Genomic DNA, 144,179 nt, shown 5'->3' on the forward strand with positions numbered 1-144,179 from the left:
AATCACGACCAGAAAGAACAGAGTCTGAGAGATTAAGGTGCAGGAGGCTTACCAGGAGCTTCCCTGGTGGCTCAGAAGGTAAAGCATCTGCCTGCAGTGCGGGAGACCTGGGTTTGATCCCTGGGTTGGGAAGATCCCCTGGAGGAGGGCAGGGCAACCCACTCCAGTATTCTTGCCTGGAGAATTGAGAATCCCCATGGACAGAGGAGCCTGGCAATGTACAGTCCTTGGGGGTCACAGAGTCTGACACGACTGAGCAACTGAACACACACAGGCTTATCAGAGAGAACCCTTGGGATCCACATGAAGGAAGAGGGAAGGGAAGAAAAAGAAGAGGTGGGGACAGCTGAGCTGCAGCAGTCTCAACGGAGGGTTCAGTCAACCCTACAGGGAGTTTAGAAGCTCAGATGACCCTTCAGAGCTCTCTTGATTTGGGACTAGGGGGCCAGGTCTTTATGCTCCATATCAGCAGTCTTTGGATGTGGACTACCCATGAAAGGAGATGTGACCTTGGTGTCAGACTGCTTTCCAAAGGGCTTACAGCCAAGAGCTGTTTCCTGTCAGCATTTCCTGCAGCTAGAAAAATAAATCCTTCATTCCTGAAGGGGGACCTGCGTGTTTGCCATGCTGAGTTAATTAGTAGGGCTCTTGTCAGATTAAGTAGGTGACTCCCCAGGGATAAGGCCAGTCTTGCTGCTACACTTCCCAGTAATTTTTCGAAGCCAGCCATTTTACAGTGGTGTGGGCAGAGCCACGCGACCTCCCCAGTGCCCCTCCAGCCTAACAGCAACACAGACATTCACACCACTGGGAGAAAAGGAGAAACTGCTTTCACATCCCTCCAAGGGAATCAGTCACTTGCAGGTATCCCAGGACCCACTGGATTCTTTTCAAACCTTGACATTCTCCTTTTGCTTATGGAGACTTAGAGGGTAGGAGGCGACATTTATGGGTAATGTGGTATTTTGGCAGAAGGTCCTTTCTCAGCTTGGCTTTTCCACGTTCCTAGGTCTCCTCTACAGGTTACTTGAGGATGTTTTTGCAGCTGCTGGGAGCTCTGTCAGTCTCCTTGAAACAGGACTCAGCTTTCATCCCAAGACCAAGCCAAGCCAACTGAAACAAATGGAAACAGGGAGATAGTGTGGAAGTCCAGGTAAATAATGCTTTGGAGAGAGAAGACATTTTGCTTCTTCTCTAGTTAACTTTTTCCACCCACAAGGAGCTGTTTTTGCTAGGACCACCTTTAGTGACCCTATGTGGCATTTTCACCCCACCTGCATTATTCAGTTATCTCTAGTAACTTTTTATATTAACATTGTGTGTCCCCCAACTGGATTGTGAGTACCTTTGAGGTTTTTCTCTAATAGCTATGTTGGTTTCAGTCTCTATCTTAATTATCTAAGAGATCTCAGTTGCTTGAGGGGAATTAATGCTTTTTGCTCCACTTACCTGAGCTGATAAAACGCCTCTAGGTTAGGCTGGTAAAGCAGCAGCATGGTGTCCTGCGAGGTGTAAACCTGCTTCATGCTAAGCAGCAGCCCAGACACTTATCTTGAGCTCCACCTTGGTCCACTGATTGGAATCTCTATGGGGAGGGGCCTGGAACTGGCATAATGAGTGACTCAGGAGATTCTCATTTGGGAAACAGGTAGTGTGAAGGAGCAAAGCACTGGGTTTTCAATCCAGGCCCTGTCACCTACTAAGGTCCGCGGCACAAATCTCTGGTCTTCAACCACTACTTCATGTGTACACTGGGGATAACACTTTAAAGCACCCTTGTGCAAATTACTAAGGGAAGATGTGACTGAAATCATTAACATGGTCCTTGGAATACAAGTAGGCACTCCTGACTTCGAATACCACTGACATTCTTGCAAAACAGATTCCAGAGCTTTAAGTCATCTCATGTTAGAGGCAAGTAAGTTCTTGTGAAAGAACAAGTGAGGGTTATGAGGAACTATTTCTCAAAATGTGATCTTCAAATCACCTACATCAGCTGGCCTTCAGGCCCAATCCCCAGGAATCTTTTTTTTAAAGCAGGATTCCTGTAAGTATAACAAAGTTTAAGAACCATTACCCCAGTGTCCCTTCTCCTCTTTTGCTTTTACCAGTAACCTGGCCATTGATATGTGAGCAAATGGGTGGACAGGCTCTCAGGTTTTCTCAACTAGTTTTATAGCAACTAAATTAAAATTATTCTTGGGGAACAAATGATGCTCATTTCCTACCTCTGATGCATTATGAAAACATGAACTATTTTGAAGTAGGATTTTTCAAAAGACATCTGAAATTCTGTTTCAAGAGCCAAGCATCAGAAGTACTCTTTATAAATTACATATGCGTGCTAAGTTGCTTCAGTCATGTCTGACTCTTTGCGACCCTATGGACTGTAACCTGCCAGGCTCCCTGGTCCATGGGATTCTCCAGGCAAGAATACAGGAGGGGGCTGTCATGTCCTCTTCCAGGGGATCTTCCCGACCCAGGGATCGAACCAGCGTCTCTTACATATATATACACACACAAATTGACAAGGAAGCATTGCTGACAGTGAGCGCAGGCCATTATGAAAAAAATGGCTAGAAGAAGTACTTGTTGAAAAATGGATATAACCAGTAATTGGCTTAAATGCTAGGAATGTAGATATGTAAACAACCACACTGTGTGAACATCTTTTGTACATCAAAGGATTTTCAAGTGCTTTTATCTGGCTACACTTGCATTTGCTAACAGTGTAGCAGCAATAGCACTGAACTAACAGACAAGAGATGCATGAGTCATCTGTAAAATGAGAGGGCTGGACAAGATCAGGCATTCTTATCTTATAGTACATGATTTATGGATGGCTTTCAGGGCCTCTGGACACCATGAAGCCATCAACTGAATTTTGCACATGAGCATATACATTTTTATGGGGACAGCATCTAGCTATTCTAAAGATTCTCAAAAGGTCCAGAACCCCCAAAGTGATTTAAAAATTATAGACTGGACTATTGTGAAGGCTTCTCTCAGCTCTAAGACTCTACGGAAAACCAATGTCCCATGTCCTGTTTGGGTCTAACCTGGATGCGTCGTGTATCTTCGTTTGTTTTTTTTAAAGCCAGAAGCCAGTGGTCTCTTTTTATCAACCTGCTCCTTCCCCAACACAACGGGCCCCACTGTGCAGCATTCTTCACTTGGTACAAACAAGACTCTTTTTGCCCAGACAGTATGATTTAAGTTGTTTTAATGTAGTCTGCTATAAAAGTGGATGAAGACTTCTGCACGGTACATTTGGTTTTACAGATGTTAATAACTAGTTAGTGCTTGTGCTATGTGCTGCACATCATTATGACCTGTTGACCAGGAACAGCTCTCACAACATGGGTTAAGACCAGAATTGTGAATCATGGAACTTCCACTTAGCACACACACACAGTCTACGGCAAATTTAAATACTAATCTATAATACCTAACTGGATTATTTGATCCATTGCAGTATTGTGCTTGTTTATCTCAGAAGATAGGCAACTAGCAAAAATACACATTTCTTTTGCGCTTCCCCCACCCCCATATTACACTGTAAAAGTAATACATTATTCAGTGCACTTTCTAAGAAATAAACTTCCTTATAGTATCTCTCTCTCTATATATATCTATGCCAAAACAAAAGACGAGCACAATGCAACTTGTAAGATTACCATTTAAAGCAAGAGAGGTAACAATACTCTGGGATTATAGCCCCCTTTCCTGTTTAGAAAAGTTCCAGTTCATGTGACAATGCATAGGAATAAAATTTAATGCATGATTGCTCTGGGAAGTTTAAGATAACCTCTTTATCATTTGGTAGACATGCTAGGGCATTAACAGTATTTTCATTTTTTTTTTTTTTTTTTTGATGTATTGGCTTTAGTCAAACCATAAGCTGTGCAGACACCAGTGTACTCCGAGTGATTTATCTTGATTTCCATCACCTGCTTTTCTCCCATCAGCTCATACTGGGTTATGAGGAAATAGGTTTAAATCATAACAGGAGGTCACGCTGTGTTCTTAGTCACTCAGTTGAGTCCGACTCTTTGTGACCCCGTGGACTGTAGCCCGCTAGGCACTTCTGTCCAAGGGGATTCTCCAGGCAAGAACACTGGAGTGGGTTGCCATGCTCTCCTCCAGGGAATCTTCCCAACCCAGGGATTGAACCCAGGTCTCCTGCATTGCAGGCAGATTCTTTACCAACTGAGCCACCAGCGAAGCCCTGGCTGCTGGGTAAGTGTTGACTAGAAGAATATATGTGAGATCTCTCCATCCTTGTGGACACAGAATCAGGTAACCACCATGTCTGAGGTGGACAGTCATTATACTCTAAGAAGTTTGTTGGTTGTGCTAGCCAACAAGTTGGAAAGCTTGGAGGCTTTTGTCCTCACAAACTCACTGTGATGGAAATGACAGAAGTTTCTAGAATTAAAGAGGCTGCAGCTTGGCAGCTTGTGAGCTAAATCCAGCTGCAGAAATGTTTAGCAGTATTTAAAAATATTTTGATCAGTTCTTGATATTTAAAAATGAGAATGTTTCTCATGAAAATTTGGATTTCATAAAAATCTTAGGAGCTGGTAATCCTGGTCTAGCACTCTTGCATAGCAACAAGCAGCTGAAGCGGCACAGGAGGTGCCCTTTTCAGCAGGGCATGGGCACTTCACTTTGCTAGGGCTCTCACTGCTCCCAGCTGTTATACGTCATTTGAGTGAGTGACTGATTTGTTTTTCTCATTTATATAACCAGTTGAGCTTTGTGACACTGGGTTGGTTTGGCCTTGTCTTCATGACACTGAAGACCTGATGTCATGTGAAATTTCCCTCTCCCCATGGACAAGATTCCTTCTTTGATTGGGTCCCAGCTACGTCTAGTTGCTTTGGTAGGTAATCTTAACATGCATTTCTGCTCATCCTTTACACTATATTGCAAACTCCAAAGATACAGTCACACTAATATTTAAGTGTTTAAGTGTGTGTATGTTAAACACGTAAAGGGGTGTGTATCTATACAGATATAGGTATACTTTCATTTAGGTAAAAGTTAATTTGGTTCCACAGATACGGACACCAAGTGCTGGCAGCCTGGAGAATAAGTGTATAACAATTTGCTAAAACCTGTTTAATTCTGACTTATAATATTACAAAGAGGGTGAACTTTAAGTTATTGCTTTTTGATTACAGAATAAAGATCTCATTCTGTTGCAAAACTTTTATACAGAATGAGTAACCATTTCCTATTCAAGTAATAGCAATCGGAATCAGAAGTTCCTTACACAACAGTAGATGCCTGAAGACATTTTTGAAGGAGATGTGATTTCATTCTATTCAAGAACTTATGCAGGAAACTGGGAGTGATGAGATTTTTCCAAAGTACAAGAAAATCAGCACCCCAGCTGCTTAATGTTCAGGAGGGCTTCTCAAGGGCTCTATAAAGCTCACTTTGTGGTGAATTTTCATTCACCTTTAGCATTCCCATTCTACTTATGCAGCCTTATTTCTGAACACAAAGCTTGTATTAAAACAGTAAAAGAGGATTAAAAGCAGTGTTGGTTTTTAACATTCAGAATTCACAGAGGATCTCATTTTTTTTGCAGTTAAATGATCCATTCTGTGCTTTTGCTGCAGAATCACATTCATATGGCAGTCTAATTTCAGGCACTTTTAAAACATGTTCATCTGGAATAAAAAAATCTGCATGAATCACTTCCACATAATTCAAAATGAGTGTTGAGTGATTCGAGTCCCCAGACAGACAGCAAATCACCACGTGGTACTCAGTTAGCTTTCTCCATCATAACGTGATGGTGACTGTGAAGCTTGGGTGTCTTTGAGGTGCCCTTCCAGCTTTAGCACAAAGATGGGAATCATAAAATTCCAAACTACTTAGTTTCTACTTATAAAATACAAAAAGGTGAAACACACTAAATGTATTATACAGACGGTTTCAGCTAAGATCAAAATAAATAACATGATCTGACTCAATGGTTTGACTTTTGAGCTCCTGGACGAAATCTGATGGAATGTCAAACACAGAGACTCCCTCCTAGGCACTAGCTGCTGGTAGGCAAAAGTATGTCAACATCCTTGCCATTAGCGACAATAGCATTAGAAGAGCAGCTGCTGCCAAGGTCTTCTGCAGTGGTCAAAGAGGATGCCTGGGAGTGAGTTTTGGTCAGGGGCGTGGTAGTGGATGGAGAGGGAGTGAGGCCAGGCTTTTTGGGTGGGATGGGTGGAGGGTTTCCTCTCTCAGCTCTGGGGATGGTAGGGGACTTGATCCCTGGAGACAGGGGGCTCAGAGGACTGGACACTTTTCCTGGAGTAGGTGAATGGCTGGTGTCACCTCTTGCGTTGGCAGTGCTGGCCAGATTTCGGTAGTCTGTGCCAAAGGGAGAGCTGTTAGGAGACACGGGCTTGATTGGTCCTTGTTGGTTAGTGAATCTGGAGAGCACCTGAGTGACCGTGTTCCGGGCCAGCTGCTTGGCAGCAGAGTTGTCTATGAGGGTGGGGGACAGATCCCTGGATGGAGGGCTCTGCAGACCACTGGCTTGTTGGTCCTGATCTGCTTGGGACTGAAATTTGTGCCGAGCTGCATGGAACCGCTGGTTGATCCCTACTTGGTAGGATGACTGGTAGCCAGGGCTGCTGGCTGATGACCCCAATAAACGCTTAGTTAGTACTGGTGAAGAGCAAGGAGAGGATGTGAGAGAGGAAGAGGCAGTGCTGCTGGGAGATGGGGAGCTCCCACTGGAAGGCAGATGACTAGGCGCTGGGACCGGTGTCTCTATTCCCACAGGACACCCGCCATTCTCTACTGTTTTTTCTTGGGCCAATTCCACAGGCTTCTCTCGTGGAGGCACTTGGGTTTCTACATTGCTGCCTGCAATCAACTCCTTGGTAGTCTGCATTTCTGGGTCAAAATGTCCATTGGTTTTTGCATAAGAGTAAGTGGGAGTGGTGGGGCCAGGCAGCTCGGTGGTTGTCACCTTGGTTGTGCTGCTCCCATGTGTTTTCTCTGCCTGAAAACTCTCTGTTTGGCAAAATACAGACACGAGCACGGGTGGCTCAGTTACCGTGCCTTTAGACACAGTTACTGGTTTCTTCACTTGCTCGCTGGGGCCACTTTGCTGGTGCAAAGCCTCTAGATCCTTCACTACCTTCTTCAAACTCTCCATTTCTTCTTTCAGAGTTCTGGTCCGGTTCTCTTCTCGGTTCAGCTTTGCTCTCAGTTGTTCCCTTTCAATGTCAAACTCAGACAACTGCTTCTCCACCTGGGCCTCTGTCTGCAAGCCCCGCTTCCGCTCGGCGGCCAGCTCTTCCTCCAGCTTGCTCACTCGGCTCTTCTCCTTCTCCAGTTTCAGGCTCAGCTCTCCCGCCTTCTGGCCCTCCTCCGCCGCCTTGCTGGTGGCCTTCTTGCACTCACGGACCAGCATGGAGGAGAGCTGCTTGTGGCGGGAGCGTTCCTCTTCCAGCTGACTGGAGAGTTTCTTCTGCTCTTTTTCAAACTTTTTCACTTGGGACTTTTCAAATTCCAGCTACAAAAGAATGGCACCACACATCTTGATTAGAGTAAGGAAACAAAGAGACACTGACAACTGTTATCAAGTAGTGTATCAGGTTAGCTGTTCTCTGGCAGGCACATGGGATTACCACACATGCCATGTGCTCACATCAAATATTTCTTAAGTATCACAACACCTAACATAAAAATGTGCACACGACGACTTAATCTTGCTTTGATGATTTAGGAGGCACTTCTAGTTCTTACTGTCTAAGGGTTATTAGTGGGAATCTGAATCGTCATTGTGTTCTAGGTCTGTGAAAAGTTCAGAGGATTAGAACCAATCAAAACAGAAAGCAGAAAGCCATATAAACTGGATTTTGTGATGAATGCTGATGAAAACAAAACCTTTAAAGCTTCAGTAATAATTCTCTCTGGTCTTAAAAACAAACAAACATAAGTAGCTGCATATGAATCATTCTTCTACACAAATGCCATTGGCTTTAATCATCATCCCAACCCTACTTAAAGCACAAAATGAGAGGGAGAGGGTTCACAGTGTTTTTTAAACTCTGAGACCCATTAATGGATGCAGAAACCATTTAGTGAGCCATTAAGAATTTGAACAAATGAAATAGAAGTGAAAATATCAATGTGTATTATAAGCAGAAAGGGTTATGTATGATTTCATGAGATTTCTGTTTCAAGCATATGTATATATGTGCATGTATTTGTGATGTAAAATGTATTTTTTACTAGGAATCCTAAGTCAAAAAAAGTTTTGAAAGCTCAAAGTTAGTATTGCCCAAAGTGTGTTCTATGGAACGAAGGTCCACAGCTGAATGATCTATGTTAACAGATTTTATGAAAACATAGATTTGCTAAACACAGCATACCCTATATTGATCTTGAAGACTCACAGCATGCTTTGGCATACTACAAAGTCTAAACAGTTGAAGTTAGAAACCTCTTTGTGTGTTAGTCGCTCAGTCGTGTCTGACTCTCTGTGACTCCATGGATTGTAGCCTGTCTGTGGAATTCTCCAGGCAAGAACACTGGAGTGGGTTGCCATTCCCTTCTCCAGGGGATCTTCCCGATCCAGGGATCAAACCCAGGTCTCCTGCACTGCAGACAGGAGGTTCTTTACCATCTGAGTCACCAGGGAAGCCTCTTTAACTTTGTTTAATACAGTAATTCCTAGAGTTATCTGACCACAAACCACCCCCCCTTTTTTTTTTGAGTAACACCAATTTATACCCTGCAGAATAATCTTCAGGAAATGCTACTCTAGGTAAATGCTGCTCCGAGCCCTTCCACCTTAATTACCTGTTGAGTCAGCCGCTCTCGCTCCTTCTCCAGCATGTAGGTGACATCATCGCCTTCAGCTGTGTCCTGTGCATGCCTTTGCCTTTCCTCTTCAAGGTCTAGGATTACCTTTAAGGAATTTAAAAAAATCATTTCCAAATACAGGGAGTCACACTTAGAATACAATTTAACAGTAAGTGCCTATCTAAGCATCCGAGATCGCATTCCATAGATAGGCAAATAAGTAAGTAAATCTCAGTCAGGGCCATCAAGAGCACTCTGTCCAGAAGGGTGAAAGATATGTGCTAGAAAAAAATTCAGTATGTACTTTACCTCACACAAAGTGGCATGTAAACAGAAAAGAGGAACTCATTAGCTGCAGGGACTGAAAAAGTTTCAGAGAATTAATAAATTTGGTGGGATTAGGGGACAGGTGTAGGTGATGAAGTAAGGCAGATTCATTGAAAGCTGAAAGCTGAGGCTTTCCCCGTGATGCTCAAATCACTGGAGGTACCAGAGACTGAAGCCTGAAATTAAACATTTCAAAAAGGTGACATCCTAACTGTGCCTTGCTTAATTAATATATCCATCTTGTATACAGTTAGATAAGAAGTAAAAAGATTCTCTAGACTTCATCCTGCATATGAGAAGGCTCAATTATTGAGATCTGAAGTGGAGATTTTTCATAAGGCCTTTTAATTAACTGTCTACCCATTCCACTTACCCTGGTGCCAAGCAATTAAGCCCAACTTTAAGGAGAGTACAGGTTTAAAGGGGCACTTCCCCACATAACCCTGCCTACAACTGCATAATATTCCAATAACTATGGATTTCTTTGTAGCTTCTGCTCATGATTCAGAGGCGCGATGGCCCAGACCTCCCCAAGCCAGAGCACTGTCATCCCCATGGCCATTTCTCATTGTTTCTCTTCACTAACAACTGTTACGAATGGAGAAAGAAGACTTTCTGGGACTCCTCTTTAAATACAAAAATGAAAACATTCTGGTGTATTTCCTTCTGGTTAAAAAAAGATTTTGGCTTCTCTTCTCCAGCGAGTTTTCTAAAATTATAGAAATGGGATGAAAAGGAAAAAAACCCTAAAAAGAGACTTTGGTGGACAAATTTTAATATTCTGAAGAAAGAAAGAGGCTGGAGGGATGGTAGCTACTTGGTAAGAAGGAGGAAGCTGTTTTGCCCTGTAGGACCCCAAAGACATAGGGTACCTACAGGTGGCAAATATTGCAGAGAAGAGGTAAGGTGTAGGATGGAGGACAAAGGAACTAGTTCCAGGTATGTATTTTCAAGAGTTATCTGTCCCTTCAACCTGATTCCTATACACAAAGTGCCCAGCCAGGCATCTACTGCCCAGGAACACACCAGATGTTTATACTCTGAAGAAACAGAATGTGACAGCCTCCAGATTTGGTAATAACAGATATGACAGAGAATAAAGGTGAGGAAAGGGGATTATTTTTATTTTGGGAAGATGGCAGGGTGAAGAGGAAAGGGAAGTGGGGTGCTAACAAAATCCACATCTATAATAAAAGGAAGTAAATATAAGTGTCTAAAATTGATAAAGTGAGAGAGCAATATATTAGTTAGAAATATGGAAAAATATATGGAAGTTAGCTAACAAAATAAAATATTAAAAGAAAAAAAGTGGTTGTCTCTAATATTGAAGAGGAGAGGGAATGGGAAGAGGTAGACTAGGGAACCCTATTTTTCATAATAATCACAGTAACCATGTAATTGACTGTTTAAATCACTACTATGTCTAAGAGCCAAAGTGGGTATTGTTAACAGCCCTGCCAAGGCACCAGGCTTAAACTGGAAATCTCTCAGGCAAACTGGGACTATATGCATGTTAATTATAAGTCTCTAGGTAAGTATGTGATGTCTAATGAAGTCAATGTTCTACTTTGATAAAACACTTAAGAATAGATAGGCAGTGATTTAAAACATTTAATGCTATCTTACATTGCAATATAGTATTAGGAAATCTTGAAATTTTTAACTCTTCTTCTCCCCAATCACCTAGGACCATAAATAATCCCAACACTATTTCAACAGCCATGATAGCCAGCCAGCCCTTTAGTACCACTCAAGTACTTTATGTATGAAATGGAAAACAGGCTTGCCTATTAAATAAAGATGTTGTATAGATTTTCTTATAATATTATGTAAAAGCCCCCCAATTTAGGCAACTAACCCTAACTCATTGAATCTTTTAAACTGGAGCATAAATGTCTTCATATTACTTCAGTCTAAACCAGCGGTTAAACTTTTCTGGGTCTTGGAGCAACTCTGAGAATTCTAGTAAGGATAGGGAAAAAAAAATTCATTTTCTATAAAATGCATAAACTTTTGGCATTCATTGTATTTTCTGGGGGGTCACGGAACATCTGAGACCTGTTCGTGGTTAAGAACTCCCATTCTGGCTTTTTGTTTGGACTCTGTGAAGGGAAAGAAAAATTGTGGGCAAGACCTAAGACCTTAAGCACTTTGTCAGATGCACTTTAAGCAGATGGCTCTCTAAAGCAGGTAATCATAAAGTAAACGAAGATCTATCAGACTGCAGCTGCTAACCCAATTTTTTCTGAATAAAACACTTCCTACTAAATGCACTGATGTCCCCCCACCTTGTTGATATAAATCTAAACCAACAGTCCTTAAAAATGCATATTCTAGCCAAGCATCTTTTCCAGGCCAAATGTGAGCTATAAATGACGAGTCGGGGAATGAAATCACAAGCACTAGAAGAATTCCAATGAGGTGAGGTAGAGGAAAGCACAGGTCCTATCGTAGATGCTGTAAGACCTGGAGACAGAAAGACAGACAGACAGACAGACAGACAGACACACGCACACACACACACACACACACACATTCCTAATAGAGAACAGCTTTAAGGTAAACAACTGTAGGGACTGTTTATGGTTTCATGAGAGGTAAAATGCAATGAAACTCAAAACCAGAAATAAATAAAAATAATCTATTGGCTTGTATGTTTATAGTCAGGTAAATTCTCTCTCTCTGATACAACATTCCCCAAATACCCAAATACCTATTAATCTTTCTATTTATCACTTAAGTAAGCAAAGAGAGAACACTCTGTTCAGCTACGAGGCTTGGTCAAGCCCCAGTTTGTTGCCAGAGTTTGGGTGATCAAGAGTTGAAAAAACATACCAAGTGTTTTAGAGTGTCATATCAAGAAGGAATGTCATCTGAAATAATGTGTCTGACATACTCCCTAAATTTAACATTTGGAATAAGCTTCATTTTTATCTCCTGGATCCTAGATAAGCTACTTTTTTTTTTTGGACACCTGTGAGACCTCCCAGTTGAACTACCATGAGACCTGGCAGCTGACAGAAAAGTATCAGGCACTATTTAGAAAGCTGTCACAGGAGCCTGCGGGCTCGTGTCAGACGGTCACCCACCTTGCGGTGCCGGCTCTCAGCAGCAGCCAGCTGTGACAGCATGCGCTCCTGCATGTTCTTGCACTGTTTCATCACCACCTTAAGAATTGAGAGCGGGTTGGTACACACTGGCTGCTTCTCGCCATCATTCTTCTCTTTTAGGGTTTCAAAGTCTCTCTGGAGTGCCATTAAAGGATCACTGATATTGTATTTTCCATAGCGTTCTTCAATGAAAGTATCTCTGTGTTGGGCCTGGGAAAAAAGGAAAAACAAGCATTTTGCTTTCAAATATTACTGAAGAGGGGATTTGCTAGCAGTTAGACATCAAAAGTGGTGGCGTTAGAATGAAATAACCTGTGGACTACCAATCAGACGGGCCATCTAAGTACAGACACAGCATCAGAATAGGGGCACAGCATACTAACGAGAACAAATACTTATACAGTGCTAATTACATGCTAGATGCTGATCCAAGTGTTTAGATTCAGATTACCTTATTTAAGTCTTACTTGGATGTTTAAAGTAGTGCTATCATTTCCATTTTGCAGATGAGAAAATTACTACGCAGAGGTCAAGTGACTTGTTTCAGGTCACTCGGCTAGCAAGCTGTCAGAATTGGGATTTAAACCCAGGCAGCCTGGCTCTAAAGTCTGCGACCTGAACTGCCATGCTTACTGCCTCAGCTTATGAATGCTTATATTACCAACAGGTATAGCTTATTTTTCCTTGCTGAGTTATGGTATTTGCATTTCTAAAATATGGTAAACATAATATCTTTATGAGTTTACAGATTTAGAGACCTAACAGATTTAGAGGCCACAGATAAGTAAAGGATGATAAAAATTATTCTACATTATAACAGAGGACTGGTTGTGATTTCTCCACATAGAATTTCACTTGACTGCTGATGGGTCAAGAGGGTGGAGGCTCTTAGCACTAGGGGTGCAGACAGAATCCCTCCCTCTACCCCCTCTTCCAGCCTCGGTTCAGCTGCTCTCTTTCATCTCCATTCTGTCCCTTTCAGGGCTCAGGAAACTTGAGCAGGGAATGTGGGCTGGTGCTTGGAGTCTGGCTGAGGGCTTTGGGCCTGGGCACCCAAACAATCAGGAAGGCAGTCGAAGGAGATTCTTACGCTACCCTCTTGTCTCTGCTAGGAAAAATTTGAAGTACTGTTTCATTTGAGCATCATATATTACGTGCAGGTGAACAAAGGACATTAACAATCACTTTAGTAAACAGACATTTAAATGTTTCCTAAGACATTTTACAAAAAAAAAATGAAGTGTTCATAGAGGATTGAGGAAACTTCCTCAAAAGTCACAGCAAAGTACTGTATAATTTAAGCTTTCAAATGAAATCTAGTTCCAAAAACTACTGTCATTTCTCAATTAAAAAAATTATTTTATCAGGAGCTATATATATTTTTTTACTACCACTACCCACAAATGGGAACCCATTTGAAAAGAAAAATACACAATTCAATGACCATGCTTAAAAAAACAGAACAAAAACCCTCAAGAAAATAAAGCAAACATGGGTTTCTTTGACACAGAAATAGGTTTCAGTGCTGAACATTTGATGCCTCCTCCTTCGTTAGAGACTATCAAAGTTCAAGACTCAGGAATTAGCCTTGTGTTACAAATTTGTGTTGGTATTGGTTGGCAAATGCTCAAAGCAGAGTTAGAAGCCCTGGGTTTTACTTCTGGCCTGACTACAACCATATTAAGCAATGATGTTATTGGAGTATTTGGATAATATCTGTATACTAGAAATTTGAAATTCATTTGTTGCTGTAAGTTACTGTTAACTAACCCCCTAACCTTATTATAAATATATATGTGTGCACATGTGAGCATGTAAATTAAAAGACAGAATCCTATTTTGAGGTCCAAATTAAAAAGAAAATTCTCAGTAAAATTTCAGAGATTTCAAAATCAAGTCCATTTAGGATGGAGAAAGACAAGACCAATTCCAAAACTGACTATTTATCATCATTATCATTTTGGTTGTACCTTGCGGCATGCTGGATATTAGTTCCCTGACCAGGGATTGAACCCATGCCCCCTATATTGGGAGTTGGTAGTCTTAACCACTGGACTGCCAGGGAAGTCCTATTATTTTTTAAAAAATCATGGCAAGAGTTGACAAAAAAGCTAATTTTAATTACATATATAAGAGCATTAATGTCAAACAAATGTGACTCAACAATGTTTTCATGAAGAACGTCTGTTTCTTTAAGTTCAGGTATGAAAACATGAGATTGACAACCCAGGATTCAATGAAAGTATCTATTTGTAGCTATTAATGCCCTATGGCAAATCCTTATTTAGCAAAACAGACAAAGGAAGCAAGAGAAAAAAGGAAAAAAAAAGTCTTTAAGGAGTTGAAATCCCACTTTTCTGTCACATCTTTTATTCATGATTACTATTTCTATAAGATTAGTTATGGAAAAGAAATGATTATTGGTACTGAAATTGGTTTAGTAGGGCGAAAAGGAAAAAGCAAACTTGAATATTTTTATGACCTTTTCCTTTTCAGAACACCATGGAGAAAGCAGTATGGGAGAGCAGAGCTGGGAGTACAATTCAAGACTGATATCAGATCTGCTGAGAAGCTCCTCTCAGGTTTGAGTACATATTTAACTCACCCTTAAAAATATGACTTTTTAAAACCCACACCGTTATTATCCTTTAGAATTAATAAGCATCACAGAGTTACAAGTAATGGATGCGAAGCTTCTGTGGTGAGGTCTCAGACTTCTCTGAGAATAGTTGTCAAGCTGTCTGTTTTCTCTTGAAGTATTTCACTGTAATACATAATCACTTGAATAGTAATTACAAGTTATATAAAATTGGTAGCTTCAATATAAGTGAAAAGAATCTGTGAAATAATCGAAAAAAGGTGCCTTATCATGAAACAATTCTCTTAAGTACATTCTAATAAGGGCCTGAATATGGGAAAAGTGAATTCTGTATTTATTATACCAAACAGTAGATTGGAAAATGAGATGGACTATAGTATTTTCCAACCAACTTAATGTGTCAGTGAGGTGAATTGGATGGGTTACACACTTAACAACCTAAATAATAACAACAAAAATAAACAAAAATAGATGTTAAGATGTGATAAATGAAAGAAGAGGTTTAGTGGAAATATGTATGGTTATTTGGGCTTTCTTGGTGACTCAGATGGTAAAGAGTCTGCCTGCAGTGCAGAGACCTGAGTTCGATCCCTGGGTCGGGAAGATCCCCTGGAAGAGGAAATAGCAACCCACTCTAGTATTCTTGCCTGGAAAATCCCATGGATGGAGAAGCCAGGCAGGGTACAGTCCATAGACTTGCATAGTCAGACATGACTGAGCAACTTCACTTCATATGGATATTTATTCCTGTTTAACAAATTACCCCCAATTTAAATGTTTAGTGAACCGTTTTTAATCTCATACAGTTTCTGAGGGTCAGGAATCTTGGAGGGGTTGAGGGCTGAGCTGGGTGGTTCTGGCTCAGTGTCTCATGAAGTTGCAGTCAAGATGTTGGCCAGGACCGCAGGCATCTGAAGGCACAACTAGGGCTGAAGGATCCACTTCCAAGCTTGGCTGTTGGGTTAGGCTTTGTCTCCTAGCATGTGCCGACTTCCCACAGAGCAAGTGATGTGCGAAAGTGAGAGACAGATAGACACAGACACTTCAAGATGGAAGTCCCACTGTCTTGTAACCTAATCTCAGAGGTGACTCCCCATCATTTCTGATGTGTTCTAGCGCCCACACAGACCAACCCTGGTAAATGTGGCCAGTGGGGACTACATAATGGTGTGAATGTCAGGAGCAGGATCACTGAGGGCCATCTTTGAAGCTGGCTCTCAAGGTGAATGACTAGACATGCTACCACTGCCATTCACATTTCAGGTTAAAATTATAATTTTAACTTAATACCTATTCTAAAAACTGTCAAGGCTGAGCTTTAATATTTTAATGATATCTCAGCTATTTTATAAGAACTTTAAAATGATCTAGATTTCACTTTTGGGGGGAAAAGACGAGGAGTGCTGCTAAAACCAGTCAGTTGCTTGCAATTTCATTATTTTCACTTTAGTGACAATATGTATTTTAACTGAACACAAATTCCTACGTTGTCGGAAAACACAATGGTCTTTAATTCCAGACAACAATAAGTAATTGGCTTATCAGACAGATTCAATAATAGAGGATATTACTACAGCAGACAAAACATACTAGTCATCTATTACTCATTTATTTTTACTGTTACAGGCTGAAACATGTCACTACTGAAAACTTAAAATAAAACCACATAATATCCTTGGATATGCCATGCTTGCTCTTCAAAAATTTCAGCTTTGCTATCTATGATAAACTACAAAAAGAAATATGAAGAAGTTACCTTCTCTCTATAATATATAATTTATTATGCTAAATTATTATGTATGTATAAAAGGTATATATATATATACACATAAATAATAGTAACACATAAATAATAGTATAAATTATATATATTTCAATCTTAAAATAAGAAATCAATCTCTATTCTTTGGATAATAATCACCAACATAAGAAGTGGTCCCAAATGTAAAGGTGGAAGAATTATGGCCCATTTATTTAATTGAGGGCTTATATTCAAGTGGAAGGTTTTATTTTCAAGACTCAGGCTGATATCATAACTGTATTAGGATATGCATCTTTGCCATTTACCACCAATTCTGAAGTGATACTTGTAAAAGTAATCAGCAATATAAACGTTATGCCTTTAACTATCTGTGCTAAGGATCAGAAAGACAAACAACATGATTCCACAATGGTTTTTGTTAATGTTACCAAAAGCACGTGTAAAAGAATTCTTTTCACACACAGTTTGATTCTAATAATCTTAAATCATTTATACTCTGGAGTCCCTAATAAACTATAAATAGCCATCTGAGCAACTAGAAATAAGGCAACCATTCTGGATAAAGATGATAACAATATTATAGCCTTTGTTCTGGAAGTTCCTTTCTACTTTCTGAAGGAAAACTGGATTTTACTGTTGGACAATATTGATAAATTTGGATTTATTGGATTCAGCCTCATTGGAATTATGCTTTAATTTTTGGAATATGGCACAAAATTTATCATGGGAACAATGAGAAAATTTTCATCACTTAAAAAAATTTTCTAAAAAAAAAAAGTTTCTAATATATTATAAAAAAACAAATACTCCTTCCACTGAACCATAAATGCTGTCTTCTCAAATCTGGGTTTCTATGTGTTTATTTTCTTTAATACTTTTGGGCTCTAGAGCCTAACAGAACTGAGATTGTATCCTGTCACTATTACTTTCTGTGTTACCTTTAGCAATGACCTTAACTTCTCTGTGCCTCGGATTCCTCTTCTGTAGAATGAGGATAACAAATATACCTTTAGTTATAAAAATTCAGTGAGTAATGTAAAAATGCTTCCTCTTGTACTTGACACAAAGTAAGTACAATAAATATGAATTAATTTTTTCAATAGCTAAGTTTAGAATACATATTTTCCTTTATTTTAGAGTCAATGACTTAAACTCAACTCCACAGATTTAAAATTCTGTAAAACTAGATCAGGCTAGGAAATCTTCATTAAAAGCAAAACAAAATTCACCAATCCCAGAGAACTCAAAAGTAACACATCACTAAAAATATATCAGGAACCTGGATAATCAATAACACTCTATTTACTTAGCAATCAATCTTTAGTATTTGACATAATTATATAATGTGGTCAACTGGTATTTAACTCTTGCGTTGTTATAAACATTTCTCACTTTGCTGTCTTTTATTTCATCCTCGCTAGATTTTAAGTTATTTGAAGGAAAAAGCACTTATCATACATCTTTCTTCCTACATTCTCTATTTTGCCTTAAGCCTAAGACATATAATAGATGTTTATTTTCTAGCCTCTTTCCTGATGACTTAGCCTCTCTGTACTCTCATCATTTTAGTGAGGTCGAATTTTTTTTTTTTTTTTGCTGTTAGTAAAATCTAGACTAGTTCCAAATAGGAAAAGGAGTACATCAAGGCTGTATATTGTCACTCTGCTTATTTAACTTATATGCAGAGTAAATAATGAGAAACGCTGGGCTGAAGAAGCACAAGCTGGAATCAAGATTGCTGGGAGAAATATCAATAACCTCATATATGCAGATGACACCACCCTTATGGCAGAAAGTGAGGAAGAACTAAAGAGCCTCTTGATGAAAGTGAAAGAGGAGAGCGAAAGGTTGGCTTAAAGCTCAACATTCAGAAAACTAAGATAATGGCATCTGGTACCATCACTTCATGGCAACTAGATGGGGAAACAGTGGCTGATTTTATTTTTTTGGGCTCCAAAATCATTGCAGATGGTGACTGCAGCCATGAAGTTAAAAGACGCTTACTCCTTGGAAGGAAAGTTATGATCAACCTAGACATCATATTAAAAAGCAGAGACATTACTTTGCCAACAAAGGTCCATCTAGTCAAGGCTATGGTTGTTCCAGTGGTTATGTATGGATGTGAGAGTTGGACTATAAAGAAAGCTGAGTGCCAAAGAATTGATGCTTTTGAACTGTGGTGTTGGAGAAGACCCTTGAGAGTCCCTTGGACAGCAAGGAGATCCAACCAGTCCATCCTAAAGGAGGTCAGTCCTGGGTGTTCACTGGAAGGACTGACGTATTCCAATACTTTGGTCACCTGATGCGAAGGGCTGACTCATTTGAAAAGACCCTGATGCTGGGAAAGATTGAAGGCAGGAGGAGAAGGGGACGATAGAGGATGAGATGGTTGGATGGCATCACCGACTCAATGGACATGAGTTGGGGTAAACTCTGGGAGTTCGTGATGGACAGGGAGGCCTGGCATGCTACGGTTCATGGGGTTGCAAAGAGTGGGACACAACTGAGCGACTGAACTGAACTGAAAATCTAGGATTTACTGAGTATAATTATTTGAGCTAACACTGATCTATATATTTAGCAAATTGACTTTGAGGTAGAATGAGCTTCAAAGATTCCCCTTGTCTTTTCAATAAAACATTCATCATGCTGGTTAAAAAAAAAAAAAAAAAAAGATCCTCCTTGGAGTCAGTTTGCATCCACAGATATTTATAAAAGCAATTATTTACATAAGTTCAGAGGATCATATTATTATCTGACTCCAGTGTAATAAATTCTTTTGAAGACTAAAAATGGTAAGTTTAGTACAAATAACTACTAATACTTCTAGCTAGTAGACTACTTATTGATAGAATAAGAATAATGGGTAAACAGAATAATGTAGCTGCTTCAACATTCAAATTCCAGAGAGTCCTGAGAAAACTAATGAAATTGAAATAAGTGTGTTGAGTTTTTTGTCTTTGTTCTGTTTTATTATTATAGACTATGTATGTGATTGAAACAAGTTACATATACATTCTGGACTGGGTCTACAGAAACAACTTTTTCAGGTGGGGAAGAAAATGTGTAAGGAATTCTATAAGACCTGAACAAATTAATGGTCTAAATATAAATTAAGGATTTGAAAGTATAATTTTTAATGCCATATTAGAGTGTAATCTCTTTTATTTAGGGAACCATATATCTCTTAAAATATAATGAAAGTCAACGCCTACCTCATACCATACAAAGCAGGAATGGATTCAGACCTAAAGATAAAATATGAATGCCCAAAAAGCACATGAATACATGCTCAACTCATTAGTGATCAGGGAGATGTAAATTAAAACAATAAGATACTGCTATACAGCCATAAGAAAAGCTAAAATTAAAGACTAACAACATTAAATGCTGGAAAGGTATGGAGTAACTAGAATACTCGCACGTTGCTGGTGGGCATATAGATGGTATAATTATTTTGGAAATTAACCTGGAAGTTTCTCATAAAGTTAGAAAATGCCTACCTCCAATTCCACTTCTAAGTATTTGTCGAAAAGAAATGAAAACATATATTCCCAAAGACTTCTACACAGTTATCCAGAGTAGCTTTATTCATAATAGCCCTAAACTGGAAACAAATATCAATCACTAGTAGAATAGATAAAATGCGACGCATTCATACAATGAAACACTATTCCGGGACCTCCCTTGTGGCACAGAGGATAAAAATCTGCCTGGCAATGCAGGGGACATGGGCTTGATCCCTGGTCTGGGAAGATCCCACATGCTGCAGAGCAACCAAGTCCATGAACCACAACTACTGAGCCTTCTGTGCTGGAACTACTGAAGCCCGTGTGCTCAGAGCCCATGCTCTGCAATGAAGGACAGCCCCCACCCCCCCCACAACCCATGTGCAGCAACAAAGACCCCCCAAAAGAAATACTATTCAGAAATTAACAGGAACAAATTACTGATACATACAATGATACTGACGAACCTGAAAATCATTCTCTCAAACAAAAAAAGTGCCAGACAAAAAACACATTCTGTGTGACTGTTCTAATGGGCAAAACTAATCTACAGTGAAGAAAATCAGAACAGTGGTTACATCTGGATATAGTGAGGACAAATGACCAGGGAGGGGCATATGATAACTTTCTGGTGTGATTAGAATGTTTATGTCTTGATAGGAGTATAGGTCAAATGGAGTGGAATTTGTCAAAATTTACTGAACTCAACAGTTAACATCGATGCATTTCACTAGATCTAAAATATACCTCTAGTTTAAAAGTATAAATATACATATAATGAGAATTAAAGGGAAAATTAAGTTATATATAATATATATAGTGTTTCAGAAACATGGGAAGTTCAAACCAAAGTAACTGTAACAGTTATAACAACAGCAGAAACAAGAGAGGTGCTCACACTGGCGAGCTCATTACCTTCACACAGCTCACCTCATCCTGACAGCCGTCCTCCGCAGTAGGCAGCACTGTATCTCTACTGTGCAGAAGAAACTGGCCATTAACATGCGACTTTCCCAAGGCTACAAAGCCAGTTAAGTAGTGGAGAAGAACAGTAAATGGTATATAGTAAGTACTGTGTATATTAACTGAAAGAGTAATACACATAAGCAGATATTCCCCAGTCCTTCATAGGAATGAATTGCAATTTAGTAGGTCATGATCAGCAGCTTAAAAATGAACTGGAACAGAACTGAAAACATCGCAGAGCACTGAACATTATGGGCACTATTTCAAGAAACTTTTCTTTTGGCATAAGAATATAGAGGTGTGTGTGTGAGGGCACGTGTTTGTTGGTATATCCCATGGGTCATGATGCAAAGTCTATTTCTGACTAGGTGTCCCTGAAAAGTCTGAAAAACACTAGAATAGAAAGAACGTAAGAAGTATAACTCCTAAATCTATAATTTTAAGTAGTTTAAGCTATAATAAATATGTAAGTTCTAAAAGAAATGATAAGGAATCAGCATTACTGTTTTAAATTGATGAATGTTATAAAAACTTACAAAGCAGGAGAAGTTTCACCTAATATCAAATATACAAAATGTGAAAAAAAAAAAAAAAGTCTGTGTTACTAGGGTTAGACAATCAAAAATGGCATTGGAGAAATCTGAGAAAATTTTCTGGACATATGGTTGGTTCACAGGCACATGCTTTGAATCCTTACATTGAATGCTTAATGTCTGCTGGGTACTTTTATGCTAAGTGATGTGGATGATGTTAGGGGGATGTGGATTTGACTAAGCCCCTGCTTTCAAGAGCTTAAAATTTGCCAGACAAGTTGAAGGTCTGACAGCAGAAATAAACAAGCTGTTTCTGCTTATTTGAATGCTTTCTAAACAATACCATTAATGTTTAAAGGAACACCAAGTGCAATTTGTTTGATCAGAACTTTCTAAGACTCAGACCTTACACTCATAAGGAGTAGGAAGGAAAAGGCCAACCCTGGAAGTGGGTGGGTTCTGGCAGATAAATGGGACTATCAGCAATTCAATGAATCACAGGAAACACCACGAGGTTGGGGCGGGGGATGGGGGTGTCACACTATCCAAAAATTGTCTCTAAAGTATTACGTACGGAGACCCAGACCGCACACTATAACTGTGTGATACTTTAAGTAACTATGAACTTTAAAAGCATCTTTATTAGAGATGTGCTCTGGCTCTTTTGCTCACTATGTATTAACAGACAATGTAGAAACTAACTTCAGCAATAAAATACTAAAAAAAGAGCTCATAAATAACATGTGAAAGGGTGTCTTCTTTCTCTAGTTGGGGGATTCTGAGGCGGAAGGATTTGAAGATGGATAACTGTGGGAAAGGTCTTAACTATCAATTTGATTTGAAGCAAGATTCTTCAATTACAAACACAGACTAATACTACAGGGAAACATGACAGGAGACAAGCTGCTCAAATGTAAGGCTTTGGGAAAGGCGTTCTTGCTTGGCTGAGAAGTAAAAGTGTTCACAATTAAGTGTATTAAGTAAATAGGAGTAGAGGATGGTCAAAGGGAGTGCAGAGACAGGGAAGAATGAAAAGAGGGGACCAGTATGGCTTGTGAACCACACCTCAGTGAGAACAAGATGTCAGGGCAGGCAGACAGAAGGACAGTGCTAACTACACATTCTAATAATCGCTGCATCACAAGTCAGAGGACGGGGAGATGGCAATTTCTATTGTCACTGAAGCCTTATGCAGAGGGAGGTAGCCAGTTACTACTCAGTTTCAACCAGCTGGCTTAGGACTCCAGTCAGAAAAGGACTGTATTTCAGAGAACAGGATGAGGAAAGGGGTAAAGAAGCCAGGAATGAAAAGTAAAAACTGGACTCTGGGTGCATCTTGGGGTGTTTAATGATAATTTAAGATGTGAACTGGTAATGTTCATTACTACAGTAACGCACTGAATATATGGTGAAACCAAGCATGTGGAAGTTGATCACTGCTACTATTAATTCCAAGTGATTCTGACCCAAGACTACTTTTATCTTCATGATAAAAGTGCACAGAAGGGGATTAGAGTATGCCTGGATCAGAAGAACAGGAAATCTTTGTTTGGAGATACATAAGCCCTTCCTTTTTGTTTTTATTTTAAAGAGTGTTGATACCATTAGGAAACTTTAAATGTTACTGAAGACAAGAATGGGATAAACTAGACCCTTTCTCCATTTTAATCCACAAGGAACAGGAAAACTGGCTCTATTCTCAATCTAGAAAGACTTAGTTCTCTTTTCCTTTAATGATTTCTAGGATGAAAGATACTGTCAGGAAAGGAAGGACAGGAGACTGAAAGGAAGATTTTAAAGAGAAAAGAACTCAGAGCTATCAATTTGGAAAGTAACTAAAGGAGGAATAATGAATATTTTGTGAAAGCCAAAAACAAAAACCCTGGAGACATGGGGGATAAAGAAATATATCCCAAAAGATAAAGGACATGTGTCATTTAGACAGATGCCCACAGCGGTCCTTAGTTGCAAAATGTAGGAAGCATTATTTTTTGTAAATATATCCAGACAAATGAAGAAAGACAAGCAATGCTGTACCCTTAAAAAGTACTGTACTCTTTTCTTCAATCCTCTCAAAACTCCCATTATTAACCACTTAGGGGATGCAGATCTCAATTTGACAGGAAAGGACATGGAGGTAAAATGTCAGTTGACTTTCAAAATTTTTTAGTTGAATACAGATACCCAGTGAACAAAGGTGCATATCCTAATTATTTGGTATCCTTTACTAAAAATATGGAAACAAAGCAATAATTTCCTGTCTGAAGAACAAATTGTTCTTTCTTTGAACAGGGGTGAGATGTAAATAATGTCACTGAGTGGAAGTTATCAGCAATAGTGAAATTATGAAACTTGTCAGCTGGAAAAAAATGCACAATGTGAGAATTGTGAGTTAAATTTAATTTGGGTGCAAACTGTGAGAGAGCCTGTCAGATAGCCCTGAGGAAATGCTCCAAAGAGATAAGATTATATATATATAATTCTAGTATATATGCATGTATACATTCTGTATATATGTTTCTGGTGATGAGGAAAACACAATCAGGCACACATTTTGGCAGAGGCTGCTGCTAGTCATCAGGAGCGGAAGTCTCCATTAATGATCTCAGTGGTTTTCTACATGTGAGACGGTGCAAGAAATTGGGCTCATAAAACCTTCTCTTGACTGTATCTACCTGAAGTTCTGCTTTGCCAGTTTCTCCCAGGGCACAGAGTGCCTCAATCCTGATCTCTGTCTGCCCTGAACCCTTTTCAGGGTGTGTTGAAGGTCAGTGGCTGCAGTGGTTAGTGACTTCATTCTTGCAGAACCAGATGGCGAGTGACAATTTATAGTTGGCAAACTATATTACTATAGGTAAATCTCTTTTCTCAAAAATATGAATTAGTAAAGTGGCAACCTATTTTTTGAGGCTTGAATACATTCAATCTAAACTTAAAGGGCCTTAACTTATTTTCTCAGATGACAAATATTTCTGAAGAATTTTCTAGGTTCTATTCCAGGGTCTGTCAATAGATATGCGGCATGCAGTGCAGCAAGATAAAGTGCAAAGAAAAAGAGAAAAAAGTATGCTTTAACTGTACAAAAATTTATTAGGTACACGTATATGAAGTTTCAAATCAAACAAGAGACTTCTGAATCAAATAATAATCTCGTACGCATGTCTACCAGTGAATTCAGTCTTTTGTTGAACAGACAACACATTAGGTATTGAACTAGATTAAAACTTTTTTTTTTAACTTATGCATATCTTAGCACTCACTGGGTGAAGTTGACTTTTTGAGGCAGAATATACTTTTTGTTGTTAAATGACGAAATATAAACTACACATAATGGAACTGAAGACAAGAAAAATACTTTGAAGGGCAGTAGGTCTTTTGCTATGATATTAAAATTTCTTGGCTTCACACACATATGTTGTTAGCTTTACGTAATTTGAATCCATGACCTCTGAAAGAAACTGCTCTGGAAGAATAACTTTTAGGTATCCTACACAAAGGCAGAATTTGAAAATCAGTCAGAAATTTAGTCGGCTTTTTGGGGAGAAAATCAGGGATATAGAGGTAGGAAGCTCATGCTTGCCCCAGGCATGGTATACTTCTCCACTCTCTTAACTAAATTTTTGAGTTAATACAGATTTCTGTGAGAAGTATAAATTACCTGAAGTTTAAAAAGTAAATGTTGTTCTTAACTCCTTGCCATCCCACTGCTCACACTATATTTCTTAGAAATACAACTTTTATTTTAATTTCACCATTAGCAAATGACTATTTTTTCATAAAATTTTAACTCCATAGATAAAGCTGAAGTCCTTCCTAAACATAACCCAATTTCTCTTTCTTTTCTGAAGGTTCTTAGTATGATAGGCATCCTTCCAGACATTTTTCAGGCATGTACATGTGTGTGTAGGGTGTGTGTGTGTAATTACATAGATATTATTTTCTGTGAAACTATTCTGCAACTTATTTTCACTTAGTGTGTTTTAGAGAGCTTTTGAAGACAGTAAATACATAGCTTTTGCTTTCTATTAAAAAACATGTGATTATATAATATTCCATAATAAGGATGTATCAGTTTATGTACCCATATTTTTACTGATGGATATTTTAGGCTGTTTATATTTTTCAAATACTGTATTAAACAATACTGCAATAAGCATCCTTGTGCACACACAAGAATGGTTTCGTGGAACAGATTTATCGCTGTGCTTTTCTAAGGAAATAATTTCCTATATAATAAAATTCTCAGCTTGATTCTATACATACTTCTCTTCCATAAGGATTTTCAGCAAATACACAAGATAGTTTACTTCTATCTTTCAAATTATTCCTACAACTGGTTGAACTGAAATATTAAATGATGGACCACAGGCTTTAACTTTAGAAGGAACCTCTTCATCTTTCTTTCTCTTTTCCTTATGGGGGCAACTAGAAATAACCTCTGATTAATCACAAATCACAAGGCTAACGCATGCAAGGAAGATACAATAAGAGGAAGTAAAAATAACAGGAATAAGCTGTTTCCCTTTTTTATTTGTTTTAGTTTCAGGCTGAAAAATGCAATGAAATTCCCCACTGCTGTAATCTTTTCTGAAGCTTTCTCCAACTACCAGACAACCGTCTTCTCTAAATAGGTAGCACTTTACAAACTGAATTCCCCCTTTCTTTCCTCAAAGATATAAGAAAAACAGCCCACAGGAAGATGTCAGTTAAATGGTAAATGTGCTTATTTTTCTGGTACCTTTATGCTTAAACATCCTAAATGCCACAATGTGTAATGAAAATGATGACATGTGATTAAAAAGCTTTATCTTTTTTTACTTTTTTCTTAGAAAATAGCAAATAGTTGATATAAGACAATGATAAATATATATATATATACTTTTTCAGATTCTTTACCATGACAGGTTATTATGAGATACTGAACATAGTTCCCAGTGCTATACAGTAGTAGGTCCTTGTTTATTTTTTAATCTATTTCATATACAATATTGTATATCTGATAATCCCCAATTCCCAATTTATCCTTCCCTCCCTTCCTCTTTGACAACCGTAAATTTGTTTTCTATGCCTATGAGTCTATTTCTGTCTTGTAAATAAGTTCATTTGTATCATTTTGATGTCTATTTCCTGTGATATGATACTAAAATACAATTTAAATGATTTAACTTAAAAAGATAATCATTAAATTTCTTTCAAATAGATAAACTGCTTTTGTTACTCCTCAGAAAGAGGTAATAACATTCTGTCAGAAGGTAAAAAAAAGTACATATTGTTTTTTCCTGTTTGCTAAAAGTATCATAAGAAACCAATAAACTATTAAAACTATTAAAGTCAAAAGATAAAAGTGGCTTTAAAGGACAGCAGCTCATTAAAGTAGCAGAGGGTTTTTTTTTTTTTTTTTTGGTTTGTTTCTCTTTTGGAAATGTTTATGATTTAATTTTTAAATTAAAATTAACTTTTGCCATTGGGGAAAATAATTTGATTACTAAACTCTACTGCAGAAAATTTGAAGTTAAAGAATTCTAGTTTCTAAAATGCCATGTGAGTGAAAGTTGCTCAGTCATGTCTGACTCTTTGTGACCCCTTGGAATTCTCCAGGCCAGAATACTGGAATGGGTAGCCTTTCCCTTCTCCAGGGGATCTTCCCAACCCAGAGATTGAACCCAGGTCTCCCACATTGCAGGTGGATTCTTTAACAGCTGAGCCACAAGGGAAGCCCAAGAATACTGGAGTGGGTAGCCTATCCCTTCTCCAGCGGATCTTCCCGACCCAGGAATCGAACCGGGGTCTCCTGCATTGCAGGTGGATTCTTGACCAACTGAGCTATCAGGGAAGCCCAGAAAAGTCATAGGACAAAGCTAAAAAAGCTACTCCACATCAGTCTACTTGATTTAAGAGAAAGTCAGTAAGAAAGGGGATGAAATTCTTTTTCACACAGTATTTCAGAAACATAGCAAGGACATAAAAACAATTAAGTGCTTGGATGAGGCCTCTGGGTGGAAGCAGCAGGCGCCTGGGCCCCAGCCAACACCACCTTGTTACAATGCCAGCATGGTTAAGAGGGCATACACTTGGCAGCCCTCCTTGGTGTTAAGTAGTGGCCTGCCCACATACGCACAAACTCAAGACAGTTCTGAGAGCCTACTGCCTGTTCAGTCCAAAGAAGTTGATGCTTCCAGACCTCGTTCAGTAGGTTTGGAGAATGATCATCAGACCAAGACGAGAGAATGGGCAGGTGAAGGCTACAGACACTGCCACCTCAGGAGGAACATCAGCAAGAACCACAAATCACTGAGTAAACTAAAATCAGAGGAAGAGCTCAAGGGCAAGAACCAGCTCTTAAAGGCCATCAACAGGCAGTTGCACCAGAAGTTGACTGAAACTCAGGGAGAGCTGAAGGACCTGACCCAGAAGGTGGAGCTAATGGAGAAGTTTTAGAACAACCATTGGGCAGTTTTGGGGGGCAAGGGCCTCAACCCAGGCAGTGAGACCCTGGTATCATACATACCTAGACTCCACTACAGATCACATGGACTCTACATTGCTGTTAGAAACTTTGAAGATGAGCTCAAGCTTTTTAACGAAACAGTCAGAAAACAGATGGAGGAGTTGTAAGTCTTAAAGGTAAGGCTGAAGATGAAAGAAGATGAGAGGGCCCAGTTCAAAGAACAAAAGACCTTACATAACAGTCAAGTAAATGATTTTACAACAGCGGTTGAGGAAATGGAGCAGCTATTAGAAATATGATAAAAAGCAGGTGGCCACATGGCTCTCTCTTGGGGGTAAACTTTCAGGGTAAGTCCCTTAGAACATCTGCTTCTTGGCCATCATCTTCTAGGACTCACCATCCCCAGAATGAAAGCAGTTTCTGCAGTATGATTAAGGACACTATATGCTGGCATGGCAGTTCCTCCTTCAAGCAAGTGTTTTTAGCCTTCAAATTGGCCAGCTCTCCTGAACCTCACAGTATGTATTTGAGGCCTAATAAGAGATGGGGCCAGGAAGCTTGGATCAATCTTCTAGACAACAAAGTGGCAGAGCACTAGAATCGGGAGATTAAACGGCCACAGCCAGAGAAAGGTCACATTCAGATGTGCAGGAACAAACAGTGGAGGACAGGTGCTCCACAGGAGATATCACTGAGGAACTATGCAGTCCCCTCCAAACTTGGAATACATTCTGTCCCATCCTGGTTGGGCTCTATAGTGAAACTGAAAGTTGCCCAGTCGTATCTGTCTCTTGCAACCCCATGGACTATACAGTCCATGGAATTCTCCAGGCCAGAATACTGGAGTTGGTGGCCTTTCCCTTCTCCAGGTTATCTTCCCAATCCAGGGATTGAACCCAGGTCTCCCACATTGCAGGTGGATTCTTTACCAGCTGAGCCACAAAGGAAACCCAATAATACTGGAGTGGGTAGTCTATCCCTTCTCCAGCAGACGTTCCCAACCCAGGAATCGAACTGGGGTCTACTGTGCTGCAGGCGGATTCTTGACCAACTGAGCAATCAAGGAAGCCTGGGCTCTATAACCTCACTGTAAATTTATGAACCTGAAGTTATCTGAAATGGTTTAATAAGTGGGATAAAGATCTAACAGTAACATCTATGAAACAATACATGTTGGAGCTTTTAATCTAAAAACGAACCAACCAAAAAACAGACACAGAGAAAGCACATGACAAAATCTACTCTAAGACTCGGCAAACTAGAAACAGAAGGACATTTCCTCAACTTGATAAAGAAAATCTATGAAGACCTACAGCTAGCATATTTAATGATGTTAAATATGTGTTTCCTGAGTGTTTCCTAAGTTCAGGAACAAAACAAAGATATCCACACTACTTCTATTTAACTTTGTTCTGGAGGTTCTAACTAATACAATAAGGCAATAAACAGATGGAAATCAGATTAGAAAACAATAAGTAAAATTGTCTTTATCTGCAAACATGATTATAGAAAATTCAATGAAATTTATAAAAAAGCTATTAGAACTAATAAGTGAGATTAGTAAGGTTGCAGGATAAAGGATCAATATACAACATCAATTTCATATCTGTATAACAGCAGTAAACAATCATAAATTAACATTAAAAAACAATGCCAGTTATAATAATCATAAAACAATGAAATAGTGATAAATCTGACAAAAGATATTAAAGACTTATACAATGAGGACTATAAAGCATAAGAGAAATATCATGTTCATGGATTAGCAATTAGCTGATTCTAAAGTTCATATGGAAATGCCAAGACCCATGCATAAGCAAAACAACGTTCAAAAAGAACAGAAGTTGGAGGATTAACATTACCTAATCCAGTACTCTTGCCTGGAAAATCCCATGGACGGAGGAGCCTGGTAGGCTGCAGTCCATGGGGCTACGAAGAGTTGAACATGACTGAGCGACTTCACTTTCACTTTTCACTTTCATGCATTGGAGAAGGAAATGGCAACCCACTCCAGTGTTCTTGCCTGGAGAATCCCAGTGATGGTGGAGCCTGGTGGGCTGCTGTCTATGGGGTCGCACAGAGTCAGACACGAGTGAGGTGACCTAGCAGCAGCAGCAGCAAAAGGCCACAGTAATCAAGAAAATATGGTATGGGCATCAAGGTAGACAAGGGGAGCAATGGAACAGAGCAGAAAATCCAGAAATAAGCTCAAAAATATATGGAAAATGGATTGTGACAAATGGGCCAAAGCCATCTACAAAGGAAGGATAGTCTTTTTAACAAATGAGGCTAGAACAACTGTCTATCCATAAGCAAAAAAATTTATTATTTGATCCATATATTTTACTATATAACAAAATGAAGTTGTATCATAGACCTAAGTGTAAAACTTAAACTATAAAATTATAGAAACACAAGAGAAAATGTTTCTGACATCAGTTTAGGCAAAGATTTCTTATATGACACTAAATGTTAGTTATGTGATACTAGAAGCAAAATCTGTAAAAGAAACATTGATAAAATGAACTTCATCAAAATGAAAAACTTATGCTCTTCAAAAGATACAGTTAAGAGTATGAAATGATAAGCCACAGACAGGGAGAAAATATTTGCAAGGCATATATCTATTAAAGTACTTGAATCCAGATATACAAGGAATGTTCAAAATACAGTAATGAAAAAATCAACTCAATTTAAAAATGGGCAAAAGATCTGAACAAATATTTTACTGAAAAAAAACAACATAGATGGCAAATAAGCATGAAAAGATGCTCAACATCATTAGCAGGGAAATTAAAATTAAAGCTGCAATGGCATATTATATACCTATCAGAAAGACTAAAACTAAAAGGACTGGCCATATTAGGTACTGATGAGGATGTGGAGCAAATGGAACTCTTATACATGCTGGTGGGAATGAAAATGGTAAAACTACTTTAGACAACAGTTTGACCATTTCTTAAAAAGTTAAACATACATCTACCATGTAACATAGCCATTCTATTCCTAGGTATTCATCCAAAAGAAATATAAGTGCATGTCAATACAAAGCCTTGTGTATGAATGTTCCCGGGAACTTTATTTGCAATAGACCAAAGCTGGAAACAATGTAAATGTTCACTACCATGAGCTGACAGGACAAACTGTGACACACACACAGGGGACACTCTGCTGTGCTGTGCTTAGTCCATCAGTCGTCCAACTCTCTGTGACCCCCTGGACTGGAGCCCGCCAGGCTCCTCTGTCCATGAGATTCTCCAGGCAAGATTCTTGAAGAGGGTTGCCATGCTCTCCTCCAGCGGACCTTCCCAACTCAGGGATCGAACCAGGTCTCCTGCACTGCAGCTGGATCTTTACTGTCTGAGCCGCCAGGGAGGCCCAAGAACACTGGAGTGAGTAGCCTATCTGTTCCCAACGGATCTTCCCGACCTAGGAACTGAACAGGGGTCTCCTGCATTCAGATGGATTCTTTACCAGCTGAGCTACTGGGGAAGCCCACAAGCCCACAATGGACACTACTTGGTAATGAAAGGAATGAACTGCCAATACAACATCAACATGGATCTCAAAATAATTATACTGAGTCAAAGAACCAGGCCAAATAAAAGATTACATTCTGTATGATTATTCCACTTACATAAAATTCCAGAAAATATAAACTAACCTCTAGAGGATTGGTGGTTTTGAGGTGGGAGTTATGGGGAGCAGTTGGGAAGGTTAAGTTAAGGGGTTGCAAAGGGGCATGAGGAAAATTTGAGAGGTGATGGATATGTACACTATCTTGATGGTAGTAAAGGTTTCATGGCAGATACATATATCAAAACATCAATTTATATACATTAAATATATGCATGTCAATTTTATCTCAGTAAAGCAAAATAAAAAGCCAAAATACAACAAATATGTCAAATCAATCCATAGAGAAATAAGCAAAGAAATCAATGGAAAAAAATCAATTTGAAAAATGTTTCCACACTGTCTCTGTATTTCCTGTTTTCATTATAAAGGAAGAGAGAAGGGATGCAGTGTAACATCTGTTCCATGCCCCACAGTACACCCTTAACCCTTGCCAACTGCATCAAAATACATGCGTTAGGTTGTGAGGGTGGGGGTGATCAGCTCAAAACCATGAATTCCCATAAGAAAAACAAGCTACAGTACAAGCCCTTCTGATAACAAAGATTTTAATTGAAAATGCGCATCTTTCTTATGAAGGACAGCATGCTATCAGTATATCTTGCTTTATGGAGTGTATCTTTATTCCTAAATAAAGAACTTTAAAACTTATGCTCTAATAATAATAACTAACAGTAAATGAGTACTGAGCACCTTGATTACCGTTTGCTGTCTCATTTAATTCTTGAGATAACCGTGCCATTTTATTGATACAGGTTAACAGGGTAAGTAAATGGTCTAAGATCATACAGTTAAATGTCAGAATTCAAACATGTCTGTCTAATATGAAAGCTCATGCTCTTAACAGCTACACTTAACTGAAGGTTCTAGTTGATGATTTAGTAGAATGCCTAATAATTACACCTTTATGCCTCTTTTTTGAAAGTTAGGATTTCATATATGCACATTATTCAGAGAGTGGGAATAAAAAATATTAGCTATATAAATTCCAACTATATAAAACACATAAAAAATGTGTTTTTTGGAGGGCCAGTTGCCATGGCCCCAAATGGCGACTGATTCTCTTCTAAAACACATTTCATAGTAAAGGTTATGAATGTACATCTAAAAACCTCACAATTCAATTCCCTAAATAAAGTTCTGCTTGCTTCTTAATACCCTAGTTCTTATATGGGCAGTAACTGGACTTCTCTCAGTTATAAGCTTATGCTCATGTGATCTTTTAGCAAAGATTTAAATTACCTGCTTCAATTCTAAAATCTCTTCCTAAAAATCATTTATCAAAATGGGATCATTTTTGGTCAAAGAACTGTTAGGTCCAGGCTTATGGGTGACAAAGAATGCTTCAACTTTGAGTACATTTAAATATATTCACAGATTTGTTATTAAGCGAGTATATATCTGATTTTTTTTTTCAAGGCAAACACACTTGACAAGCTTACTAGTATAGGACAATATATGTTTTTTGCCAAATTCAATTTTACTTTCCTCATCTCAGACCAGCCTTCATAATAATCTGCTTCCATAAAAAGCACAAGGCCATGACCAAAAGCAGATGTCAGACTCAACTTACAGTGAACTTGTATTTGTGATTTTCTTAAGCCACAGCACCTTCCATGATAGCTTTTGTTTGTTCTATATTTTTGGCACTGCCATAAGATCCTTATTTTAAGAATATTTTTGGAAAAAGTAATTTATTGTTAACGCAGACATATATGTAACATTAAATTTTTTATTTTTAACTCTGGCAGTTAAAAAAACTCCTAATAGTTAAATATTACAGCCTCAAACTCTAAATATATTTCTAACTTTGTCCTGTCTACAACATTTTTGTCTGTAAATTTTCTTGCTTGGGGAATTCTGCAATGGCTTTTGGCCAAAACCAACAAAGTTATATCCTAGATGTTAGAAGAGTTATACCTGTTTTATGACTGAGGCATCAGTGGAAAGGAATTCAAGACTCTTTAAGCTTATTCTATGTGAAAGTTGTAATACTTCACCATTTATTATTGCAAAAGCAATTTAAAGAATGCTTTAAAATAAAATGATACTAATCCAGGTAGATTCTACTTAATCATAGTTAAGGGTGTCTTTGCATCAGATCTGAGACACGAAGATATAATATACACAACATGGAAGATTCAAACTATTCAACTTTTATTAACAGTCAAATCTATTTTCCAAATTTTAAAAATGAATGTTCCCCCTTCTTTTTCTGGAGTAATCAGACCCTGTTGGGAGGCTTTTCCTAGATTTTCTTAGAATTAATGAGCTGAGCCTCTCCTGCTGAACTGTGTGGTTCCAATCCAACCTCTCCTGAACAGTTCATGAGCTATGTCATCTGCTTTCACTGTGGAAGGGATTCCCATAGTGTTCTCATTCATGTAAATGAAGTGGGCAAATCAAAGGGAGAGATTTTCATTAAGAAGGCTTTTCGCTGATGTAATGCCTTCTAAAACAGAAAATCATTTTATATAAAGTTCATTTAGGATCAAATATGGTATAAATGGCCTCTAACAATTAGACTTCAAATACAGAAGAGCTGAATATTACATTATTTTCTATTGAATTCCCTGGTTCTATGCCAAACATGTCTTGGCTGCAACAGAAGAGTGAGGAGGCTTTTGTATTTTGGGGGAAAAAAGATCTATGAAGGCTCTACAAGGGTGTAGTTGCAATCTGAAACTCTGCAGAAATTCTGGAAAATGAATGAAGCTCTTTTACAATTATAACTTTATAGATAGGATTTACTTACAAACTACAGGGACTTTTATAATACATCCCTATATAAATCTAACCCTTGCCAATGGGACTTACTATTTATTTAACAGCAACAGTGAACCATATGGTTTTGTTCAAACATGCAAGGTTAAAGAATAGATTTTATATCCAGGAAAAATCTCTCTTAAAGAGAGAAAAAAAAAGCTTTAAAAACAAACAAACAAAAAAACAAACTTAAAACATAAACGAAAAACCAATCATAGCTATTTAAGAACAAAGACCAAAACCTTCTCAACCAACTAAGCATGAATTAAGACAGAATACTAAATCGAAGAAAATTAGCGAGCTGTCATATAGTTCAAGAGCAACAGTGTTTGTTGCTAAGCAAGAGCTATACAGAAAGAATGCAGTAAAATCTTGACATACTACAGAACCAAGAACAAATTAAAAAAAAAAAAAGCCCAAACAAAAAATCACTTCACAAATAAAACAAGATTTCATTTTAACTTTAAGAATCTGATATGGCAGTTGCTTTTCTCAAAGGAATGAAACAATTTTGACCCCCCGCTGCTACTTATTTTATCTAACAATAGACCGTTTAAAGATATATCACTTCTGGTGAAGCTATTCATTTCACCTAAACTACATATAGTTTAAATCTTAGAAGAGAACTTTACCACCTACAGGCTGTATGCACAGACTAAATACAACACTTGTGCCTGATTCTGAATGGTATCTTATTTCAAAATGCTCTCTTAACTATAGCTCTTGCTTCTCAAGCTGCGCTTTCAACTTGTCAGAAGCTGCCTACAGTAACTAAAATTGGATTCACACAGAAAAAAAAAAAATTTCTTTCAGGAAAACATATGCAGTAAGCACCTTAGCATCTGTTAATATTAAAACCAGAAGGCAGTATGTTACATAGGGCAGGCTGTAAAATTTAATAATTCACAACATTCATTTTGAAATATTACAGCAATCTTTTAAAACAATGGCATACATTTCCTCTGTTCAATGAATATCCATTCAGAATCTATATGCCAGGTGCTGAGGATATAAGGATTAGCAAAACAATCATAAAGCTCCACAGGTTTTTAAAGCTAGAAAGCAAAGAGTTCATCTTCCAATTTTTCTATTAGAGGAAGCCATTCCTCAACCCCTATCCAGCACTGAGGCCCACGAGTTTTTGTGTAAGTCAGTTGCGATATTTATGGGAAACTTCTTCCTGGAATCCAGTGCAGATAGGCACAGATACTGAGGTGAGCCTTTTTAACACGATGCCAAACTATTGTAGTTTTCCAAATTCTGATTGCTATTTATAGTAATGCTGCTCTTGGGAAACGCTTTCTGAGTTCTAAGAGGACATGAACAAAGCACTTTCTGGTTCAGCCCAGTCAGTGGAACCTTTCCAGGTCTAAGCTGGTAATTCCTATGGAGAGGAGAGCCAGAAGTCTCAGATGAGAACAAGGGAAGGAAGCAGGAAAAACAACACACTTTAGGAGTAAGGATAGGGAATGAACTCAAACTTTCTTCAATCCTTCTTTTTCTTTTCTCTTCATTGATCAGATAAATATATGGTAATAAATGGGAAAGTGTCCTGGGTGTAATCAGGTTAGGATGGGGTTATGAGAAATAGTTTTCAGGGACGTACAGGAAAGGATGAGAAATCCCCAAGAGTGACAAAAGGGGAAGACCTGTGGATGTGGCAGAAATGAGTCACCAACCAGAGTAAACATTTATATGTAATGTATGTTGGCGGGGGAGTCATTAAAAAGTTAGCCTGTTGAGGGCACACTAGAAACATCCATTCAAATGATTAGCAACCATTGACTGTTTCTTGATATGGGGTACATGATATGTACTGAGAGAATAAAAATAAAGGGAAAAGAAGAAATGAATCCTACACCATTGGAGTACTTATAATGCCATGCAAATTACAGTGTTACACAGAAATACTAGTTATTAATCATTTATTCTTATTACAGACAAGGAAGCTTTGTTTCAGACAGACTGAATGACTTGACCAAGGTCATACAGTCATCCTTAGTGGCAGAACAGGGAGACTTGAGCAATGAACTTTATATTTGACTAACATGTGTCAAAGCCATAAATATGTGATCTTCAGGTACACCATGTAAAATAAGACTGAAATAAGTGGGGAAAGGAAAATAAGTCAGAGTCCACCCCGCAATCAGAAGGAACTGCCTCATGCACTTTGGAGAAGTTAAACCACTGGAAACCACTCATCACACATTACAAAGCTACAAGAAAAAAAAAAAGCAACAGTTTTCAGCAGAGACTATGCTTTTCTCAGCATGCCCAAGTCTCATCTTCTTTGGCCACCTCTCCCCTTTTGGGCATATCATCTTCCTACTACTCACAGAGATGCCCTTAAGGTCTTTTCTTCCCCTCTCCAAATCTGATTTCAGGACAGGTTGGAAAACATCCTTCCCAAGGTGTAGAAGATTCATGACACTTTAAAGAAGCTATGCCCTTATATTTTTTTAAAATTAGACTTTATTTTTTAGATTAATTTTGGGTTCACAGCAAAACTGAATAGAAAGTAGATTTCCCATAACCATCTCCTCCCCACTCCTGGGTATTTTAATAGATATCAAATACTGAAACAAAAGTAAGAATTTTTAATCTGGGGTCTAGGGAATCTATTCATGGTCTTAATGGAGTCCTTGTTCCATCAGATATTATTATATCATGAATTATGGAATATGGGTGTATGCAGATTTTTAAGAAAGCAGGTTTCATCAAGTTCTCAAGGGGCTGGCATTCAGAAATAGCTAAAGGCACTAAGGTAACGAATAAAGTCCAAGTCCAGACATCAGGTAGGGAGACTAAAGGAATTATTTGGAGGCAGAAAGGCTTCATCACAGTCCCAAAATCATATCATATGGGTGGCTGCTATAGCAAGTATCAATGTGTATATACCAAGGCCTCTTAACTTCAACTAGGACTATAGAAATATCCTAGTTAACCAAAGAAATGCTTTCAAACATATGATGGCCACTCTCTCTCTCTCTTTTTAAAAACATACCTTTAAAGCTTCTATAACGAGGTCCCTTGCTTCAAGCTCTCCTTCAAGAATACTGAATAGTGTTAGGAGTTCTGGCTTGCTGAGTTTTTCCAGATTCATCCTGAAAGCCTAAAACAAGGACAATAATCAGATAATCTCCAGAAGACAGAGGTAATCTGATACTATTTAAGAAAAAATAAAGTGAGATAAGCGCAAGAATCACAGTAGAAAATACTTTTAAGAAAGGAAATGGTTAACTAAGAATAAAACTACCATATGACTCAGAAATCCCACTACTGGGCATATACCCTGAGAAAACCATAATTGAAAATGACACATGTACCCAATGTTTGTTACAGCACTATTTATAATAGCTAGGACATGGAAGCAGCCTAGATGTCTACTGACAGATGAGTGGATAAATAAGCTGTGGGACATATATACAATGAAATATTACTCAGCCATTAAAAGGAACACATTTGAGTCAGTTCTAATGAGGTAGATGAACCTAGAGCCAATTTATACAGAGAGAACTAAGTCAGAAAGAGAAAAACAAGTATCATATATTAATGCACATATATGGCATCTAGAAAGGTGGTACTGAAGAACTTATTTGCAAGGCAGCAATGGAGACAGACACAGAGAACAGGCCTGTGGACACAGTGGCGGATGAAGAGGGTGGGAGGAACTGAGGTAGCAGAACATACACATTGCCGTATGTACAACAGACAGCTGGTGGGAATCTGCTGTGTGATGCAGGGAGCTCAACCCAGTGCTCAGTGACAAGCTGGAGGGTGGGATGGGGTAGCAGGTGGGAGGGAGGTTCAAGAGGGAGTAGACATGTGTACCTATGGTGATTCACGCTGACGAATGCAGAAACCAACACAGTATTGTAAAGCAGTTGTCCTCCAATTGAAAATAAATTTTAAAAAAGAAATGGTTGTAATTAAATGTAAAAATAAGAACTTTCCATAAACGGAGCAGTAAAAGAAAATAAAATTCATTTTAATTATTGACTTTATCACCATTTACAAAGATCAGGTTTTCATTATTTTTCCCTCCTGGCATATATTCAAACATCCTAGAAGGTCTCAGAAAGAATTGTTATTGTTCAGTAGCTAAGTTGTGTCTACTCTTTTGCAACTCCATGGACTATAACCTGCCAGAGTTCTCTGAAACAATTAGTCACTAGTTTTATTCACTAGAAGTTCAGGTAAAATTTTGTTATAATGAAAACTATTTCACTGAAAAACTGTTATATCACAAAAAGATATCTAGTTTTAGACAACCAAACTCTAAAAAACTGTATATAAAACACTCTTGGATCCCTCTGAAATTGGCTGAAATCAATTTGAGCAAAGATAATGTTTGGTGGGAGTGCAGGAGAAATTTTTCTTTTAAATTGTCTACTTTCACAGATAACATCTATCACAATATTTATATTTCACAGTAAAACAAGACTTAAGTGCAACCATGTACAAATGTACTTTTAAATAAGTGCTTAAATATAGTTTAAACATCTTAATTGGCCAGGCTATTATAAACTGAATTTATTCGACTTAACAAGTTCACATTTCTATGAAGTCTTGCATCTTTTAAAATACGTTATATGGCAAATTGCATGGCACAAATTCAACCCTTTCCATAAGATTAATTTCTCACAAACCACACATAGATAGAAGTTAGACTATGATACAATCTCTGAAGGCTCTTCTGGCTAGTGTGTATGGTAAGACACATTTTATAACTTACAAAGTAGAACAAACACTGTTTTCCCTCTCCCACTCTCTACTTTTAAATTGCCACTCTCATGTAGTTTTTTTTTCCCCAAAGTGAATCACAACATGACTAGTTCACACACCCTCTAGTAACTCCCAATTCCTATGAGCACATTAAATTTTAGGAGGCACACAAAAGAGTCATTGATTCCTTCTAGAACTACTGCCTTTAAGCGAATGAGAGCATGTAGAAAATACATACCTCACTGTGTTGTTAGATATCCTTCCAGAACATGCTGTACGAATCTTTTGCCACATGGTAAAATATGTTCAATGTAACTTCAGCTCTAATTGCTAAATTTCTAACTGGTGAGGGTTAGCCACTAGTAAGTAATTCTCACATAAGTATTAGATACCTCACAACAGTTACTTTAAAAGTAAAAACTAAAAAACAAACAAACAAAAAACCCCAAACCCACAAACCTAATAAAGCTACACTTAAAGATTAGTATGTTGGAAAAACACATTACTTTGCAGTCAGATAGATGCCAGTTTGACATCTTCCTAGTTGTGTGACTGGACAAGTGTTCTGATTCCCAGTTTTCCTATCTGTTCAAATGAAATATCTAACTCATAGGACTGCTGTAAAGATTGACTTAATAAATACAAAACATCTTGCCAAGCTCCTGATACAAGCTGATCAATGCTTTCATTATTAAGAACTACTATCCTCTCTCATTTTCCAAAAGAATTCTGAGAAAGGCATTACCAAAACTAGGGATAGTCAAGATCAGTTACTTTAGAAATAAGTGACTCTGGCTACCCTTTTGTAGTTGGGAACCACAGATAAAGAAGGATGATAGATAGCATCCTGGAGTGAAGAGTCGTGAGGAATTTAAACTACCATTTGAGTCATTTAATGTTTCTTAGATGAAATCCTTCCCCCATTTCCTGATGGTTTCATGTTTTAATCTCTCTCAAGGATATTATAAAGCAGAGGAATCATTTTATATCTTTCTTCACCTCTCCCCTGATGTTAAGTAGAATAATGAGCACTTGGTAAAGGGACTTTATAAATACTAACTGCACTAGTTGAGTAAATCAACTAGGAATGGAGCCAAAATGTATTTCCTTCAATATTTTTTTATTCCTTAAATATTCTCATTAGGAAATCTAAAACTGTGGTTTAAGGAAGCAGTGTGATGAGTGAAGAATGTAGAATTTCAGTCTCAGCTCTGCTACTAACCAGCTATATAGTTTTGAGGAAGAAAAAAATTATCTAGCTGCTCTGGCAGTGAGTTTCCTCACAGATGAACTAAATACACTAGACAATCTCTAAAGTCCTTCATGGCTCCATTCTAAGCTTTCATGAGTGGAAATCAAGAATTATTTGTTAGAGAAGTCAAGTAAGAATTATAGGTTAATATACAAAAGGAACTCAAACAGACTATCCTTAAATCAAAGTTTTTGATTTGTTATGATAAATATACATCCTCAAAAAAGAGTGAAATTGAAACAGTCTTTAGTCCCTTTAATTACTGGGTTGGCCAAAAAGTTCGTTTAGGATTTTCTCTGAGATATTATGGAAAAACCTGATTAAACTTTTGGCCAACTCAATATAAAACAGCCTAGTCTAAGCAAGAAAAAATTCTGTTCTTTGTCAATGGCATAAAGAACAATATTCATGTTACATCTACACTTGGAAATAACTTCTGCACACCAATTTTGATATCTGGAACATTTTGCTAATGTGTACCAATTATTTAGCTTGGTGTCTACAGGAAGTGAATGTAATACAAACATGATACAAGAGAGAAAGAAGGGCCCCAGCTGTGTAATTCAAACCCAAGAGATCTGTTTTTGCATATTCCCACAACCATTCTTTGTAAATATTAAAAATTTCCAGGTTTTTTGTTGTCCTTTACATTTGAATCTAATTTCAATACACAACATACTGCAGTAACTTTTTGTCTGAAATATAAATGCATGATAGTAAAACTGCATTGAGTTTTAGTATGGCAGTGATATTCCTGGGGGTGGTACAAGGTGGGGGATGGGGTGGGGTGATACTGACCTGATAACTTATGGTCACACTTTAGTCCTCAAGTATGATCAAGTATAAATTCTTAAGGTTTTCTTCAGTTAAAATTTGGGAAAACTGACAAATATATTTAAAATGTCATCAACATGGTGGAAAAATGTTCAATGCTGCAAAATAATAGATTTATTGTCTACGTGACCACACTCTATAAACAATTAGTAAATCCTCAGAATGTCAACTGCCATCATAGCTGCAGAGGCCTAACAGCTGTAGGCTGATACAGACGAGAAATAAGAAAACAGCCACTTCAAGATGAAGCTGAGTAACACTGGAACAAATACCAGGAATCTGTCTTCCCTTTTGCAATTATAATTAGGCAAAGCGAGGCCTTTCAAAGTCTTTTTTGCTTTAAGATGTCCACTGCCATTTCAAGGACATCTTATTAATGTCACTAGAAGAAACTGACTTTCTCTACCTGAACTGACAAAAGCCTATTTGCTTGAATCACTATGACTTACGCGCAATGCACTCAGATTTAAAAAATAACATGATTACAAATGAACTTTTCAAACTGCCAAATTTTGGTAAGGAAAATTCTCATCCCTTTATCTTCTGCCAATCAATAAACAAATCAATCTGTCACCACCTCAACTTTGAAGGGCTTATTACTCATCCCAGCTCTACTTTTTCCCACTTATTTTCAAATATTAAATGCTGAATTATATGTAATTTTTGGTTTATGCTTTTCTAATAGTGTATTAGACACAGCAAACTTTTAAAAAAGATAGGTCCTAAATTTTATTTGATAGAACATAATTTCCATCTTGCATTTTAAGCTTCTGAGTTCATCTGACTCAAATTTCTGCCTAATATGTAAATAATTTGGTCTGAGATTTTCAGAAAAAGGCTGTTTCTAATTCTATATTCATTATCAGAAATATGACTGCCAGATTTTTGGCATGTCACATCGTAGTCTACAGACTCATTCTCCACTTATTTTCTAAAAGAGTTGTTACTTGTCATTGTCACTGTCCATTAAGTAACTGAGAAAAACAAGATCATTTCAACCAGATGCTCAGCTTGTTCCTTCCAGCAGAATCTCTCTAAGACCCAACTTTCCTTAGAGTTTAGATGCAGATATTTTTGCCTAAGGAATTTCTATAAATTTGAAATAAAAACCACTTGTGGACAAGTTGTCTGTATATATTATCATACACTGTGGTATAGCTAGCTGTATTATATTAAGCTATATATTAAGCTTTATAGTTTTTCTCAATGAAAAAATACATATAAATATATACAATAAAAAGATAAAGTTATACATACTACAATACCCTGGAAAAATAAGCCTATTTATAGACTAAATATGAAGCTTATTTTTAAGTTAATAATAAGTGATTTCAAACTGAATTTGCCCGCTTACCATGTGGTGTATTTATATGCTACTTCTCACCAAGTCAGGGCTAAGAGCCAGGAGCGCATGAAGGTCTTCGGTATACACTTTCATGTGCCAACAGCCACAAGAAGAGAATTACGGATATCGAGGACACCGGCCCCCCACCTCCCCTGTACCTCTTCAACACCAGTGCTGGTTCTGTCATGGAGGTATGCTGCTGTGGCTTGGGCTCTGTTCATTTCACTTTGAACTCTGCTCATTTCACTTTTTACTTTGGGTAAAGGCCTTTTCCCTTTACCCAACCTCCACTTATTGTGGTTCTGGCTGTGCCTTTTCCTTCTTGCTCTGGAACTCATTCTAGATGATAGCAGGCGTTGTTGCCTTTTTACCACAGAGACTGGATGGCAGAAAAAGAAACACCCCAAACAGCTTCTATAGCTAAGTAAGCAGTAAGGCAGGGCAGGGTGGAGTGCGAGTAAGATGTTTGTCTATCTAGTATCTGGGTGTATGTCTTTATGTGGAGCTGAAGGCTTTATTTCTAAGTGGTGGGTGATATGGGACATGTAAGAGAAAGCATTTTTAAGAAGAGTCTTAGATATTTCCAGATATAGAAGCACCTCAAAAAAAACAACAACACAAAACTACATAAATTTTTTTTTTCAAATTCACTTGGTTAGCGCACATGCGCGCGTGCACACACACACACACACACACACACACAATCAGTTATTTTACCCAGGAGATCATTCTTGCAAAACTGGATAAAAATAATTTCATTATTATATACTCACATATCAAATTTAAGAAATTTACACTTAGGCTACAACTGACAGATATACAGGCCATTCAGTAAGTTTTCAATTATAAGTAATAGGATAATAGCAAAGATGTAAAGCAAACTTGCTCCAATTATGTAAAGACTCTTTAGTACATATAAGCAAAACCAAATTTCAGAAGGCCAGTGAATTCTAAAAATTCAAAAAATCAACACTGACATACAAAGTGGGTGTTTTGACAGCTTTCTACTAGATAATGTACTTCCTTAAAAACCCAGTATATATGAAATTAAAAAAAAAAGTCACATTTATAAATACCAAGTCTAAAATAGATAAAAGTACACTGCTGTTTAAAAAGAAAATGTATCCAAAGCAACCTTCTATCTGAGGGTGGAAGGTGTTGACACATTACCTTGACTATCTCAAGATTTAAGTTTCCCCACCCTCTGGCACTTCTGGCTTTTCATAAAGGTTATTCATGCATTTGGGGGTGAGAGAGTGATAGCATCCCATATGGTACTTTCGGCATTTTAGGATTAGGCTAGTAAAGAAAAACATGTCAAAATATTATCAGAAAATACTTTTCTAATTACGAAAGCAGATCTTTTGTACATTTACTAAAGAGTTGTTTTTGCTATTATTATTTACAAAGATTCTAAATTCAAGGTAGAAAAACAAATCTTCTTACTAAATTCTATAATACTATGCAATAAAAGCTTTACTATAAATGTCAAGTCAATCTTCTTTCAGTTGAAGGTAAAAGATATTACTAAACTATTTGTATTTTTTGTACTTGTGTGTTATGATGTGTTATAGGTTAATTGTGTCCTCTAACCCAAATTTATATGTTGAAGTCCTAATCCCTAATACCTCAGAATGTGATATATTTGAAAACAGGGTCTTTAAAGAGTGATTAAGTTAAAAATGAGGTCATGGGACTTCCCTGGTGGTCCAGTGGTTAAGATGCTGCTTCCACTGCAGGGGGCACCGGTTCCATCTCTGGTCAGGAACCTAAGATCCCACATGTCACATGGCGCAGTCAAAAAATAAATGAGGACACTAGGGTAAGGCCCTTATCTAATAGCCTGGTGTCCTTGTAAGGAGAGAGATTCGGATAAAAACACAGGACAGGAAGAGACCATGTGAAGACACAGGGAGAAGATGTCTCCCATTTAATAAGTCAAAGAGAGAGGCCTCAGAAGAAACCAGTGCTGCCGGACACATTGATATCTGATTTCTGGCCTCCAGGATTGTGAGAAAATAAATTTCTGTTGTTTAAGCAGCCCAGTTTGTGGTACTTGTTATGGCAGCTCTAGCAAACTAACACAACATTGTAATCGTTTACTACTGAAATTTTTAAACATTATTACTGCAAATAGGTCAAAATCTTCCCCTTACTGAGAGTGCCTGAACAGAGAATCCCTTGCTTTGTCTTATCAGTCTGATGATCGGATTATGCAAAACGGAATGGTTTTGTAACAGTTTCAGAGAGTATAAATTTCAGGATACTGAAAGATAAATATAATAGACAACAGTGCTAAGGGATTGAGAAGCTTGTTTATCCAATACTCTCAATGTGTAACTTTGAAGTAGGTCTCAAGAAACCAGCTCTGTATAATGCTAATACTTGTTAAGGTCAATACTTAAAATGCTTTCAGAATTCTACTCAAAGCTGATGCTAGGTTACCAGATTTTTTAGATTTATACTTAGGGCAGAAATTAATAATGATATAATTAAGCTTACCAATATTAGTCACCACTTCCCCAGAGTTTTATTTTTTAATCAGTTTTTTTTAGAATTCAAGCCATAGTAGTAATAATAAAACACACACACACACACACACACACTTACTGAGCTGAACGTTAATGTGTTCCAGGCAGTGTTCTAAGTACTTGATATGTATTAATTCAGTCCTTACAACCTTAGGTGATAGACGTTATAACCATGAACCAGCCAGTTCATCATAACTATCACCTCCATTTTAAAGATGGGAAAACTGAGGTATAAAGACTAAATAACTTGCTCAAAGTCTTACATGTATATGTGACAGAAATAGAATTTGAACCTAAGTAATTTAATTCCAGAGGCTTCTTTAGTAACTACTGCTACTTGTACCAACTGCTTACATCTGATTTTCTCATTTTACCAGCTACAATGTGAGTCACAGAGCTGGAAGCAACCTCAGAAATAATCTAATTTAGGACTCTTATTTTACAGATGAAAATTGAGACCAGAGTTGTTAAGTGAATTACTGAAGATTACAGTTAAATAGTAAAACTATTAAGGTACAGTCTAACCTACTTTCTGTGACACCATGATGGATATCAGTCTTTTGCTTTGGTTAGCTCTGTTTGAAGACTCATGTATCTCCAGAGTATCTGTATGTGTGTGTGAATGTCTGTCTCTCTCAATAGGTGTGTACATCTGTTTCCACCATTGTCTCTCCTACATGTTGCCAACAACATTTATACAGATACAGAAGAAAAGGAGGAAGTGGCCTCATGCCCATAAACAAACATTCAAACATCTCTCCCCCAAAATGAGGATGTTTGGCACAGTGCTATTAACAACAGATCTGTCTACCTGGAGATCTTGTTTATACCTTTTCAAGTATTCTCACCTGGGACAAGTCCAAACCAGAAGAGCTACATTAGTTAAGCTACTGGAATGTACATTAATGAAAATGAATAACAGTTTTTACATTAAAAATTTTTGTCATTAAAATTAAACATATGTTTTCTATTGTTATTATCAGGAAATTACCAGGAGTATTGACTATTTCAGGTATATCTGTCAGTGGCTTTATTTCAATGAAATTATTAGCATTATTTCAGAGAAGTAAAAGTTTAGGGGATAGATGATATAGACAGATATATATATTTCAATGAAATTATAACATGATTTCACTGAAATATGTATATCTGTCTATATCATCTAGCTGTCCATCATCCCCCTAAATTTTTGTTTCTTTGAAATAATGCCACCATGATTTGCAAAATACTACAGTGAGGGAACAATATGTAGACTGATTTTATCTCCAGTAAAATGATTCATGGGCCTCAATTCTACAGGCAGGCTGGGATACAAGAACTTTTCAAATATTAGTGTTGGATGAAGTTGTTGACTCCATCAAGATTTCAAATCAGGAAGAAACAAGAGCATGTGGTATGGAGGACAAACCCTAATACAGTCCAGATATCTGTGTTTTAGCTATGCCCATGTCCCGACTCTTCCTGAACTGTATAAAAATTTCCGAAAGGACTGTAATAGAAAATTATAACTGATGATGTTTTGCCTTTTAAATTTTGTCTTTTAAAGCAGACCACTGATTTTTTAAAAAAAGTTTAACAATTTGATATCAGTTGAAAACGACAAGGAGACCTTGCTCCCAGGTTCTTTGGGGACAGTAACTCTTCTGAGAGGGTGTATCTAAGTAACTCTTCTGAGAGGGTGTATCTAAGTAACTCTTCTGAGAGGATGCTGCAGTGGAGAGGGCTTGGACTTCTGAGTCCTACAGACCTAGGTTTATATCCTGGCTCTACAACTTCATACTTCCTTGATCCACTTAACCTTTGAGCTTTCCCTTCTTCTATAAAGTGGGGATGACAATACATACTCTAACAGGATACAGAAGGGTTTAACAGGGTTAGTGACTGGTCAGCTGTCTCAGTTGTTATCTCTGGAGAGCATGGTTGCATCTGCAAGGATGATGAAATTTTCCTTTTTCCAATGAGTAGTCATTTTCTACCATTCATGTGTATAATTTAGAAATCAAAAGAAGTTTACTCCTTCTAACCTGGCAGGTGGATCTGTTCCAAGAAGGTGATCGCCTGGCCAGTTCCTGGGGAAATGGCTTAGGAACACACACAACATTTATTTAAGCCAATGGTATTTGCACACCACTTGGGAAAGAAAAAGGACAATCTTCTGTCTAGGCTAGTTTTTTTGTGACTTTAGGATATAAATGAAAAGCATGACTTTGCTTCCGCTGTATTTCTATACCTTTTAGTCATCATAATTTTGACTTGTAATACTGATAAATGGGTTTTCTAAAAACATCACAGCTATTTTTAATATTAAATGCATAATAATATGTATCTATATTCATAACCCAGCAGCAGTTATTCTATTCTATCAATTCATCTATTTACATAGCTGTCTTTTGTCTCATAAGACTGCTCTTCCAGACAAATACTCTGTCTTATTCTACTTGATAAACTTAGTACCCAGCAGTCTCTGGTTCAAATGGATATTCAAAACATGCTGGTTGCATAGAAATGTACCATGCAGTACCGTGAACTACATTCAACAAAACTAGACTTTATCTTTTAGGAAATAAGAAGCCATTAAACATTTTCAACAAGGTGAATCTCATAATAAAAGTATAGTTTTAAGAAGGCTACTAAAGCTTGAAGTACAGAGCTGATTTGACTGAAGAGAAACTGGAAGCAGAAAAAGCACTTGGGAGAATAACAGTACAGGTGTAAGGTTAAAATGTGTGAAGGTGGATGGTGGCAGTTAAGAATGGAAAAAAAAGACGGATGTAAGAGACTTTGTACAAAATGTACAGTAACTTAGTACTGGTTCTATTTAAGGAGAGAAGAGGAGAAATAATCCCAGATCAGCTGAGGTTTTAAGGCTGGGTGACTAGAATGAGGATGCCTTTAACAGAAACAGGGATGTTAGAAAAGGAACTGGTTTTTCGGGGGAAATGATGTCTGTGATGTGAGACAGACACTGAATGAGGAGTAATTAGCTCCCCCAAGAGGAACATGATCAGTCAGTGAGTGTGGTGAAGGCTAAAGGTTCAGAAGCAAGGAAGTCTTTAGGCGTGGAGCCTTTTCAGAAAATTTCCTCTGCGCCTTCAGTTTAGGAACAAGAGGCAATAAGAAGCTGATACACAGGACTGGACCAGATCTTGTTTGTACGGTCAAATATTAAACCAGTTATGAACCAGATTGGTTCCATTCTTACTCTAGTTCCACTGCTACAACAGAAAGACCTACTTAGCAGAAACCAAGGAATGGGGAACCTCTTCCTCCCCAAACCCCCCAAACTTAGTGCTTCTTTTCTCTGTTACTTACCCATCAGGTCATTCTCCTCCCCATTATAATTTATAGCTCTTATCTCTCATTGAAACAACTCATCCCCGCTTGCTTCTCCCTGTGTACCCCTTCCTCCCTGGCAGACCCAGAGCACACTTCAGCCTCGCCTTCCCCAGCGGTTTTGCACAAAGGATCCATGCAGATGCTCCCAAGGCTCAGGGTCAGAAGTCCTTTTTGTCTGTAAACCCCATCATCCTGTGCTCTCTTTGTTTTCCTTCCTAGTTTCTATTTGAACTCAGTAACAATTAAGGATTACATTCTTTGTGGCTCCAAAATATAGAAGGATTCATTTAGCAGCAAAGCACACATTTAGAGTGAAAGCTCTGGCTCTGGACCTGAAATACAGAGCTTGGAAATAGCTGGCAGGGAGAAGCCATACTACTACATTCTTCACGTCAAAGCCTGTTTGTAATCCTGTTTCCCTCAAACCACAAACCCCTGTCCTTGACTCCCCTGACCTCTACTCTTAACTCCCCTGTCCGTGGTTTCTTCTCATCCGTTTTGATTGTTCCTATGAACTGCTCCTTACATTGGAGGCAGTAGAAGAGCTGTCTTCAAAAGGCAAAAAATCACTATTAATCAAAATTACCATGGAAAATCCCTTAAATCTCACAGAAGGTACAACCCGGCACCATGATCACACTATCCATGAAACCATTTATATGACACTGAGAGTGAAGGTACTTGAGACAGTTTGGAGTGGAATAACTGAAAATTCAGAGAGAAAACATCAGATGGTTGAATCCCTTGCCTTTCTTTTTCCAGGGCCAAAAAGTTTAAGGAAGATAACGCACATGACAAAATTATGAAACACACACTGTGAGACACACACACTGTCCTAAAAATTCTTCTGTCCAGATGTCTGAGATCATGACATACACAAGCTCTGCTTCCCTCTACTTAGGAAACGTAGCTAAGTAGTCAAATATTTAAAACCAAACCAACCCATAGCTAAAATCAGATACTAATTCTTCACCTTTGTTTAAATGATAAAGGAGTAAAAGAATACTTAATATTAATTAACTCATGTGCAGTGCTAATAATGTCAATAATACCTACCAATTATTGAGTGCTTCCTACATGCCATGTTCCTGTAATCCGTTTTTTAAAAAAAGCCTCTAAAAGTCATTTTTAAGTCACAGCTGAGGAAACTGAGATATGGTGAAGACAGAAAACTCTGCCCTTCTCCTGGGTCATACAGCAAGAGCAACAGAGTTGGGATTTGAACTCAGGTTTGCCTTTAAAGTCTGTGCTGTAAGTTAGCACACTTTATCGCCTCACCATAAATAACCTATTTTCTCACTGAAATGCTTTGAACTAAAACTAGGAAGATTCAATTTTTAGCTATTAGCAGCAAACATTCAGGAAATAAGAAAAAAATGGCCTTTGGTAACAGGCTGACGTGCTATCCCTGGGGTCAACCACCACAGACTGGACAAACTTCCTCTAAAAATATCTCTGCTTCTTGTATCATGCCACTAAACACCAATTCAGTGGCCTAAAAATCCTTGTATCAGGTATCTGAGATCATGACACGTACAAACTTTGTTTTCCCCTACTTATGCATCTTAGCTCTATGTTGAAATATTTAAAATTAAACCAACCAGTAACTAAAATCAGACATGAATTCTTCACTGGTGTTTAAATGCTAAAGGTGTAGAAGAATATTTAATATTAAATTATTTAATTCACATAAAAAATGAAACACCATGTCACTAAAAACACCCAAGAAACACCATTCTGCTCCACTCAGAAAAGTCAAGAATTCTAATCTTGTTCTGCAGATTAACTGGTAGTACTGGGAACCTGATTCTGCCAAGACACAAATCCACTGTAGACTGAGTGCATATGCCCACCATAGTCAGTCTGTATGACCCATTCAGGGACCCAGTACAGTGTGTATCCTTGATCATGTACTTGGTCCTAGTTTAGAAAAGTATAAAGTCAATTAGAAATTCATTTTTTTAAAAAAATCCCAAAGTAGATCAGAAATTTGCCAAAACCAAACTCTCAGAAACCATTTTAAAGAAAAAACAGTTCCTAGTGTGTTCTCCTAAATTCACTTCATTCCTCTCAGGTCAGATTTTTAGAAAAATAAAATCCTAAAAAGACTAGCACTGATTACATTAATAAGTCTGGATCAAATTTCATTCATTACTGCAAAATTATACATCTAACCAGCAGACATCTTCTAATACAAAATTCAGTATTTTAGAGTCACTGAAGATACTGGAGTACCAAAAGACATCAGATCGGGAAAATAAATCAAGGCAAAAAGAAATGGACCATTTACACCAACAAGATATGTCATGTCTTATCAGTAAATTATCTTTCTAGTCTACCCGAAGGTGTCAGCTTCAAATGAAGTTCAACACTCATTAAGTCAAACTATATACTAGTGAAGTAGCTCAGTTGTGTCCGACTCTACAGACTGGTGGACTGTAGCCTACCAGGCTCCTCCCTCCATGGGATTCTCCAAGGAAGAATACTGGAGTGGGTTGCCATTTCCTTCTCCAAAACTATATATTAGGCACTGTGAAAGGTATAAAGCTGAAACAAAACATACTAATACCTCCTGAAGATTTTATAATTTAATGAGATAGACTACACGTACATTAAAGAAATCTCTGCATACGATGCTTTTCTTCATCTAACACTACTAAAAAGGTGTTGAAAAAGTTAAAGATTTCTAAGATTCAAATGTGTATCAAACAAATCTCGCTTATTGTGCCAAGGAATCAAAGAGCATCATTTGCTTTTTCCTTTCTGCTCATAAAGGCCCTGGCAACCACAGCTTTGTTTTCCTTAGTGTCTTACGTTGGTTTATTTTCTTTTCTCTCTTCATATAATAAGATCTATCTTTGGGGGATTTCCTGTTCTGCTCTTAGTTTTTTTCTGCTGCTATTGCTGGGGGGCCCTTCCCAACCTATGGCAGTATGCTTCGTGTTTGCTGGAGAGACCCTCCAGTTTCTTTTCTGTGCCTTTTTATCAGAGATCTGGAAACAATCACTGAGTGGATCTGTGCAGAGGGAGACTGGCTCTGAAAACTTCCAACCTAACTATTCAAAATTAATTACCTTCATGACGTCTACCTTCAGAAACGCTTATCAGGAAAGTAAAAGACAGCCCTTATGATTGCCCCTCATGATTCCCACTCCTCCAATCCCATTGTTACTATCTTTGAGTACAGAAAACAGTAGTAAGACAGACTTTAGATTGAAAGCAAAAGAAACAACGCTAAAAAATATGGCAGATTTTAATGTATGAAAGTGCTACGTGAAGGCCCGCGGCGGGTGTTGATGAGATGTGATTTCTGCCCAGTGCTCTGAATGTCAAAATGAAGAAATTCAATGAAGCGTGGGGTAAATGGCGGGAGTAACTATGACTCTCTAAAGGTAGCCAAATGCCTCGTCATCTAATTAGTGATGCGCATGAATGGATGAATGACGGCATGGGGAATACATGTAAATCCATGGCTGATTCATGTCAATGTATGACAAAAACCACTACAATATTGTAAAGTAATTAGCCTCCAACTAATAAAAATAAATGGAAAAAAAAAGTGCTAGCAATAGATGATTAATGGGGAGTCTATGGCATTAACATGAGGACGAAATTATCAACATTTTGCACCTGCTGAAATGAAGGTCTTTATGAGCACCCTATAGAGATTCTCCTTGGTAGTCACATGTGTCTGAATAGCTAGAGTTTACCTTGGTTTTATTAATCCTTGTCTCTGAAATTCAAAATGTGCTTTTAATTTTTATCTCCTGAATTTTGGTAGATGATACCGGTCTTGTAAAGCCAATCAACGTTATCTATCTATCTATCTACATATATATACACATCAGTTTCTCCTGGAGGAAAAAACCCACCATAAAATAGGGGCTAGAGAGTAACCAAAGGCTACCTGACCAGATTAATCATAAACCTAGACCACTGAACCTGAATTTTCTTCAAACACTTCCTGCCTTTTGTTTCAACAGAACTACACCTTCAAGGTTAACTGCAGTCTCCCTGAGCAACAGACCAGCCCACCCAGACTGGAAGTCACTCATTCCTAATCTAAAGCTCTTTATTTAGTTATCTGTACTGCTTCACTTGAAAGCATGCTGTTATAGACAGTCTAACAATACACACTGCATTCCTACAACGACAACTCTGTAGATATACAACACGCTCAATTCACTGTGAAATACTAAAAGGCGATTTTTCATCAAATTTTCAGGAAGAAGTAGGATGGAAAGCAAAAATGAAACGCAACTCAAACCTTAAAAAAAAAAAAAAATCCTCAGAGGCTGGGTTCTCCTTCAAAGAATAAAGGTACAAAGCGGGGTGGGGAAGGTTACTATTTCTCCTCCTCCAGAGTCAAAAAGTCCCGAAGCAGAGAACTCTCGACGCTGCCCTCCCCGCCGCCCCCCTCCCCCCAGCTCGAGGGGAACAGAGCATATCCAGGGAAGGCTCACGATCAGAGAGTGGGGGATGGGAGGAACCCAAGTTGGGGAAGGCCGATTCGTCCGTAGAGTTGGCTGTCTAGGTTGGGTCTTTGATTTTTGCATCGTCCCATCTCTCTTCGAAAACACTGATTTTTATCTTATGGGTGAAATTACCTCTGGTCCCTCCCTTGCGAGCAAGGACAGGTGTTGGAAGAGATGTCTGGCCTCCTAGGGGTACAAAATGGGGGTGGGGGCAGTAGTCTAAAGAATGGGAACCTGTACGCCTTCTCGCAAGGTTGAGGGGCTAGGGGAGGGACCTTTTAAATGAGGGGTATCAGGAAATCAGCCCCTTCTGGGAAGCTGAGCTTGACGGGGGGACAATAAGTAGCTGCGAGCACCCTTGAAGGATGAGCCGCCTCCTAAGGGAATACCGGGAGGTAGAGGAGACGGCCCCGCCCCCTCAGGGGATGGGCGCGAGTGGCAGTTGGGACGGTGGCGGGAGGACACTGGTGGTTCTACCCCTGTTTTTCTTTCGAGAACCTGGCCTCCCATTCGCCGCCAAGCCCCGGCGCCGACGGCTCCTACCTTTTCCCGGCGCTCAAGGTTCCTCTCCCGGCCGCCTCCGCCACCCTCTCCATCCACAGCCCCTCGAGGCCCCGCCCCTCAACAGCCAGGCGGGGGCACTGGCATTCGGCAGAGCCAATGGCCTTCTCGCCTCTCCAGCCCCGCCACCAATCCGCGCCGGCTGGAGGAGGGGCTTCTCCAATGTCATTTAGGCTCCTCCCGGGGCCCCAAGATCCCTTTTGTTTGGGGAGAGCCAAGCTGGGATTGAGCTCGCGTCACTTCCGGGAGGAAGCGCAGTTCTCCTGCCCGGGCTCGGGGGTGGGCTTGCGCCCCTCCGGGCCCGGGTTCTGCAACTTTCCACCTTCTATGGGCTTTCTGGAACAGACGGTGGCGAATGCTTCGTGTGTACCCTCGTGGTACGGGAAGCTCAGGAACGGGTTTCGGGGGTCCTGACTGATTGGGCGCATTAACGTTTCATCCAAAATGTTAATAAATGCAGTGCGCTCTGGTGTTTAGAGAACCTGTTGTCGAAAACCTGGTAACGTGGCTTGCTTGCTCCCCGCCCCTCCTTTTTTTTTGACGGGGGCGGGAGCGGGGGACAAAGCGTGTGCTAGAGACAAGGGAGCAAAGATGAAAAACCCAGAGACCCCTCTTTTCACATTATATTTGGAAGAGAATAGTAGCTTCTGGAGCCCCTGGAACCCCTGGAGTGGGGACTCCGGGTAGCTTTCCAACCCGACTTCCTTCCCAGGTAGAAATCGAATGAATAAGATTTCTGTGTGTCAATGTCTTTTACGCTGTTTTCCAAATGAGAATTTTTGTGTGTTTGGCCCCATTGTACTGTAGCTGCCGCAGCACTGCTGGGACAAAGGACAGTAGAGGATGCAAGGAATGTCTGTCCCTCGTGAACACAGGAATGCAGATCTCGCTGGTGGCAGCAAGCCCTTGTTTAGTCGCTAAGTCATGTCCGACTCTTGCGACTCAATGGGCCCGCCAGGCTTTTTTGTCCATGGACTTTTCCAGGCAAGAATGCTGAAGTGGGTTGCCATTTCCTTCTCCAAGGCATCTTCCTGATCTAGAGATGGAACCCGCATCTCCTGCATTGCAGGTGGATTCTTTACCGCCGAGCCACCTGGGAAGCCCCGCAGCAAGCCCTCCAGCAACAAATAACCCAGAGAAGGGAGAGGGCACATCCCTTCCTGAGGTCAAAGTTTCTGGATTTCTTTTCCCAGTTCACAGGTTCCAGTTCAATTGGTTAAAAGAACAATAATCACATTGTTTTAAATAAAATATAATACATGCTTACAATTGTTTATAATGTATAATATGACTTAATTTCAATATATTATTTCTAATATTAACAGTTATTATTAAGCAAGGCAGTACTGGGGGCTCCTACTCACCTAGGCAGACTGTCTCAAGACAGATCCAGCTCTGTACTCATGCAGTTTGCAGCCAGGTGGAGGGATGGAGTCAGTCTGCAAACATAGGGAAGTTCGAAGGAAGTAAACCAGTGTTAATGCCATTTTGTTGTGTAAGTACTCAGTCAGATCTGACACTTCCAACTGCATGGATTGTAGCCCCTCCTTTGTCCATGGGATTTTCCTGGCAAGAATGCTGGATTGGGTTGCCATTTCCTCCTCCAGGGGATCTTCCCGACCCAATGATCAAACCCATGTCTTTTGCATTGGCAGGTGGATTCTTTACCCCTGAGTCACCTGGGAAGCCCTATTAATGCCATTCAGTTCAGTCGCTCAGTTGTGTCCCACTCTTTGTGACCCCATGGACTGCAGCACTCCAGGCTTCCCTGTCCATCACCAACTCCTGGAGCTTCTCAAACACATGTCCATCAAGTTGGTGATCCCATCCAACCATCTCATCTTCTGTCGTCCCCTTTCCCAGCCTTCACTCTTTCCCAGCATCAGGGTCTTTTCAAATGAGTCAGTTCTTTGCATCAGGTGGCCAAAGTATTGGAGTTTCAGCTTCAGCATCAGTCCTGCCAATGAATATTCAGGACTGATTTCCTTTAGGATGGACAGGTTTGATCTCCTTGCAATCCAAGGGACTCTCAAGAGTCTTCTCCAACACCACAGTTCAAAAACCTCAATTCTTTGGCGCTCAGCTTTCTTTATAGTCCAACCCTCACATCCATACGTGACTACTGGAAAAAAACATTGCTTTGACTAGATGGACCTTTGTTGGGAAAGTAATGTCTCTGCTTCTTAATATGCTGTTTAGGTTGCCATTCCTGCCAGTTATTTTCATATAATGATATTTAATCTTCACACAGGAGACATGAACTTGATTCCTGGGTCGGGAAGATCCCCCAGAGAAGGAAACAACTACCCACTCCAGTATTCTTGTCTGGAGAATTTCATGGACAGAGAAGCCTGGTGGGCTACAGTTCATGGGGTCGAAAAGAGTCGAACACAACTGAGCAGGCACGCACACACACGCACCAAATGTAAAATCTTTCCTAACCTGTAAGATAGACCATTGGTACCTATTTACAGAGAAGAGAGAAATTCAGAGAAATCAAGTAAAGCCATAGAACGAGTAAATGGAAAACAAAGAACTTCCAACAAGGATGTGGATTCCAACTCTGTGCTATATCCTGCTCCCTATACACTCGGCTCTGAGGAGGAGGGCCGGTTCAGAGAGTGGGTCTGGATGACTTCAAACCAGCATTAGAAATAGAAATGGGCTCCATGTCTCCCTCTATTAATTGCTGGCTTGAGAATGTCCTCTGTATGTATATATGAAGGACCAGAGGACTGTACTGAAGGGCTCAACAGCAGCTCAGGTGCTTCTGAAGTAACAAATAGGAAATACAGAACTTCAGAAAGACATCATTCCCTGCGTTCTGAAAGGCAAGATGAAGGGCCAGGGACATAGTAGGTGTTCAACAAATACTGACTTCACTTGAAAAAAGATTGTCTGGAATGGTTAAAAACACAGAGTTTAAGTGCTGGACTAGGTCCACGAATTTGAAAAATTCCATTTCCTCCTCCGCCCTTTTGCCCTGCCTTATGGGTGTGCAATGAGGAAGTGCCTCACTGCCCGACAGTGAGGCAGATGTAGGAGAACAGGCTATTTTCTGCTGGCTTCTGAGTCACTCTAAGAGTTGTCCCAGTGAATCAGCTCACCCCTCCTCCCCTCCTTCCCTTTGTTAACCCACCACTACCCATTCTACTCCCAGGCTGACCTGGCACCTACTTCCTTCATTGCAACTGGCGGCTCCCCAGATTTTCTGAGCTCCTGCTGACTTTCCTCAGTGAGTGTGGGAGGACCCAGCAAGAATGAGATCATTCCTGCCTTGTAGGATTGAGTCCTGAGGGTATTCAGATTGTTATCCTTTTAATTCATCACCCCTGGAGCTAGTGCATAGCCAGAGACTGTGAATTTGAAGTTCAGTGATTCTTCAAATGGATAAAATGTGTAAATAAATTTAGAGTCTGGCACACAGGTGTACAAAGAGGTAGAAAGTGGGTTTGCAATAATTTCCTAAAGTTGCGTAACACAACATACCATTTTTATATCTATTATTGTATCAACTTGCCAGTAGTATTTATTAAAAGCCTACTATGTGTCAGGTAACAATTTAGTAAGAAGCACTAAAGATTATAGTGTGTGTTAATTTTTCTCCAAATGAGTCAACTTCCTAGGTTGGTGTACCGTGAATGTTTATTGCTGGTTTGGGGGAGGCAATGATAGAGTAAAAGAGGGCGAAACTGGAAATTTAAAAGAAAAATTTGTGACTTCTGCTGGAGTTCTCCATCACAAACTGTAGTTTCTTAGGGCTGCTGTAACAAACTAACCTTAAACGGGGTGATTTAAAATAACAGAGATGTATTCTCTCTCAGCCAGGAGGCTAGGAGTCTGAAATTAAGGTTTTGACAAGGTTGGTTCCTTGGTAAGGGGTGTTGGCGGGAGTGGGCTTATGGAGGGTCACACTGCTTTCCTAGCTTATGAGGGTTCCTGGCAATCCTTGGCTTGTAACTGAATCGAGTTATTCTCTGCCTCTATCTTCACATGGCATTTCCCCCTCTGTGACTTAATGTCTCTATATGTCTTCTCCTCTTCTTCTAAGGATAACAGTCATACTGGATTTAGAACTCATCCTAATCTAGGATCCTAACCTCATCTTAGCTCATTATATCTGCAAATATCTCATTTCAAAGAAAGTTCACATTCTGAGGATTTGGGGGGGGGGGGCAGGGATGGGAAACATTCAAACCTGTATGCAAAACTACTTCACAAAGTAACACCCCCCACTTAACTCCATTTAGCTTCATTGGTAATAGCATGAAATTAGGGACCTAATTCCTAAAGATCGTTTCAGTTCTATAATTATATGATAATCATATATGCTAGAAGCATTTCTCAAGCCTTTACTATATGGCAGGCACTATGAAATTCCTTCAGAGTACATCTCATTTAACCCTTAAAAGAATTCCAGGAGCGAGATGTGAATATTCCTATTTACAGATAAGGAAATTGAGGCACAAAGAGGTCCATGGTTATGGAATCCATAAGAGATGAACATGAAATATTTACTCAGATCTGACTCCTAAGTCCACCCTCATAATTACTATGCTCTATCATCTCTCCATCATACTAGATGGCTTAGGAACACAGGGAATGCAATGAATATTTTACAATTTGATTTTTGGAATACTTGGAGCTGAATAGCAATCTTCTGGGGAAGGCAAGAGAGAAGAGAACAGTGGGTGGCAAATGAAAACTTAGGGAAGAGGCAAGATATTGGCACTTACCTGGGCCTTAGTTTCCTCATTTCTTAAATGGAGTCATAGTTCCTTCAAGTGGTTGTGACTATCCAAGTGAGATGATGGGCATGAAAGTATTTGGTAAATTCTATGAGGGATGGTAAACTATTTGGAGGTCTTGCTCAAGCTCTTTCTCCTCTCTGGGCCCCAAGCCCTGCAGCTGAACATCTAAGGGTTGGTTGACCATCCGGGGCTCTATAAGACTCCTTCTAGCTGTGACCCACTGAGACTGACTAAGATGCTGGGTGAGCTAGATGTCAAAGTTGGAGTGACTGGGAAAAGTGACCTGGCTTGTCTCTTCCTACCTGCTGGTTCCTCATGAGCCCCCATCTGGCTTCTCCAGGAGGGGATCCTGAGGTTGCACTATAGAAGCCTGAGAGAGCTCTTTCTGCCGGGACCAGGCTTAAGTGGGAAGGCTGGTGTGCTGTCTCCACGACTCCCTACTTTTTCTCCCATTACTTGTTCCCACAAAGGCCTTTCTGAGTAGTCCTTAAGGTTCTCTTCCAACTCGGATCGCCCGACCGACTGGAGCACAGGGGAAGCTGAGGTTTCTGGGCGTGGCCCTCACTGTGTTCGCGATCTTATTGCGCCCCCTAGTGCTGAGCGGCGAGTCATGCAGTTGTCGGCTTCCCTCTTGGCCGTCCCCGCGCACTCCGCGCTGCGCCTCACTCGATGGTTTTTCCTTCCAAGGGTGTGGGCTGAGAGCGCAGCAGGGGGGGGGGGGGGGGGGGGGGGCTCCAAGGGCCAGCAGTCGGGAAAAACCCCCTTCAGGGGCAGATTCTTCTGGTTTTTAGCTGAGTGTTGGGGCCAGCCTGACCGTGCGAGAGCCAGGAAACTCTTACCTTGGACTTCACAGAGGGAGGTTGGGAAAGAAAAAGAAATCTAACTGTTGTGGGTCTCCTATGTACCAGGCACTGTACCACGTGGTTCACATATATTACATGTAATATAATGTAATCCTTACATCTATAATCCATCTATTCCTTTGTGATCATTTTAGGAGATAATTATGATTACTTCTCATGTTTCACGTGAAAGCAAGTCCAGGGACTACCTCGGTGGTCCAGAGGTTAAGAATCCCCCTTCCAACATGGGGACGCAGGTGTGATCCCTGGTCAGGGAACCAAGAGCCCACGCACATGACGTGGGCAACTAAGCCCAAGCCACAACTCCGGAGTCTGGGCGCAGCAACAGAAGAGCCCGCCCCCGTGTGCTGCAACTAAGACCCGACACAGCCAAAAATAAAGTCATCTTAAAAAAGAGAAAGCAAGCAAGTTCAGGGAGGTTACGTGTCTTGCCAAAGGTCACGTAAGGATATGATGATAATGACATCGACCGGTTATTTAGTGCCTACTTCACACCAGGCACATTATTTCTTTTCATCCTCCCAGCAAATCTTAAAAAAAAAAAAAATCATGATAACTTATTGATGAGGTCACTGAGATTTAGGTAGTTTAGGAAAAGGGTCACTGAGGAGCTTGCCTGAGATCAAAGAGTAGGTCCTCCGGTCTTCAATGCCAGCTGTTTCCATTCCACCATTGCCTCATGGAGCTGTGGGTGGTGGAGGTGGACTGAGCCCAGCACCATGTGATTCACTGTTCTTTCCATTACTGGCACTGCCTCAGCCCTTCCTCAGAACCAGGAAACTAGGGCCATGTGGTGTCTTTGGATCTCCAGATCCATAGATAGGCTCCTGACATAGGATGGCAATGAAAAATCCAAGGCCATAGGCCGTTGGATCCTAGGACAGTTTGCTTGGAGAGACACATAACAGGGCAGCTCCCTGGGAACCACACAAGAGTATTGCTGATAGGGGCCTTGGGAAGTGCACCCAGAGGACCCTGAGTCCTGTCTCCCTCATCCTCTGTGGAATTCACATGTTCCCCTAAAGCTGATGGGCCTGGATGGGGTGCACACAGCTCTCTGAGGGGTAAAAAGGGAAGGTAAATGGGGTACAGTCTAGCCCGGATAGAAAATTCCTGGAAATAGATGAGAAAAATCATGGAGTTCCCAAATCACCCAGCAAAGTTCCCAAAGATTTGAGCCAATTTAAACCCCTCCCCAGTGTTCTTGCCTGGAGAATTCCAGGGATGGCGGAGCCTGGTGGGCTGCCATCTGTGGGGTCACACAGACTCGGACATGACTGAAGTGATTTAGCAGCAGCAGCAGCTTCACCCCCAAAATACAGATTAGTCATAGGTCCCTGGAAGAATACTGTATGTCCCTTTGGATAAATCTCAAGTTTTCATTTTCATTCTAATCTTTGAAATTATTAAATTATAATCGAGGAGCACATACCTGGTGACGAGTTGATGTTATGTATGATGAGATTCATGTTTTGGTTGCTATTTCCAAGTGTTCATGCAGACTCATGGTGGGCAGGGGGCAGGCGCTATCAACTGGCTACTGTTTTTTATTGGTAAGTTGACCTATTTCATTAACGGTTAACTCCCCCCCCCCCTTCCCCTTCCAACCGTTCCCTTTTCTGTCTCCCTTCCTGTTTCTCCTCTGCCCCAGGTAACTTCTTCCCTAATAGTCTGGGGCCAGACCCCCTTCTGTCTCTTCTGGCTCCTCAGACAAAGCACTGGGCTGAGGAGCCTTGCCAGAGGGACTGAAGCTGGCTGGAAGGCTGTTCTTCCTTCCTTTCCTCCTTGTTCCCCCTTCTTCCTCGCACATGGCCTGACATTAAGCAGTAAATAATTTCTGTGCTACGCTATAAACAGAGCTTCGGCTCAGCCGGGCTTCTCTCTGGTTTCAATCTGATGAAAGCCAATTACACATTCCCTTTCGTTTGTTATTTCAGCTGAGGCACCACAGAGTTGGCTGAATGGGTTCTTGTTGCTTACAAAAGGGAGAAATATGTGTAGGAAAAGTAATGACCTGGTTATGGCTGCACCATCATTTCTAGGCAATTTTCTAGAGGAGCCCTTTGGGGGAACCTGGTGCTAGAAGCTTCTATGCCCTGATTTCTTGCTTCATGATGTCTGCTGGTCCCTGGCAGGGTCTAGTCTGCCCTGAAAAAAGTGACCAGGAGACCCAGGGTACCTGCCCCATTGGGAGGAGTCTGTACATTTCTCATCTCCTTTTCTTTTTACCACTGTGCCTTCCTCTGGTCCCCCCTTTATTTCTAAAACTATCCTTGAGTACCTGTTGTCATTACCACAAGAAATAACACACAATTCCAGACCTCAGGGTACTCACAGTCTTGAGGGGAGGTAGATTTGTATAACTAGTTGACTCAAGTTCTCCTTCTTTCTGTTGCCACACTTTCCAAATAAAATAACTCACCCCACTGTATTACATCATAATCAGGACTCCTCCAGATGTCAAGGACAGAAGTTCCATCCAAACTAGCAAAGGTAGTTTTTATTGGCTTATGTGATAAAAACATCCAGAATTAGACTGCCTTCATGTGAGGCTTGATCTGGCTCCTCAAAAGCGTTACCAGAACCAGGCTGCTCTCTTGGGAGTGTTCAACTTTACTTTTGTAGAGTTAGTTCTGTTTTCAGACATGCTTTTTTCCTCAACTGGCAATAAACATAGGAGTTCCAGCTTCATATCCAGTCATATTCAATAGGAAAGAGCATCTCCTTTGTCCTCAGAAGTCTGAGAAAAGTCCCACTCTGTCTTCTTGGTTCTGCTTAGACCATGCATTCAACTCTGAATCCAATCATTGTGGGCAGGGCATGTGCTGCTTTGGTTGGCTAGATGTGCTCTGTACAGAACCATGCATTAAGTGTGGGGGAAAGTTATAACCATAGGTGAAAATGCATTCATTCATTCATTCATTACCAAAAAAATGGGGATGAATATTTCAGAAGCAAATAGTGTTTATCACACATTTGAGCATTTGTCTCACATTTGCTCTTGGGACCTCTTGAGCTGCAGCTGATTCTCTAGCCTTGGCCTGGACTTTCCTTGCTGCTGATCATTGTCAGAAAGTCTGGAATGGCTGTCCTTTGTTGTCCAAAGCATTACTAACAAAAGATTGTTGTGTGCAGCAGCTGTTCACTGAGGATCTGGGGGCCTTGTATGGTATGGGCAGTGTTAAAAAGGTTTTTAAAGATTTGAGGTTCTCAGATTTGAAGGCATATCAGAAATACCTGAGGGTCTTGATAAATCACAGATTGCTGGGCCCTAACTCAAGAGTGTCAACAAAAATATACACTGGCTCTGGTATGCCAGGTGCTAAGGTTATAGTGATGGCCAAGCTACCTGCTGTAAAATTCTTCTTTCTTTCTTTTTTTTTTTTCACCAGATATATCTTCTCTATTTTTAAATTTTTTTAATTTTTCAGTGGGTTTTGTCATACATTGATATGAATCAGCCATAGAGTTACACGTATTCCCCATCCCGGTCCCCCATCCCACCTCCCTCTCCACCCGATTCCTCTGGGTCTTCCCAGCCCACCAGGCCCGAGCACTTGACTCATGCATCCCACCTGGGCTGGTGGTCTGTTTCACCATAGATAATATACATGCTGTTCTTTCGAAACATCCCACCCTCACCTTCTTCCACAGAGTTTAAAAGTCTGTTCTGTACTTCTGCGTCTCTTCTTCTGCCCTGCATATAGGGCCATCGTTACAAATTCTTCTTTCTTATGCAGAGTGATTTAATTACTTACAGCAAGCCTTTCTCATCTCAGTTCTATCCAGGGGACCCTCAAATTTCATAGTCAGATAAGCCCATGAAGATATTTTCTCTAACAGAGGAATCTATTTGTACTGTCCTTGGAGGTCAACTGATTCAAACTGCAGCAGCTTCTGTGATAATATTTCATTTATTTTCCTACTGCTTAGGGAAATAAGGAATGTTGTGAGTGAAGTATGATGCTCGAGGTACTAACTAGGTACAAAGGCACAAAAAGGAGTAGAATCTTCCACAAGGAACAGCTGCTTGACTCCTGGGTAGCATTGTGGAAAGTGAGTAACTTGAGAGCCAGATGTACTAGCTGTGTGACCTGGGCATGTCATTAACTACTTTGAGTTTCAAATCCCTTATTATAAATTGAGAAATAATATTGTGTTTCACAGGGTTGTAGTAAAGAAGAAGCCAGATAATGGGAGTTTTATTGATAATTTTTCTCTTTGCCACCTATCTATCGCCAAGACCTGTCAATTTTTTTAAAAAAAGACCTGTCAATTTTTCCTCCTGAATACTTCAACTTCATAACTTCTATTCCTACCTCCATCACCATCTTGGTCTGTCCATTACCTTGTTTCTTCAGGGCAGTGGCAGCCTTCTAAGTGGTCTTCTAGCCTTCATTCTTGCCCCCTCCAGTCCATTCTCCACACAGCATGCTGTGCAGATCTTAAGAAAACACAATCTGATCATGTCACAACCCTTCCTCTCAATGAAAACTATTCAGTGGTCTTAGGATAGCTCTGTTCACAAAGCCCTCATTACTTGGCTTCTGCTTCTCTCTCCAGAATCACCTAGATCCTCTAGATGAATACTGTGTATAATTACACATCCTAGATGAATCATCTAGAATCCTCATTGCTGTCTATGCCCTGGACAACTGGGGACAAAGACTCTCCTTTATCAAACTTTGGTCAGGCTTTAGTTTAAGTCTTGACGTTGGTCACTCACTCTCACCCTCTGGCCTTGCTGGGCCTGCACAGCCCAGTTTTAGCAAGAATCCTGCTAAGTGAGTCCATATCCTTCATATCTGATGAAATGCTTCATCCTTCACCTTTGATCTTTAGTCCTTGGCCTGCCTTCAGCAGGAATCCTGTTAAGTCAGTTTAGCAAGAATCCCCCATCCTTGATGTCTCCGCTTAGTGATTTTCCATCCACTGAGTCCCCCACTCTGCTTTGGGGCTATAAATCCCTTTTCCTCCATTTGATTTTGGAGTTGAAACTGATCTCTCTTCTCTATTGCCGTAGCCTTGACACTTTCCTAGTAGTCCTGAGGGAAGTCTTCTCTACCATTTTAACAAGTGTCAGAGTTAATTTTTTTCTTCAATGATGGCTGCTTTTCTGTTCCTCAGAGTCTTCACTAATGTTACTGTGTGTTCTTGGGCTATTCTTTCAACCCTCTACCTAAAGCCTATAAATCCTCAGACCTTATCTCAATGCCACCTTATCAGGAAAGTTTCCTTAGCCCAACAGAGTAAGTTCTAATGTTTTGCCTTCGTAGCATGTGTTATGATTTGTAATTATACACTTGCGCAGTTATTTTGATTAGTGTGGCTTTTCACAAGCCTTTAGTATGCTCCATGAGGACGGAGCTCACCTCTATTTTGCTCATGATTCTTATCTCCAATATCTCAACACAGTACCTGGTACACAATAGGTGTGTTCTATGAATGCTTATTGACTGACTGAATGAATGAATGAAAGTGCACTATTTATAAAAAGTGCTCTATAAATCAATTTCTCCTAGTGTCCAACTGTGGTAATAATCCTGAGTTCCTTGGTGGAAAATAAAGGCTTTTATGACCTATTTCAACCCACTTGCAAACCCTCTTAGGGAAAACCTAGGTTCATACCTTCGGAGGTACCTGGAAAGTCCAGAAACTTCAGGTGAACCTCCTGAAAAGTCCACTTAGGATGATTACCCAGTAAGTAAAATGATTTACTCACTTTTTAATCCTCAATTCCTGGAACAGTGCCTGGGCCCTGGGAGTTAATCAAATAAATGATCTTGAAGTTGAGGAAATATCCAAAAGGGACTCACTGACCCATTTGGGTGGTCTCAGGAATACTAATAATCCACTTGAGACAGATGGTCTCCAACATGGATGCTAATGGAGATGAATGCTAGTTCTGCCCTGATGGCTGCCAGCCAAGCAGAAAATGCCATCAGAAATGAAGCCCATGAGGGGCTTCTTTAGGTGATTTTAGTACCATAAAACAGGGGGATGGTAATATGAACTTAGTGAGATTTCTTAACTATTTCTATTACAGCCATCTGCTTTCCTATAATATTTAAAAATTTAAAAAATTTAATTTACTTTTGGCTGCCCTGGGTCTTTGTTGCTGCACGAGAGCTTTCTCCAGTTGCGGTGAGTGGGGGATACTCCCTAGTTATGGTGTGCGAGCTTCTCATTGTGGTGGCTTCTCTTGTTGAAGAGCATGGGCTCTAGAGCGTGCGGGCTTCAGTAGTTGCAGTGCATGGGCTTGATTGCCCCACTGCACGTGGTGTCTTCCCAGGCCAGGGATCGAACCTGGGTCCCCTGCACTCTCAGGTGGATTCTTAACCACCGGACCACCAGGGAAGTCCTCTCCTCTAGCATTTATCAGCAGAACCGTGGGCAGGATTAGGGAGGGAGAGGACTCAGTAAGAAAGCAGGGAGTTGGGTCTCTGATCTGGAACCTGACCCCACTCCCACCTCCCCCACTCTCTGCTTTCCTTTAATGCCAGGCTTTTTGAGACCCATCCTCACCTTCCATCCTTCCATCAATCATTATAGTCTCACTCATGCCTCACTGTGCAACTGCTTCGCTAAGATTTCCAATGACCATCTTGTTGACAAACCATGTGGTTGTGTCTGGGCCCTAACTGTGCTCCCTGCAGACGCTGTTCTCCTTCCCTTGGTGTCTATGATGACATCATCCTTTCTTCATTGGTTTCCTACCTCTCCTTCCCATTATTTTTATGGCCATTTCTTTCTCTTCCCACGTTATACACTGCCCCGGGTGAGCCATCTAATCTGATGTTTCAGTTACCACCTCTACTTGGAGGAGTCTCAAATAAATGCATGACTCAAGCTCCAGACTCAGATAGAATAGGTCACCTCCATGGCATTCACCCTCCCTCCCTCCCAGTCACCTCATCCTACTAACCATGAAGTGTCTGTTCTGCTTCCCTAATCCACCCTGTCTCTCCACATTTCCTATCACTACCTTAGTTCAAGCTGCCTTCACCTCTGCTAAGGATCCTGGAAGCAGCCTTCTGTCTGGGTTTCCTGCGTCTGCTCTGGCCCTTCCTCCTTCAATTCGTTTCTACGTGGCAACCATAGTGAGTTTTTTCTAAAGTGAAAGTTTGAACAAGTCACTTCTCTGCTTAAGTTCCTCTAGTATTCTTGCCTGGGAAATCCCATGGACAGAGAAACCTGGTGGGCTACAGTCTATGGGGTCGTAAGAGTCGGACATGACTGAGTGAGCAAACCACCCCTGCTTGAGTTCCTAGAAAGTCATGAGTTTCCCATTACCTTCACGATAAAGTGTAAATGTGAGCATGACATCCCTTTTTGGTCCAGCCTCTGCTTACGTGCATTTTCAGCTCCAACTTTTGCTGCTGCCCTGGCCCCAGGCAGTCTTAGACCTCTCTTGAACTATTTGAATTCTCTTACTTTATCAAGATCTCTTTGGCCTCAGGACCTTTTGCTGTGCTGTCTGCCTGGGCTGCCTTTTCTTGGTTCTTCCCGTTCAGCTAGCTTACTCTTTCTTTCGGACTCTACTCAGATGTCACTTCCTCCAGGAAGCTTTCTGTGATCTTTTAAGGCCAGATTTAGATGCCGTGTACCACACCCACCTACCCCATTCTATTTGTTCCCAATACACCCAATACACTGTGCTCCCATCCTTCTACTTGTATCTGTGTTTCCCATTACTAAAAGTTCTTTGAAAGCAGGGATTCTGCCTGGTGCATGGGGTATTCGTAGTCTGTCACATAGTGTCTGCACATAGTCGGCATGAATGATATTTACCAAATGAAAGAGCAAGTGGTTTCTTAAAGCTTTGTCTTAGCTTGCCTGCTATTGTGGTTAAGAACAAGGACATTGATGCCAGCCTGGATGGGAGGGACTTGGGGGAGAAAGGATGCATATGTATGTATAGCTGAGTCTCGTCACTGTTCCCTGGAACTGCCACAACATTGTTAATCGGCTCTACCCCAATGCAGAGTAAAAAGTTTTGTTTTAAAAAATAAGTAAAAGAAGCCAAACATCTCTAGAACAACAACAGAAAAAGGACATTGAAGCCAGACTGCCTCGGTTCAAATCCTGGCTCAGACACTGTCTCTCTGTGCGACCTTAGGCAAGTTACTCAACCTCACTATGTCTTGGCTTCATTATTTTAAAAATGTTTCTTAGCTCATAGAATTGCTTTCAGAGTTAAATAAGTTAACGTTTATATGCTTGATAAAAAAGTAAGTAAATACCATATCAATAGAATAGCTTATTCTACTATATGACCGCACATGGATTATTTTGAGAGTAAAAAAGATACTATTACTCATGATATTAGGACAGGTGTAAACAGGACTGTCCTATGCAAACAGGGATGTTTAGTCACCTTACATACAAGGGCTCATTAGATAAGTAAACGATGTCTTCATTTTTGTTGGTTTTGTTTCTGTCTGTCCATTGTCTTCTGGTGATTAGCAAACTCTTCCCGCCATAAAAGCCTGTGTGTTTATCTTCAGGGACAGCAGGGAAAGGAAGGAGGGGGACAGTGTCCTAGGGGACAGAGTTTGTAGCGCAGCATTAAAGAAATGGAAATGAAGTGAAATTCTTAGGGTGGGGGTGCAGGAGTAAAAGAGAACCTCCCCATATCCCACTGAGGCCTGTGGACTTGACAGAAGGTCCATGTGTTCTCCTGATGGCTGGTGTGATTTGAGGGGTCCAGCCTTTCCCAGAGCCTTGTCTGTGGGCGAGGCACTCTGCGCTGACCCTGCTTGACATGCATTTGCTGTTTGCCGTTTTCTCTCAAACTGTTTCAGAAGCATGTGGTTCCATTTGCTTCCCCAACAGGGAGGTTTTTTTTTTTTTTTTTTTTTATTACCTTGAAGTAGTGGTTTTTATGAACTGGGATAAACACCTGGTGGGCAGGAGTTTTATCTCATGGTCCTTCCAATTTGAATTCCATTATTTCTCCTGCTTACCTGGGGAGGGGAAAAATATATTTTCTAAACACAGTGTTCTTTTTCTAGTTTCCCTGACAGATGCATCATCAGATAAGAGCACCTCTGCAGATGAGTGCATTTGCCTGGAATACCAATGGCACACAGTTCTCTGGGTGACTGTGGCACTCGAGGAAGCGGGGAGGGGAGAACATGTTTCCTTACCTTGAAATAAAGCCTGTCAGTCTGAGGAGGTCCCATTCAGAAATGCGTGCCACCTCCATTGTCCCTCCCTCTCCCTCTAGGGAGAGTGGAGGTGGGAGTGGGGAGTGGGAGGAGAAGGCACTCACGTTTAGTGACACTTCCTATGTTCCAGGCAGTGGTAACCTTCCATTCCATTAATGCTCAGAGCAACCTTAAAATAGATATTAGTCTTTCTCCTTCATGCATAAGGAAAGTGAAATTCAAAGAATAAAAAGAACATGCTAAAGATATATCAGCAGTAGGCAGGGATTTGAATCTGCCTCTATCTGGTTCCAAATGCATGCCTTTTATATTTAATGCCTACGAGGCCCCGAGAGCAGGAGAATTCGCTTAGTGTCTCACAGTCAGCCAAGAAGAAGGTTATATCTTTCTAGCTTCCCAGTGGGAGGGAAAGGCAGGATTAGGCAAAGCATGTTGGTTGTGTGCTTAATTAATATAGAAGAGGGAGATCTGAAGGAGTTTTTGACTGTTAGTAATTCCATCTTTCATTCATTCAACATAGACAGTGCTTACTGTGTGTCCAGCAGTGTATCAACTTATTTGAAGAATATAGTAGAACTGCCCAGGTGGCGCTAGTGGTCAAGAACCCGCCTCCCAGTGCAGGAGACATAAGAGACATGGGTTTGATCCCTGGGTCGAGAAGATTCCCCTGGAGGAGGGCATGGCAACCCACTCCAGTATTCTTGCCTGGAGAATCCCATCGACAGAGGAGCCTCACGGGCTGCAGTCTGTAGGTTCGCAAAGGGTTGGACACAACTAAAATAAATTAGCATGCAGCAGAACACAACATTGTAAATCAACTATATGTCAATAAAATAAATTTAAAAAGGTTATAGTAGAAAAGGCAGTCTTGAGGTTATGTGTAGCAATCTTAGTTTTGGACATGTTGAGCTTAAGATATAGGTTTTATATTATTTGGATATACCTGTCTGGCGTTCTGGGGGGAGCTCTGTGTAAGAAATATATATTTGAGAATGATCGTAAAATAAGTGGTAGTTATACCATTAGCAGTGAGGGAACTAACTAGGGTTATATGAGAGACAAGTGCATGGAATGGAGGATGGAAACACGAGGGAATCTGTATTTCAAAGGCAAACCAAATGAAGAGGTCACAAAGAAGATTCAGTAGGACTATTCAGAAATGTAAACAGAGGATCAGGAGAGAGATGAATTGAGTTAGATTTTGTTTCTCTATTTCCTTTTAAAAAGAAACTACCTATTGAAGTGTAATTTACATATGACCAATGCACTCATTTAGAGTCTACAGTTCCCAGATATACGCCACCGTCAGATGCTACCACGTCAGCAAACAACAGGGAGTTCTGGTGAAATTTTGACAAATGTAAACACTCATGGGACCTCTACACCAGCCAGGATATAGAATATTCCCATCTTATTAAGATTCCCTTGTGTCCCTCGCCAGGTATTCCCCTGTACTCCCTGTCCTAAGCGACCACTGGTCTGATTTCTATCATCATAGATTAGTTTTGCCTATTTTAGAATTTCATTCAGTGTAGTCATGCAGTATCTACTTAAAAAAAAATTTTTTTTAATTTTAAAATTATTTATTTAGCTGTGCCGAGTCTTAGTTGTGGCATAAGGGGTCTTTAATTTTCACTTGCCATGACGTGGGTGATCTTTAGTTGTAGTTTGTGGGATCCAGTTCCTTGACCAGGGATTGAACCCCAGTCCCCTGCCTTGGGAGCCTGGAGTCTTAGCCTCTGGGCCACCAGAAAAGTCCCAGTACCTACTTTTTTGTATCCTGTTTCATCAGTATTGCTACAGTAACTTGTTCCTGTTTATTTCTAAAGTAAAATTTCACTGTATGAATATACCATGATTTGTTTTTCCACTCACCTGTTGGTGGATATTTGAGTTATTTCTAGTTTGGGACTATTATGAATGAAGTGCTATGAATATTTGTGTACAAGTTTTTGTGTGTAAATATATATATATGTATATATATATTTTTTCACTTGCATATATATACATATATATTTCACTGTCAAGAGTTTAGTGTATGTTTAAGAGAAATTACCTACTTCTTTCCAGAGTGGTTTTATCATTTTACTCTTTTATCAGTAATATATGAGATTTCTACATGCTCCATATTCTTACCACAATTGGTATTGTTACTATATTTAATTTTTAGCAACACTATTAAGTGTGTAGTAGTATCTAACTGTGGTTTTAATTTGCACTTTTCTGACAACTAATGATTGAATATTTTATGTGCTTCTTGGTCATCCTTTGGGTCTATTTCTGGTCTATTTCATTTGTGTATTTGTCTATTTTAATGCCAATATCATATTATATTGATTTTTATACTTATAATAAATCTTCAAGCCAAGTTATTTAAATCTTCCAACTTCTTTTTAAGTAATGGTTTGGCTATTTTTGATTCTTTGAACCTTCACATAAAATTTAAAATCACTTATAAATTTCTACAAAATAGAGCCTCCTGGGATTTTTATTTGAATTATATTGAATCTATCATTTTGGAGAGAGTTGACAGTGATATTATACCTTTCAGTCCATTTCTTTAGGTATTAATTTCTATCCATTTCTTTAGGTATTAATTTCTATCAATAATTTTTTCTAGTTTTCCATGTATGAATTTTACATATATTTTGTTAAATTTATCCCTTCTCACTTTATGCTTTGATGAAATTTTAAGAAGTGTTTTAGATTCATGTTTCTTGTGCTTGAAGTTCACTGAGTTTTTTGAGTCTGTGGACTTATTTTCATAAATTTTTGAAAGATTTTGGTTATTATTTCTTCAATTTTTTTCTGACTTCTCTTGTCTTTTTTCCCTTGGGGTCCAACTGCATATATAATAGGTTATTTGAAGTTGTCTCACTAATACTCTGGTAAGTTTTTAAAATCTATTTTCTTTTTATGTTTATTTTGTATAATTTTCTGTTGCTGTCTCTTGAAGTTCACTAATCTTTAATTTTCCAGTGTCTAATGTGATGTTATTCATCTAAATCATTTTCATTTTTATCTTTGGAAGTTCTATTTTAGTCTTTTATATCTTTCATGTTTCCACTTAATATGCTTAATCTTTCCTTTACCTTGCTTAACATATGGAATATAGTTTTACCAACTGTAATGTCTTTGTCTACTAATTCTATCATCTATGTCAGTTTTCACTGATTAATTTTTTTCTTTATTATGGATTGAATTTTCCTGCTTATTTGTGTCTTATAATTTTTTATTGGATTCCAGACATTGTGTATTTTACCTTGTTGGGTACTGGATGTTTTTGTATTTCTACAACTATAATTGAGCTTTATTCTGTGATGTATTTTCTTGAAAATTATTTGGCCCTTTTTAGGCTTGCTTTGTTAGGCATGACCAGAACTGTTTGTAATCCACAGCTAATACTGCCCACAACTGAGGCAATACCCTTGTGAATATTCTACCTGATGACCTGTAAATTAGGAAGTTTTCCATTCTTTTTGGGAGATGAACCCTGAGGATTGCCTCACTCCTTTCAGGTGTTTTCTTTTCCTTCAGCTTTGAGTAGTTTTCTCATATGAACGTACTGATCAGCACTAGGCCAAAGACCTGAGGGAGACCCTTTATAGATCCCCAGGGGTCTCTTTCAATGCAGCTCCCTCATCTCTGATGCTTTCCCTTGTGAATTCTAGCTGCATTGATCTTCTTGGATTCCTAGCATGATCTCCTAAACTGAGGGAGACTTTTGAGCTACGTCTGGATTTCCCCTTCTGGAGCTAAAACTTGGAGACCCATTCCTGTCACTGAGGACATCATAGGGCTCATTTTGTTTTTTTTCTCTCTCTTAAGGACCACTGCCTGTGCTGTCTGATCCCTAGTGTCTGAAAACTGTTGTTACATATATTTTGTCTAGTGTTTCAGTTATTTCAGGTAGGAGAATAAATGTTGTCTTTGTTATTCCATCTTGATTAGAATTAGAAGTCTTGATGCTAATTTAAATGGCATTAAAATTAAAAAATTTTTTTCAATTTTTTATAGTCTAGAGAAAAACAATTGATGTTTTATATTTGACCTCGTGTTGTGTAATCTTGCTCAGTTCACTTATTAGTTTTCACATTTTGAAGTGTAGATTCCTTAAGAATTTCTATATACACAATCATGTTATCTGTGAACAGAGAAAATTTTACTTCCTTCTTTGCAGATTGTATGTGTTCTTTCTCTTCCCCCACACCAACCTTCTACTGCTATCCTAGGAATTCTATTACAATGAGTATGACTGGTATAATTTCTTCCTTCTGTGAAGCTGTTTGACCTGGTGCTTTCTTTGTGGAAAGTTTTTAAACTAAAAATTCAATTTATTTAATAGATAAAGGACTATTTAGATTGTCTATTTCTTTTGTGTCACCTTCAGTAATTTGTCTCTCAAATAGTTTGCATACTTCATATCCCCCCTTTTCAGATTTATTGAGGTTAAAGATATTTCATATCATTTTAGTATCTATAAAATAGATACTATTTTCCAGTGGTTTCCTCTATTATTCTTGATATTAGCAATTTGTGCTTCTTTTTATCTTAATTTATCTTGATAGAGATTAATTTGCTATATTGCCAAATTCTACAATCTCAGCAATTTACGACAACATACATTTATTTCATGTTTATGGCTTTGTAAGTTGGCTCTGGCATCTCAGATCCAGGCTGTGGATTGTGTTCATGTCTATTCCATGTATTTCTCATTCTGGGCTCAAGCTGGTGGAGAAAAGGCTACCTTGGGCATTTTCTTTGTATGGCTGAGGGCTGGAGTGCAAGAGGGCAAATAGAAGAGTCTCTCTTTGGAACTGACCAATTGTTAGTTCAATTCACATGTCATTGGCCAGTGCAAGTCCATGGCCAAGCCCAAAGTAAAGTGGAGCGGGGACGTGTACTCTACCCACAGTGAACCATGGCAAAGTTGGAAGCGGGGGAAGTTTTGAGCCAATAATATAATCTACCATAAAGAATGTCACAGAATGCAAGGAAAGAGGGAATTGTAACCAGTGTAAGGTGCTTAGATGTTAAATTAGAAAGGATAAGAAAAAAAATGTCCTTTCAGTTTCATCAATGAGTTTGGCTATAGCAATTTCTGTGGATAGTGGTAGTTAGAGCCAGGTCAGTATCCTTGCCTGGAGAATCCCACAGAGAGAGCCTGGTGGGCTATGTTCCACAGGGTTGCAAAGAGTCGGACACGACTGAAGCAATTCAGCATGCACGCATGTAGTAGAAAAACGAGTGAAAGGAATACGAAAGAGAGAACACAGTGAGTGCGGACTATATCTTCTGGAAGCTTTGCTTAGAAGGAAATGAGAAAGATCGTCATAACTAGTGGGGGGAGCACAGTGACTGGAGATGTGTGTGTTTAGTCGGTAATACTTGCACATATTCATAGACTGAGTGATAGAAGATGGTAAAGCAAGGGAAGTGGAAGATACCAATTATTAATATGTCACTTACCAAACTATTGCTTCTCTGACCAATACACTCTTCATTGCCTGCTCTGTAGAAATGGAGCTGGACCTTATCATTAATGTAAGCCTTTCTCCTCTGTCAGCTGGCATAAGGTTAAGATATGTCAGTACAGGGCACGGAGGGCATACCTGGAGGAAAGGGCTTCTCTACCTGCTTCCTGTGACCTCTTTGCAGGCTCTTGGGGCAGAGCCCAGCAGCATAAGGTGACCGGCTACGAGAGTGGTCTCCAGCCACAGACACAGGGTAGCAAGGAGTACACGGCTCCTCCCCGTGGGCAGCCTCCTCAGCATACCAGAGTGTGGCTTTCTAGTACACCATCCTTACAGGTATTTTCCTAGCAAGCTTTGCAGGGCAACACCTTCCTAGGGATGTCCTTTTGCACCGTAGATGACTTCCTGGGCAGTGTGTGGTGGGTGGCCTTGCAAGCTCTGCAGCACAGATCTCTATGTTGATGGCTTTCTCAGGTACCCCAGAGGGTGGCTTCTTGGTGAGTTCTGTTGGCACAACATCTCTGCCATCCAGTGGGCCAAGGCCTCACCCTTTCCAACATAGGTTAGACATCAGCTGAGAGGGCAGAGCCTCTTCAGATTTTCTGTCTCAGTCCTAGAGGTAGAGGCTGCTCCCTATATTGGGTATTTATGTATCTTTTTGAGTTCTTTCTTTCTCTTTAGAAGATAAACCCTTGTTATAGCTAGTAATTCTTTAAGTTAAAATCCCGCTGTTTAAATTAGGGTTTGTATTTTCTCTTCTGTAGTCGTGGATAGATGTGAGAGTTGGACCATGAAGAAGGCTGAGCGCTGAAGAATTGATGCTTTTGAACTGTGGTGTTGAAGAAGACTCTTGAGAGTCCTTTGGACAGCAAGGAGATCAAACCAGTCAATCCTAAAGGAAATTAACCCTGAATATTCATTGGAAGGACTGATGCTAAAGCTGAAGCTCCAACACATTGGCCACTTGATGCGAAGAGCCAACTCATTGAAAAAGACCCTGATGCTGGGAAAGATTGAGGGCAGGAGGAGAAGAGGGTGACAGAGGATGAGATGGTGGGATGGCATCACCAACTTAATGGATGTGAGTTTGAGCAAACTCTGGGAGATAGTGAAGGACAGGGAAGCCTGGTGTGCAGCAGTCCATGGGGTCGCAAAGAGTCCAACACGACTTAGTGACTGAACAACAACAACGTTCTGTCTCCTGAGTGACTCTGACTGAGATGCTGGTAAAAGAAGGGAATAGAAATTTCAGAGGTGTGGTGGGGCGGGGGACAGAAGAGAATTTAGGCGCAGCTAGAAAGGCTGACTCTGAACAGGGAGAGGGGCCACCTCTGACCTGGAGACCCTAAGGAGGGCTATGTGGCAGGTAATCAGAATTCATTTATGAGCGGAGGGTGCAAACCTGAGGAAATTTTTGGCTCTAATTTTTCAGTGAAATAGGAGAGGCTATCTGCTGAGGCCTTGGGGAGAGTGAGACAGATTTGTAATGGTCCTTGAAGAACCTTCCAGAAGACCAGTGTGTGCCAGAGCAGACAATTTTCCTCACCAGGACCCAGAAGTCCAGGCTTAAGGGCAGAACAGGCAGCTGTGGGACTGACTCAGGGTCAGGCCTTGGGAGTGGAAGGAAAAGGCAGTAAGGGGGCTTAAGAAGCTGATGAGAAATCACTCAGCTTATTGACCAGAGAACTAGCTTGGTTTTCCAAATACTGAGCCCTGGGCTTGACGGAGGAGGGAAGATAAACTGTGAGGCCATAAAGGGGTTAAAGTGCTAGAACTCAGTGAGGTCAGGAAGTTGCGAAGTGGGAGGAACAGAATAAAGTTGGAGGGGTTGTGGTCCAAATGGGACACTGAAGTTTAAATTTTGGGAGATGGAGCATGCTAGTAATGGTCCAATTGTGGCCTTGAAAAGCATGGCTGAGAGCAGCGCAGAAAGGTGTCTGAAGTGATTAGGATAAAGTTAGGGGGAGGTTAGCTTGTCGAATGCATGGGTGTGAGCGATTTGTCTCAGGACCTTGGTGGAAGCTGATGTGTAGGGGTAAGTAGACAAGAGTCCTCAGCTGGCATGGGCCAGGGTCAGTGACAGCAAGGGAAGAAGTAGGGGGCAATGAGTCATTCAGTCTGATGAAGGCTTTAAATGAGGGTAGAAAAGTCAGTGTGAAACTGCCGGCGAGGCGATGGCAGCTGGAGGACTGCTGACCCCAAGTGCACCCTTCTTGGCTGGAAAATGGAACTCATGCGGGGGTGGGGAGCTGCCTCCACTCAAGAGGGCTGCAAGGGAACTAGTGTCCTTGGGGAAAAGCCAGGTTTTAGTTACAATGCGGGGGAGGATATAGTGAAAGTTCTTGGAGGGTGTTATGGATGTGGAATTTGTTTTCAGTAGAATGAGGGTTACCAAGAACACAGGGAAAAATATTCGGAAAGAAAACAGTGACGGGAGGAGGAAAAGAAGAAGGTGATGAGTGGCTCAGCAAAGAGACTTAAAGTACAGTGACTGGGTTTTCATCCCTGTTTCACAGTACCAGGCACATTGTAGGGGCTCAACTAATACATCTGAGTGAGCAATCGAATAAATGAATGAATAAATAAAGTCTGTTCCCCACAGCTGCTTACTTTGATTTTCTGGGACTTAGTTCCTTCATTTGTTTACTGAGAATGCTGCCGCTTTTATCCTTGGAGTTCTCAGATTTATAGCAGTTTCCTCTCCAAAGTCCCAGTTCTTTCCATCTGGCAGAGTGGGTGTCTTACGCTATTCCATTTCACCCTGGGAGGGCGGGAAAGTCAGGCTGAATCCTCCTCTGGTTACAACTGGGGAGAAACTGAAGTTTGGAGAGAATAAAGAGTATCCTAGATGAAGATTTACAGTAAGACTGGGAAAGAGATGCTTCCCTGGTGGCTCAGCTGGTAAGGAATCCACCTGCAATGTGGGAGACCAGGGTTTGATTCCTGGGTTGGGAAGATATCCTGGAGAAGGGAATGGCAAACCCACCCCAGTACTCTTGCCTGGAGAATTCCATGGAGAGAGGAGTCTGGCAGGCTACAGTTCATGGAGTCGCAAAGAGTTGGATGTGACTGAGCAACTAATACTAGGTGGGAAAGAAATAGGGGTACTTCTCCTCATTCCAGCCTGTTCTGTGGCCCTCAAGGCAGACCTGGGGAGGGGCTGGCATACAGGATTCCCAGAGAACGGTATCCTGTGGGTGGTCAGGATCCGTGCAAGGCCGTGTCCAGCAGGTGGGGGTGTGGAGCTGCAGAAGGCTGCCAGCCTTGAGCTGGAGAGGCTTGGATTGGGAGAGGCTTTCTGAGGTTGTCCTTGCAGTCTGTGCAGCCCAGCTTGGGAGAGCGTCTTTGGCTGCCCTCTCACTCTCCAACCAGTACTCCAGAGGTTAGGAGCAGGAAGCAACAGGAGACACAAACGTCCTGTCTCTTTTTTCCTCTTTGCCCTCAAAAGCAAAAGGTCTTGATGATGGTGAATGTAACCTAATGGAGAGTGCACAGCATTAGGGAGTCCGAAGTCCCAGCACATCCACATTCTAGCCATGCACTCAGCCCACTTGCCAGAAATCTACAAGTGAATGATCATGGGGTCTGTTCCACCTTCTTCTTGAGCTTTTGTCCTAAAATATATGTGGCAGTCTTGGTAGAGACTTAAAATGCAAAGATTTATTATTAATGGTTAGTTAACAGGTAAACAACCCACCGGCCAATGCAGGAGACAAAAGAGATGCAGGTTCGATCCCTGAATTGGGAAGGTCCCCTGGAGGAGGGCATGGCAGCCCACTCCAGTATTCTTGCCTGGAGAATCCCATGGACAGAGGAGCCTGGTGGGTTATAGTCCATAGGGTCACAAAGAGTCGGACATGACTGATGTGATTTAGCATGCATGCAGTGTGTAGTTAAGAGTGAAAATATGCTCCTTGATCTATTCTAGAGAAGGGAAGAGGAATTCTGGGGAAAGTATGGGCTGAAGATTTTACTACATGCAGAAGAACCGGCCCTTCTGACTATATGTTGTTCACCTCTGTGAGGCCATGGAGTAGAGGGGTAAGAATGTCAACACAACATTGTAGGGAGGTTGTAAGCACTCAGAAAATAGAGACCATAAAAAAGAGCAGTAATAAACTACTAAGAATCTACTATGTTCCAAGCATATTACATGTGGTGTGATTTACTCATCACAACAGTGCAGTTAGGATAGACGTAATTTCAACTCTAACTAGACTTGTAACTTCAGGATCTGAGAGGTTAAATGATAGCAGAAGGTTACACATGGTAAGCAGTGATGGCAGGACTTGAACCCAGGTCTGCTTGGCTGTGAGAGCCCATGGCTTTCCCACTGTAAATGTATGGCCTTGCACTTTACTAAATCTCCAAATGCCTTCTAAGGACTGTCTTAAGCTGGTTACTTATGAATCACTCAGGGGAATTGTTAAAATGTATATTCTTGAGCCCCACCCCAGGAAGAACATCACCAATGATTCAGGTTTTTCCTTCTCTTCTTTCTGTCTCTGTCCCCCTCCATTTCTTTAGTTGTTAATGGATCACAGTAATCAGTACTTCTGTCTTTTCAACACCTTATACTTTATACCTTCTCTTGAAAACGCTAGCAAAGACAAATCACCTTGTCCAGTCAGGGATCACTAAGTCTCTTCACCAACCAACATCTCCCTTTTTTACCAGCAGTACACTTTAATGCACCTTATTCTGCAGGAGGGGTGCATAGAAGTCTCCTGGGGAGAGACTTCTATGGGGGGAGGATCAAGCTCTGGGAGGGAAACTGAAGCAGAAATTAGGGGGATTCCTGAGGTTTTCTTCACCTAATAGTAAATATTTATTGAGTACTGTGTGATAGGCACTGAACAAGGTGTTGGGGATGAAGCAATGCTGCAAACAGATGAAGTCTCTGATTTCATGAGTTTTACTTATTTATGTTTGTGCCATGCAGCATGAGGATCCTAGATCCCTGACCAGGGCTCAAACCTGTACCCTCTGCAGTGGAAGCGTGGAATCCTAACCACTGAACCACCAGGGAAGTCCTGCATGAGTTTTAGATAGGTGGAGAGAGAAGACTTCTCTTAAGAGGTGGCATTTGAGCTGAGGCCTATATGAAGTAAGAGTGAGCCATGAATTTCTGAGGAAAAGCATACCAAGCGGAGGGAACAGAGAGTGCAAAGACCACAAACAGCGGTCCTTTGGATGTGTTTGAAGGACTGCCAGAAAGCCAGTATCCAGCAAGAAGCCTGGAGTGGAGTTTGCAGAGAGGAGCAAGGTAGGAGATGAGATGGGAGAGAGAGCGCAGGTTGGAGTATGTATGGCCTTGTAGGCCATGGTGGGACTTTTGGGTTTTGTTCCAAATAAGATGGGGAGCCATTGGAGGGTTTTGTGCAGGTGTGTGACATGATTTAATTTAGGTTTTAATAGGGTCACTCGGGGTGCTGGGTTGAGAATAAACTCTAGAGGGGCAAGGGTGCTAGGTGAATCCCAAGGCATCACTGTTCTCACTGAAGACCGTTTGATTCCTGGTCTCATCTTCCTACCATGGTGGTCAAATAGGGAACACAGGCCCGCTAGGGTCCTCTACCATCCTTTCTGTTCCTCCTGCCCCTTCCCGGTCATAGCACCAGGATCCTCATGGTTACAGACTAGTAACAGTGGAGAACATGACTGTGGTGGGGATACTGACCAAATTAGTGCTGGATGCTGGATACATCCATCACAAGCTGGATACTGGATAAGCCAACCAAACACCTCCATTATGCCAGAAAGAATTTTGGCTTCAGGAACAAAGTGGCAGAACCATAACTCACCTGCTTGCTGAGTCATCCACTCATTCTTTTAACTCTTGCTGAGTACAAACTGGAGAACTAGAAAAATTTTAAAAAGTCCCTAATAAACTGCTCCAGAGGAAACCCTCAAGTTATTTATTAACATTTATTGAACACTTTTTGATGGGTCAGATACTGACTTAAGTGTTTTTTATATATTGTGTGTTTTATATAATGCTGAATCATTTAAATCAACTCTATTAGGCAGGTACTATTTTACTTGTCATTTAGAGATGAAGAAATCGAGGCACACAGAATTTAAGTAAACTGTTCAAGGTCACCCAGCTATGAGGTGAACTGAGATTTGAGCCCAGAGCAATCCAGTTCTAAATTCCAGACTACTGTACTTCTCAGACTAGAGGGGAGGTAGCTAAACTCATAATTGTAATGCAGTGTGATGAGTACTCAGCAGAGCTACTGGGAACTTTTGACATCATTGAGGGACAAGGCCCAAAGCCTTTTCAAATTTCCAATCCTGTTAATGCCACTGTAGTGTGTAACTTCTTCCCATAAAATGCTGTAAAGTACAACTAAGATTTTTAAGTGATGCTTCCAGATTCTTAATAAAAGATTAAAGTAATTTATAAAGCCATTTTCTGGCTAAGAACCATGCCTTTCTTGGACTGCTTCACTCACTCATCATTTCCATCACAAGCTAATAGCTTTTTTTTTTTTCCAGGCAGTCCATTCTACATAAAGGGAAAAAAAGCTTTTATAAAAAGCAGTGGCCAGCCAAGCTGGGTTGGGCTGTGAAGGCCTGAAGGTGGGTGGGGGTTTGGCTCAGCCATTATCTCCTCCTCTGTAGGGACATCACAACTGGCTGGAATTAAATTTGTGTCTCAGTAAAATGACCAATCAGTGCAAGTGGTGGACATTTAAGATTTGGGGGGAAGAGTTGAAACCATGAATCTTACATCCTAGACCAAGGGGATATATTATTGGATTCTCAGGTGCTAGGAGAGGGCAGACTGGAGAAGACAAGGAAAGCTTCAAGGAGTAGATGAGATTTTAGCTGGGCTTGAAAAATGTGTTGATGTTCATGGTGAGGGAAGGGTATTCTAAAGGAACATTTTGTATAAAGGGTTTGAGAAAGGGTCAGCTTTCTGGGCCTTCTGGGGTCACTCCATCCTAAGGCACTTAAAGTCTTGGGGGCAGAATCTAAATGGGACTTTTCCTACTTATAGGATATTGTACAATAAGTTATATATTCATTCATGAATGCTGTTTCTTTCTCTAGCTTTACTGAGTTATAATCAACTTATGATAAACTGCACATAAAGTTTACAATTTATAAGTTTTTTATAAGACTAATAATTAATTATTTTCTTGAAGTATAGTTGATTTACAATGTTATGTTAGTTTCAGATGTGTAACAAAGTGATTCAGTTTTACATACACATATATCTATTTTTCCAGATTCTTTCCCCTTATATGTTATTATTAATATAAAATTGTGAGTGTAGTTCCTTGTGCTATACAGTAGGTCCTTATGGGTTATCTATTTTATATATGGGAGTGTATATATGTTAATTCATGTTAATTCCAACCTCCTAACTTATCTCTCCCACACCTTTATAAGCTTTAACATACCCATGAAACCATCACCACAGTTGAGATAGTGGACACATCTGTCACTGAACGTTTCCTTGTGCCCTTCATGTTCTCTCTTTTCCACCCTCTCTTGCCTCTTTCTCTTCTTGCTTCTGGCAGCCACTAATCTGCTTTCTGTTATTATAGGTCAGTCTGATATTATAGATCAATTTCTAAAATTTTATGTAAATAGAGTCATACAGTATGTATCCCTTTTTGTCTGACTTCTTTCACTGAATATAAGTATTGGGTTGGCTAAGATGTTATGGAAAAACCCAAATGAACTTTTTGGTGTACTCAGTATTTTGAGATTCATCCATACTGTTTTGTGTATCAATAGCTCATGTTTTTTCACTGGCAAGTAATACTCCATTGTATGAAGAGACAACGTTTTTTTCTCCATTCTACTAATGATAAGCATATGGGTTGTTTCCGATTTGGGGCTATTACAAATAAAGTCACTATGAACATTTTTAAACAAGTCTTTTATGGACTTGTTCTGTCTTTTCTCTTGGGGAAATGTCTTGAAGTATGGTAGGAATATATTTAATTAAAAAAAACAAAAACCTGCCAGACAGACTTCTAAAATGGTTGAACCATGAGTTTCAACTGGTATGCATCCTTGCCAACACTTGTATGGCCATCTTTTACATTTTAGCCTTTCTAATAGATACATGGTGGTACCCTTATGCTTTTAAAATTTGCATTTCCCTAATGGTTAATTATGTTGAGCATCTTTTCATGTACTTATTTTCCATCTGCCTATTTTTTTGTTTTTGTTGAAGTTCTGTTCAAATATTCAATCTATTTAAAAAGTTTGTTGTTTGTTTCCTTATTGTCGAGTTTTCAGAGTTTGTTACATATTCTGGACACGAGTCCTTTATTAGATACATGTTCTACAAAGAGTTTCTCCAAGTATGTGACTTGTTATTTTACTCTCAGCAATATCTCTCATATATCAAAAATTTCAATTTGATAAAGTCCAATTTATCAATTTTTTAAAAAATGGATTGTGCTCTTGGTGCCATTTCTAAAAACCTTTTCCAGGTTCATAAAAGTTTTTTTTTCTGTTTTCTTTTTGTTTTTCATTTTTACAGTTTTTAATCTCAAACAGTTTTAGGGTTCTTCTGGAGTTAAAATTCACATATTGTAAAACTTACTCTTTAAAAGTACACTTTTCAGTGGTTTTAAGTATATGTATAGAGTTATGCAGCCATTGCCACTATCTAATTCCAGAACATTTTCATCACCCCAAAAAGAAGCCCTGTACTTGTTAAGTAATCACTCTCCATTTTTCAACTCCCACCCCCTCAGCCCCTGGCAAACACTAATCTACTTTCTGTCTCTATAAATTTATTTATTCTGAATATACAAATTGATATACAATATAAGTCTGTTTATGATTTCTTCACGTAGCACATTTTCAAGGTTCATCCATGTTGCAGCTCCTATCAATACCTCAGTCATTTTCACAGCTAAATAGTATTCCATTGTATAGATATACTACAGTTAGTTTATTCAGTTTTCAATTAATGTGTATTTGGGTCCTTTTTGACTACAATGCTGCTATGAACATTTTTGTATGAGTTTTTTTTTTGCCTTGCTGTGCAACCTATGGGATCTTAGTTCCCCAACCAGGGATGGAACCTGCAACCCCTGCCGTGGAAGCTCAAAGTCTTCATCACTGGACCACTGGGGAAGTCCCAAGGTTTTGTATAAATATGTTTTCCATTCTCTTGGATATATACTGAGGAGGTTAATTACTCAGTTTCCTGGTAATTTTATGTTTAACTATCTAAGAAACTGACAAACATTTTCCAAAATGGCCTCTACTATTTTACACTCTTAGCAGCAATGCATGAGTTCAAATTTCTCAACATCCTCTCCAGTGCTTGTTACGGTTCTTCCTTTCTTCCTTCCTTTCCTGTTCTTTCCTTCCTTTCTTCTTTTCTTCCTCCCTTCCTCCTTCCTTTCTTCCTTTATTTCTCTCTCTCTCTCTCTCTTTTTAAATTATAACCATTCTAGTGAAGTAGTATGCCATTGGGGTTTTGGTTTGCATTTTCCTAATGACTAATGATGTTGAACATTTTCATATACTTATCAACTATTTATATAATTTTGTTGGATAAATATCTATTCAGATCTTATGCCAACTTTAATTGGATTATGTGTCATTTTACTGTTGAGCTGTTAGAGTTCTAGTATCTTATCCATTATCTGCTTGCAAATATGTCTCCCATTTTGTAGGTTGTATTTTCATTTTCATAGTGATAGTGTCTCTTGAAGCACAGAAATTTTAAATTTTTAAAAAAAGACTTCATTTTTATTCAGAGCAGTTTTAGGTTCACAGAAAAATTGAGAGGAAGATACAGAATTCTCATATATTCCCCACCCCTCCAAAAATGCACTATGCCCCCATTATTAACATCCCTACCAGAGTGGTACATTTGTTATAATTGAGGAACCTATACTGATACATCATGATCACCAGAGTCCATAGTTTATATTAGGGTTCACTGCTGACATTGTATGTTCTATGCAAACATATAATGATACTATCATATGGAGTGCTTTTGCTACCCTAAAAATCCTTTATTCATCCCTCTTCACCTCTCACCCCTGGCAACCACTGATCTTTTTACTGTCTCCATCAGTTCAGTTCGGTTCAATTCAGTTGCTCAGTCATGTCTGACTCTTGCGACCCCATGAACTGCAGCACGTCAGGCCTCCCTGTCTGTCACCAACTCCAGGAGTTTACTCAAACTCATGCCCTTTGAGTTGGTGATGCCATCCAACCATCTCATTCTCTGTCGTCCCCTTCTCCTCCTGCCCTCAATCTTTCCCAGCATCAGGGTCTTTTCAAATGAGTCAACTCTTCGCATCAGGTGGCCAAAGTACTGGAGTTTCAGCTTCAGCATCAGTCTTTCCAATGAATATTCAGGACTGATTTCCTTTGGGAGGACTGGTTCAATCTCCTTGCAGTCCAAGGGACTCTCAAGAGTCTTCTCCAATACCACAGATCAAAAGCATCAATTCTTCAGTGCTCAGCTTTCTTTATAGTTCAACTCTCACATCCATACATGACTACAGGAAAAACCATAGCCTTGACTAGATGGACCTTTGTTGGCAAAGTAATGTCTCTGCTTTTTAATATGCTATCCAGGTTGGTCATAACTTTCCTTTCAAGGAGTAAGCATCTTTTAATTTCATGGCTGCAGTCACCATCTGCAGTGATTTTGGAGCCCCCCAAAATAAAGTTTGTCACTGTTTTCACTGTTTCCCCATCTATTTCCCATGAAGTGGTGGGACTGGGTGCCATGATGTTAGTTTTCTGAATGCTGAGTTTTAAGCCAACTTTTTGACTCTCCTCTTTCACTTTCATCAAGAGGCTCTTTCGTTCTTCACTTTCTGCCATAAGGGTGGTGACATCTGCATAGTTCTACCTTTTCTATGATGTCATATAGTTGGAATTGTATAGTATGTAGCTTTTTCGTATTGGTTTATTTCATTTAGTAATATGAATTTAAAGTTTCTTCATGTGTTTTTTCATGGTTTGATAACTCATTTCTTTTTAGCATTGAAAAAGAGTTCATTGTCTGGTTGTACTACAGTTTATTTATCCGTTCACCTACTGAAAGATATTTTGGTTACTTCTAAGTGTTGGCAATTATGGATAAAGATACTATAAACATCTGTATGAAGCTTTTTTTGTATGGACATAAGTTTTCAACTGCTTTGAGTAAATACCAAGGAGCACAATTGATAAATTGTATGGCAGTAGTATGTTTAGTTTTGTGAGGACCACCAAACTGTCCTCCAAAGTGGTAGGACCTTTTTGAATTTCCACCAGCAATGAAAGAGTTGCTGCTGTCTTGCATCCTTAACAGGATGTTGGATGTTGGTCAATGTTTTGGTTTTTGGCCATTCTAGGTGTGTGCTGTTACTTTTTTGTTGTTTTAATTTGCATTTTCTTGATGATATATCATGAGCATCTTTACATAAGCTTATTTTCCAGCTGTATATCTTCTGTGTAGGGTGTGTGTTCTGGTCTTTGGACCATTTTATAATCAAGTTATTTGTTTTCCTGTTGAGTTTTAAGAGTTCTTTGTACTTTTGGATAGCAGTTCTTTATATATTTTTTCTAGACCTTTTCTCCTAGGCTGTGACTTATCTTCTTATTTTTTTGACATTGTCTTTCATAGGACAGATATTTTCATTTTGAACTAAGTTCAACTTGTATATTATTTCTTTCATGGATCGTGCCTTTTATACTGTATCTAAAAAGTCATTGGTATATCCAAAGTCATCTAGGTTTTCTCCTATGTTATCTTCTAGGAGTTTTTTAGTTTTTTGCTTTACATTTAGGTCTATGATCCTTTTCTTTTTGGCCACATAACTCTGTGTGTGGGATCCTAGTTCCCCGACCAAGGATTGAGCCCACACTCCCTGCATTTGAAGTGCAGAATCTTAACCACTGGAGTGCCAGGGACATTCCTATGATCCATTTTTGTTAATTTTTGTGAAGGGTGTAAAGTCTATGTCTAGATTATTATTATTTTTGCCCATGAATACTTATTGTCTCAGCATCATTTGTTGAAAAGACTTCATTTGCTCCATTGTATTGCCTCTACTTTATGACAGATTAGTTGACTATATTTTTGTGGGTGTATTTCTGGGCTTTTCATTGTGTTCCATGAATTTGTTTGTCTTTCTTTTTTTTGTCAGGGCCACATTGTCTTGGTTAGTGTAGCTTCGAGAAGTCTTGAAGTCAGGTAATATTAGTCCTTGATTTCCTTCTTCTCCTTCAGCGTTGTGTTGACTGTTCTGGGTCTTTTGCCTCTCCGTATAGCTTTTGTGATAAGTTTGTCAACACCATAAAATAATTGCTAGGATTATGATTGGGATCACACTGAATCAGTAGATCAAATTGGAAAGCAGTAATATCCTGACAGTATTGTCTTCCTACTCATGAGAATGGAATTTATTAAGTAAATGGAACTCTCCATTTATTCAATTTTTCTTCCATATTTTTCATCTGAGTTTTGTGGTTTTCCTTTCATAGATCTTGTATGCTCTTGTGGAACGGAGCAGCACCCTGTTGTCCCCCCACCCCATGTCCTCTGCCTGCCTTTTGTCTGCGGAAAACTTTAGTCAAAGAACAAGTTTAATTAGAGAAGTGAGGAATGGGAAAACAGTCAAAGGAGACTAAATAATAATAATGTAGTCCTTAAGCACAGTCAAGGATCTGTAGTTCTTTCTCAAGGGCTAAAGATAATATTCTGAGCCATATCCTGTGAGCTGTCTTACAGATACCAAAACACCAGGTGGATAAATTAACTACATGATGACAATACTGTACCCAGGACATGAGGTGCCACGATTACAAGAACTGGATGCAAAGCCCTGCAACTGAAGGTTAACTGCACCTAAAACAATCAAGATGATGCTGCTCAGACCACTGATGACAAATGTGAAGATGACTGTCAGAGATGACTATGCTTTTTCTGCATATAACCGTCCTCCGCTCCCAACTCTGTCTATAAATGCTCTCACTCCCTGCTTGGCCTTTGGACAGATGTCCACCACCCTCCCCACCCCAGTTGCCAGCATCTGAAATAAAGAAAACTTTCCTTTCCACCAACCTGGCCTGTTTTTTGACTTTTGAGTGGCGAGCAATGAGATCCCACACATACACTTTTGGTAACTTATATACCTAATTTGGTAGCTTATATACCTAATTATCTCATTTTTGGGTGGTGCTAATGTAAATGCATCATGTTTTTAATTTCAAATTCTACTTGTTCATTCCTGGTGTATAGGAAGGTGGCTGACTCTTGCATACGAACTTTGTATCCTGCAACTTTGCTGTAATTACTAATTAGTTCCAGAAGGGTTTGTTTTTTGGCCAGATCTTTCAAATTTTCTACATAGATGATATGCTATCTGTGAACAGGAACAGTTTTATTTCTTCCTTCCCCAAATGTATACCTTTTCTTCTCTTACTGCATTAAGCAGTACTTCCCTACGCAGTGTTGAAAAGCAATGGTGAGAGGGGTCTCCTTACTTTCTGATTTTAGTGGAAAGAGTTCAAGTTTCTCATAATTAAATATAATGGGTAATGTCTTTGTCTGTTTTGGTATATATATATATATATATATATATACACATATATATACACACACACACACACATATATATATATAATTTGATGAGGTACATTTTTTCTTTTTGTTTGTGCTCACCTATTTTTTAGGAATCATAAAACATTCTCATTAAGCACAACATATAATAAAATTGCATCTCAACCCCAATTTGTGGCAAATAAAGGGTTGGAATTGATATGGGAGAAATGGAGAAGGTGAGGGCAACTGTTTACTTGGACTTAAGAGTTCAAAGAATGGTTGAATATTAGTCACCGATTTGATACCTAATAGTCGAGGGTAACCAACTGTTTGGGAACTCCTCTAATGCTTAAACCTTAGTAACTTTCCTCTGAAATGGGTGAAACAAAGCTACCAATAGGGAGTTATTTTCTGGGCTGCAGCAATGTTACCTCAAGGTTGAGTGAAAGTGAGGATAAGGTGTTAGAGTGAGCAGGAGCTTAAGAGTCAGATTGTTGGGAGTTCCAGCTGGGTTCTCCAGGAACCAGATGCTAAAATGGAGTTAAGTGTACAAAAGGGGAATAAGACCTATTAAAGGAAAAGACAGAAAGCAGGTTTGGCCGGGAGGAGGTCCCAGTCTGGGAAGCAAAACTGATAATGCTTCTGTCAGTTCAATGGGGCACCCTGGAGCAGAATCGCTTGTTAGAGGAGTCCCATGTTGGTAGAAAGGGCTAGGCTTATGTACCACCATCTTGCTCATCCATTGGCTGGTGGCCATACTTGAGAAAAGCATGACTGTGGCTTAACTGCTAGGGCAACTAGAACCAACACTCTTGGCATCAGGACAGCAAACCCTTTACTGAAGGGGTGATAAAGGCAGTAAATTTCCATGCACGCTATACAGACAGACCTGGTGTTCAAATCCCAGCAACATGCAACCTTAGGCAACCACTCTGCCTCGTTTTCCTCAGCTGCAAAGTGGAGAGAAGGCCTTCCTTACATGGCTGTGGATATGGGGGGATCAAACAAGATAGGGATGAACCTGTTGCCTGATACAGCCCAGGCATTCAGTAATGTTGCTCCCTTTCCCCTAAATGGAAATTAGCCAAGGGAACATCCTGTTCCATGAATCAGTTCCCACTCTCTTTATAAACTTTGTTTCCTTTTATTTTTCACTGGGGAATCAAGCCCCCTCTGGTAGTCTTCTGACCCTCTGGAGGTGTTGCCTCTGTGTCCCAGGGCTGGTTGTGTCCCTTGACTTGTTCCTCTCCTGTCTTTCTCAGCCTGGAAAGTCAAAGACCTCTGGCTGTTGGCTGTCCCAGGCGGGGACCACTGGAGGATGCTAGTGTGAGGAAGAGGTAATGCTTCCTGGAAATAAGCAAATTGCACCATCTTTTTCAGCTGCCTGCGAGCACATTCCATTGATGATTCCTCTAAGAAGAAACCATCATGTTCCTCTGTCTAAGAGCCTCATTAAAAGCCTGAGGACAGATTTCCCCTTCTTCACTTAAGGTCTCTGCCCTGGGAGGTGGGACAGCACCTGCATGGGAAAGAGCGGGATGTGTTCTGTGGGAGTCAGTATCCTTCCTCAGGGTGTCCTGACCATAGGGACACAGGTCTCCCACGTCCGTTTACTTCCTCTGTGCAGGTAATTGGGCCTGATTTACTGGGGAGTCTCAACTTGTTGGAGTATAAACACAAAACAATTTTATTGCTTCCAGTAACTGCCCCTGGCTATACCCTGCCAGATCTCTCTTTCCTGCTGGGGAGCAGCTCCCTTAATGATGTCTTGGTCTGGTTCCACAACTTTCCAGCCACTTTCGGTTACTAACAGTCTCATTCTGGTAATTAAGATTCAGTCTTTTAAATATTTAAAACTTTCATGGCAAGCTTGATTCAAAACTTGATTCTTCTTTCTCCTCCCCTTTAGCGTCAGTTAGAGCTGGGTGGGCCCTGACTGTTTGGTCAGAGGAGGGAAAGTGGGGACTGGCTTGATGGCACTCATTCTTGCCCTTTTCAAGGCCTCAGCAACTCTGTTTGAGGCTGGGAGGAGGGATGGGGAGGAAGAGGCCTTTTGATATGACTTATGGGGACAGAGGTTGAGATTCCCAGGTGGCGCAATGGTAAAGAATCCGCCTGCCAATGCATGCGATGCCAGAGATGTGGGTTCAATCCTTGGTTCAGGAAGATCGCCTGGAGCAGGAAATGGCAACTCACTCCAGTATTCTTGCCTTAAAGTTTCCATGGACCGAGGAGCCTGGCAGGCTACAGTCCAGGGGGTCTGAAAGAGTCAGACACGACTGAGCGCACAGCACGTGGGGACGGGGAGGTGTGATGCTTCCTTGACTCCTTCTGGGTTCTTTCTGGTTCTGCTGGATGCTGAAGATCTCACCCCAGGCCTCCCCCATCTCTGAGGACCATCCTCTCCTCCCAGCCCCACCTCCTCAGTTGCTCCTTCCTTTGGTGTCACTAGTGATATAGGCCCGCTAGGACTCCATCCTCTGGCTGAGAACTCCAACTTGTGATTCAACCCAACCTGGGTAAACCTTTGGTTTCTGCCCTAGAACTGACTTTTGTGCATTTCCATGTGCAGTTACAGGGCCTGCTGGGGTGGCTGTTGTCTTCAAGGGCCGCCTGGACCTAGGATGGGAGAGCTGCCCGTCCTCTTCTTCCCATTCAAGCTGTACCGAGTCTGCTGGGTAGGCTACTGCAGTGGCCTCCTGCTTTCATAATCTACAGGTACCAGTCTTTAACTTCAAGTATAATCCTAGACCTCAGGGTGTGAATGTCAAGAGCTCTGCTCTTTTTCTTACAGTGGAGGGGTGGAAAAAAATAGAGCATTAGGCTGCAGTGCTTGGCTCCTGGAATCAAAGGACTCTTTGGCAGTGCTCTGAGCCTGTGAGGCACGGTGGGGTCTGTGCATCCTCTTTACATTTGCACTGGGGGCAGGAAAGCCATCTCCTCTCTGCAGGGGAGAGGAAGGCCTAACCTGTCCCCACGGGCCCTCTCTCCTTGTCTCTTGGTCCTTTTCTATCCTGACTGGAGGTGAGCTGGGTGCTGGTTGGCTTGAGGGCTTCTGGTGCCTCCATCTGGAGAAGAAAATGGCAACCCACTCCAGTATTCTTTCCTGGAGAATTCCACTGATAGAGAAGTCTGGCGGGCTACAGTCGATGGGGTTGCAAAGAGTCGGACATGACTGAAGGGACTTAGCACGCACACAGTGCCTCCATCAGCTCCATGTGGAGGTGGCTGGCTCCATCTGCTGGCAGCTTGCTGGTAGCTCTCTGTGGGTGACTTGGCTCTCATAACCTTGGCTGTGGTTCAAACATTAATGGGAAAATACACGAGGATCTGCCCAGCAGTACACAAGAATATCCTGTCTCTTCTCCTTTTAACTGTGTTGAAATTACTCTTCTTGGAAGCATTCCTTGATTAAACCTCATCAGACTGAAATTTTTTATTGTGTACCCAGGTTCTCAACTGGTAAAAATAAGCTCATACACGTTTGAGTTAATAGATCAGTTATCTGTGTCTTGCCTAATTTTACGTGTTATAAGAGTAGTTAGTATTTATTGAACCCTTGCCATGTGCCATCTACTATCCTAAGCATGTCACCTACTTCATCACATTCAGTCTTCACACCACAATCCAAGGAGCTAGATGCTATTATTATGCCCATTTTATAGATGAGAGAACTAAAAGGAGGTAAAAATGTTAAATAGCTTGTCCAAGGTTTATAGGCTTACAGTGATATAAATAGGTGACTTAAATCCCAAGCTAATACCCTCTACTAATATTCTGTTCTGCCTAATTGGTTTTATACTGTGGTTCTTCTGTCCCCTTCCCCCTGTATCACCCCTAAAGTCCTACGTAAGTACTTGTAGATCAGTGTGAAGTATTTCCTATGGTAATTTTGTTTGGATTAACAGAATTTGCCCAGTTGGGGCTTGTGCAAGAGCTGAACTATCCATGGTAAGATTTCAGTCAACTTGTAAATGGGCCAAACTCTGTGGTCATGTTGAAGTCATCAGCACAGATCCTTTGGCCAGAAGGCTGAAACTCCCTCATCAAATCCCTTCTCTAACATTTTCAGATTAATTTTTTCCCAGGGAGGCCTAGGGTCCTGAACACACAGTCCAAGACTGTCTACCTGAGCAATTCTTTTCATCTAAAAAAAAGAATCCCCTTTGTTTGTGGAGCACATTTACTTCCACTGTCTCCTAGGTATTTGTAACCACTCTGAGTAGAAAGTTTATTATTATCTTTCTCATTTTAAGGGTAAGGAAACTGAACCATGGAGACTAGACACTTGCCTGAGTTCATGCAGGTCATAGGTGCTGGAACTGGGGCCTGGAACCAAATCGTCTTCCTTCACTCTGCCTTGAGGCATGCCCATCCTCGTTGTCTTTTACCTGAGAACTTCAGGCCCCTGCTCCCTTGCTGAGGGCTCTGCTCACCGGTGGTATTTCTTCTTCACCTGTAGCCATGTCCACACCCCTTGGTTCTGCCTCTTCCTCTAGCCTCCTCTCATTGGCCTTACCCATATCCTCCCTGCCTCTCCAAGGGCCTGGAAACACCTCCAGGTAGGGGGACTGGGCCTTGCAGTCTTCTGACTGTGACCCCTCCAACCCCCGAAGGAGTTGCTCACTGCATTTATCGTCCTTAGTCATGGCTGATGTTATTTATTGTCAGATGAACGCATTTCCAAATAAAACAGAAGATGAACAAATAACCACAGTGACGAGCTATAAAAAACTCTGCCGGCTCGCTCACTCGAAGAAAAGCCTGCACAACTAATTAACCTGGGCAGGCCTCTGTGGTGTTTGGAAACAAGCTTGGAATTAATACCACCCTTCTCAGCTGCTGGAGCAAGCCTCTAAATCTTCTTTGGGCGGTAGCAGTAGAGAGACACAGAACAATAGAGACAGTGAGAGGCCAAGATGGGTGAAGACAGAGACAGAGTGAGATAAACCCAGTTAGCCATCTGCCTCCATACCCATACTGAGCATCTTAGCTAGACTCTGGCTTCTAGAAAGGAAGACAGACAGACAGATGGCAGCTTTTCTCAAAGCGAGAGCTAAGGGGAGAAAATGGAGACTTTGTCTAGTTCAGAGTACATCTTGTTTCTATACCACAAAAGTCGAAGAATCAGAAGCTTCTGGTCCGGAAGGGGCTTAGCAGAGATCATCTAATTCGGTGATTTAAAATTATTTTTAGCAGCAAAACCCTTTCCTGGAATGAAATCACACCCAGAAGCACAATGAAAAGAGCAGATGAAAGTGGGGCTCCATTTGGAGCTTGCTGAACCTCGGGCCCACCTGTACCCCCTAAGGTGGCCGCATGCTCAGGATCCTCAGGGCTCTGGAGACTTTAGTTGGGAAGCTGAAGCTGCCTGATCTCCATGTGACAAGGTTTGGGGAGCATCCCTGGTTCTTCACTGGGTTCAGTCTTGCCAGGTGGGGGATTGTGGCAGAGAGGATTCACCAGCTGAAGGGGTGGGTTTCCTGAGGGTACATCTATTCTCTTGTCCCTGGACTGATGGTTCTTGAATTCTGGTTACCTCCCTAAGGACCTTTGTTGGTAGGCGCAGAGGAACAGGCTTGTTAGCCTTCAATGATGGAGTCTCAGTGGGTGAGCTTTGCCAAGTCATCATCTGACCCTGACTTTGCCTCAGGGAGACGCTGTGTATCTCCACATCAAGTTCAGGAGGGGGAGCCAAGAGTACAAGAAAGTTGCCTCCTTCTGGGAGAATATGGAGGGTGGCCATCTAGGAATGTCCTGTAGGGACACTGACAACCTATAGAAAAATTGTGTTGCATATATAGTTATTTTTTTTCCTCATAGAAGAGAAGTAGACAGTGGCCTAAGCCTGGAAACAATCCAACCAAGTGGTTCTGCAGGGATTTGCCTGGTTTTCTCTGAGGAGGCTGTTGCTTTTTCTGGAGGCCCTGTTCTCAGCATTAAGAGCAATGTTGGGTGAAGGCCCTCTCCTGAAGTCAGCAGTGGCTGGGAGCAAAGGATGGAGACCAGGCACTGTGTTTGGAGCCTTCCCATCTCCGATTAACCCTGAGTGTCCTTGGCTCAGGCCTAGAAAACAGCGGGGCACAGTAAGGAGGGAAAAATACAAATCAAGAAGTAAGGCTTTTTTTGAAGGAGAAATTATAAATTGCAATTTAATCACATAATCACTTTGACACTCTCAAGCAAGCTAATTTCTTCCCTTGCCTCATTTCATCCATTCGGTGAGATGAATCTTAATGAATAATGTCCTATGAATATTTAAATTTTTGATCAATTTGAATTTTCTCTGGCATACCTGCTGGAGACATAAATCACTTCCTCTTCTGCCTGGCCGAGTGGACTTGGACAGTGGCCTGGGTGGATCTCTGCCCACAACTGCAGAAGTGGTCAGCCTGAAGGTTTTGGGGTTCTGCCACCTTCTCAATATTGTGACTTGGACCTTCCTGGATGCCTTCCCTAAGCTTCTCTAATACTGCCCCTCCAGTGGATGCCTGAAGCCAGTGAGTGTCCAGCCAGATAAGATGCATCTGGAAATGACTTTCCACAGGTGCCCCCTCTTGCTCCATCCTTTCTAATCAGTGATTTAAAGAAGCCTCACTCCTAATACTGACTTGATCCTTCCTGGCCCCTGGGACAAGTGTCATCATTCAAAAGACTATCTAGAGGCAACATTAGAAGAAGTACTCTTCGCAGCTGTTTAAGAAGTCTTCCGCCATGAGATAATACTTTATATTTTTACAGTGCTTTACAGTTGACAAAGTGACTTCACATCTATCTTTTCTTTTCATGCCTTAAAAATCCTTGTGTTTGATCTCCCTTTGCTGACTGTGAGGTAAGACAATGGCACTTGCGAGATCTCTTCTTATTCTGGGTCAAAGGGGTAAGTAGAGGAACTCACATCCTGGAAGGACTGCTGAGTTTAAATCCAGGGAAATGAGTCCGTACTGAGCTGCCTATAAAGGGGAGAAGATTGAGTGTTTGGACTGGGAGGTAGAGGAAGAAGAGGAGTGTCTTTTTGAAAAATTCCTTTCCATTATAATTTATTACAGGATTTTCAATATAGTTCTGTGTACTGTGAGTAGATCTTTGTTATATATCTATTTCATATATAGTAGTTTGTATCTGCTAATTTCACACTCCTAATTTACCCCTGCCCCCTTCCCCTTTGGTAACCATAATATAGTTTTCTATGTTTGTGAATCTGTTTCTGTTCTGTAAATCAGTTTATTGGTATAATTTTTTAGATTCCACATGTAAGTGATATCATATGATATTTATCTTTCCCTGTCTGACTTCACTTACTATGATAATCTCTATATCCATCCATGTTGCTGCGAATGGCATTATCTCATTCTGGTTTTGGCTGAGTAGTGTTCTATTGTGTACATGTGCCATATCTTCTTTATCCATTCAGCCATCAGTAGACTTTTAGGTTGCTTCCACGGCTTGGCTATTGTACATAGTGCTTCTGTGAACACTGAGGTGAATATATCTTTGCAAGCTATGATTTTCTCTGGATATAGGCCCAGAATTGGAGTTGCAGGATCATATATAGCTTTATATTTAGGTTTTTTTTTTTTTTTTTTTGAGGGACCTCCATACTGTTTTCCAGAGCAGCTGCACCAATTTACATTCCCACCAACAGTGTAGGAAGGTTCCCTTTTCTCTCCAGCTTTTATTATTTGTGGAAAACGATGGCCATACTGACTGTATGAGGTGATATTTCATTGTAGTTTTTTCTTTTACAATTATATTTATTTTGACCATGCTGGGTCTTCGTTGCTGGGGGCTTTCTCTAGTTTCGGTGCATGGGCTTCCTATTGCAGTGGCTTCTCTTACTGCAGTGGTTTCTCTTGTTGCAGAGCACGGGCTCTGGGGAGTGTGGGGCTTCAGTAGTTGTGGTTCCCAGGCTCTAGAGCACAGGTTCAATAGTTGTGGTGCACGGGCTTAGCTGCTCTGTGGCATGTGGGATCTTCCTGGACCAGGGATTGAACCGTGTCTCCTGCATTGGGAGGCAGATTCTTTACCACTGAGCTACCAGAGAAGATCCCTCATTGTAGTTTTGATTTATGTTTAATGATTAGCGATGTTGAGCATCTTTTCACATACCTGTCAGTTATCTATATGTCTTCTTGTGGAGAAATGTCTATTTAGGTCTTCAGTCCATTTTTTGATTGGGTTGTTTATTTTTTTTTGTTATTGAGTTGTATGAGCTGTTTGTATATTTTTGAAATTCAGCCCTTGTCAGTTGCATTTGCAAATATTTTCTTCCAGTCTGTAGGTTGTTGTTCTGCTTATGGTTTCCTTTGCTGTGCAAAGGCTTATAAGTTTGATTAGGTTCAATTTGTTCGAGAAGCGATAAAGAGGGGTATCCTTAATAGGCAAGCTAGAGATGGGCTCGATAATGAATTGATGACAGTACTTTTTGAGAAAATACTTTAATTGCTTAAAAGGGATAGATAGTATGTTTAACATGTGTTTTAAGTGAATATCTGTATATTGTAAATTTGTTTTCCTGGAGTTCGCCACCCATGAAAGCAATGAATTTTAGTTCTTCAGGAAAGGCAGGAACCATCCAGAATAAAGAGGTCATTTTTAGCTTTATGTCCCAAAGGCAGCTTCCTGTTTTTCAGTCCATCAGGACAGAACAGTCTTCAAAGTAAGGTTTTTTTTATGGAAAGAAAAAAATTTCTAAATTCACTACCTCCTTTTCCCCAATAATATGATCATGACATTTTCTTACAAACAGTGCGGTAGAGATAATTCAGGCTATGGTGTGATGGAAATCACTCTTATTTGTTGGGATGCTGAGAGTTTGTAGTTGAGTATAGGTCTGGGATTGGAACAAAGAGTTCACAGAGCAGAGAACTTTGCAATTGGAGAAGAAGGACCGGAATCATGGTTTTTGGCTGTGGGTGTGTCATCCTGACAAGTCAGAGAAGTATAGAAACCAGATTAGATAAACAACCCAGTGGCAGAGGTCAGTTTTGACTATAGGTTAGTTCACCTTTCCCATCACTGCAAATTATGTGCATGTCACTGTCTACTTAGTCATCATTAAGGAAGAGTCAGGGTGGTGGTGGAGCATTGCAGGAGGAAATCTGGACATCTGAACATTTACTCTGAAGAGACTGAACCATTCACAGAAATGTTTATGTTGAGATCTTGACTTGACTGAAGTTTCTAGAACATGGAACTTGAGACAAAGCTTACGTGTTAAAGCTTTTCTCAGTAGTGCTGTCCTAGGGTAGCAAAGATAAAGGAGAAAAGGAGAGTGAGGCTGGGAAGGAGAGAAGGCATTACTGAGTTTCACAGGAAAACTAATTCTGTTGTTGAGACACATGGGACTTCTTTCAGATGAGCTGGGAGGAACCACTGCATCTCGAGTCAGTGGATGGTTTGTTCGTTTACTGTTTTTAATTCTTTCCTGTATTTTAGTGGTCAACATTTGTCTCACTGGACTACGATATTGTGTTAACTGGTCCTTCTGGGAAGATTCTGAGGAGGTAGGAGATCTTGTGTCTGTGCTGGTCCTTTGTTGTAGTTTAAAAATGTATTCACAGATGCTTTCATACTCTGCTCAAGTGATACGACCAATTCCTCTCCCATTGTGCACTAGTCTTAGTGACTTGCTTCTGACAAAGAGAGTAAAGTGAAAATGACAGTGTGTGATTTCAGAGAGTAGGTCATTGTGTCTTCCTCCTTGCTGTTACTTGTTCTTAGAGAATCCAGCTTCCATGTTGTGAGGATAATCAAGCAGCTTATGAAGAGACCTACATTGTGAGGATCCAAAGCCTCCTGCCAATATCCAGGAGAGTAAGCCATCTTGGAAATGGACCTCTAATTTCCAACTTCACTGAAGTCCAGTCAAGCCTTCCATAACTGCAATTCCTGTCATCATCTTGACTACTATCTCATGACAGACCCTTGGCCAGAACCACTTAGCTAAGCCACTCGAAGATTCTTGACCTACAGAAAAATGTATGATAATAAGTTGCTTTAAGCCCCAAGCTTTTGAGTAGTTTGTTACTAAGTGCTAAGTCAAAACATACCCTTTATCTGAGTCTGGAAGAGATGAGAAGAATCAGAATCTTCATGGGTCTTGTTGAGTCAGACCTCGGCACCAGAACTGCTGTGGTTCCTGCTATGGCAGGTACGAAGGAGTATCTGCTAAAGCCCTCACTTTGGAGAAGGCTGAGACAGCAGGCTGTTTTAGGATATGAGACAGTGGTGGCTAGAGCTATCCACTGAATATGTGGTACAGGGGAGAGGCAAACAGGACCAAGCAAATCTGGGGAGACCCATATACTGGGTCTGGTTCATCAGACTCCTAATCCTCTAATTCCCACTAGGACGGAGTTTCTAGAAGCACAATTAAGCATGTTATAGAGAAATAAAGAAGCCACAAATGTTTTGCATATCTGCATAATAGTGTAACATTGAGACGATTGTTTTGTTAATATAATAAATTCCGATTGCAAAAAATTAAAACAGTATAGAAGGACAAAGCAAGGATCACCCAACAACCTATGATACAAAGAGAACACTATGATATAACCTAATTTTTATAGTCAGTCCTTATGCTGACATTTTCCCTTGTCAGTAAGTATAATTACACTTATCTTTTCATTAAATATATTAGAGTAGGTGTTCCTTCAAATAAGAAATAAAACATAATCATACAAATGAACCACTCAATGTATGTGATAATAAACTAGACACAATTGAATTAAGAAGAATTAGTGACCTGGAAGTTTCTCTGAAGAATGACCTAGAATACAGTAGGAAGACAAAGAGATGAAAGAGTGAAGAGATATAGAGAACTGAGTGGGGAGACACAACATAGATATAATTGGAACATTAAAGGATGACAGAGGAAAGGAGAGAGAAGTATTAAAAAAGATAATGACTGAACAATTTCCAGCCCTGACAAAAGACATTATTTCTCAGCTTAGCAAGCCCAGTGAATCCAAAACAGGATAAAGAAAAAGAAACTCACATTTTGTAGAAAAACAGAAGAACACTAAAGAAAAAGAGAGGATCCTAAAAGTAGTCAGAGAGAAAAGATAGATTACCTACAGAGCAATGGGAATTCCACCCACAGGTTATTTATCAACAGTAACAACAGAATCCAGAAGACTAAAGTGCTAAGTGAAAATATTATGCTAAATTTCTATCACCACTAAATTTTCTCTTAAGCATGAGGGTAAAATAAAAGCAAATTATAACAATGCTAAACATCATAATCACTGTCATCATCATCTAATTTGTGGAGTTAAAAATCAAGTTAAAACTAAGATCATGGGCCAATGTATACAAATTGACTATGTTTGAATAGAGATCAGAAATAGGAAAAATGAAACTTTTCTTAAGAGATACATAGATGTATAGCAAAACTATAAAGAGAAGGAAAGAAAGGGAATAGTTAGCACAAAATTTGGGGTAGTGAGTTACTGAAGTGGGAGGAGAGAGATGCATGAGGTGGGACAGGGCATGTATGAGGCTTAAAGATATGGTGAATATTAAGATAGGTGTTTGGTACTTGGCTTCCCAGGTGATTTAGCGGTAAAGAATTCACCCGCAATGCAGGAGATGCTGCAGGAGTGGTGGGTTCGATCCCTGGGTTGGGAAGATCCCCTGGAGAAGGAAATGGCAACCCGCTCCAGAATTCTTGCCTGGAATATCCCATGGACCAAGGAGCCTGGCGGGCTACAGTTCATGGGGTTGCAAAGAGTTGGACATGACTTAGTGACTGAGCATGCATGCATGGGTACTGGCTATGTATTTTTTATTATGGCAGTTCTTTAAAATGTAAATATCTATTCTTTTTTTTTTTTACTGAAAAAAAATCTATCCCTTTTTTTTTTTTTTTTTACTGAAGTATAGTTGATTTACAATGTATAATTTCTGTTGTACAGTAAAGTGATTCAGTTATATATATTCCTTTTTATATTCTTTTCCATTATGGTTTATCACAGGGTATTGACTATAGTTCCCTGTGCTATCAGTGGGACCTTGTTGTTTATCCATCCCATATATAATAGTTTCCGTCTGCTAATCCAAAACTCCACATCCATCCCTCTCCTATGCCTCACCCCTCGGCAACCGTAGCCTATGAGTCTGTTTCTGTCTCATAGGTAGGTTTATTTGTGTCATGTTTTATATTTCACATGTAAGTTATATCATATGGTATTTGCCTTTCTCTTTCTGGGTTACTTCACTTAGTATAACAATCTCTAGATTCATCCATATTTCATTCTTTTCTAGGGCTGAGCAATATTCCATTGTGCCTGCTCAGTCGCCTAAGTCATTGTCCAACTCTTTGCAACCCTATGGACTGTAGCCCACCAGGCTCCTCTATCTCTGGGATCTCCAGGCAAGAATACTGGAGTGGGTTGCCATGCCCTATTCCAGGGGATCTTCCCTTTGATTCCCAGGAATCAAACCAGCATCTCCTGTGTCTCCTGCATTGCAGGCAGATTCTTTACCCACTGAGCCACCTGGGAAGCCCATTCCATTGCATGTGTGTATACACACACACACACACATATATACCACATCTTTTTTATTCATCTTTTGATGGACATTTAGGTTGCTTGCCTGTCTTGCCTATTGTGAAAAATGCTGCTATGAACACAGAAGTGGATGTTTCTATCTGAATTACAGTTTTCTTTGAGTACATGCCCAAGAATGGGATGGCTGGATCATATGGTGACTCTACTTCTAGTTTTTTAAGGAACCTCCATATTGTTTTCCACAGTGGCTGTACCAATTTACATTCTCATGAATTGTGTAGGAGGGTTCCCTGTAAACATCTATTGTACATACTTTTTGTAGGTATGAAGTGATAAAATGATGTTGTAATGACCATTGTTATGCTGTGTATCCTATCACATACCTTAAGGTAAATTCCTGTAATGAAGGTTTTGAGGAAAACGATGAGAATAACGCTTTTTCCTTCAAACTTATTGCCACCCTCTCACCCACACTAAAAATGATGTACCAGCTTGTACTCCTACCAGCAGTGCACAAAAGGGCCCATTTCCTCACACCCTGGGAATACCTTTTTTTGTGCATTTTTTTCTAAAATGTGCTCTTATCACGTATGCCAGTGTGGTGAGCTAGACTTCTTTAAAGAGATTGGAAGGCGTGAATAATTAAAGAAATAGGTGGTTTAAGTAATCCCATTATACAGATAACACTACTAAAATTCACCAGCGCTGAGTGACTGTTCCAGGGTCACAATGTGACCCAGCTCGTGAACTTGTCACTGTACCCACTGCTGGCCAAACTCCACCGAACCTTTGTTTTAGGGCAGTCTGTTGCTGCACAAGAAAAGCTCTCCCAGAAAAAGAAAGCCAGCAAAGAAGGCAGAAGGAATGTGTTTTGTAAGGTGCTGGTGGATCTGGTGGAGTAGGTAGGGGTGATAGGAAACGTTTTCAGTATTTATAGCCTCAAATCTGAGTACTACTCCCTTTCTTGGTCCTTAAGTCCCTGATGATAAACTTTGGAGACAGAGGGTTGGAGCCCAATTTAATCAGACCAGTGTCTGGCACATGGACAATATTTACTAAATATTAGTTGGCTCTCAGATAAGCCCTGGTTGATATTTTTGTTACCTAATATGGACGGAGAACTCTCCCTTTGGCTGGGCCAGATTTCTTTCTCTGCATGAAGCGAGTCTGGGCCAGGTTAGGAAGAGGGATGAACTGACCTTCCAAGGTCCCTGCCTGCTGGAGAGACAAGGACGGTCAGCAGGCGGTGATGCAGTGAACATCCCCCACCCTCTGCTCCCTCTAGTGAGCATTGGCTTTCTTTGCTCCAAGTGATTAGCAGGGAGATTGGCAAGCAGCAGTGGCAGTGGAAGTTTAATGTTCTGGAAACCCAGTCTTTTTTCCTTTTCTTCTGTGGTTTTCCCTGGTGAGTTAGGGAAAGGTCTTGCCACTTAATAGACAGACAGGAATGGGGCCTGGGAGTTTTGCCATCAGAGACTGGAATTTATCACTGTGACATGCCTGCATTTGTAGGCATGCCTGCATTTGTAGGGGAAAAGTGGCAGGTTGGAGGAGGGAACTGTTGTCCTACCTTGGGGACATTGTCCCTGTAAAGTCACTGGGACCCACGCCCCTGAAATTTGACCCATTCAACCCAAGGCAGGCCAGGAAGCCTTTGGACCATCACCTGGTTATAGGAAGCAGAATCAATTGTTTCTGCTGTTAATCCTCTGGCAGGTCCTAAATCCTTGTGCCTGTTAAACACAAGATTATGTGTAATTGCAGGAGCTGGCAGACCTGTGTTAATATCCTACCTCAGTTCTCTTCTTGCTGTTTGATATGGAGGAAGCTTCTCTGTTCCTCTGAGCTTCTGTTTTCCTCCTCTGAAAATAGAGGCAATAATCAATACCTTTAAAATAAGGGTGGCACAGGGGTAAAAACCTGCCTGCAATGCAGGAGCCACGAAAGAATTGGGTTCAATTCCTGGGTCAGGAAGATCCCCCCCGGATTAGGAAATGGCAACCCACTCCAGAATTCTTGCCTAGAAAATTCCATGGACAGAGAAGCCTGGTGGGCTACAGTCCATGGGGTCCAACAAAGAGTTGGACATGACTGAATATGCGTACTTTTAAAATTAAGTGGTGTATGCACCTGGACAGGCATAAGAACAGAGTGGTAAAGATCAGAGCCCTGGAACCAGCTTTCCTGGGTTCAAACCTGACTCTGACAACTCCTACCTATGGAGACTTAGGCAACTAACAGCCTCTCTGTATCTTGGTTTCCTCACTTGTAAGATGGGAATAATAATAATAACACATATCTTATAGGACCATTGTGATGTTTAAGTGAGTTAACATTCATGGCATGTTTAAAACCATGCCTGGCACATAGTGAGTGCTGTACATATTTTTTATTTTTTCAAGTTCCCCCTTTCCCCCCTTCCCTCCCTACCTTCTCTTTCCCCTATGTTGTTTGCCAGTCTATGTAAAACCTGATTTCCATCTTGGTTTCCTATCTTTTAATCTGTGCTTCTGGGCTTCCTTTGTGGCTCAAGTGGTAGAGAATCTGCCTGCGATGCAGGAGACCTGGGTTTGATCCCTGGATTGGGAAGATCCCTGGGTGAAAGAAATGGAAACACACTCCAGTACTCTTGTCTGGAAAACTCCATGGACAGAGGAGCCTGGCAGGCTACAGTCCATGGGGACACAACTGAGCAACGAACACGGTCACCCTTGTTGTCTGGGGCCCCAGCTCCTAACATTCTTTCCATATCCTTCTCCTCGGGATTACAGACTTCCCCGGAGGCCTGGCTAGGTGGATCTGGCCTTGACAGTTTCCAGAACCCACTGGTATCTTTCTGATTCTGTCACTGCCTTTGCCCAAAGACCTCTGCTGCCTCTACCTGGGTGTGTCTCAGGGATCCTGGGTGCCTTCTTAGCTCAATACCTTCCTGGTTTCCTCTTGTTCTCTCCTAGATACTGCTACCAGGGTGCCAGCAGGCCCCAAGGCTAAGTCCATCCAAGGGACAATGAGGTCTCCCTGTGCTGGCCTTCATTTCCAGTGAGCCCAAGGTGGGCAAAGGCCCAGAGCTTCCTTGCTTTTAGTCCAACATTCCATCCAATACTCCACATTGCCAAGTATAAAAATCCTTTCTGGGACCTTGTGTTTTGCGAGGCAGCCAATCTCATTGTTGAAGAGCTCTAATGAATAACAGTGACAACAATAATAAAAATAGCAGCTATTATTTACTGAGTAATTACTGTATGTCAGGTGACTTTACATATATCATCTTTAATTTTTACAGCAACCCTGTAAGATAGGTTTTATTACTTCCATTTTACAGATGTGGAGAATGAGGCCTAGAGAAGATAAGTGATTTACCTAAGAGGTAGAGCCAGCAGGTAACCCTGGTTTGCTCACCAAACCAGTAAGTTTCCAAAGCCAGCCCTCTGTCATCTGCACTGAACTGGATTCTGCCTCCCTGTCTCCTCCTTCACTAGAGAAGGCAAGACACAGTCTGTCTTCCTTCTTCCACATGTTCAACTTCAGTGGATTTGAGAAAGCTATCATGTCACTTTTAAGTTTCATCTTCTTCAGGCTAAATCTCCTCAAGTCTTTGTTAAATCATATGTCACTGTTTCTGGGCGTCTCAGCATCTTGGCTTCCCTCTTCTGGACACCCTATTGGTTAATGTCTTCATGATGTGTTGTACTCCGTATCCCAGACTCAGAGCTTGAGGCATTTTTCCTCTGTCTCTGCAGCACACTGTTATTGTTTATCATGAGCACAGGCTTTGCGTGTAGGCTGAGCTGGGTTCAAACACTGACTCTACCCAATACACTAGCTGTGTAATTGTGGCAGACCACAATTTCCAAAGATGGTTGACACTATGTATCCCATCCCACACGTTCTTGCAGTGTGGTGACACTCTTCTTGTCAAGTAGTGGGGTCTGTGTTCCTTCCCCTTGAACCTGGGCAGAACTTCGTGACTGCCATGATCAGTGAAAGGAGACAGAAGTGACGTTGTGTGAGGTGAGGTTATCAAAATACCATGCACTTCCATCTTGTTCTGTTTGGAATTTTCCACTTTGTAAAAAAGCCTAAACTGACCTAAGTGAAAGACCATATGGAGAGGCCAAGTATGGGTGTTTGACTGATAGCCCAGCTGAAATCTCCACCTACAGCCAGCATCAGCCACATACAGGGAGTGAGGAAATCCTTTTAAATGGCTACCTCTCCAGCTGCCTCCTGACTTCAGCCCGAAGAACCATCCAGATGAGCCCAGTAAACACCCAGAATAAAACTGTTGTTTTAAGACACTGAGCTCAGAGATGATATTATTGACAATAATCAGAATGGTGATCTTAAACTTTACTCAAGCACCCTGAGTCTTAGTTTCTTTACCTGTGATGTAAGGACTGTGAAATATACCTTAGGAGACATCACCAGATAGTCAATACTGAAATCAGATCGATTATGTTCTTTGTAGCCGAAGATGGAGAAGCTCAATACAATCCGCAAAAATAAGTTGACTGTGGCTCAGATTATGAGCACCTTATTGCAAAATTCAGTCTTAAATCGAAGAAAGTAGGGAAAACCACTAGGCCATTCAGGTAGGACTTAAATCAAAACCCTTATAATTATACAATGGAGGTGATGAATAGATTGAAGGGATTAGATCTGGTAGACAGAATGCTGGAAGAACTATGTTACAGATGTTTGTAACGTTGTATAGGGAGCAGTGACCAAAATCATCCCTTAGAAAAAGAAATGCAAGAAGGCAAAGTGGTTGTCTGAGGAGGATTTACACATAGCTGAGGAAAGAAAATAAGTGAAAGCCAAAGGAAAAAGGGCAAGATGTACTCAACTGAATGCAGAGTTCCAGAGAATAGCAAGGAGAGATTAGAAGACCTTCCTAAATGAACAATGCAAACAAATAGAGGAAAACAATAGAATGGGAAAGACTAGAGATCTCTTCAAGAAAACTGGAGCTATCAAGGGAACATTTCATGCAAGGATGGGCATGGTAAAGGATAGAAATGGTAAGGACCTAAGAGAAGCAGAAGAGATTAAGGAGAGGTGGCAAGAATATACAGAAGAACTATATAAAAGAGGTTTTAATGACCCAGATAACCACGATGGTATGCTCACTCACCTGGAGCCAGACATCTTGGAGTGTGACATCAAGTGGGCCTTAGGAAGCATTACTAGTAACAAAGCTAGCGGAGGTGATGGATTTCCAGCTGAGCTATTTAAAATCCTAAAATATGATGCTGTTAAAGTGCTGCACTCAATAAGTCAGCAAATTTGGAAAACTCAGCAGTGGCCACAGGACTGGAAAAAGATCAGTTTTCATTCCAGTCCCAAAGAAGGGCAATGCCAAAGAATGTTCAAGCTACTATACAATTGCGTTCATTTCACATGCTAAGCATGTTGCAGTCCTTGGGGTTGCAGAGTCAGACGACTTAGGGACTGAACAGCAGCAACAAATGAGATTTAAAAGATAACAGATATAAATGGATATCCATTATGCACTTGCCACATAATAATTGTGTAACCAATAATTAATCATGATTAATGACATTATGAATGAGATAGGAAGGGGACCTTAGTACAAAGTAGAGTCTGAAGACTAGGAAACTGAACTAGTAGTGGGGCAACCTGTGGGGAAAATGCTGAGAACTGAGTCACAGGTTCCAAATGTGCAGTGAGTTGTGAGCCAGCAACATTAAGGCTGGAGGTGAGAAGGCGGGAGCTGGTTGTTGGGGGGTGTGAGCGGGACACAGAAGCATTTTGCTGTAGGATGAAGCAGAGTTGGGATTGACCCCACGGAGTGACCCACAACAAACCTCAAAGGTGAGAGGAACTTGTGTGAGCATTCAAGGTTGCTGCTGGTAAAATTAACAAAGAACAAGGTGAGGCCCCAGGGAAGATGTCTGGTTAAGCTTGTGTGTGTGGTGTTTTGTTCTACTTGGCTCCCCTGCTTCAGGCGATCATGAACTCTTAAATCTTAAAAAGACAAACTAATTACCCCCTTGCCCTGGAAAAAAAAACCCACCACCACAAAACCCCATACTCCACGCCCACAGATAATACATCTGCTTATTATAGAAAACGTATGTAAGAAGCAAAAAGGCAAGATAAAAATCACCCATATTCTTACAACACAGAGGTAACATTTTAGAGTACAGGTAGCCATCTAGAGGGGATACAAAAATAGAATCATACTGTGCATACTGTATAGTAACCTCTTATCACCTTTGATACACCTTGGACATTTTTCTTTGTTATGAAGTATGTGTCTGCAGGTCTGAATTTTTCAGACTGGGGACATGTACCAGTGATCATGTATGGATGTGAGAGTTGGTCCATGAAGAAAGCTGAGGGCCGAAAAATTGATACTTTTGAACTATGGTGTTGGAGAAGACTCTTGAGAGTCCCTCGGACTGCAAGTAGATCCAACCAGTCCATCCCTAAAGGAGATCAGTCCTGGGTGTTCATTGGAAGGACTGATGCTGAAGCTGAAACTCCAGTACTTTGGTCACCTCATGTGAAGAGTTGATTCATTGGAAAAGACCCTGATTCTGGGAGGGATTGGGGGCAGGAGGAGAAGGGGATGACAGAGGATGAGATGGCTGGATGGCATCACCGACTCGATGGGCATGAGTTTGAGTAGACTCCGGGAGTTGGTGATGGACAGGGAGGCCTGGTGTGCTGCGATTCATGGGGTCACAGAGAGTCGGACACGACTGAGCGACTGAACTGAGGTGAACTGAACAATGTGCCAGGGGTTCTGTGAAAACTGGTTCATTACACCAGAGCATCAGTTTTACTCAGTGGTAAACAGTTAAAAAATCTAGCTGCAGTGCAGGAGACCTGGGTTTGATCCCTGGGTTAGGAAGATCCCTTGGAGAAGGGAACGACTACCTACTTCAGTATTCTAGACTGGAAAATCTCATGGACAGAGGAGCCTGGTGGGCTACAGTCCATGGGGTGGCAAAGAGTTGGACGCGACTGAGCGACTAACACTTCCAATTTTTTTTCAGCAGAGTGCCAGGGGTTCTGTGAAAACTGTGGTTCATCACTTCAGAGCATTAATTTTACTCAGTGGTAAGTTGCCTAAAATATTAATTTTATATTAAAACAAACCTAGAAATAGTATGAAAGAGAGTGTGAAATTTGCATGAATTTTTAGAGGGCATGAGACTTAAAGAAATATCTAGCTTGCCTCATTTTCTGGTACCATCATTTTTGATTGGCAGGTAGCCATCAACTTATGAGGCTCAGTTAAATGGACTGAGAGAGAAGAGAGGGGAAAGAGATGTGACAGTTCAGGGCCAAGACCTCAAGGCCCTTCCATGAAGCACAGGGTGCCTTGCCTGATAAGCAGTAAGATGATCTGGAGGGCGATGTGAACATCTTGATGTCATGGCTTGGCCTTTAGAGCCTGGGTCTAGGTGGGTGACTTAATTTTAAGCTATGCCATCCCTAACCTCTCCCTCCTAACCTGTTGACATAGAACAGTTGTAGGCTGAGGTGGCATATGGTTAGGGACATTGTGGCTGTATTTGACACGGTACTCAGAACTAACCCATTAACTCCAGATGTGGTCTGTAGTGTGCTCAGCTCTGCTGTTTCTACCCCAGCTCTGCTAGTAATAAGCTCTGTGACTACAAGCAATTTATTTAACTTCTCTCTGCTTCAATTTTGCCATCTATAAATTGGTGATAGAAGTAGCAGCTAATGGAGTCATTGGTGGCATTAAATGAGTAAAATACAATACTTAGAGTATCTCTTGGGACATAGTAAATTTCAATATATGTTAATTATTATCATTATGTAATCTACAATTGCATAAGCTTTTCATGGTAACTATGTCCCACTCTTGATTCAAACTGAGCTTGTGGCTAATTAAAACTCTTGGGTCTTTTTCATTGGAATTGTTATCAAGTTTGTACTCTCTGTGCTGTTATTAGTTTTTAATTGCATGGCTTATTAATGTTCATTTACTTCATTCTGGTCTAATGTGTGGTAGCTATGCAACAGCTAAGTTTTCCTTTCCAGAGTCAATTGGGTTTCACATTTAATGACATTTATTCCTTTATAGTTCCCATTTTGCAGATGACATAACTAAGGAAAGGAAATTACTACTATTTATTGTGCCTTTGTGCCAGCCATTGGGATAGGTGCTTTGCATAGGGCATCTCAGTTAATCCTCAGAACAAACTAAAGACTCAGGATTTATTACATCATCTTACATGTGTGGAAACTACAGTTCAGTGTGGTTAAGCAAATTGCCCAAGGTTATCTGGCTGGTTCCGTAGTTTTTCCCTACCTCACACCACCCCCTAGTTTTGGGTTCAATTGTAAACTTTAACGGTGTGTTTCTGTTCAAGCTGATGAAGTAGATGTTTTATAGGACAAAGCCAAGGACATAGACAAATCACTGGAGAACCCCTTCTAGGTAGATCTTTGACTCTCACGTCAATTCATAAATCAATAGTCTTTGTAGAGGATCATTCAACCACTGAAACTGGAATTAGACGCTGCTGTTGGAAAATGGGGTCCGGAGCTTCTTAAGAAATCATAAAGAAACCTGCTTCCATCACATCTTTGAGGGAAGAACCCCCTTGTCCCAGCTCTTTCCTTGTCCCTTCTCAGCTGGAATCCTGATGCTTATAGAGTCACATGTCCGGAATCAATCCCAGAAAATGTCCCTTTTCAAGCTGAGTATGAGAAGCTTTCAGAGCACCCTGGGAACAGCCGGCATCTGCCTGTATTTACTCTTGCTGTCGATTAATGCCACCAACTGGAGCATTGGGAGTCCAGACTAAATGCACAGGACTTCTGACAAGAGGAGGGAGAATCAATAGCAGTGGCCAGACGCAAAGAAACCCAGCCTCTTCTTTCCCACTGTCGCCACCCTTGACTTGACAAAGAGCAGTCAGGTCAGGAAAAGAGGAGAAGGATCTGTCCATTGGACATTTCTCTCAGGATGGTCTTTGCCCCATTTTGATTTAACAGAAGCAGTGGAGGAGGTGGTGGAATGGAGGCTGGGCCAGCAGGTTCCAGGACTCTGCCCCAGGGTCTGCGCGCTGCAGTGTTAACTGCACTTTTCCTTAAGGGAGGAGGAAGTGGTGGTTACCTGGACCCTGGGCACTCTGATTAACCCTCTCACCCCCACTGATTAGAAGGAGAAAGGGGAGCTGGGAGAGGAGGCTCTAATCCCTGCACGTAAAATGATGGTCTCATCTGTAGTGGATCCCCAATCTCCCCAGGCTACCCAGCAGGTATAGCACAGTAGGACATTGGGACCTGGGCTGAGCTTGATTTCCAACCTCCTGTTTGACCGTTCTGGAGGGAGGATGATTAAGGTAGCGACTCTGGGTCTTCTCTTCCTACCCTTTACACGGCTGCTCAAAATCCAAAAGGTCTTCCATTCCACTTAGAGTAAAATCTGAGCTGCTCACTGGGGCCCCTGCAACCCTGCACGCTCTGGCCTCTGCCTCCCTCTCCAGCCTCACCTCACCTCACCTGCCTCACAGGAGCCTCCATGCTGGGCTTTGAACATGCCAAGCTTTCTCCAACCTCGGGGTCTTCACACTGTCTGTTCCCTCTGTCTTATAGTTGCCAGCTTTAGCGAATAAAGATATAGGACGCCCAGTTGACACTGAGTATCAGATGAAAAATAAATAATTTTTAGTATGAGTGTGCCATGTGCAATATTTATTTATCTGAATTTCTAAAGTAACTGGGTGTCCTGTACTTTATCTGGCAGCCCTAAGAGCTTTCTGGACGCCAGCCCCTCGACACGTCCATAGTTCATCCCTTCACTTGCTCAGATCTCTGCTCCCCAGGGGCCCTGCTTTCCCATCCTGTCTACAATTGTGTGTGTGTATTAAGCTGTTCAGTTGTGTCCGACTCTTTGCGACCCGATGTACTGTAGCCCGCCAGACTCCTGTCCATGGGATTCTCCAGGCAATACTGGAGTGGGTTGCCATGTCCTCCGCCAGGGGATCTTCCTGACCCAGGGGTCAAACCCGTGTCTCTTATGTCTCCTGCATTTTGGCAGGTGAGTTCTTTACCACTAGCGCCATCTGGGATAGCAGCCCCATCTGTCTACTCTGGGATACTCTACTGCTCCATTGTGTTCAGCACTCTTACCATTACCTGATGTGATGCTGTCCATTTGTCTGTTGGCTTTATGTCTCCCCTGGCATGTGTGGGCTCTACAAGGGCAGGGATCCACATCTTTGCTGTGGTTATCTTCAGTCTTCAGGTGCACGGATGCTCAGTAAACATTTGCTGAGTAATTGAATGGCCTCTTGCCATTATGCATCCTTTGTTATATGGCCCTATTGACCTCTCAGATTGATCTCAGCTCAGACCGTTCACCTTCCCACAGGGCACCAATCATACGGACCTTCCTGTAGGTCCTCAGGCATGGCAAGCCCATTCCTGACAACAGACTTGGGGCTTTCTGCCCAGTACAACTTACCCTGCTATCCATAAGGCTGTTCTTCCTTGCCTCTTTGGGCTTCTCTGACCTCTCTATCCAAAGTAGCCATCTGACCCTAGACCTTTCACTCATATGACTCTGCTTTATTTCCTTTAAAACTCTTACTGTTCTAGGAAAGCATGTGTTTAATGATTGGCTGATTTTTCTTGTTTGTCCCCAGTACAGAGGAATGTAAGTTCCTTGGAGACCTCAACCATGGATGGTTCATACAGCACTGTGTCCCTAGTACCTACCCCAGGCCTGGTGTGGAATATGAAATTGATCAATCCATGCTGACTTAGTAAGTGACAGAGTGATTTGGGGTGGGCAATGAACCCCAGTTCTGCAGGCACTTTGGGAACTGCAGTGAGGGGGGATGACTGGCAGCTGAGGAGGACGGAGCCCCGGATCCAGCCTGGAGAGAGTGGTGGGTCCACCATGACCAAGTGTCCATCAGCAGGGCTGGCAGATGGTGAGGACAGCTGGCAGGGGCTTCTCACCCTCCTGCTTCCCTCGGCCTCCCTGGCAGCTAGGAGAGGCTGTCTCCTTCCCACTGGAATGTGTCATTCAGGCCCAGAGACTGAGAGTACCTCCCCCCGTGCCACCTTGACGGTGATGGCGTGGTGACCTTGGAGGCTGCCACATGACGGGGGTGAACCTGAACATTTTCCTGAGCTGTCACATGAGAAGGAAGTCAGCTTCTCATGTTTTCAGTTACTGAATTTTGGGGATTCCTTACCCACCTGTAGCCTTGCTAACTAATACATGGCTGTCTCCACTATGTCTGTTACACAGAAAGTGCTTGATGAGTGTGTCGTTGAGCTACCTAGTGAAGAAGACCTGTTTATTCCTGCAAACATAAAGGGAATGGCTATGTTCCTTATTTTCCCAGATGGTGCTAACATCCTTCTTAACTTCCTCAGGTCATCACCTCTTGTGTGGGGGTCCCTCTCCCTGTATTTTGTTGTTTTGTTTAGTCACTAAATCGTGTTTGACTCTGTGCAACGCCATGGACTGTAGCCTGCCAGCTCCTCTGTCCCTGGAATTCTCCAGGCAAGAAGAATGTGGGTTGCCATTTCCTTTTCCAGGGAATCTTCCCTACTTGGGGATTGAACCCGCATCTCAGGCACTGGATTTTTTACTGCTGAGCCACCAGGGAAGCTCTCCCTGCATTTAGCAGGGGACAAACATGTGAAGAGGTGAGTTTTGAGACATATGCCAAAAAGAGTTTCTGAGGGCTCCCTACAGTAACAAACAGGCAGCTACAATGGTCTCTCCCTCTATCTGTGTCACCGGTAAGATGCCCTGGAGGTAGGTGTCACAGCCTGATGGGCTGCACCTAAAAAAGATCCCTGTGATGAATTTCCAAGGACTCTTTTAATAGAAATTCTTCTTAGCATTTTATTGCTAGATCTTCTGGGATCAACCATCTGCTTTCTTGACTCTCACTCTCAGACTGGTTTCTTGGCTATGTATTGAATAGCTTTTTTCCCCCAGTAATCATGTATGGATGTGAGGGTTGGACTATAAAGAAAGCTGAGCGCCAAAGAATGGATGATTTTGAACTGTGGTGTTGAAGAAGACTCTTGAGAGTCCCTTGGACTGCAAGGAGATCCAACCAGTCAATCCTAAGGGAAATCAGTCCTGAATGTTCATTGTAAGGACTGAAGCTCCAATACTTTGGCCACCTGATGCCAAGAACCGACTCATCGGAAAAGACCCTGATGCTGTGAAAGATTGAAGGCAGGAGGAGAAGGGGACAACAGAGGATGAGATGATTAGATGGCATTATTGACTCGATGGACATGAGTTTGAGCAAGCTCCAGGGGTTGATGATGGACAGGGAAGCCTGGCGTCCTGCAGTCCATAGGGTCTCAAAGAGTTGGACATGACTAAGAGATTGAACTGAACTGAATTGAATAGCTTTTGGAATTTCTATAGCCTGAGGCTTAGTTTCACTCTCTTAACTAAGTTTTCCTTAAGAGTTTTTGCAGGAAGCTCAGCAATTTTTCTTGCGCAACGTTCATCTCCCCTTACGATGGAACTTGATCTTGCTTTCACTACTACCACTATACTTAGCCTTGCACAAATCCCTTTCTCTGTGGTTCAAGAGAGAGTTAGTTTTTTTTTTTTTTTTTTAAAGAAATTTTGCTTTGAAATTAAGTAAATAAGAAAAATGAAAGAACACAGACTTCTAAGTTTAGAAATCCTTGACTTCCTGGTGGGCACAACCTACAGTCTCCCAGTTCACAGATGAATCACTCAACAAATATTTATGGGGCTCCTCTCAGCCTAGCACCAGACACAGGGGATTCAAAGATAAATAGTGTGCAGGCTTTGGCTTCAAAGAACTCCTGATATATGCAAAAAACAAATGGGAAACTCTTTTAAAATACAATGTGATAAACGCAACAGTGGAGGAACACAGTGGATGGGATTTTTCAATACAATTAAGAGGGTCCCAGATCCCTTCCTGTACAAAGTGCTCTCTGAAGAGCTCTGTCCCAAAGTCTCCCTCCTCAGTTGTGGCTACCACATTCTTCTCTATTGAATAAAGGCATAACTCCATGTGATTTAATTTGCATATCTTTATAGGGCTTTGCATATGAACAAATATAATACATCAGAAAAAGATCCTTTGAGTAGACTACGTTCCCCTTTTCTTGACTTGAGAAATATGCCTGCTCCTTTGAGTGAACAATAGGTGAAGAGTAGCCTCTACTCTGGGGCATCTGCTTACTTCTGGAAGAATCTGTTCCCCAGGTTGTAACTAGTAGTCCCCAAGGTCTTCTGGGGGAGCACCGAGTTCTCTTGGGCCCCAGTGTTCCCTCCTGCTGGTTGTTCTCTGGCAGGAGAGAAGGAAGCCTGGTCAGTTCCGGAAAGGACACCTCCCCTCTGACCACCCTACACAGAGGTCAGAGAACCTCACTGCAAATGCCATCTTTGGGCTTTGCTCTCTTGATTCAATTCTAGGTTGAAAGGAAGAATGGAACAGGGCCTGGTGCTGAGGAGGAGGAAGGTGAGGTGATGCTGTGGAGAAGGTGGCTGCTGCCCCAGTGCCTTCTGGGTCCCACGTGGACTTGTGAGGTTCACAGGCTGGGGAAGATTGCACATCTGTCTCTGCTTCTGCCACTTCTTCTGTCTCCTTGTGGCTTCCTGAAGAGAACTACAGATGACCTGGGGGTGGGGAAGGTAGGAACTCTCCAGAACCAGGGGAGGTCCCTTTATTCCTCAGGTTGGGGTCCCCTTGGAACAGATGCTTAGAATTAGCTCTCAACTCATTATGTGAAAAGAGGAAAGAAAAAGAAGGGACTGTAAGTTACTGCTATCCATTTTAGAGAGGACCCTGATAGGGACACAGAAAAGACTCCTGAAGTGCCCATCCCCGCCATGCCCCTTTCTGCCAATAATTGAAAAAGCCCTAGTGGAAGTGTCTGAGTTTTAGAGGACAGGGTCTGGGCTTGAGTTCTAACCCTGCTGCTAACCCTGAGATTTGTTTTCCTTGTCTGCAAAATGAGGAGTGAAAGGAGCTAATGTGTGAAAAGTGCCTCTAAATAGCAGAGTGTTGTGCAAACGACAGTTAATTCTACTACAGGTGGGTAACAAGCTGGAAACCCTGCCCTTTGGTTTTTGTGGCATAAAAATCTTGGAACTCTCTCCAGATCATGACTCCATCTTCCTGGGGCCCCAGAAGAGGAAAGTAAGAGGGACTTTCCGCAGCCCTGTCTCCTGCGGAAGACTCCTCTGGGCATCTCCTTTCTCCTGCTCATGTCTGTTCACATGCTCCTGTCTGGCTTTGGGGCCTCCCTGACTTGTGACCCAGGACACATGTTACTGCTCTCTGACTGCCTGAGAAGATAAATTTCTGGCTCATCTGTGTTCCTGTAGCTCTTTGCAGAGAGCTCTGTTATTGTCTGATCATGTCTAGTTACAGCTGTTGCTTACATTTCTGTCTCTGTCATTAGATTGTGAACTCCTCCAAGTCAAGGACTGTGTTTCCTTGTGTGCGTGTGTGCTCTGATGCTCAGTTGTGTTCGACTCTTTGCAACCCTGTGGACTGTAGCCCACCAGGCTCTTCTGTCCAGGGGCTTTGCCCCTAAAGAATACTGGAGTAGGTTGCCATTTCCTCCTCCAAGGGATCTTCCTGACCCAGGGATGGAACCTGCGACTCCTTTGTTGGCAGGTAAATTCTTTACCACTGAGCCATCTGGGAAGCCCCCATGTTTCCTTACTCAGGACCGAAGATATAGGTGTGCCAAGGGGTCCTTATTTTCATGGCTGAGCCCCTAGAGGAGGGCTAAGTCCCACTTCCATGGTGTGGAAGGTGGAAGGGTTGATTGGGAAGAGATGTGTAGTAATGTTTCCCTCTGGTTTCTCAAATATTAAGGAGAAGAGGAGGGGGCATGGGTAGGACCTGGGTCTTTCTTAAGACACAGTAGCTTGCTCAGCAACTGGGGAGGGAGAAATTCTCCATGAGATAAAGAATGAATTAAAGTTAGAAGACTTGTGTTCAAATCTTGCTTCTTCTGTACATTTACTAACAGTAATATGTCCACTGTCATTTACTTGAGCGTGTCAACCATTCCAAACCTCATTTTATTCTCTGAGGAAAAGGTCTTTATCTTGTGGCTTTGTAGCAATGAAAGTGCAGTGCTCTTCACCAAATCCTGTCTCCTCCCCCCCGCCCCCCGCCCCCCCCAAGCACCCAGCCTCCCTTGGAATTAGGTGGTCAGTGTGACTAAGTTCTGGCCAATGAGAGGAGGTGGAACTGATGCTCCTCACCTGCAGTCCTGGCCCATGGAAACCTCCCGTCTGAGCACTAAAGTGAAGGATTTGGAGATTCTGTGGCAAGGCCACAGGATAAAAGGAGCTTGGATCCCCGATGTCTATGTGGGATAGAGTTTTTCTCCTTTCTGCCACTTGCATTGATCTGTGATGAGAACAAGAAATTATTTCTTTATGTCAAGCTGTGGAAATTTTGGCATCATTCGTTGCAGCAGTTAGCCTTCTTTGGCAGGGTTTAAATGGGCAAAAGTTCTGCAGAAACTTCAAAGTGCTGTAACATTACTGGTTACTACTGTGGCTTTTATTCTAGAAAATCTTTTGATTGCACAGTTACAGATTTTTCCAGGCTCTATATAGAGCCTATGTTTTCTCAAGGATACAGAGGGGACCGGGGAGACCCTTGGAAAATATCCAGTGGTCTGACTATATGGAGGTGTGCGTGCCCGGGTGCCAGGGGGAAGACCTCTTCTGGAAGGGGAGCCCTAGTTGCCCCTCATGCCTGGAGGAGCAGGCCTATTTCAGGATAGACTCTGGGCAGTGGTTCAGTGCAGGGGCTGTCCTGTGGGCCTAGAGCCAGCTGTCTGAACATCAGCTGCTTGAGGGCTAAAAAAGGGTGGTGAAATGAAATCAGTTGTTAACAGGCTCTGGGAGGCCTTACTGACCATGTGAGCCATGCAGAACTCTCTTCCCTTCATATGTGGATGCGCTCAGCATCTGGTTGCACTTGACCCTTAACCACAGTCTCCTGACGAGGAGAGGCCTGACTTACCCTTGATCTGGGCAGGGAGTGGGGTGTAACATGGATGGATCCAGACACAGTCTCCTGTGCTATTTCTCCAAGGAAGCCATGAATAACCTGGAAGTCACTCTCCTGGCTCACAGAAGGAGAGAGTAGGAAGAAGGATGGGACTCACTTTGTTGATCAGCAGTCATGGGCAAGATACTTTATCAACATTAAGTCTTTGAATGCCTACAACAACTCTGGGATAGCTATTATTATTCCCACTTTTACAGCTAAAGTAACTGAGGTCCAAGGAAGTGGAGTGAATTGCCCAGGATCACACAGATAGTAAATACTCAAATTCAGTCTCTCTGACTTAAAGCCTGTGTTCTTGACATGGTACCTCGTAGCTTTCCCAACAGGGTAGAGGTACAGTCCTGTCCCTCAGAACAGGTTGAGAAAAGTGACCCCCGGGCTCTGTCCTGGGACTCCTCTTGCTGTTGGTCCCTCTCACTAGCAGTTCTGTCTCCTGAGTTTGTGAGGAAATCCTTCTGTGAACTTGTGCAGCCTTGGGTCAATAGGTAGAGGACCTATTCCAGGTCCAGGGCCTATTCCAGGACCTATTCCTCCTCACCACTTCCAGGTAGAGGAGATGGGGAGGCAGCAGGCTGGGTGTTGGGGAGAAGGGTGGGGAGGAGTGTGGGGAGAGGAAGAAAAAGAGAAGCTGGAAAGGTCAAACACAGGATGGAGGGGAAGGCAGAGGGGAACAGGAAGAAGTTGCTCCCCCTACCCCTGGAGGTGCTCATCAGGAGCTGGGTGCTCCCACTGAGTGTCTTGATGTCCTTCAGCATCCGAGAGTCCATGAGGACCTGATGCCTTCCTGGTACTTAGCTGGTTCTCAATTTAGCCTTGCCCAGAAATTGAGAATAGTCTTAACTATTTTCAATTGAGCAACAGATCATTCAAAACCCGTCCTCATTTTGAGTCTCCATTGTGCCTTCAGCAGAACTTCTTGGGGTATGTGTGCATGGGCTGGCCTGGGAGGCCTGGATGGATACCACCACGTGGTTTTCTGGCAGCTCTGCTGGGGCTATCTAGCCAGCTCCCCCCCCAGAGATGCCTAGCATAATATTGCTATATTTGTCTCTTCCAACCGTCATTCTGTTATTGTTTGTGTCTAACCCCCAAAGCTTTCAGCAACAGCCAGCACCACTCCTCTGATCCTGATGGGGAGGGAAAAAAATGCCTTAAAAAGCAAATTGCTTCCCTGGTTGCTGGCCTCTGGCTCAGGAGGCTGCGGGCTGGACTTTCCCTGGAGTTCCTCAATGCTGCAGCCTGCCTGCTGGCTTTCCAGCACCTTTCCAAGGGGCTGAGCTCCAGGGAGGGTAATGAGGAATCTGGCTAGTGGTTTGAGGAGAAGTTGGATGTTCTCTATTTTTCTCAGACTTGGAGTGAAGCAGGAGGCAAGAGCAGGGGCTGGGCCTCTAGAAATATACCCCGGTGACCTGAAGATATGCTCACATGTTGGTGTTAGAGAGGGAGAAAAATCTTCGCGCAGAGTCTCATTAAGCCTCCTTACAAGAGAATTCCCCAGTTGTGGAAAATCGAGATTCTGCATGGTATTTTGAAGTTAATCTGTTAGAACCACATATTTATTTTACTTTCAAAATAACCCCCCCCCTTTTTTTTTTTTGGAAGGGAAGGAATGCCTTTAGTCATGTTCCTAATTATAAGAGGCTCTGCTGAGTCTTTTTCACTGGTTGAATTATAACAAGACCAGTGAGGTCATTGTTGGTGGATTAATTATAGCAAGGCTGGTGAGAAAATTCAACCTTCTTTGATAAACACAGCTTAGCTACTTTCAGTGAACAATTTTCTACAGCAAACATTTCAACACATGTTGTCTCCTATAACAAATATTAATGGTCTCATGGTGACAAGTCTTTAGAATTCTTAACTAGTCAATATTTAGAGGAAAGTTCTTTGCCTTTTTTCATGAAGAGACTTAAATGGAAACTCAACTTTATGATGATAATATGCAGAAAAAGTGTGAATTTAACCTAAAATTTGTATCTGATATGTAAATATTTTCTAACCTTTTTCACTTTGTCTAAGCAAAGGCTATGCCAACTCCAGGTTTTGCATCCTCAAGACACTTGTGTCAATAGTTTCTTTTTTTAAAAAGTTTATTTATTTTTTAATTGAAAGATAATTACTTTACAGAATTTTGTTGTTTTCTGTCAAACGTCACATGAATCAGCCATAGGTATACATATGTCCCCTCCCACTTGAACCTCCCTCCCATCTCCCTCCCCATCCCACCCCTGTAGTTTGATACAGAGCCCTTGTTTGAGTTTCCTGAGTCATTTAGCAAATTCCCACCAGCTATCTATTTTACATATGGTAATGTAAGTTTCCATGTTACTCCCTCCATACATCTCACCCTCTCTTCCCCTCTTCTCTGTGTCCATAAGTCTATTCTCTCTGTTTGTTTCTCCATTGCTGTCTTGCAAATAAATTCATCAATACCATCCTTCTAGATTCCATATATATGCGTTAGTATACAATATATATCTTTCTTTTTCTGACTTACTTCACTCTATATAAGGGGCTGTAGGTTCATCCACCTCATTGGAACAGACTCACATGCATTCCTTTTTATGGTTGAGTAATATTCCACTGTGTATATGTACCACAGCTTCTTTAGTCATTCATCTGTTGATGGACATCTAGGTTGCTTCCATGTTCTAGCTGTTGTAAATAGTGCTGCAATGAACATTGGGGGTACATTGTCTTCTTCAGTTTTGGTTTTCTCAGGGTATGTGCCTGTGAGTGGGATTGCTGGGTCATATGTTGGCTTTATTCCTAGTTTTTTAAGTAATCTCCATACCATCTTTCATAGTGGCTGTATCAATTTGCATTCCCACCAACAGTGCAAGAGGGTTACCTTTTCTCCACACCCTCTCCAGCATTTATTGTAGTCTTTTGATGATGGCCATTCTGACCAGTGTGATGTGATATCTCATTGTAGTTTTGATTTTCATTTCTCTAATAATGAGCAATGTTGAGCATCTTTTCATGTGTTTGTTAGCCATCTGTATGTCTTCTTTGGAGAAATGTCTCTTTAGGTCTTTTCACCACTTTTTGATTGGATTGTTTGTTTTTCTGGTATTGACTTGTATGAGCTGCTTGTATATTTTTGAAATTAATCCTTTGTCAGTTGTTTCATTTGCTATTATTTTCTCCCATTTTGAGGGTTGTCTTTTCACCTTGTTTATAGTTTCTTTGCTGTGCAAAAGCTTTTAAGCTTAACTAGCTTATAACTTCGGAGAAGGCAATGGCACCCCACTCCAGTACTCTTGCCTGGAAAATCCCGTGGACGGAGGAGCCTGGTAGGCTGCAGTCCCTGGGATCGCTAAGAGTCGGACACGAATGAGTGACTTCACTTTCATTTTTCACTTTCATGCATTGGAGAAGGAAATGGCAACCCACTCCAGTATTCTTGCCTGGAGAATCCCAGGGACGGGGGAGCCTGGTGGGCTGTCATCGATGGGGTCGCACAGAGTCGGACACGATTGAAGTGACTTAACAGTAGCAGTTTATAACTTTCTGTATACAGTTCTTTTGTCTCCTTAGGTAGATTTATTTCTAGATATTTTATTCTTTTTGTTGTAATGGTGAGTAGGATTGATTCCTTAATTTCTCTTTCTGATTTTTCATTGTTAGTATATAGGAATGCATGTGATTTCCGTGTATTGATTTTGTATCCTGCAACTTTGATAAATTCACTGATTAGCTCTAGTAATTTTCTGATAGTATCTTTAGGGTTTTGAAGGTATAGTGTCATGTCATCTGCAAATAGTGAGAGCTTTACTTTTTCTTTTCTGATCTGGATTCCTTTCATTTCTTTTTCTTCTCTGATTGCTGTAGCTAGGAATTTCAAAACTATGTTGAATAATAGTGGTGAGAGTGTATACCCTTGTCTTGTTCCTGATCTTAGAGGGAATGCTTTTAGTTTTTCACCACTGAGAATAATGTTTGCTGTGGGTTTATCATATATGGCCTTTACTATGTTGAGATAGGTTCCTTCTAGGCCCATTTTTTTGAAGAGTTTTAATCATAAATGGGTGCTGAATTTTGTCAAAGGCTTTTCTTCACTGATTGAGATTATCATATGGTTTTTATCTTTCAATTTGTTAATATGGTGTATCACAATGATTGATTTGCATATATTGAAGAATCCTTGCATCCCTGCAGTGAACCCAACTTAATCATGGTGTATGAACTTTTTGATGTGTTGTTGAATTCTGTTTGTTAGAATTTTGTTGAGGATTTTTGCATATTTGTTTATCAGTGATATTGGCCAGTAGTTTTCTTTTTTTGTTGTTGTCTGGTTTTGGTTATTAGAGTGATGGTGGCATTGTAGAATGAATTTGGAAGAGTTCCTTTATCTGCAGTTTTTCCATTAAGTCCCATTTAATCATACTGAATAAAATAACTTGATTATTTTATTTATGTCAATAAAATATATTATTTTATTATATAAGTCGATCATATCCAGCTGCCATTTGCTGAGCAACCTACTCGGCAGTACAATGGGCTAGAATTGGGAAAAGCTGGAAGCTTGCCTTGGAAGGCAGAAAAGTGGGGTGGCAACTCTCTTCAAATTTGATCCTCTCTTGTGTACCACCAAAATATGGAGGACTTCTTTGCAAGGGAACAAACCCCAGAAAACACTGAAGCACAGCATCTTAGATTTTGAATTTGCAATATGGTGTTTTGTTTTGTTTTAATTGGAGGATATGGACCTGACAGAATCAGAAGATGTTAAGAAGAGGTGGCAAGAATACACAGAACTGTAGAAAAAAGATCTTCATGACCCAGATAACCACAATGGTGTGATCACTCACCTAGAGCCAGACATCCTGGAATGTGAAGTCAAGTGGGCCTTAGGAAGCATCACTACAAAGTTAGTGGAGGTGATGGAATTCCAGTTGGACTATTTCAGATCCAAAATGATTATGCTGTGAAAGTGCTTCACTTAATATGCTAGCGTTGGAAAACTCAGCAGTGGCCACAGGACTGGAAAAGGTCAGTTTTCATTCCAATCCCAAAGAAAGACAATGCCAAAGAATGTTCAAACTACCATACAATTGCACTCATCTCACACACTAGCAAAGTAATACTCAAAAATCTCCAAGCCAGGACTCAACAGTTTGTGAACTGTGAACTTCTAGAGGTTCAAGTTGGATTTAGAAAAAGCAGAGGAACTGAGATCAAATTGCCAACATCCACTGGATCATTGAAAAAGCAAGAGAGTTCCAGAAAAACATCTACTTTTGCTTTATTGACTATGCCAAAGCCTTTGAAGGTGTGGATCACAACAAACTGGAAAATTCCGAAAGAAATGGGAATACTAGACCACCTGACCTGCCTCCTGAGAAATCTGTATGGAGGTCAAGAAGCAACAGTTAGAACTGAATACGGAGCAACAGACTGGTTCCAAATCAGGAAAGAAGTACGTCAAGGCTGTTTATAGTCACCCTGCTTATTTAACTTATATGCAGAATTCAGTTCAGTTCAGTCGCTCAGTCGTGTCTGACTCTTTGAGACCCCATGAACCACAGTACGTCAGGCCTCCCTGTCCGTCACCAACTCCCGGAGTCCACCCAAACCCATGTCCATTGAGTCGGTGATGCCATCCAACCATCTCATCCTCTGTCGTCCCCTCCTCCTCCTGCCCTCAATCTTTCCCAGCATCAGGGTCTTTTCAAATGAGTCAGTTCTTCACAGCAGGTGGCCAGAGTATTGGACTTTCAGCTTCAACATCAGTCCTTTTGATGAACACCCAGGACTGATCTCCTTCAGGATGGACTGGTTGGATCTCCTTGCAGTCCAAGGGATTCTCAAGAGTCTTCTCCAATACCACAGTTCAAAAGCATCAATTCTTTGGCACTCAGCTTTCTTTATAGTCCAACTCTCACATCCATACATGACTACTGAAAAAACCATAGCTTTGACTAGACAGACCTTTGTTGGTAAAGTAATGACTCTGCTTTTTAATATGCTGTCTAGGTTGGTCATAGTTTTTCTTCCAAGGAGCAAGTGTCTTTTAATTTCATGGCTGCAGTCACTATCTGCAGTGATTTTGGAGCCCAAAAAAATAAAGTCAGACACTGTTTCCACTGTTTCCCCATCTATTTGCCATGAAGTGATGGGACCGGATGCCATGATCTTAGTTTTCTGAATGTTGAGCTTTAAGCCAACTTTTTCACTCTCCTCTTTCATTTTCATCAAGAGGCTCTTTAGTTCTTCTTCTCTTTCTGCGATAAGGGTGGTGTCATCTGTATATCCGGGGAAGGCAATGGCACCCCACTCCAGTATTCTTCCCTGGAAAATCCCATGGATGGAGAAACCTGGTAGGCTGCAGTCCATGGGGTCGCTAAGAGTCAGACACGACTGAGCGACTTCACTTTCAATTTTCACTTTCATGCATTGGAAAAGGAAATGGCAATCCACTCCAGGGTTCTTGCCCGGAGAATCCCAGGGACAGGGGAGCCTGGTGGGCTGCCGTCTATGGGGTCTCACAGAGTCGGACACAACTGAAGTGACTTAGCAACAGTAGTAGCAGCATCTGCATATCTGAAGTTATTGATATTTCTCCCAGCAATCTTGATTCCAGCTTTAGCTTCCTCCAGCCCAGTATTTCTCATGATGTACTCTGCATATAAGTTAAATAAGCATGGTGACAATATACAGCCTTGATGTACTCCTTTTCCTATTTGGAACCAGTCTGTTGTTCCATGTCCAGTTCTAACTGTTGCTTCCTGACCTGCATACAGGTTTCTCAAGAGGCAGGTCAGGTGATCTGGTATCCCATCTCTTTCAGAATTTTCCACAGTTTATTGTGATCCACACAACCAAAGGCTTTGGCATAGTCAATAAAGCAGAAATAGATGTTTTTTCTGGAACTCTCTTGCTTTTTCAATGATGCATCGGATGTTGGTAATTTGATCTTTGCTTCCTCTGCCTTTTCTAAAACCAGCTTGAACATCTGGAAGTTCATAGTTCACGTATTGCTGAAGCCTGGCTTGGAGAATTTTAAGCATTACTTTGCTAGTGTGTGAGATGAGTGCAATTGTGCAGTAGTTTGAGCATTCTTTGGCATTGCCTTTCTTTGGGACTGGAATGAAAACTGACTTTTTCCAGTCCTGTGGTCACTGCTGAGTTTTCCAAATTTGCTGGCATATTGAGTGCAGCACTTTCACAGCATCATCTTTCAGGGTTTGAAATAGCTCAACTGGAATTCTATCACCTTAACTAGCTTTGTTCGTAGTGACGCTTTCTAAGGCCCACTTGACTTCACATTCCAGGATGTCTGACTCTAGGTGAGTGATCACACCATTGTGATTATCTGGGTTGTGAAGATCTTTTTTGTACAGTTCTTCTGTGTATTCTCGCCACCTCTTCTTAATATCTTCTGCTTCTGTTAGGTCCATACAATTTCTGTCCTTTATCGAGCCTATCTTTGCATGAAATATTCCCTTGGTATCTCTAGTTTTCTTTAAGAGATCTCTAGTCTGTCCCATTCTATTGTTTTCCTCTATTTCTTGCATTGATTGCTGGGGAAGGCTTTCTTATCTCTCCTTGCTATTCTTCAGCACTCTGCATTCAAATGGGTATATCTTTCCTCTTCTCCTTTACTTTTCGCTTCTTTTCTTTCCATAGCTATTTGTAAGGCCTCCTCAGACAACCATTTTATTTTTTTGCATTTCTTTTTCTTGAGGATGGTCTTGATTCCTGTTTCCTGTACAATGTCATGAACCTCCATTCATAGTTCATCAGGCACTCTGTCTATCAGAGCTAGTCCCTTAAATCTATTTTTCATTTCCACTATATGGTTATAAGGGATTTCATTTAGGTCATACCTCAATGGTCTAGTGGTTTTCTCCACTTTCTTCATTTCAGTCTGAATCTGGCAATAAGTAGTTCATGATCTGAGCCACAGTCAGCTACCAGTCTTGTTTTTGCTGACTGTATAGTGCTTCTCCATCTTTGGCTGCAAAGAATATAATCAATCTGATTTTGGTGTGGACCATCTGGTGATGTCCATGTGTAGAGTCTTCTCTTGTGTTGTTGGAAGACGGTGTTTGCTATGACCAGTGCGTTCTCTTGGCAAAACTCTATTAGCCTTTACCCTGCTTCATTCTGTACTCCAAGCCCAAATTTGCCTGTTCCTCCAGGTGTTTCTTGACTTCCTTCTTTTGCATTCCAGTCCCCTATAATATATGCAGAGTACATCATGTGAAATGCCGGGCTGGATGAAGCACAAGCTGGAATCAAGATTGCTGGGAGAAATATCAATAATATCAGATATCGCAGATGACACCACTATTATGGCAGAAAGTGAAGAAGAACTAAAGAGTCTCTTGATGAAAGTGAGAGGAGAGTGAAAAAATTGGCTTAAAGCTCAACATTCAGAAAACTAAGATCATGGCATCCGGTCCCATCACTTCATGGCAAATAGATGGGGAAACAGTGGAAACAGTGTCTGACTTTATTTTTTTGGGCTCCAAAAATCACTGCAGATAGTGACTGCAGCCATGAAATTAAAAGACACTTGCTCCTTGGAAGAAAAACTATGACCAACCTAGACAGCATATTAAAAAGCAGAGTCATTATTTTACCAACAAAGGTCTGTCTAGTCAAAGCTATGGTTTTTTCAGTAGTCATGTATGGATGTGAGAGTTGGACTATAAAGAAAGCTGAGTGCCAAAGAATTGATGCTTTTGAACTGTGGTATTGGAGAAGACTCTTGAGAGTCCCTTGGACTGCAAAGAGATCCTGAAGGAGATCAGTCCTGGGTGTTCATCAAAAGGACTGATGTTGAAGCTGAAAGTCCAATATGCTGGCCACCTGCTGTGAAGAACTGACTCATTTGAAAAGACCCTGATGCTGGGAAAGATTGAAGGCGGGAGAAGAAGGGAATGACAGATGATGAGATGGTTGGATAGCATCACCGACGTGATGGACACGAGTTTGAGTTGGCTCCGGGAGTTTGTGATGGACGAGGTAGCCTGGCGTGCTGCAGTCCATGGGGTTGCAGAGTTGGACACAACTGAGTGACTGAAGTGAACTGAATTTGAGGATAATTGCTTTACCAAATTGTGTTGGTCTCTGCCAAACATGAACGTCAGTCAGTCAGGGTTATACATATGTCCCCTCCCTCTAGAAACTCCCTCCCATATATCTCCCTACCCCGCCCCTCTAGGTTGTCACGGAACACTGGGTTGCGCTCCCTGTGTCACACAGCAAATTCCCATTGGCTATCTAGTTTGCATTTGGTAATGTATATGTTTCCATGCCACCCTCTCCTTCCCCACAAGTGTCCACAAGTCTGTTCTCTATATCTGCGTCTTCACTGCTGCCCTGCAAATAAGTTCATCACTACCATCTTTCTAGATTCCGTACATATGCGTTTACATACAATATTTATCTTTCTCTTTCTGACTTAATTCACTCTTTATAATAGGCTCTAGGTTCCTCCACCTCATTAGGACTGACTTAAATGCCTTCTTTTTTTTATAGCTGAGTAACATTCCATTGTATATATGTACCACAATTTCTATATCCATTCATCTTTTGATGGACGTCTAGGTTGCTTCCATGCCCTAGCTATTGTAAAAAGTGCTGCAATGAACATTGGGGTACATAAGTCTTTTTCAATTATGGTTTCCTCAGGCATATGCCTCATATTCTGGGCATATGCCCAGTAGTGGGATTGTTGGATCGTATGGTAGTTCTATTCCTAAGTTTTTAAAGAATCTCTATACTGTTCTCCATAATGGCTATATCAATTTACATTCAGTATTGCATTTTTTTGGTCTAATCCTTGTCCAGTGTATGATTTTGCTTGAATTGTATCCATAATGGGACTCCCTATGAGCACAGCACCCACCCTGGGGCCTGGTACTTAGTGAGTGCTTAACAAATATTGAATCAATCTAGCCAGAGGCAAAGCTCACTACCTCCCAAGCCGCCTGCAGTGTGTACCCCGGATAACAGATCTGCTCCCTTTAACTGTAACTAGCTATGACTCTTGCCAGTAGGTGCTCCATCTGTCTCCTCTGGGCCCAGGATAACTAGTGACAGTGGGACAATTAGGAGCAGAGTGATCCCAAATCATCTTGACTGATCATCTTGGAGATGGAATAGATGGAATGTTGGGTGACAGACTGAATGTACTCTTGCCATGCTGTGTTGTAGGTTTTCTCTGGTAGCTCACCTGGTAAAAAAATCTGCCTGCAATGCAGGAGACCCTGGTTCCATTCCTGGGTCAGGAAGATCCACTGGAGAAGGGATAGGTTATACACTCCAGTATTCTTGGTCTTCCCTGGTGTCTCAGCTGGTAAAGAATCCATCTGCAGGAGATTTGGGTTAGATCCTTGGGTTGGAAAGGTCCCCTGGAGAAGGGGAACGGCTACCCACTTCAGTGGTGTGTTGACTGGTTCTTAGACCAAAGAGCTCAAAGCATTGTCCTTCTCATCACCTCAGATGTTCTCCTGATATCCCATGGAAGGGCAAGATGGTTCTGTTTCACTAGACCAGGAGTTGGCACACTTTTTTTGGTAATGAGTCATAGAGCAAATATTTTAGGATTTATGAATTGTACAGTTTCCATTGGGTTTCTTGGATGGCTCATATGGTAAAGAAGCTGTCTGTGATGCAGAAGACCTGGATTTGATCCCTGGGTTGGAAAGATCCCCTGGAGGAGGAAATGGCTACCCACTCCAGTATTCTTGCTTGGAGAATTCCATGGACAGAGGAGCCTGGTGGGCTACAGTCCATGGGGTCCCAAAGAGTCATACATGACTTTAGGGACTGAGCGTGCAGTTTCCATTACAACCACTTAATGGAGCCATTGTAGTGAGAAAGTGGACACAAAAGTGCCAGTGTTGGTAGCTTAGTCGTGTCTGATTCTTTGCAACCCAGGGACTGTAGCCTGCCAGGCTCCTCTGCCCATGGAATTCTCCAGGCAAGAATATTGGAGTGTGTTGTTATTTCCTTCTACAAGGGATATTCCCAACCCAGGGATCGAACCCAGGTCTGTTGCATTGCAGGCAGATTCTTTACCATCTGAGCCACCAGGGAAACCAGCTTGTAAATTCATCAAGTCTGAGAACCCCTGGTCTGAAAGTAGACATAAACAATAGGTAAACAAATGAGTGAGACTGTGTTCCAATCAAACTTTATTCATAAGGACAGGCCCACAGTCTATACTTTTCCTTTGACTGTGAGGTCATGAAGCAGAGAGTGTGTCTGTTTTTGTCATGAGAGAGAGCGTCAGTAGCAGTTAAAAGCATGGTCTGGGATCAGATAGTCTGTGTCCCATCACTTCCTCACTGGAAGACAAAAGCTCGTTGTTTAATTTTTCTGTGCCTCAGTGTCCTCATATGTAAAACGAGGATAATAGTAGTGTCTGCCTCATAGGGATATTGTGAGAATTAAATTTTGTTAGCCATTCTTAGTTTGAGTTCCAGTATTTAGAACAACACTTGGCACAATGAAGATGCTCAATAAATATTTATGTCATGAATCTGAGGCCCAGGAAGGCAGAACAGCTTGTGAGGTCCCAGAGTCGGGTGGGAGCAGTGCCGTGTCAGGAACAACAAAGTTGACTTCCAGGCTTTTCTCTCCTGCTTTACTGAATCCTTCAAAGCTGTGACAACCTCTTGTTATGAAGACTACATGTTATTTATAGTCTCATCATCCTCTATCTAACCTCTTATAAACCTATATATAACCTCAGATATGCAGATGATACCACTCTAATGGCAGATAGTGAAGAGAACTAAAGAGGAATTAAAGAGAAACTAAAGAGGGTGAAAGAAGAGAGTTAAAAATGCTGACTTGAAGCTCAGCATTCAAAAAACTAAGATTGTGGCACCTGGAACCAAATAGAAGGGGAAAAAGTGGAAACAGTGACAGACTATTTTCTTGGGCTCCAAAATCACTGTGGTGACGACTGTAGCCATAAAATTAAAAGATGTCTACTCTTTGGAAGAAAAGCTATGAAGAAACTAGATAGTGTATTAAAAAGCAGAGACATCACTTTGCCGACAAAAGTCCGCATAGTTAAAGCTATAGTTTTTTGAGCAGGCATGTATGGATGTGAAAGTTGTACCATAAAGAAGGCTCAGCACTGAAGAATTGATGCTTTTGAATTGTGGTGCTGGAAAAACCTCTTGAGAGTCCCTTGAACTGCAAGGAGATCAAACCAGTCTATCCTAAAGGAAATCAACCCTGAATATTCATTGGAAGGATTGATGCTGAAGTTGAAGCTCCATTTCTTTGGTCACCTGATGCAAACAGCCCACTCATTGGAAAAGACCCTGATGCTGGTAAAGATTGGAGGAATAGAAGAGGGGATGACAGAGGATTAGATAGTTGGGTGGCATCATCGACTCAATGGACATGAATTTGAGCAAACTCTGAGAAACAGTGACGGACAGGAGAGCCTGGCGTGCTGCAATCTATGGGGTTGCAGAGAGTCAGACATGACTTAGTGACTGAACAACAACATCCTCTATAAGTCAATTTTTTAATAGGTTCATTGCCTTCATTTTCCCAGTCCTGGAAGCTATCTTCCTAGGGGGTGAGGGTTAGGGGGAAAATCCTGGACTTCTAGGCTGTTTTGTGTGTGTGTCCATCCCTTACCTCCTCTGTGACTTCCACACTACCTTTTCCAAGGGCCAGCACAGTAGCCGTGGGAGGGGAATGGAATGAGGTTGGGTAATGGGGCAAATGTAGTCAGAGCAAAGAGGTGTACAGTCCAGGAAGGGGGGCGGTCTTACCCTCAGTTGAGAACTTGCTGCCACACCTGCCCCTTACCTTCCGGAGTGCCTGGATGGGGAGATCCAGTGGGTGAGGCCTTCCACTTCTGAAAGGAGAGAAGGGATGAATTTCATACCCTACTTAGCTTTCAGGGGCTTGCCATCTTTGAACCTGAGGAGCCGCTGATGATCCCTTTTCCCTGCCTTCCTCAGTTCCTGTCTGTTCAGCACCCCTCCCTTCACCTCCAGTCACCACCGTCAGAGGACTGGGGCAGGAGGTGAGGTGGGGGGGCTCTGCCCCATCTGTAGTGTGTTGGGATCTCCCCTGCCTGGAAGGTGTGGAAGCCTTAGGCAGCTGACAGACTGGGAGAGAGGTGGGGGGTGGAGAACGCTGGGAACTGGGGTTTGCAGCATGAAAGGACTTGGATGAACTTGTGGAGTCCTTGTGTGAATGGCACTGGGATGACCCTCCTGAGAGGATGCTGCCTGTGTGAGTGTGTGTGTGTGTGTGTGTTTGTTAATCACTCAGTCATGTCCAACTCTGTGACTCCATGGACTGTAGCTGGCTAGACGCCTCTGTTCATGGGATTTCCCAGGCAAGAATTCTGGAGTGGGTTGCCATTTCATTTACCAGGGGAAGCCTGTGTGAGTAGGGGTCTCAGCTCTCACAGAGGCGAGCCTCCATCCCTCCATGCAGGCTCATGCTCACCCCAGGCGGAGCCATGGAGAAAAACACTTTCCTTGCAGTGCCAAGCTTCTCCAGGGCCCCATGTCAGGAGTTTAAAAGGTTCTTGCTATATTTCCCATATAAGAGCCAATCCTCCCTCACTCTCAAACATCATCAAAGGTGGGCTTGCAGATGGTAAGATGCCAAGGAGCTTTGCTCTGAGGTGACTGTGATTGCTACAAACCAGTTCATTTCAACTGAGCAGAAGTTTACGCAGCCTGCTGTATCCACATCCAGGGAAGTACACTGATCACACACTTCCCATGAGCTTCTTTGCAGGGCCCTGAGAGTTAGCATCCCATCACATTTTTTGCACCCCTGGTGCTTACTTGCCTCCCCTATTTCCTGCTCTCCTCCTTTCTACGCCAAAGGACACATGCAGGTGGACCACCAGCTGGGCCTCTAGAAGGCCTTCTGGGGTGGAGGGGAGTCACCACCATGGGGTGACTTTGCTTCAGTTGGAGGGCAGCTGCCATTAGGGGTGGTGAGGGCATGGGCAGCTCATTCGGTCTGGTTCAAGGTTGCATGAGGTCAATGTGACCAGGGCTGGATGACTGCATCAGGCGCTGGCCACTGGTTCTCCTTCATTTCCTCCCCAAATGTCAACATAGCAAAGCACAGACAAGGGAAGAGCATGGAGAACTGGGAAGATAGGGGCTGTGAGTTTGGGTTTTGCCTTGAAAAGGAAATGGCTTGTACTCTGCCCTTTGGTGCCCCGACAGGTTGACGACAGGTCACTCAAGTCCTTCTCTCCCCCATCTCCAGCAGGGCCTCCTAATCTGGGGTCACTGAATGTTGCATGAAATTTGGGAAGCCTGTGAACACCTGAAATGGCATGTAATGTGTGTGAATGCGTGTGCGTGTGTGTGTGTGTGTGTGTGTGTGTGTGTGCATTTTCCTGAGAAGAGGCCTGAAACTTTCATCAGATTCTCAAAGAGGTCAGTGGTCCCCAAAGGGTTAAGAAACACTGATGCTTTGTCTACTGAAGCAGAAAATTGTTCTGGGGAAGCTTGGCTGGAGAGTTGCTTATCTACGGACAGAGCTTTATCTTGGAGATGAGTGGAAGTAAGGTACTGGAGCTGGGGGACTTGTTAGAGTCATTTGGCCTATATCCCTGGGCCTCAGAGCTCTTACTGGGTGGTGTTTGAGAGTTCTTGTCATGCTCACCTTTTCCTAAATATTTATTACTTTTACCCTTTATTGCTTAGTTACTAAAGCAAAACAAAATAAAAAATGTCAACTTACCTCAAGAGAATGGGAAGAGAAGTCACGGACTGAAAGAAAAATGTTTGCAAAGGACACATCTGATAAAGAACCACTTCAAATAGACCAGGAACCCTTAAAACTCAACAAGCAGAAAATGAACAACCTGATTAAAAAATGAGGAGAAACCTTGAACAGACATCTTACCAATGAAGATACAAAAGGCAAATAAGCATAGTAAACATGCCCTACCTCGTACATCGTCAGGGAAGTGCAATTTTAAACAACAATGAGATACTATTACACATGTATGAGAATGGCCCTGATTCAAGACAATGCCAAATGCTGGTGAGGATGGGTGCAATAGGAACTCTTTTTCATTGCTGGTGGGGATGCAAAATGGTATAAGCACTTTGGACGATAAGTTGGCAGTTTCTTATAAAGCTAAATACGTTCTCTCACCATATGATCCAGCAATTATGCTCCCAGAGTTGTTGAAAACCTATATTCACACAAAAACCTGCACATGGATGTTTATGGCAGCTTTATTCATAACTGCCAAAATCTGGAGGCAACCAGGATGCCCTTCAGTAGGTGACTGGATAAACTGTGCTATAGCCAGACAATGGAATATTATTCAGCACAAAAAAGAAAATGAGCTACTGAGTCATGAAACGACATGGAGAAAACAGAAATGCATATCATCAAGTGAAATAAGCCAGACTGAAAAGGCTAAATATTATGTGATTCCAATTATATGGTATCATTGGCTTCCCTGTGGCTCAGACGGTAGAAAATCTGCCTGCAATGCAAGTGACCTGGGTTCAATCCCTTGGTCAAGAAGATCCCCTGGAGAAGGGAATGGCAACCCACTCTAGTATACTTGCCTGGAGAATCCCATGGACAGAGGAGCCTGGTGGGTTACAGTCCATGGGGTCGCAAAGAGTCGGACACAACTGAGTGACTAACACATACTGTATCGTGGGAAAGGAAAACTATGGAGACAGTGAAAAGATCAGTGATTGCCAAAGGGTGGGAAGAGATGAATAGACAGGATTTTTAGAGCAGGGAGTATACTCCGTATCTTAGCCCACTTTAGAACCTCCTGGAAAGTTTGTTAAAACATCGATTATGGGGCCCCCATCTCTGGAGTTTCTGATTCAGTAGGTCTAGGGCAGACCCCAAGAATGTGTTTTTCTAACACATTCCCAGGTGATGATGATGTTGTTGGTCTAGAAACCACACTTTGAGAACCATTGCTCTTTATCAGACATTCAACATTTTAATAACTTCTAATGGGTTTCCCAGGTGGCGCTAATGGTAAAGAATCTGCGAGCCAATGCAGGAGACATGAGATGTGGGTTCGATCCCTGGATCGGGAAGATTCCCTGAAAGAAGGCATGGCAGCCCACTCCAGTACTCTTGCCTGGAGAATCCCATGGACAGAGGAGCCTGGCGGGCTACAGTCCATCGGGTCGCAAAGAGTCAGACACGACTGAAACAGCGTGCGCACAATAACTTGCACACACCTAGTTGGATGTCAGGCCTGGGAGTAAGTAATACTTTCACCTCCACATTACAGGTAGGCAAACAGAGGCTTAGAGAGGTGAAGTAACTTGCTATGGGTCATACATCCAGGGGCAGGAGCTCCTGAATTCAGTCTTCCTGACTCCAAAGAGCAGCACTCTCCCAGTACCCTCGGAGCCAGCAGAGATCTGGGCAGGTGGCTGACCATGTCTGGGAGCCCCCAGGCCTGTGGCAGGCTGGAGGTGAAGCCAGAGGCAGTTTGGAGCCCTGCCCACCCTCCAGGGTGTTCTTCCTCTCTCCGTTGGCCTAGGGAACAGTCCTGATTCCTGAGCGGTTTGGCACTTGCTTCCCCAGGCCCCCTCCCTCCCAGGCAGCAGCTGTGAAGTTGATGAATTACCCTAAACTGTGATGCCTCCCCGGGAGCCTGTTCCAGGGTGTGCTGTGATGGCTTCCCAAGAAGGCAGCAGCCGTGTGGTCTGCAGACGAGCCTCTCTCTCCCTGGCTCAGCACAGCAGCTGCTCGGAGGCAGAGTGGGCCCCTAGCGACCCCTCAGGGGAGCCTATTAGAGCCGCAGCACCGAGAAAAGCACAGCAGAGATGCTCCATTAAATCTGCTGGGGGGTCCTCTTAACAATGGGACCAGCCCCAGGAGTCCCAGCTAGGCTCCATCCTGCCTCAGTCTCCAAACTGGCTCACTCTCTCTGCACTGCTCCTGTCTCTTCCCAAAGGAAATTCGGGCCTGAACAACTCTGAGATGCTGTCTGGAGTTGATAAGAATGTAGCTGGACAGGTGTGTTGAGAGCCCAGGTGGGGAGCAAACCAGAGGGAGATGCTCTCTACACTGTCTGGGCGGGGTGGCAGGGGGTGGGGGGGTGGGGGGGATGAGGGGGGATGGGCATGGTGTTCCCTGTGGGTCGTGATGCTGATGAGGATGCAGGATGCTTTGGGAAAGAGGACCCCTGGTTCTGGACCTTGCATTTTAGAGGGTCTCACTTTTCTAGTCACGACTGTCATGAAAAGGCAAGGAGTCCTTGTGCCACGAGGCTATGTCTATACAAGTCCCATGACTCCCTTTCTTTGCCATACTTCAGGTACCTTGGAACCTGCAATTCTCTGCTCAACTGGCCCCAAGCCTGCTTATAGTCTCTGCATAACTTCTACCCCAGTGCATTTTTTAAAGAGTGGGCTGTGTCATTGGCAGGTGTGCACAGATCTTGGGCTTGTGGGCTGGATGTCTGTGTGTGTGTGTGAGGTACCTTGAGGGTGAGTCAAAACCCAATATGGAAAGAGGAGGAGGCAGTGTGGTAGGTAGAAGTCATCTTTCCCCATAGCTCTATGTACTAGAGCAGAACTCCAAGGAGCCTGAAAATTCTAGATTTAAACTTCCCAGGCTTATGAAGGGATATTTGTCAAGGACAGAGTGTTTTTTTCTTTTTTTTAAAAATCTCTCAGTGTGTTAGCCTGATTTATAACTTTTAACTACCTTGCTCTTGGCCCTGTAAGTGTTAGGGGTGTGTCCAAGTGAAGGTGATGATGAGAATAAACTCCAAGGTCTCCCTGAAGCAGCCAGGCCAAGTGCCATGATTTTAGACTATCACATACAGTGTCAGGGAAAAGGGTGAAACTGGGTAATGCTCCAAGGCCTGAGGAAACACTCACTTGTCTTCTGGGATGAGAATGATGACAAGGGTGCTGATGAGCTGGCATGAGCCCTGTTACCCACGGTCTTCTGAGGAAAAGGCCCTAATCTAGTTACACCCTCCTTGATGTTTGACCTTGACCTCGGCCACACTGTTGACCCAAAATTCTCTCCCTTTATAATCTGGTGCTTTTGTTTTTTCTCTTTGCTAGTTGCTCTCCCTGTGTGCCCTCCACTCTTACCCCACCACAGATAAACCATGAATTATACAATCACCCTCAGGAGGGAGTCTGTTGCCAAGGGAGGAAGACACTTTCTCTGACCTGGGGGCCCCCTCCATGGTAAAGACCTCTGCTGAACGGCAGGGTTGAGAGCAGTGCTACCAGAGAGTTTATTTAGGAGGGGGAGTAGAAAAGAGAGTCCACCCCTGTGATTTCCAGGCAAAGAGTGGGAGAAGAGGAGAGAATGTGAGATGTCCCTTACATTTATCAGAAACCAGACATGTATTTGAAGGCCTTTCCTGCCTCATGGTTGTGATCTTGATGTAAATCTCTATCATCTCTTCCTCTGTATCTCTATTGATCTGTCTCTGTTTCTATCACCCTTCTCTCTCTCATTTTTAACTAAAAGTGGGATATTAGCATATTACTGAATGCCTACTGTATTCTATTTGTCTTTTTAGACAAACAGGCATCCCTCATTCAGTGGACATGAACTTGGGCAAACTCCACCAGCCGGTGAGGGACAGGAGTTCAGGCGTGTTGCAGTCTCATGGCGTCGCGAAGAGTCGGACACGACTTTGTGGCTGAACAGAACAGCTGTATTCTAGGCTGTGTGCTGTGTCATTGCCTTGCTTAGTTCTTATGAGAACGCTGCGAAGAATCCCCCCTCCCCATTTTAGAATTGGATAAACAGACTTTCAGAGGTGAAACAATTGGCCTGAGGGCACATGGCTCAGAATCGGGAGAGCTGGGGCCCACGTCCATGTCATCTGACTTCGAGTTTAGTGTTTTGGGGCTGTTGTCACTGAGGGAAGATTATCCCTAGGTGCTTTTTTTTTTTTTTTTAATCAGAAAGGAGAAATGCTGCCTGGAGTGTTAGCTTATCTCTCTCCGCCAGCATTCCCAGGGGTCCTGGCTCCCGGCTCCGAGGAGGGAGCTGGCAGCCAGGCACCACCTCTCGCCGAGCTGCCTGCAGACGCCCCATCTGCTCACGCGGGGCCTCGCCACCCGCTCTGCTGTCTGGGTGTGCCTGCAGTCAGGCTGCACAGCCCGCTTTGACAAAGCGACAGAAGCTGTAAAAACAGCTGTTTGACATTCCCTGCTGCTTTTAAAAACAGAACAACCAACAAAGAGGTTGAATGAAGGCGGAAAGTACCCTTGTTTTCATGTGGATGAAAACGGTTTTACTTAGAGAATATTTATTTTCCTCTTTCCTTTCTCTGGTCCCTAATTATTTACCTACCCAATCATTCCCCCCATCCTCTGCCCCATCTCTTTTCCTCTACCCTTTCCTCCCTCCTTTCCTCTTATCTTCTCTCTTTCCTGTCATTAAAAAAAATCTTCCTTCTTCTGTTTCTGTGTCTTTTTTCAACCTAAATTTTCTTCTCTCCAAGGGCAATCTTTAGATATTTCTCTGGGCTGCTAGTTTTTTTCTGTGCTTTTGTCTTATTACTTCTTCTTTGTAAGCTTTGGGTACATCTCATCCCAAATGTGTAGTTTGATGAATTCCAGTGTATTTTATTTATTTTTTCTTAATATATATTTTTTATTGGAGTATATTTGACTTACCGTATTTCAGGTACACAGCAAGAAGATTCAATTATACATATACCCAAATATTATTTTTGAGATTATTTCCCATATAGGTTGTTATAAGGTTTTGACTGTACTTCCTGTGCTATACAATCAATGTTAGTTTTATGATATTCAATGTGTTTTCAGTTAGCCCAAGGTGGGGCAGGAGATTATAAAGCAAAATGAACCAATCCTTCAATCATCGTTTAATTTAGATAAAGGAAAGTATGCATGAAAGTGTGCGTGAAAGCACAGGCTGCCTGTAGTAAGTGGCAGTCCCCTCCAGTCCCTTCTGTCACCTCCATCCACAGAAGCTGGGATAGTTGCTCTTGTTTTCAGGCTTTCACTTTGGGATTGTTGATGAGGATGCAGGATGCTCTGGACTGTGCTTCCTTCGTGGTTCAAAAAAATATCTTCCTGTCCAACCAGTTGTTCCTCACACAGACTCTTCTTCCTTACAGGGAGAGGGGTTCCAGATTTCAAGGTACCCACAGACAGGAATAGTAAATCCCATCCCAGGCACTTAGCTGAACAATCAAATGCAGTTTGGCCAAGCTTAACCTGCAAGATGGACTTTTACATTATGTGGTCAACCTTGGTCCCTGGAGTCACTGGGCTTTTCTTCTGGAATCCAGGTCTTCACTTCTACGCAGGCCGTCTGCTCCCCTGGAGTCCTTTTAGGGTCCCTTGAATATTTTATCTTCATGTCTGTGCCCTACATTAAATGCAACTAATGCCATTCCCTAACCTTCTGTCCCTTTTCAATCCCTTCTTCCCTATATTCTCTCCAGACAAAGCTATTCCCTTCAACTGTCATCTTCCTGGTTGCCCACTGCAATTTATTCTCTACGGTTTCTGATCCCTTGTTATAGTTATCTTCTCTCCTAAAGTGATAAAAAGTTTCTTTTCTCTTAATCGTGTTTTACATCTGTTGTCTATTATCCATCAACCCCCCCCCATGGTTCCTCTCAGATGTGGCATGGCAGGAGTTGGCACGCATGTGACCCCGTGCATAAAATGACCTTGAGTCTGCAGTGAGAAATGCCTATGATTGCTTCTAGAATGGAGAACGCAGTCAGATCTATGGATTGTAGGCTTTCTACTCCTTCCTCCCTGAAATTGGATCTTTAAACATACCAGTCACCAGATGGAGGAGCTTTGAGTGTCTCTGTTGATCCCTGCACTGGGGAGAGAAAGTGGTGGCTGCAGGCAGATAGAGTGTCTAAAAGAGCCCAGGGAAGGCTGAGCTATCCGTTTACAGACATTTCTTCAACCTCACCAATCAGACAAGTCTTTCCTCCTTCTTTGGGAAAGGAATCAGAAGGAAGTAGAAAGAGGATGAGGAGGCTTTTGCTGTTTCCCCCCAGAGGATGGAGTGGAGGTGTGAGGTGTAGGCAGTAAGTAACCACTTAACATTTGGTCATTGTGCGGGGAATAGAAGAGGGCGGCATAGAAGCCAGTTGTGATAGCATGTCACAGTTCCCAAGAGACTGGGAATATGTGGTGTCTTCCCCTAATATTTTCATGGTTCAGACAAGAGTAGAAATTGAAGTCTTCCAACTTGCCTTTGTGCGCTTTCCCTTCATCCCTCACCGTAAGTGGCCTCATGTATTTTGCCCACTTGTCTAAGCTCTACCCATATCTTCTCCCAACAGTATATTTTTACCGATCCCTCAGGCCTGGGTGTGTGCATATTGGTGGCACTGTACATCCTTGGGAATATGAACCTGGAGAAGAGGTCTGTGAGGGACAGAGTATTCCAGTGTCCTAGATACTCAGAGTGTTGTCTGGAAGGGAGATAATAGAATCCTGGCTGGCATGTCTCTTAGCCCTATGGTTTCTTCATCTTGTGGGGAGGGCCGTTACTAGGAGGAGGAATGGGCATCAGAGGTCTCTACATGGTGGAGCTAAGGGCAGAAGCCCTGGTCACCCAGGTTCAAGGATAGGACTGTGCATACGCAATAAATTTGATTTACCCTACACTTATCACTCAGGGTTTTACTAACTTCTTTCTCCTGGAGATATTCCCTTCAGGAGATGACAAGGACAGAACTGTAACCATATGCGGGATTGGAGACCTAAGACCTTTTATTTAGTTTTATCACCTTTCTGATTCTAGCCAAGAATGTGTCGTGATTCCAGAACACACTCAGCAACAACGTGTTAGATCTATTCTGGTTTCTGCATTGATTCACGATGAATAAAAATTAAGTTGGTACTAAATTTTATGGACTCTTAAAAAAATTCCTCCTTTTTTGAGCTTTAACTAGATAGTGCCTATGAGACCCAAAGGCAGCTTTTAATTAGCATCTTACTACTGCAAAGAGAAGAACCTTGTTAGTTGCCCAGCAACCTCTGATTGTAACCTTCTCTCACCCTGCAGCAAGGCTCCAAGTTCATGACTATGCATTTTCTACCCATCTTTTAGGGATCCTTTCAAGGCCCACTTTTATTAGAAAGCCTACCCAGGTCATTGTGGCCCTAACTCTCTTTGTCTGACCTCCCATTTACGTGCCAAAATAGAACATCATTCACCCTCACCCCCATCCCAGGTTGTCTTGTGTTAGTGATGAACTCTCCACGTCTGCCTTCTGTCTTCCTACTAGGTTCTCCAAATAAGTGTTTTGAGGGTAGAAGAAACATCTCAAGAGGTCCTTATAAATCACGTGACTTTCCTTATATTTTAATGGGTTCTCAAGTATGAATAAAGGAGAGAAGTGAGAAAATTAAAGCACCAGATAGCAGTTACTCACATCACTTACAGGGTGTGGAGGAAGTTGTTCTCTGGTGTGATGGCTCTCTAGCTTCAGTGGTCCTCAGATTCACCGAGCTGCTTGTGCAAACACAGGTGCTCAGCCATACTGACTCATAGTCTCCTAGGGATCCTGGTGCCAAGATTTGAGAATAACTTTCCAGGTGCGTGGGCTTCCCTTGTGGATCAGCTGGTAAAAATTGCCTGCAGTGCAGAAGGCCTGGGTTCACTCTCTGGGTTGGGAAGATCCCCCGGCGAAGGGAAAGGCTACCCACTCTAGTATTCTGGCCTGGAGAATTCCATGGACTGTACAGTCCATGGGGTCGCAAAGAGTCGAACATGACTGAGTGACTTTCACTTTCCAGGCGCATGACTTGCAAAACCAACTTGCAGACAGGAAATACCATATGATATTTTTTAAAACAAACTTTTTTTTTTTAAGAAAAAGATGTTTCCTAATGAATGTTGAAAAATACATACAGAATACATTCTAAAGACAAGACACATTCACATGTACACACAAGCATTGTATCTAATAAGAATACTCACAAATGTCAAATGCAAAATAGGCTGTTTAATTTGAGCTGGTAGGTTTCATTCATTTATAATTAATCCTAGGTTTATTTTCAGCTGTCTGCGTTTCACCTTCCTACCTGTCTTCTAGTTCTCCGCTCTTTCAGTTTTGCTCATTTACTATTGGATTTTTATAGCCTTGGGTAACCCACTTGAGTTCCCGGGTGAGGCTTCCTCACTCTGATTGTTTAGAATTCCACCTACTGCCCAAGTGTTTGTCTTGACATATAGGACTATCTTTACACTTCACTCCTTCAATTAGGGTTTAAGAGGCACAATCAAACATTTAAAATAGCCTTATAATTTTCTATACTTATTTAAAATCCAAAGTGTAAAGTAAACAGATAAATATATGCCTTTTTCCATATCCCAACTGACTCAAAATATCCTTTAGACGTTGGAGACAAGATTCGAAAGGTACCTGTGAAATTGAAAAAACATGATGAGTTTAGAATACACATAACTCATCCACTACGAGTTTGTGAATGTATTTCCAGTGAGTTTAGACCAGTTTGCAAATCTCCTCAAGAAACAAAGATATCTCCCACATTCTCCCAAATTAAAATGTGAGGAAGAGTCGTAGAATTAATGGCAACATGTTTAAAGTGATGTTGTCAGACAGGAGGTTGGATACTGTCTTGGGTCCAGATACAAAGTGAAAGTAAAAGTGAAAGTCACTCAGTCTTGTCTGACTCTTTGCAACCTGTGGACTATGCAGTCCATGGAATTCTCTAGGCTAGAATACTGGAGTGGGTATCTTTTCCCTTCTCCAGGGGATCTTCCCAACCCAGGGATCGAACCTAGGTCTCCCTCATTGCAGGCAGATTCTTTACCAGCTGAGCCAGAGGGAAGCCCAAGAATACTGGGGTGGGTAGCCCATCCCTTCTCCAGAGGATCTTCCCAACCCAGGAACTGAACTGAGGTCTCCTGCATTGCAGGTGGATTCTTTACCAGCTGAGCTATCAGATACAAAGGAACCCCAAATAAGATTGATCTCAGCAGCTGCTATTCCATCTCTTTTGTAGGTATACTCTTAGAATAGAGAGGGGCTACACTCATATAGAATACATGTTCCAGAACAGGACAAAATCTCTAATCGAAAATTTCATATTTCAAATTCTTTACTTGGCTTATTGTTTTAAAAGTTTTTATTAGAGTAGAGTTTTTTGTACTCTACTTAGTTTTGTACTAAATAAGTTTTGACTTCGTTATACATATACCTATATCCACTCCTTTTAGATTCTTTTCCCATATAGGCTATTACAGAATATTGTGTAGAGTTCCCTGTTCTATACAGTAGGTCCTAATTATACACTTCGCTTCTTAACCCAGCCCTGTGGGTTTTATTTCATTTATATTTTGTCTCAGATTTCTTGCTCCTCACTCATTTTCCTGCACTTTTGTAATTATTCTGATTATCCATTGCTTTAACTTCTGTTCTGAGATTGCCTTTGGGACTAGTTTCAGTGTAAAAATTCAACCTCTTAGAAACAGACGGTAGAATGGTGGTTGCCAGGGGCTAGGAGGTGGGGGAAACAGGGAGAGGTGGGTCAAAGGGTACAGACTCCCAGTTACAAGATGAACAAGTTCTGAGAATCTAATGTACAGTGTGGTGGCTACAGTTAATAAAACTGCACTGTATTGCATATTTGAATTTCGCTGAGAGTACACTTGAAATTTGGTGAGATCTTAAGCTTTCTCACGTGGTGCCTGGTGGTAAAAAGTCCACCTGCTCAATGCAGGAGACACAAGAGACACGCGTTCTATCCCTGAGTCAGGAAGAGCCCCTGGAGGAGAAAATGGCAACCCACTTCAGTATTCTTGCCTAGAAAATCCAAAGAACAGAGGGGCCTTGTGGGCTATAGCCCATGAGGTTACAAAGGGTCGGACACAACTGAGCATGCATATACTTAAGCGTTCTCATCAAAGCAAGAGGAAAAAAGTAAAAAGGTAACTATAAATGTAACTATGTGAGGTGATGGATGCATTAATTAACTTTTAATTAATGATTAATGATTGTGGGAATCATTTCATAGTGTAGACATATATCAGATCATCATGTTGTACACTTTGAATCTGTTACAACTTTGTTAATTATACCACAGAAAAGCCTGCACCCTCAGAAGTATAGTTTTACTATCTCCCTTTGCCCTGGTTTCTCACCTACCACACAGGAGCTGTTGGCCAAGTCCATGTGAAGAGCGGCTCTTTGGAGTCTCTTGGGAAGAAGGCAAGGTGGTCAGCTTTTACTTTCAGTTCTAGAAATGCAAACCTTTTGAGAGTTGAGCATGCCTTTGCATTCTCTGGCCAAGGAATACAAGGAGAAGAGCCCCATTTGGAAGCAAGTGTTGGCCACAACTCATCATGAACAGCCATGTACTGATCTTCTCCCTGGTCACCAGATAGGCTCAGGAACTTGTAGGTCTAATTAGAAAATAAGAAGCAAGGCAGATAGGGCCAGCTGGATAAGAAAATAATAGCAAGTATTTAAAAAATAATAAAACAAATAATTATTATCACTGTGGTGGTGGTTCCGTCACTAAGTTGTGTCTGACTCTTGTGACCCCACGGACTGTAGCCTGCCAGGTTCCTCTGTCCATGAGATTTCCTAGGCAAGAATACTGGAGTGGGTTGCCATTTCCTTCTCCAGGGAATCTTCCTGACCCAGGAATTGAACCCAGAGCTTCTGCATTGCAGGTGGATTTTTACTGACTGAGCTATAAGGGAGAGGAATCAATTATTATCACTAATAAATATATATTTTAAAACATTAACCCAACTTTGTTCTATGCATTTTTACATAAATTAACTCTCAGGAAATTCTAGAAGATAGGCACTAATATCATCATCATTATACAGATAAGGAAACGGAAACACAGAGTGCTTAAGCAGCCTATCTAAGTTCACACAGCTGATAAGTAGCAGCACCAGGACTCCAACTCTGATTCCAGAGTCCATGTTTTTGACCAATATGTTCTACTATTTTTGGTGTACTGTGGAGTAGAGAAAAGCAGACATTTAGAGTTATGACTGGCCTAGGGATTAGCCAACCTAGATATTGGGCTTAGAATACCAAGACCAGATCAGACCCCCAACACCCCCAACAGATGCTGGGCTGATGCTGCCAAAAAGCTCCCTGCACTGGTCAGGATGGGCCTTGGAGCCAAGAAGGCCTAGGCCACAAGTGAAGGACAGCAGTGCCTGGGACAGATCTAGGAAGGACATAAACCAACTCATTTGAATCTTGTACTAAACAGCTGATGTGTAATTTGATTGACTGCTTGAAACCAGAGTTAAAAAATCTCAAGGGCAGTGCCAACATTTCTATTAAAAAGGGGTTTGCCGAAGATAATCGGTTTTAGCAGAGGAAGCAGACTAGGGGACGTATCTTGGAGCTATTTTGAACAGTAAGTCCTGATTCGACTTTAAATTGTATGTTTCTTCGGTATAGCTTGAGGTCTGATGGAGATTTGGGGAGACTAAAAGTCCTTCCTCAAGCCCTTCCCTGGTCTGCCCTGATGTGAGCTGGGTGTGGCTATTATTAATGTGTTTCCAAGTTCAATTGCAACCCTGTGCTTGTAACGTAATGGCAAGCTTGCACCCTCAGACATGTACAAGTCAGGCAGTCCTGGAACCTCAGAATTCTAGAGCTTCTCTTCTGAGAAGCAGAGGCATGGCTAGCTTGTCCCTGGCTGGGGAACCTACCAGGAGGAGCTGAGGAATCTGCACACTGGGATGGGAGTGTGGTTAGTGATCAAGAGCGGATAAAATTCCATTAGAGGTAAATGTTGTCAGACAGCAGGCTGGAAAGATATATTTTAAGCTGAGAAATTACTTAATAAATTCAGACCAACACTCTGTGACATTTCCCACAAGACTTTAATGCTGTTTACAAATTCCAGAGAACACCCTGAGTCGTTTCTGGCATGGGCTTATGATTTATTTCAAAGGAAAATGGGACAGAGTGTGTGGGTTTGTGTTTAATGTGAAAAGGGATTTGGAGATGAAAAGTCAACTGGCATGAAAGATTGCAGGGCAAATGCAAAGTAGCAAAGCCTGTGGGTGGCCTTGGAGCATGTAATAGGGTGTTGAGAAAGGAAGAGCCTCTCATCATTCCAGTGATAATCAAACAGTTCCATTTTCACAGGCCAATAATGCTTTAAAGAGGCTGGGCTTGGAGGGAACACTAGATCTGGGGTTTCTGAAGCACTTCAATCCCAGACACTTTCAAGAACAGGCAGAACTTCTTCCCTACGGAGGGAGGCCAGGCATAGTTCATTCTCCACCCAAGTTGACATTTAAAGGACATGACCTTCATCTGCAGTGAGATGCACTTAAGTGAGGTAGGAAGGGAAGGCAGTTCTAAAGAAAATAAGACTTTGGACCAAGGACATGAAGGAAGACCTGGGAGCAAACTTTCCATGTCTGATGCTCTGTGTTTCTCGGGAACACAGGAATGGATAGTGTGACCTGTGACTTCATCTCTGTGTGGCATAGAGATCACACATGGGTCAGGGAACGGGATGTACCCCCAGTCAGATGCTGAAGTGGTCCAGGGGACAGTGGGTTCAGTATCGGGTGATGAGGGAGGCAGCCATGCTGGCTGGGAGAGGACAAAATGAAGAAGGATCTTCTTTCTCCTTTTCTGTCTCTTCTCTTCTCCCCAGGAAACTCCCAGGTCCATTCATCTTGCTTGCCATCGAGTATGTGGTTTGAATGGGAAACGAGAACACTGACATCCCCCATCTCTCTTGAAAAAAAAAAAATGACATTCCATTTGATTTTGGAAAATACACAATATTCCACTTATAAAATATTCAATCACTGTCATTAATCCTCCCGCTGGGCTGGCCCTGCCCCACTTAGGCATGAGTTGCAGACTTTGGCTGTGGCCACAGGCCCAGAAACCACTCAGACATCTCTGGTGTGGATGGTATCCTTAGAGGCTGAGGGTCCTCTGTTCTGAGACTTGAACTTTCCAGGGTGGGAGTCTGGGTCTGCAGGGGCTTTCAAAGCAATCTCTAGATTTAAAGGCAAAGGGATCCAATTGACCCGGCCTACTGTGACCGGGTTGAGGATTTATAGAGAAGTTCTGGGCCTTGACAAGTTAATTCCTCTTAGTGTAACAAAGGGTAAGAGCTCCAGAAGTCCTATTCCACTCTCCAAAGCTCAAATGCCATAAGAAGTGGACCAGGTTTACCCTCCTGGGCTGGCCTGCCATTCTTTTTTTCTTCTACAAGCTTTTCTCTCACTCTTTCCTCTTTTGTTATTGTTTTTTCCCCCTTACTGTTTC

General features: G+C 41.5%; 1 protein-coding gene and 1 pseudogene across 1 annotated transcript; one reads left to right on the forward strand and one right to left on the reverse strand.

Moving 5' to 3' along the window:
* Positions 1–3,206: 3,206 nt before the first annotated feature.
* CTTNBP2NL (CTTNBP2 N-terminal like) lies at positions 3,207–53,630 on the reverse strand. Its single transcript, XM_065907001.1, has 5 exons — positions 53,530–53,630; positions 37,493–37,600; positions 12,249–12,479; positions 8,830–8,937; positions 3,207–7,537 (listed from the first exon to the last, which is right to left on the reverse strand). Exons 2-5 carry the CDS (start codon positions 37,589–37,591, stop codon positions 6,056–6,058), a joined length of 1,920 nt encoding a protein of 639 aa, XP_065763073.1. The 5' UTR covers positions 37,592–37,600; positions 53,530–53,630; the 3' UTR covers positions 3,207–6,055.
* LOC136148972 (small kinetochore-associated protein pseudogene) lies at positions 27,690–28,253 on the forward strand (annotated as a pseudogene).
* Positions 53,631–144,179: the final 90,549 nt, after the last annotated feature.

Source organism: Muntiacus reevesi, chromosome 1 (genome assembly GCF_963930625.1).
Source record: "Muntiacus reevesi chromosome 1, mMunRee1.1, whole genome shotgun sequence".
In the NCBI taxonomy this organism is placed as follows: domain Eukaryota; kingdom Metazoa; phylum Chordata; class Mammalia; order Artiodactyla; family Cervidae; genus Muntiacus; species Muntiacus reevesi.

What these genes read in the sequence shown, in the direction of transcription:
- CTTNBP2NL (XM_065907001.1), bottom strand. Translation starts at nt 37,591, where the DNA reads ATGAATCTGGAAAAACTCAGCAAGCCAGAACTCCTAACACTATTCAGT. An exon ending in CTGAGAGCCGGCACCGCAAG is followed by an intron (nt 8,938 to 12,248) that starts GTGGGTGACCGT and finishes AATTCCTTAAAG; the next exon opens with GTAATCCTAGACCTTGAAGA. An exon ending in GAGAGCGGCTGACTCAACAG is followed by an intron (nt 7,538 to 8,829) that starts GTAATTAAGGTG and finishes ATTCTTTTGTAG; the next exon opens with CTGGAATTTGAAAAGTCCCA.